Here is a 144,179-nt window from a genome sequence, read left to right as displayed (position 1 = left end):
CCTGCCAGCAACTTAAAATGTCATATAAGTAATATACAAAACCAGTCAAAACAGAATGAATTTATATTGTAATTTAAATGCACATAGTACAACCTTCCCCTCCTCAAATGAGTATTTCCCTCATACATTGTAGTATTCCCACAAAGAATTACCAATTATGTACATCTTTTATTTGCTTGAGAACTGTGTACTTTACTCCATTTTTGTCACTGATGACTCAAACTCAACTCTGAGAAGCTTTGACTGTTAGTTACTGTGTCTGGATCACAATAATTCCTGTGAAAAATAAACCCTAAAAGCCCTTAGGCTACCAGCAGTTCTCTCTTCGGTCTTCTTAATTAAGTCAAAAGTAAAACTATTCGAAGTTTGAATACTCTATTCTTTAGTTGCCTTATCCCAAGTATTCAGAAAGAAAGCCCTCAGCACTTTCACACTGCACATGTTGACAGGCTATAGAGCTGTACATGCTAATTGTGTAACCAGCCCAGATGAATTGTTTGCTACAGGTTTGTAGCAAAGAAAGATTTTCCTTTACAGCATATACATTTTCATGCACAAAATGAGATTATGCTAGATTTAGCAGGATTTGTCTCACTGGTTTTAGCCACTACAGTGTGTATGTTTATACATGAGCTAGTGGACACAGCCTGGCTCAACAGCTCAGCAACTCCACCAGGAACAAGGCAGTCCCTCCAGCCAAGGGGGGGGGCCCTCCTGGCCTTGACAACCCCCACTTCCAGAGGGATGAGCTCTGAGCACCCCCTGTAGGCTGGCAAATTACATCTGGTCTAGCAATCTTTTAGATTATAAAAAGAAACTGCTGCTTAATTTTAGCAAGTAGTTTTACATGCAATGTAAACACATGTATCAATTAACGTACCCCTTCCTTCCATTGCCCCTACATCTCTGAAATCCCCTCTGTGGCCCCTACTGACACCTACTGCTCTTGAGGCTTCTTTATGTATCATGCTTTCTCCAAGTTACTTTCCTTCTGCAGTTGTCACTTGGGGTTAGACACCCAAAGGGACCAAGACAACTAAACTCTTAATTGCAATGCCCAACTCAGTGCACGGAGGAGCTGTGAACCTACAGAGAGCTATGGCTATGCACCTGTAGGCAAGTATGGGCAGATAAATAAGGTAAAATAATACAGTGATAATCCATCCTTGAATCCACATCAGGCTCAAAACACGCATACAACAATTAGGACAGTAACTAACAACACAAGCTAGCTTACCTTAAACTTCTTGACACTATATGCCAGAGAAAGCTGTAATTATAATACTGAAAACCACAAGGTTTTCCCAAGAAAATGCAGCCTGTGCGATATAGAGAACAGTACAGTAGCCTCATCACAGTCCATAAGATCTATTCAGGAAGATGGAAGAAGGATGACGAAGAAAAGGACTACCCAACCCAAAAGACAAAGTTATCAAGATAATCAGTCACTATAAAAGTAGATATATTCAGATCACAAAGACACACAAACATTCATAGCAAAGGTAATTAATTAGTAGGATGGTTTTAAAGATTTCCTTTGCTGGGAATTAAGGAAGTCAGGATGCTGTCTGGTCCCTAAAATAAATCTGCGTATACTATTATTAAAAAATTGATTTACTACAATTGTATTTTTTATTCTACAGGAAGTCATATTAGATGTTCGCAACAATGTCTCCTGGACTCTTGTCTTAAGTTACTTGATATAAAATAGTTGTTATATCTAGAAAGTTATATAGCTTGTCTTTGCAGTGAAATCCAGAAGCCTATCTCAGATACAAACTAAGACCTACTTAAGACAAGAGAAAACACTGAAGACAGGTATCTTTCTGAAATTATTCCTCCCATAGACTTTATAGATGAAACTTTCACGCATGTGTAGCCAGCACCTCTCCTGCGAATGTTTTTCGAAGGAAGGGATGTGTTATTAATGAATGTTTTACCATGAAACATGTCTGCAAGCCCAGCAACCAAGCCCCAGGATCCCACTCGCTGGGTGTCATCACGGAACGAGGAGGGACTGCAGTGCAGTTCTCAGTCTCCCTTCTGCACAACTTCACAGCTTTAATGAGAAGGGCAGCAAGTGACCCGTTCATCCAAGTCAAAATGAGTCATTGGGAGCACGCTCATGGGAGGAGGGAAGACAGATTTCTCCTTCTCTTGGATTGAGGAAGGCATTCTGTGTCTCACTCATGTCTCATCGCTATGTCCCAGCCACTGGATCAGTGCTCCCAGTGGAGGCTGTCACACTGAAGGTAAAGTATCTCGGGCCTTAAGAAAAGTGGTCAAACCACCTCGTCCTTCCAGTACCCCCCTGGGCTGCAATTGCCAAACTGTCCCACTCCCAGATCATCCATGTGAAGTGATACCTTCCTGGAGAGCAAGCTACAAAACAAGAAGCTGGGGCATGCCCAGCCATCAGTGGTGCTTCACTGCCTTCAGGGCAGCTCTGAAAAACAACCGCCAGCCAAGCAGGACTTTTCAGGGCCAAAACTCTGCTTTGATCAGGCAGAATTTAGGCTACCATATTCAAGGTTGTTCAATAAAGCAGCCCCTTCAATCAGCTGCCCAACTCCAGAGATACCCCAATGTCATCTCTGCATTGAAGTCAATGGTCCACATGAACGACCCACCAAAGGCACAAGGCTGGTGAGTGGTTGTCCTCCTCACCAAGCTGGGGCTGACTCCCAGTCTCCCTGCTGCAGCAGATGCAGAATTGCTGTCTCCAAAGCAGAGCTCTTCAGTGGGACTTGGCACTTATTGAGCTTGTAGCTGGGAAGGTCTGTTTTTTGCCTACAATTTGCTCAAATTCCTACTGATCTTTTTAAGAAGTGGAAAAAAGCTGGGCTGGGGGGAGGCCTCAAAAGAAAAAGAAAACCCACAGTAATACAGAACAGTTTAAGGTTCATTAGAAGCACGGCATACAGTGAAGCTGGTATTATTTTGTCTTTAAATATTTAAAGACCAGCTAACTCTACAGAGCTTACAGTACTTCAATGATTCCTCATTTATCACTGCAAAATATACAATGCAACCCTCTGTGGTTGCAAAGCCAATATTGAAGATGCTGTCTGTTTTATCATCTGGACAGTATCTGAAATGAAGAAAAAAATTACATATTTTCTTCCAATTTGAATCAGAATTGATGAACCATAAGTACATGTGGTATTCCTGCCAAACTAAGAAGTATAATTCCCCCTCTCCTTTTTTTAAGGTCTTTTGGTCCTAGGAAACATGAATATGGAATGACAGTCAGACATTTTTTAAACTAACTACAGATCGCTAGCACTGATAAATTTGAGCAAGGCTCTTGTAAATTGTGCAGCATTGGCCAAAAAATAATTCAGGGAGTCTGTTTTATTGTGTTTTATAATAAAATTTCGAAGTCAAGTACAAGTTCAAGCTTCTCTACAGTTCAACTTTTAAATTACAATAGAGAAAGCAGCCACAACGCATATTTCACAAGTGCTTTAAAACTGTGTTAATGAACTGTGTTAATGTATTCTGCAGAATACAGCTTAAATGAGTTTGTATGGTGTAGCAGTGCCCCTGGATGGGAATGTATTCTCACGAAATCAACTACCTGACGTGAACTTAATTTCTCAAAAAAGAAAGAAACACAGAGGCTTGGTTCATCACACTATCCCTGCATGTATATCTGGATTACAGAATTGTACCATGACCCCTGTGTTCAAACATATAAATGGCACACTGAGCCACAAAACAGCATATTTACATACCCTGGAAGCTCTAAACCAGAGTGAAATGCAGTGAAAGGTAGCAAGTGTGCGTGCCCTAATGGAGCTGCTGAAATTATTTATCATTACTGGAGGGTACAGTCTGGGTACAGTTCTACTCTCTGCTTTACAGGAACAAGTGTCATATAGCTTTACATACAAAGGAGAAACAGGCAGAAGCACGGACATGGCATGGGTTTAGCATCACCTTCATTAGTTTTCTATAACAGCCAGAAAACTCTTAGATTCATCACATAATATAATCACAAATAGCAGCTTTGTTCTTTATGTAATATCTGACTTTTGTTTGGGCAACAGTGGCATGCCCGACAACAGGTCCTCTATCATCATCTGGAGACACTGACCAGTGTATACTTTTTCACGAATTAGGGGAACACACTAAAATGATGAAATAAAATCTCTTCTCTGAAGAGCCCACACACTTACTAAAAAGATCAAACCTAGCTTCAGCTAATAACCCTTTTCTTGAATCCTTAATAAACTTTCTGTTCTCAAAAACTTTCATCATAAAACCTGTGGTTCAGTTGTGGTTCCTGACACAAACCTTACAGGTAACTGTCAAGGCAAAGTTTGTGCCAGGAACCACAACTGAACCACAGTTACAATTTTCTTCTGTTTCAGTATCTGTTCCCCTCACTGGAGGACTTGCAGTTTACTTACTATTTTGCAGGCAAAGCATTTCTTTAAAACTTGACGTTTTAAGCTACTTTATTGTTTGGCAACACACAGACCTTTGTGGAAAGCCCAAATAGCACCAGTTCTGCAGATGTGGAAACCATTTCTTGTTTTGCTGTGGTCAGTGAAGACATTTTAACTTGTACATTTACAATCATATTCCCATTAAACAATAAAGTAGCAAGAAGTCCTAATTTTGGAAGCCAGATTTCATTAATGACTTCTTTATAATACTACCAGGTGGTACATGATTCAATATTACAAGAGATTAGCTACATAAAATATTTGCCCATAAAGTGATTGACAGCCCAAATGCACACAAACCTTTACAGAACAGATGAAGGAAAATGTGCTAAAATATTACAATTTGGGAGAATATGTTTGGAAAAAATATTATAGTTCGGGGAAAAGAAGTGGTTTGTGTCGCTCGTTCTGTCTTTGGAAAGAAGCAACTGCAAATGCAAAACCAGAGCTTAATTTCAGGGTTTATCTGCTCTTACCATTTGTTGATTGAGAGAGGGAAGAATCAAATAACGTCCGCCTACGAGGCAAATCCCCAGCCGGAGAAAGAAATCCCCGGATCCCGAGTTGCTTTTGTGACAGTAGAGATACTCTCCGAGCCGGCTCTTGTGTGAGCGGCAGCAGCTGAACCCGGGCAGAACCAGAAGCCATGCCGTCCTAAGGGACAAACCCTAAACCCGAGACACATAACGAAGAGTCTCACTCCAGACAGAGCCCTGGTGAGTGGCAGCGCAGGGCAGCGTGTCGCGCTGTTCTGCAAAGGGGACACGGCAGAGCTCCCCAACTTCCAGCCAGGGCTGCCTCGGGTGCTCCGGTGACCCGGGCGCGCAGGGGAGGAGGGAGTGCTCCCCTCGCAGGGCAGGACCTGTCACACCCGCCCGGGACGCCGCCGAGCCCTCGGGGCGGGCAGCCCTCCCCCGACGGCCGGTCCCGCCGCCGCCCCGGCCCTGACGCGGGTGCCTCGGAGCGCAGCGGGGCCGGAGGCGCCCCCGGCTCCGCTCGACCCCGGCCCCGCTCGACCCCGGCCCAAGCAGCGCGGGCGGCGCTCTGAGCGCTGCCGGACTGGACAGCGCCGGCGGGGGTGGGCGGAGGCAGCGCCAGGAGTTCAGCCCGCCCCGGCTCAGCTCGGCCCCCGCCCTGCCCGCTCCCCTTACCTGCCCCGTGTCCCGGCCCAAGGAAAAGTTTCACGGCCGCCCTGACGGGACGGGACGCGACAGGACGGGACGGGACGGGACGGGACAGGACAGGACAGGACAGGACAGGACCAGATTCGCGCTGCCGCTCCTCGGCGCTGCCGGCAGCGCGTCCCGCGGCGGGCACGGAGCCGCGGCCGTGACTAAAATAGGCAGCGGCGGCGGGAGCTGCGGGCGGCGCCAGCGCCGGGCGGGCACCGACACCGATACCGAGCGGCCGCAGCGCGCAGGCGCCTCCGCCCGCCCCGGGGGGCTGCGGGCGGTGGGAGCCCCGGGCGGGCCGGGCCGGGACAGCCGGGGCGGCGGGAGGTGCCGCCCGTCCCGCCGCGCCCCTCCCGCTCCGCAGCTGGTCCCTCCGCGGGGCTCCCGCACCGCCGGCGGCTGCGGGGAACCCTCGGGGACAGCGGAGCCCTGAGCTTGGGCACCTTAAAACCCGGTGCCGGTCTGGCGTGGGCACGCAAAACCTGCCGCTCCTGAGGCAGGCGGGGAGCGGCATCTCCTTTGGCACGGCTGTCTGGGGTTAAACTGTCTGCAACTGCTGGTTTGGAATAAATCAAATTACGATTTTCTTCTCTTTCACCTACTCACCCCAGCAACGTGTTTCTTCGGAAGGGAGATGCACGCCTTCGGGGTCGCCTTAATTACATGGCTGTCGCACCTATTCGTACGCGATATTCAGTTACCTTTTTGTCCAAACAAGCAAATGCCTACCGAGAACACAGCTAGAAGCGTCAGTGCAGAAGCGTTTCAGTACTAGCCACGCATTCGTTCTGGTGATCACTTTGTGTCTCGGGGAGACAGAATTTATTGATGGAGGAGGAGGAGGCCGCAGATTTACAAGTTATTAACACAGAAAAAAAATCACAGCATATTGAATGTGCAACTCCTGTTACCACAGAAGCTGCTTCTCAGTAACTGGGGCATAAGCAATAATATGTTTTAAATGGTAAGTGTGGAGAACCCTGTGTGTGTCCTGGTGGCCAGCTCTGAGGTGCCACGGTAGGCTGTCACCCAGCAGGGCAATGCAGGGCAGTGTGCTGATGTGACCTTCTCCAGAAGTAAAAGGACAGAGTAACCTGTCCTGCTCTAGACAGAGGGATTAATACTTCCATTAACTTGCTTTCCCAAGGGTGTTCTTTATTTTCGAAGATTTTTAGCTCCATATTTGCCAGGGAAGAAGATACATACATTTTTTGAATAATACATTGTGATTCTCCTAAGACTTGAGAAAGCAAAGAGCCAGAGCACTTTAAGGTATCCTGAATTACATATATTCAAATCTATCTTATCTGGTTTCAGTAATTATTTTTATATTTATTATTTTTGAGAGAGAAAAACTATTTTTATATATCTATTCAACTATGTATTAAAGTTCTTGTAGTTAATTAAATATTTTTAGGACTTTGCAGTGTAGCTCCAATACGTACCTTTCAGGCATGTTTTGCATGTGCTATTTTACAACTTGTTTAATTTTAGCAGTATCGTTTGAGAGATGTCTACAGTGGCAAAACTGAGGCAGTACTGATTCATGTTTTTTCCCTTCTTGTTCTTTATACTTGGATGGAGTTGAAAGCACTTACTCAGATTTATCCCTAATTGCGTTAGGCATAAATTTACCCATTATATTTACTTTTCATTGGAATGCTAGCAAAGGGATGGGGAAATACATAATAAGAGTCCTAAAGTTTTTTATTTGGTCTATGTATCTACTGAGATTGCATTATTCTAATAAACAACTGTTATATCAGTTAAAACATGTTCCTCCTAATCATCATAAAAGAAGCAAGAAAATGCCGATGGCGTATCTGTAACACTTTTTGAGTTGTATTTAGTTGGAAGCAATGGTCAGTGTAATTCTCCACAGATATAGAAATCCCCAAGGAACAGATCTACTATTATAGTTTTTCTTTTAATTTAGTCAATTTTCTGATAATACACATCTATATTCTCTAATGCTATAAGACTGAGACTACAAATGACCTTCTCAATCTAGCCTTTAAAATCAAACCTGGATGAGATATTCAAGGCAGGCAGTAATAAAATGGCAAAGTCACCATGTGGAATGAAGAGACTAGCACTACCCAGTGTGCTTTGAACCAGCCACTTGAGTCATTGGACCACTCTGATATTTTTAAAACTGTTTGTTTCACTTATATAAAATGGCTATTTTCAAAAGGTCAAATAATATAATAAATGTAAACCCAAATTATAACCAATATTGTTCTTTGCAGCAGTATGGCAAAATATAAAGGTCATACTTAAAGGTAACTTACAAGGGAGCCTGTGATGAGACTCAGAAATCCAATAGCCAACTTGAGAAGCTGTAGCAGACTTTGCGGCCCTGGGTCAAGAGAGAGGCTCAGCTGTGGCAAACACTCTGCACACAGGGTGGGAAGGCAGCTGATCAAGGAGCCACAAAGGCCAGCTGGAAAGGGATAGCAGAAAGGGCAAGATTAGTTCCTGTTGGGCTGGGCAGGAACCTGAACTCTTGAACAGGAGTCTTTGGGCCAGTCCCACTGCTTAGCTGTGAAACTGGACACTGTGAGCTTCTGCCTGGTTCTAAACAGCTCTCTTCTCATATCTACTATTAGATTTATGGGAACACCTTAGATACACGTATATCTGGACATGATTCATGCTACAAGAAGCTTGAGAGCTCTATAAAACATGCAGATTGCCTTGCTGTCTGTTTCTCTTCCACAGCCCTGTCTCTAGATGCCTCCTCTAGTGTTGCTGCAGCCAAGGCAGAGTTACCTAAGCAGGAACCCAAAAGTGCCCCCCTAGTGCTGGCACCAGACTTTCCCTTGGGTGTGCCAACAATCTCCCCCAGAGAGAGGAAGAAGAAAGTTCAGCGTATGATTTCACCATCTAGAAAACAGCCACATCTATTTCCTCAGTAACTGCTTAAGGATGGACTGACTTACAACACCAGATGACTGCCTTCTGCATTGTCTCTGAAGTAAAGTAATGGTATTCCTTACATCATGCTGCACTCTATGAGGAGAAGTTATCAATAACTGTTCAATGGGAAGATTTTTTATATTTTCTTAGACTTTTAGAATGTTTAATGCAACTCTACTGCATTTTTCTTCCCCTGCATTGTCCTTGGTCAATAAAAGTAAGTTATGAAGCAGGGGGACATGGTAGCAGGCGATATGATGAATTACCTCTTTTAAGAAGTGATGTTCTCTTCCACTATGGATGTAATGTTTTTCCTGCGTAGTTGGAAGAGCACTCTTCTGTAGGAGCTCTTAGTCATCTTAGAAAGAGAATGAAATTCTCTGTGTACTTTGAAAAGGTTTTAGCAGACTTTTGTATAGTTCAGTTCTAATAAAACCCCTTCCTTTATTTGTGGGTGCAACTGAAGTAAACAGAATCAGGACTGTATTTGTGTAGTGAACTAGTTTTTATTGCTAACTCTTACAAACAAGACATAACCAAATCGTGTCATAACACAATACAATCCTGTAACTCAGATCGTATCCAGCCTGCAGAACTAAGAAAAATTCAAAGTGGGAACCTTTTTTTAAAATATTATTCAATTAACAGCATTCCCCGCCAGGTACAGAATAAACAGTTTTAATTTATGGTTTTAATGTAGGCAAAAGCATTCTTTTTTTTTGCACATCAGTAAAATAAAATGCTAAATAGTACATTCATATTTTTATCTTTCCACATGTAAAGGCTTTCAGCTAATGGACATGGAATTGACTATCTTCATACCCTCAGCTGCAGTTTAGGTGGCGAGCCCTAGCTGCTTCACCACCCAGGTTTCCATAGGAAAGGGTGTGGGAATTACAGCTCCCTGACCAAGTGATCTCACGCCCTGAAGCAACCTGACCACAGAGAAGATTTCTTCTTCTGGAAACTGTCTCTTCCCAACTTGAGCACATTTCAGACACCAGCATCTAGAAGAGATGGGAGAAGTACCCAGTGTAGGATTTAGTTGTTACAAAAATACGTGAATCCCAGTCAGTGGCTGCTGCTGGAAATGTTTAAATTCACTCAGTGAGTGCTTTTCTGGCTTTAGATTTGTAGAGGTCCCTCCTCTGTGGTTTCTGCACGTGGCAGAAACCCTCCTCTGTGGTTTCTGCATGTCATTCTACTCAGGACATTTTCCACAGCCCTTTCTGATTCAGTTGCTGTGCTGGACTACAGCAGAGCCAGGGTCAGGCTCAGAGCCTGCTTCTCTCACCCTCGAAGGTTAGAGCCCTGCACAAATGTCATCTGTTCTCAGATGTAGGAACCAGACAAGGCTATAAGATTTATATGGACCAAAAAGAGGGATGAAAAAAACATGTATATTGAAAGTCCAGTGTTCAGAGCACTCAGTGTGGGAGAAGAAAGACTTGCATTTTCTCAGGACTGTTTCCACTTTGCAGCTAAATACAGTCTAATGCCAAATACAGAATCAAATCTGGAAGCTAGCAATAAAGCTGGACTGTATGCTAAAACCACTGCCCCATGGCATTGCTGTCTCATTCAGATACATCCCTCAGGTGTCACTTGGATGGGTGCTTTAACCATGAGACTGTTAGGTAAAAGGTGGGCTACCTGCATGGGGAGGGATGTGGCTGAATCATGGCTCTGTGAGATGGGCTGCTTCACTGGGCTGATGTTCGTTGGCATCACTGCACAGCTGTAGTTTACTTCATCCCTTGAGCAAGGTGTCTGCTCGGGAGTGAGAATATGAAGTTAAAAATACAGAGTGCAAATCTAAAAGCTCCTCAAAGCATTATGTAACTATGGAAAATATCAACTGTGAAAGTGAAAATGTTATATTATAGTCAGGCAAATAAAGCAGGTACTTTCCCTCGCAAATGTTTAAAGACTTCAGGAATGGAGATGGTTTCTGTTACCAGTATCTGATACTCTCTGTTCCTGAAGTTTTGAGCTGTCATCAACTTCCTAGTGGATATTGTTGGAAAAAGGAAGGAAACCTCTAATTCCCAGCCTAAGCTTGCATATCAAATATCTTAGTAGTTACACACAGTTTTCAATAGCTGTTAGATTTATACTTTGTATTTTTAACTCTATACTCTCACCACTCATTTTGCTTTTTCACCTTCTTCCAGCTCACCCTTCATCTATTCCCAGAAACCTGCTGCCTCAGTCCTTACCAATCAAGCTACTTTAACAAGCATTGTCATTAAGAATAGATAAAGATCTTTTAAATAAATTATTATCTTTGCTTAGTAAGATCCAGATAACCAGATGTGCTAATGCAAGAGATTTGTGTGCCTGGGGGCATCCATCTTCTTGTTAAAACCAAGTTTGGACTAGTTTGGAGTCATATGAATTTCAGTTGACACACATACAATGTCATTTACCTCTTGTTTCATCCACTGTAGTTCTCATTCTTGGTTTTAGGAAGGTGCATCCACAAAAATGAGTCAGATTAATTGCAGGTGGAAACTGTGGGTAATTTATGTCATGGAGCCCTATCCGTGAACAGAACCAAGGTGAGCCCTACTGGGCAGGCTTGCTGTGAAATCTTACGGAGTTGAAGAAATACTACTCAAATATTTATCAAAAAAGCCTCCTCTTCAAATAAAACTTTTTATCTTGAAGTATTCAAAGAGAGAATAGTCATGAAGCATACTAAGCTGCTGTAGGATAGCCCTAGCTCCATGTAGGTGCAGGAGAGTGACACGGCATGTTGAGAATTCTGCCCATATTCTGCACCCATTGAAGTGCAGCTGGAGTATGGAAAGATCATTGCAAACATCTGTTCTTGCATATGGTTCCACTAGTTTAGTTCTAGACTTACCTGTCAAGATGTTATCAGTAATGCTGAGTTGTGGGACTGAATTTTGCCAACCATACCATATTTCTGGTCTGAAGAGCTGGACTCGATAATCTTAAAGGTATTTTCCAATCTAAACATTTCTATGATTCTATGAATCATGATAATCAATACAAAAAGGACTCCAACCCTGTAAATACAGGTTCCTTGTATTAGTAACTACATTAATCATAATCACTGTTCTTGCATTTTGCTTCAAAAACAAAGCTTTGCAGAGAGCCACAGATAGCAAGGATGCAGTTATATTTAATTCAAAGTTATAAAAATAGGAAATGACCATTAGCTTTATTATGTTGCCAATGAATTATAAAATGTATATCATCAAAATAAATATTCTTGAAATTGCTTCCTAATGAATCACTTACACAATGTGCCTACTCAGTTGTGTCAATGATTAATTATGTTCTTGCCTCCTTCCTGGAATACAAATGCTTTTATTAAAGCAATCCAAAGACAGTAAGACAACAGACTCATTCTTATGGTCATTCATTCGGTTGTGGATTGATAGAGTATTCCTTTCAGCGTCTTTAGAGTGTATCTGAACAGCTGCAAGTGGCTGCGACATAAATGAAAGTTCATGTCACCTTAAGCAGAATGAGATGAGAGACAGTCTATTCATCCAGTTTCATCTTATCAGTGCACAGTCATTAAATGCTATCTGGAGCACTGTGATAAATACAGAGCGTACTGTGCCAGCTGCAGGCGTCATCAGATGGGAGCCTTTTTACAACATTCTGATGCACAGAGGTGAATTATTCCAGAATATTAAGCATTTCATTAGTTCTCAGCTTCAAGATACAGCTTTAAAAGTGGCCAGCCTCACCGAAAAAATCATTATAATGTAATGCAATACTTACAAATCGGTATTTATGAAGTTCAGCAACTGCCACTGTGCAAGAGCCTCAGAAACCTTGAATAGGTGTCATCGTTCTGCAAGGCTGAAAAGCAGTTGCTTATTTGCATAATGGCATTCACATAATTGTTGAAAGATTAGGACTGATTTAATGAAAGTGATCATGGACAGAGAAAAATGCTTTTGCACTGAATTTAAATAAGCAAATCCTGAGCTTAGGTATTCCTCTTTGACTTCCTAGTAAAAGGCACATGGAAAACCTTGACTGCCAGCTGTCCTTGGCACACACGGGCTTCACGTCTGTGAAGATAATTAATGATGTTGTTTCTTTTGCCCAACTACTTAGATGTCAGTAAGCAGATTATTTTAATCTAGTTAAACAACATGTGCATTTACATGGAAAGAAAGGAGCACTGGAGAATTAGTTTGCTATGGTTTGTCTTGCATAATGCAAAGTGACCAATTTACAGAGACAGGAAATGAAGAGGGGTAGTAGTAAGTAGGAATGTACCACATATGGCTGTGGGATGCAATGCCTTCAGGGTATACGATTTAGCTAAAATCAATGAAAGTTAAACCAAAATACAATCAATTCATTATGAAGAATATCCAAGCATAAAGAATCCATCTTTTATGTGCTCTTTGTATTAAAAAATATTTGATTCAAGTGAAAGTTTAGTAAAAAGAAATACTCAGTTGCCTTGTACATAGGCTGTGGCAAAGCAAAATCAGTAACTTACAGAAGAAGAAAGTAAAGGTTTTTAGTATTTCGTAAATGTTTTGATGACAAAGAAAAGGCAGAGTGCCTGAACCACAGCTGACTTTATTTGATAGTGCTCTTTTCCTTCAAAGTGCAACATTTGCGTGTGGGGAAAATGACATTTAAAAAAAAAAAGCACAGCAAAGAAAAACACAATTTCCTTCACTTATTAAAATGCTAAATGCTTCTTTTTTGGTTCAATCCTGCAATTCTTTCTGCACATGCAGCTCACTGAATTGAGTCCATGGCCCTCTGGACAAGCCCTCAACAAGTCCATTATGGAAAAAGAGACTCTTCCTGAGTTCAGAGGAGTTTAGGTGTAGCTCTGTATGAGGAAAGATTTGGGGTAGGTCCTACTCTTGAAAATCCTCACAAGGGGGAAAACCCACATCCTGTCTGTTTGCACTGACAGGATGTCCCTTTCAGCAGTGAGGTCCCATAGGCTGGCCAGCTGGGACAAGGCAGGCACTCACTATGAATGGCACGCAGATGCAGAGCAGGACAATGGGCGTCTCCCAGTACTGTGACATGAGGGGGTAGCAGGTCCTGCAGGATGTGTGGTAGGGAGGGAGGGAAAACCCAAGTAAAGGCCCCCTCCTCACAGTCTGCTTGGGTCAACCTGTCTGGGCAGAGCTGTGTACGGTGCCTCCCTAAGCTGATGAGGGGAAGGGCAGAGGTGCTGACTGCAAGGGAGCAGCCATCTCCTTCTGGTGCTAGGCCCTGACTTGGCACCATCTCTATGATTTGTTTGGGCAGAGAAGCCCGTGCAAGAGCTACTTGACAACTTTTGGCAAAATCTGTTTTTCCCTGATACTGCCAAGAAGCCTCTGGCTAGCTATGCTCATTAGCCTAAAGCAGCAGCTGTGACCAGCTTCCTGACACATGAATGCACTTGTGTGTTCCTCATTCATTCACGTACAGATGAAAAAAGACACAAGCATTGAAGGGCTGGTCCACTGTCTGTGTGGTGTGGCAACAGGACAGCTGCTGTTTCCTCAGCAAAACTCACCTGGGACTTCCATGGCACCGAAAGACCTCTGGCTTCTGAACCATTCCCACAGATCACTCCATCCTCCTCACCTCCAGATGCTCAGCCAGACTTTGCCCATATGCAGGACCAGACTGACCACAGGAAACAGACATTGAAGAAGCAATTACTTGGTTAGTGATCTCTGTTGTGACTACAGAAGCATATTTCTGTGCCATGGAAGTCAGCAGGGAGGTGCAAGGGCAAGAGAATATGGAAGATTAGTGAGTATTGGTAAGTCAGGGCTTGGGACTTCTTTTCCCAAAACAGGAATGTGATGCTGTTCTCTCTGAGTAGTATTTACGTGAAGCACCTCTGCTGTTTATTAGCAGAACAAATATATTACTGAACCAGCCCAGTGGGAGGGAAAAGCAATACATTAAAGGAGGTTGGATTTCAGAATACATATACCAGGCACACATATACATGCTTAGATAAGAAAATGGATAACAACTGAAATTCAATTTAGGGACTTCATGACTTATTCTTTATGGAAAGTATCATCCACTTCAACACATTGCTTTATCATGTTCTCCCTTAATAAGGATGTTGTCTTTCAATTGAGTTAACTTGCCTTGTTGCTTAATTACTTTAAAAGAGAATCTCAATTACTCTTTTCATAATCCATGGTCAGGCATGTTTGCCTGCACTTACTTATAGCAATTGAGAATTTTTTTTCTTTAGTCTTTTCTGGCATTATCTTTACAATTTGCAGTTTTCGCTAAACACATTCAGCCAAAAGAGTAACACAGACAAATCTAACTACACATATATAGGCTAAAATGTACCTTCAATGGGATTGCTCTCAAAAATTAAGCTGTTCAGAAATATTTATGAAAGTCATAACTGAACTGTGTTCTTGAAGGCTGGAAATTTGGGAAGGTCATTAATGTGGATTGTCTGCCCTAATGCCCATAGGCGATGTATTATTGCACATGGAAAATTAATAAATGCTGATAAAAATTGCACTGCTTTTGCATTTATTACATGCACGGAAAATTATGTCTCTAGAGTATCTGAGCATGTTGTCCCCTACAGTGATTGGCTGCATATGGAAATCAAAGGGGAGTAAACAAAAAATACTGTGTGCCATTTTTTTTCCTGCTCCAGTGCTTTACTTTCTGAAGTAAACATGTGTGGGCAGATACATATCAGAGAACTACCCAAGCTAATTTTAAAATCACAGCCCTCTGAGCATGCTGATTTTCTGTGCTAGGTTATTTCTGTGCAACAGTTGTAAAGTGGACATACCTAGCTTAGAGTGAAGCTAACTCAGACCTGTCTGTGCTTGCTTAGTCCTGCAGGCACATAGATACACTAGAAATCATGTCCAGAAGTAAGATGGAACCTAGGGTGTTAATATTTTACTTTTTGGTTATTATTTGCACTGGTTACAAAGCATTGTACAGGAAAAAAAAAGTGGAAACATAATTTACCATAATACATTTTATCAAATGGTCTGTGGATTAAAGCAACAATGGCAACAACAACAAAAACAAAACCCAAGCGGGTTTTTGGCTGCAAAGCTCAAAAATATTTCCCAATGTGCTGATCAGCTCATGTTTATCATTAAGAAATATTGCAGCTCTAACTGTAATACACTGAATAACACAAGATTCAACATGAACAGTGTGAGAATCTCATCCTACTGAAAATTGCAGAGAAGGGAAGGGAAAGCAAGGCAAGGCAAACTAGTGTGAAAAACATGCAAAGCGCAAATATTAGGCTGGATTTAGAGAGCTGCAAGTTATTTTACAAGTATTATAAATGAGATTTTTTCATTAAAATTAAGATTTTGAGATCTCAGCTAGCTTACATTATAGCCCAAGCATCAGCATTAAAATAAAGATCAATAAGTGGTTGAAAAGATTTGCAGATAATTTAATCTTGGTCTTTATCCTGATGTGCAAGCCAAGTAAGCAGTGCTGCAGCCCGGTGATTAACAGGAAGGCAGTTCCTCTGTTTGGCTCCATAGCCTGTAGCTCCATGCCTCATGAGTGGCTCATTCCTGTAAGTTTTATGCTTTTTGTCAGATGAGGCTCAAATGAAGGACTATTCAGAAATAAAGGGATCATCTACTACATTTCATTAGATTTTATCCTGATCTTTTATACTGAGACAATAATTTAATGCCTGATTCATGATATCCCTTCCTACACTAGTGAAAAACAAGCAGGAGAACTCTGATTGCAGTTCCCAACCTTCTTTTGAATCCTGCTGACTTCTTGATCTGGGTGATTTCCTCTGGAAATGAGTGCTGGGTAATAAGTCATATGGAAAATCACCCATTTTATCAGTGATAGATGCACTGCACTATCGTTTCATCAAGAAAACTTTCTTGGCTGGAGTAGCAGCAATCCCTTTTGCTAGAGAATAATTGTTATAGCTTTTATAGATGAACATCACCTTCTCAGACCTTCAGTTCTTCGGAAATGTCAACAACAATTGAATAAGAAAAAGCTGGCTATGCTGTCTACTGTAATTTCCAAAAGGCTTTCAGCAAGGTCCTTCACCAGAAGCTTTTAAGGAAGCAAAACAGCTGTGTGGCAAAAGGGAAAGTTGATGTGTGGATAAATAATTTATTAAAAGAAAGGAACCAAAGGGTGAGGGCAAATGGTCATTCTTCGTGGTAAAGTGAGATTGTAAGGGGGATCCTGCAAGAAATTCTTACTGGGACTTGTGCTTTTCAACACTGTCATATGGAAACAGGATGAGGAGAGAGGTTTGCTAATGATATGAAGTTAACAATTTATTCTGGATAGCAAAGATGATTGTGCAGGCTTGCAGAAGAAGCCTGCTACATTGAGTGGGCAATAAAATGACAGATGAAATTTGATGTAGACAAATATGAAGGTGGGGGAAAACCAATTCTAATTTCATATATAAAAAGATAGGTTGATTGCTTCCCTCAGCAGCAAAAACCCTGGGCTATGACAGATAATGCCATGAAAACTATCCATGCTTGCTATCGGTATGCAGTCTAAGGCAAAGCAAGTATTAACAGTTGCCAGGAAAGAAAGAAAGAAAGAGAAAACTGGACATCATCCTAATGCCACTATATATGTCTGTGATTTCTCATTCTTTGTATTCTACATGCTGTTCTGGTCTTTCTTCCTCGAAAAGGTGTGGAGAGACTGAAAAAGCTTCAGAAAAGGGCAACAAGAATTAACAAAAATATGAGACTGCTTTGGCATTAGGAACAACAAGAGAGAGAAAATAAAACAGTCTGAAAAAGAGACAACAAAATGGCAGAGAGGGAAACTGCACAGATATTTGTGAAATTATAGAAGGCATTGAAAGAGGGGATCAACAGCACACTCCTTCTGGTAGAGGAATGGGGCTCTGGCAGATGAAAGTAGTAGGAAGCAGGTTCAGCTGACAGCACAGGAGGTTGTTCCACCCTCAGGGTGTCCCCGAGCTATGAGTTCCTGCTCACAGACATCACGGATGTCCAAAGTTTGCATGGACTCGGGAGGCACAGGACAAGCTCATGGAAAAGATCCTTCGCTGAGGATTACAGGGTGCTGTTAGTCACTTGCAGTCACTGCTGGAGATAAGGCACCACCTTAAGAACCTTTCTGGTCTTATGTTGTAAACAGCAGCTCTAAATGTTAAAAAAAAAAAAAAAGAAGAAAAGCAGAAAAGCAGATTTTTTTTTCTCCTAGGATAAGTGGTTCCTGATCTGAAGTTTGGAAACAGAAACCTACAGTGAAAAGACAAACATGCTGTTTTATCCTTTACATTTGAGCTCGGTTTTGCACCCTTCAAACTCACCTTCCTTCCTTGTTTGTACCAGCTGAGAGAACTCATGGGGTTCCCCTTGTTTGAGTAAAAGCTGTGTTTGTGGCCCCTGTGGTCCCTGAACGTTTCCACCACTCAACTATTGTACAATACAATGCTATTAAAAACATTCAGTTTTTCAATTAAGGTGGGACTCCTTTGGCTAAAACCACATTAAACATAAGACTGATCAGCTTAGCAGCTATCAAAATGTCATGATCATTTTTATCACTCCTACTCGGCTCAGCTCACAGTGCTATCTGTCCTTTAGAAATGATCAAAGAAAATACAATTGTTTAAAAAATACTGAGTGTAATTTCAAGCTGCATAGGAAAACTGATAACACTGTGAATTGGAGTAAAGCCAAGCTCTTACTTTGAACTAAAAGCAACACAAGGCTAACTTAGTTGGTTATGCTAAGTGTTAGGCTGTGTTTAACACTGAGTTTTAGCTGCCATTTGTTAGCCCGCTACATTTGTTTTGTGAAGGAGAAGATTTGGTCTGATCAATTCCATTGCTGCTAACAATGGGCAGGGGATTTTAGAAAGCATCCACGGGGTACAGAGAGCAGTACTGGGCTGTTTGCCTTCCTCCTAGAGTTTTCCTGTGGAAGGGTACAATATAATTCTTTGGTTTTAGCAGTTAATTTGCATCAGTTGCTGTCTCTCATCTGTTATTCCCCATGCCTGAGACTGTCGTACTTTGTCCTTGCCATAATGGGTTTCAGTGAGTGTGTGCGATGTCATGAAGAGGATTATTAGCTTCTAAATTATGACAAGCGAGAGCAGATGAAGTCTTAAAGCAAAAGATCTTATTTCCCTGAAACAGTACTAAAATGAAATTGAATCGGAGAAGAAATTAGAGAAATATGGAATAGGAGGTATAGACAAAATTGTTTATAATTAGCTTAGGTTTTTTCTGTATAGACCAGATGCTCTTTGCGCTGTTTGTTAAATAGGCCAATCATTCCTCTGTGAAACAGTATCTTAGAAAATAGTTAGAAAGCCTTCTTTGGGATTGCTGTTGCATATACCAGCAGAAGAACAATTACATAGGGCAGCAATCCTAAATAGTAAACCACTGAGGTTCTTTTCAGCACTTTCTGGTACTGGAATTGACTCTGTCTGTCCCCGCTGTACTACAGACGCAAGAGAAACCCACTGGTAAAGCCTGGCATGCTGTCTGGGAAGCTGCCTTCACACATGCTACACCTGGGACAGGGCAGGTGTGTGCTCTGGTAGCATGACCCAGGTGGGTTTTCATACAAGGTATTGAGTGTCTGGCTTTTAGGACCCAGCAAAGTTTAAGTATGGGCTAGATACCTTATTCCTTATTCCTAAACTCAGTCAGAACATGCATTTTCATGTCTGAAAAGTGGCATTTTATAGATTAATGCACTTTAGTCTAGATGATTGTATGATAGAAATGGAAATTATTAAAGTAAAGATTTCCTGACTTTGTGTCAAAGCATTGCACTAGGGGGTCTGCAGAGACAAGGCTGGGATAACTTGGTGCCCAAATGCTTTTTGTGGCTCTCTGGGGTACATCAGAGAAGGCATGGAGTGAGTGCAGGAGACTTTTGACCTGGTATATAATGCGATCTCTACTTTTTCTGAACCAGTGGAAAATATTCTCTCTATTGAACAGATGAATGCAGAAAATATGAATTCAAAAAATCAAGCCAAAATCACTTGAAAGCCAATAAACAGCAACTTCACTTTTCAGGTCTTCAAAACATTCATAAATGGTTTGTACTGAAAAATGAGCATATGAAATAAACTCTGACAGCAAAGTGGCAGCATCTGAAGAGGTGAACTAAGCTGCCAATCTTCAAAGTAATTCCTAAATCACCCTGAAGCCCCTACTCACACCAGTAACCAGAAAGCTTTGCACTACAAAGCTTCAGCTACTGAGACCTTGCCTTTGAAGAGTTAACTTGGTATCCAACTTTAATTTGTTGTTGTCTCAGGAAAAAAAAAACATCTGAAAATAACAAAATGCCACTTGATAAAGACTGTATTTATATTTGTAGTTGCTGGACAGTTTCTATTTTTAAAGCCAAGGGAGTGAATAGAGTATAAATTCTGTATTTGTGGTAGCAGAGTAGTACTAAAACATATTTAAACACTTGAATTGTAAAATTATGAGTAGTCTCCTCAGAACAGGGATATTGGTGTCAGGGGTGTGACTGGGCATCCACTTTCAAGCCCTGCTCTAGCAAAGAAGGTAAAAATAACTAAGCTTTTTTTTTTTTTGGTCAGCTAATACTTGGGTGACTCAAGATTTTGCAGAAGTCTTTCAGCCTTACTGTCCGTGTTGTGTATATATAGTGCACTTATATGAGCTTAGATCAGGCTCCTATTATGGTCAGTGGAGACTTAGGGCTGCATCTAAGTGCCCAAATATGAGCACCTAAGGCCACATGAAGTGCCTAGGAGTATCCCAGCCAACTCCTGCTGCCTCTTCAGTGCACTGTGGGTCTCCTGCCTGGGTTGTATCCAGCAGCACTGTGTGGACAAGCAGATAACCCCAGGCATCTCAGATGGCTTACGTGTCATGCTGGTTTTGGCTGAGATAGTTAATTTTCTTTCTGGTAGCTGGTATGGGTCTATGGTTGCAATTTATGCCGGAAATGGTGTTGGTAACAAAGGGACATTTTAGCTACTGCTGAGTGGTGCTTGCAGAGAGTCAAGGCCTTTTCTGCCTCTCACACCACTCCACCAGAGAGGAGGCTGGGGGTGCACAGGGAGTTTTGAGGGGGCACAGCTGGGACAGGTGACCCCAATTGACCACAGTGATATTCCATACCATATGGCACCATGCTCAGCTGTATTAATTTGGCTTGACTCTCCCACCAAGTCCAAGTTGTTTCCTCCCCCCTCTTGCTCTCCCCAAGCAAGGAAAAAAACCTGAACCACAGGAAAAAAAACCTGAAAGAAGTCCAAACGAAACAGGATTATATAATATATATATATATATTACATATATTTACAATTATATATACAATTTGAATATATTATACACAGTAGGGAGCTCCCAAGGGGGAAAAAGGGAAAAGGGAGAGGGAAATAGGGATAAAAAAACCTAAAAACAAATATCGTCCAAATATACCTGTTAATAGAGAGCTAGTGAATAAATACCAAAAAACGAATTAAATACTTCCCTGAACGGGACAGCAGAACTAACTCCCCACACCTCCCAAATGGAATGGAGATAACACAGGTCAGAGCAGGCAGGCTTTGGGCTATACAAGCAAAACCATCTGCAAGAGGGACCTGTCGTCTTCAGCCACCGGAAGAGCGAAGAGGAGCGAACTCTCTTATCTATGCCTTTTTATATGTTGTGTTACGGAAAGGGATGATATGGAATACTTCCTTAGATTTCTGACCCTGTTGCTAAGGAAGGCCTAAAAAATCCAAAAAACCAACCCACTACACCAGCATATAAAGCTGGGAGGAGAAGGAGAAAGGAGGGATGTTCAGAATGATGGTGTTTGTCTTCCTAAGACACCATTATGGTTGATGGAGCCCTGCTCTCCTGTGGATGGCTGAACATCTGCCTGCCCATGCGAAGTGGTGAATGGATTCCTTGGGTTGCTTTGCTCATGTACACAGTTTTTGCTTTACCTATTAAACTGTCTTTATCTCAACCCAGGCTTTCTCACTTTTACCCTTCTGGGTCTCTCCCCCACTCCAGCGGGGAGAAGTGAGAACGTGGCTGTGGGAGGCTGAGTTGCAGGCTGGGGTTAAACCATGACACATGTAGGCATCTAAATTTAGGTGTCACCCTGAAGCTGGAATTCTGCCAGGAGACGGTTTCAGGTGCCCAGGTGTAAGAAGGTTGTTCAGTTTGAGATGCCCAAGGATGTCTGTGATGTCTGTACGGGGCTGGCACATACCTCCCAAGACGTGGGGAACCTGCACTCTTTGGGAGAGCATTTGGAGGCTGAGGCAATGCCTGAAAGCATCTCAAATGTTGCTAAACATCTATGTATGGGCAACTGAACTGGTCTCCTAATGACACATCATTGAACTGGCATTTTTAGTAATCACAGAAGAGCTCATCTGAGACGAGGGCTATACAGGTTAATTTTCTAAAGATCTTTTAAAAATATGTCTCTTGTGTGTGTGTGTGTGCACCACAGGACTATAAAGCACGCACACTTGCTAGATGAATTACATTTGAGCAGGGGACCTTAGCAGGCTTCATGCAGTCTCCATTCTCTGTTTTGTTTATCCGTAATCCCACTTTTTCCTAGTCCCATTTCCCCCCTCTACTTATGAAAGAAACTGTGCTGAAAACACTCTGGGGAAGTGTAAATCATTGTATCTAGCTTGAATTTGATGAAGTTAGAAGAATTTTTATTAGGGAAGGATTTTGCCTTTTCATCTTCAGCTGTCATGGATTCCTCCAGCTCTCTTTGCTATAAAACCCCAGAGGTGCAAACTTATGTGGTGAAACAGTATTGTGTAGTTTATTCAGATGGTTAAGATTTATCTGTTTATTATAAATGACAGATTTCTGTTCCAAATTTATTAGGCTGAAAGATTTTGAGAAAAAATATTTTCTCTGTGATATTTTGATTAATTCTGATGTGATGGGAAAGTCGTCATGTGTCTTCCACAGAACATGCTGTCATATTAGATGAAAGACTTGGAGAGGAATAATGGGTATGTTGTCTTAGAGAAACTGCACTGATGTGGAAGAATATTCTTTGTGGAACAGAAACATCACAGCCTTCAAGACATAATTTTTTGTGTACATAAAATACAAGATCACTTTTTCCTTTTCCATATAATGGACTCTTGTCAGGAATTATGAGACACAATTTTTCTTTTCCAGGTTTTAACACATTGCTAAAGAAATGGAATTTTTTGCTTATGACAGCAGTAATTGCTAATACTTCACTATGCATGAAAATAACACTAAGATTGGACAAATCTGCAAAAGATATTGTTAACGGAGCTGACAACAGCAGTTAGTCTTAACATTTGTTTTGCAGCTGGCAAACTAAAAGATATTTTCCATTTCCCTCTGAAGATGTGTCTATGAGATTCATTGTAGCACTATGGTAAATGGGAAAGAATGAACTAAAAATGGGATGGTATAACCTGAATTGTCTGAAAGGCTCGGGAGAAACCTTCTGGTAGACTGCTCTTAAGTTTGTCTTCCAGTGTCTTTAAACTGAGCTTGGTGCACACATCTTCCAGTAATGTTACTGGGAAACACAGCATGGCAGTAACAGCAGCCCAACGTCCATTTTACTGCTGGAATCATTCCTGCCTTTCTCTGCACATCCATGGAACCTGCAGCATCACCACTCTTTCTGACAGGAAAGGCAGCCCTTCACTGAATGAGTTTGGGTGACCACTAGTGGAAAGTGTCACTGGTGGGAGATGAGGTACCCAGGCCCTGGACATGATGCCTGAGCACAGCAGGACTCAGCCGCCATGGAGGGACCACAGAACCCTGGGAGGCTGAGGGCTCCTGTGCCCCTGCTGCTATGTAGCTGGGTCAGGTTTTGTTTCCTGAAAAATGGAAATGATGAAGGAGGTTGAAAGCTACAATTTCTCACTACTGTTTCAGATTATCCTTGGAGTTTTCCCTGCTGCATCTGTCTGAGCCTGTAAGAGAAAGGGAAACGGAAGCATGCAGAATGGGGGAAAAAAGAAAACATGCTTCCCCTGTGATGCTAACCCATTGTATATGTAGTAGCTGTTTGAGGGGTCAAAGTCAGTTTTAATCCATTGGGAGACACATCTGAAGATGTGACAACAGGGCAAAAACTTACAGCCAAACATGAACTTAGGAAGACCAAAATGTAACTGTTACAATTCCAACAGAGGATACATGGGGAAGTCTCTCAATTCAGCAAAATTGTCACTGCAGTGAAAATAATAAGCAAGAGGTCATTGACAATGAATGGAGTCTGAGAAATATTCCCCCAAGTGCTGTTCTGAACTGGCAAGAATTTGGCCGGAGACACTGATTAATGCTATTGTGCACTGCTGTAGGGACCTTATAAGTTTTTAGCAGCAATGTGGTAGCAAAAAACAGAGGGCCAGAAGCAGACCTATTCTTTGAGGAAGCCTTATAAAACTAAAGGTGAAACCACACCAAAAATCTCTCACAGATTTACAATGCTTTAGGAAAAGCTTGGGAGTCTTATGGTAATGTAGGATTATTTACAGCATGAAAGACATTGAAGAGCAACAACGTGCACAAACAGGACTCCATATTTTAGGATCACATGTTGGAAAACAATCTCACAAAATGCTGGCAAAGTCAAGTAATTTCATTTTCAAACTACCTCCCTTTTGTGATAGATGTGCTTAATTTTTTTTCCTGGACAAATGACACATTTTCTTCAATTAAATATGAATTTTAGGACATGCATTTCAATGAGGAAAAAAAAAAAGACATTGAACCCATTGTATCTGAGTTTGACCAAAAACCTGAAAACCAGGTTTTGCACAAATAGCAGGGATGGAAAATGGAAATGAAAAGGCAGAGACCACTGGCATCAATGTTACCGTCTACAGTGCAGTCAGTTAAGTCAGAAGAGAGAAGGGAAAAAAAATGAAAGGAAATCAGGTTAATTGTCAGTTGTCAAACCATCTTATAATTAAGTGTGAGGATACCAAAAGATATGCAGGTGTTTAAAGGCATTTCTAGTAATAAGACGGCATCAAAAGCTTGGTTTTGTTTTGATCAGAAAGCAAAGAGCTCAGAAAACTCCTTGATAGACTCTTTCATGAATTCAAGTGGTAAAGGAGCAGTAATGCACAGGTATGTACATGGCTCTTTGCACAAAACCATCTTTGAGCATTTCACGTCTTTCTCTTTCAAAATGCTGTGCTGCTCAACCTTCCCACAGGCTAGAAAACCATCTCAGATCATCACAGGGGATGAAGATATGCAAGGATTGAGTATAGAAGTGCATTCCTTTGGTTGAAAAAACCCATCAGTGGTGGGGTGTCACATTCAAAGAAAACATGATCTTACTCCTCATAATCTTATTTCTTTCTAAATGTTAAATGGCTTCAGTCACTTTCTGCTATGGCTCTTTTATCTTGCAGAGGGTGCAAGGGCTGAAAAGGGTTTTAAGAATGAAGGAAAATGTTTCCTTTTTACAACCACTTCCTCACTTTTCTCCCACCATCTCTCTATCCTGGTTGCATCATGAAGACTTGAGAATGATCATGCCTTTTTTTTTCTTTTCTATTTCAACGGTAAATTGTACATAAAAGTGTTTGGCTCCAGTTCAAAGGGGATCGTCCACACTTTTGTGGTAAGGTTCAGACTTCTCAGGACTTGAAATGAGGAGATGCAGCAGGGTGTCAGGATGCCACTTTTCTAATGCTGAGCTTCCCTCAGGGGCAGGGCTGAGAAGGAGATCCTAAGTTAGGAAAGCCTGCAGGGCTCCCTAGGATGAGCTGCTGGCATTGAGCCAGCTGGGGAGCATCCTGAGGACAGGGCACAGGTCCCAGCCCCTTCCCTGTGGCACAGACCCTCTACCAGCCATCCTCTAACATGTGCTCTCACCTGCCCCCTCACTGAGAGTGGCTGTGATAATTAATGACCTGCAGTTCCCGGATTCTTCAAGGACTTGGTTAAATACAGGCACAAAATTAGCAATGGCAGAACTGCCCTAATAAGGTATACTGAAATATCTCAACAGGTGTTTGAGGGTCCTTTTTTACCATCTATGCTGCAACTTCAAAATTACACTAGTATGAAAATTTCCCTGCTGTTATGGGGTCTGATCTGAAAATTCATTACCAAAATGGGAAGATTTGCGCTTTGTTTTGCTTTGGATGAGGACTGTCTTCTGCTGCCAGTCATTTTTCAGCTTCCAGTACTGAAAACCCTGGGTTGGGAAGATGGTGGGTCACTTTGAGGGATCTCCAAACTTCTCCATTCTGTTGGATTTTGTTTTAGACCTTGCTGGCTGTGCTTTCCTGAAATGAGAATAGGGAAATGCAGTGCCAGACATACTATTTATGTGACCGCAAAAGATGCAGTAATGAAAACAGCATGGAGTTGTCAGGAGGAGAAGCCCATGTCGTGTCAGGGGGCCTGTGTCTCTAAGACAATTACTGGGACAAGTGGCTGCTGCAGAGGCAAAATCACCACGAGGGCTGAAAGCTCTGTCAGCTGCCCATCTTCCAACATGGAAAGCAGACTTAGACAATGTGTTTTCATTGGCAACTTCAAGGAACAAAATGAAAGAAATGCACAAGAGATGGCAGAAGTCTGTGAGGACAGCTTGCCCTGGTGAAATAACGAAGGAAAGGAAAAAACAACAGAAGCTAAACCACAGCTAGTTCCAGCTAGAGGAGCTAATTAAACAGACCAGGAGGAAATTCAGAGCAGCAGTATGTCTCAGGCACTGGCTGTTTGTTAACTAGCAACACCCAATTCTCACAGAAGCACCTGGAGAGGTGGTTTTCCAGAGCCATAGCTAATGTTCCAAAAGTGTTTCTTTAAAAGCCGACAGCTGGAGTTAGCAACAGATGGTGAAAGCGTAGAGAAAGCAGAAATTAAAACCAGAGGGCAAAATGGGAATTGTAATGCTAGTACCAAACATTCCTGACGGGTGAGATTCAGTCATCCGTGGATAATAAGCATGCTGTTGCAAGTCCCCATTGCATCCCAGAACTAAAGTTTGAGTGAAACACAGTCCTTGGGAGGGCCATGTATGTAGGAACCATATGTCACCCAAGGAGAACAGCTAGTCTTAAGAAACTGGCTCAAGGGATTTCTGAATTTCTAATAAGTGATCTGGAGCCAAGCAGAGAGAAAATGAAGCAAGATCCCAAGGAAAGGTCTCCCTCTGCATATGTGTGTGTGTGTTAGCCTGCAGCTTGTTTGTTTTGCCATAAGATTTGTAGCTATTCCCACATGCTGAAGCTCCAGGTGATTCAACAAGCAGACAAGGTTAAAAAGCAAGAAGGTCAAAGAATAAAGAATGAGCAGATGTAGTGTGATTAGGAAAGATGAGAACACCTTGTGGAGCTCAAAGTAGGTAAAGAAAGTAAGGTATTCCTTAACATGCAACACAGTGTAGAGAGAATGGGATGGGAGAAAGAAGAGTGAAGCTGCTGCTGTTAAGGGCTCAGAGCCAATAGGAGAATCTATGTCAGAAAGTCTTTAGGTTCCTAAGTCTGAAACTATGATTCAGAAAACCCTGTCAACTCATCGCTTCCCTCCAGAAATGTCCCTCATGCAAGTCAGAAAGCTCCCTTGGTAGCTAAAGGTCTCCATTGTGCCAAGGGCCTGACCTGAGCAGGACTTTTGCTTTGCAATGAGTGACAGGCCTTGGTTGTTCAGTGGCAGGGGTAGGTTCCTGCCAGCCTTATGCTTTACAGAACAGCTGGACAGCTCAAACAAATGAACCAGTAGTAGAATTTTGGTGAGTCCTGGAGACACTGGGGCTTCCCAGTTTCCTTGCCTTGGCTGCCATTGCTGGTTCAAGGGATGTCTTTGCTTGCTGAGTCTCCATTATTCATAAGTCTCTGTGGGTCCTGGATTGGCAAGCCAAGGAGATCAGCTCCATGTTTCCATTGTAAGGAGAAAGATTCCTGGGAAGCTGGCTTCTAAACTAAACTAGAATTGTCATCAAAATTTGTGCTAGAGACAAGGATGACATGCTCTCCCAAAAGGCTTGTACAGCCTTCTAGGGCTTGGCAGAAGAGCGATTAGCTTCCCTAGGCATCTATTGTCATCTTGAACAGTGGAGAAAAACCCACAAATGAGATGAGTAAGCTAATAAACTTGAAAAAAATAGCTTTGAGTGCAGGACATGTTTATACTTAAAGGAAGAGAAAGGTAGCGCTCCCTTTGCTGAGGCAGGGCAGGTGATCCTCGAGACCTCATGCTCCAAATATATTTCCTTGAGTTCCCATGTAAGCCCGTTTTTCTCTGCAGCCAAGACCCACATTACAGGATCAGTCACACAGAATCACACAGAATCATTTATGTTGGAAAAGACCTCCAAAATGATTGAGTCCAACCTTTCACCAATCACCACCTTGTCAACTAGACCATAGCACTAAGTGCTATTCCAGTTGTTTCCTGAACATCTCCGGGGATTGTGACTCCACCACTTCCCCGGGCATTCTGTTCCAATGCTCAACAATCCTTTCCATGAAGAAATTCTTCCTGATGTACAACCTGAACTTCCCCTGGTGCAGCTTGAGGTGAGACCCTCTGAATTTTACCATGGCAGCCAGGCAAAAATGATTAACACAAGACTTCTGCCTTGGGGCTAGTGTCAGCTGGAAAAATATCAAATCTGGGGACAAAGGAGAAGGAGAAAAGAAATATTTTTTTTCCCCAGAATGATTTATCACCAGCTATTTGAGTCTGACCAGATGGCTGCAATGTTGGAAGCTGTCTTGAGGAAGGGGAATTTATTTATTTAAAGAGGTACAAAACCTTTCACAGTGGGCCATATTTCTTAAAGACAAGACTAACTTGGGAGCTACCAGGCACAGTCTTTAGCTACTTGGCTGAGTGCTCACCTACGTGTGTGTGCAGCCTGAGCAGACGCCCTCTTCTTGCCTGTTACTCAAACAAGCAGTTGCCTTTGGTCTGGGACAAGTAGAGGATTTCAAGACCCAGAAGGATTAAAGAAAAAGTAAAAAAAGAGTGATCCCAACCCTGCAGTTTAGTATTTACTAGCAAATAGGAGAGCCCTGGAATTTGCTTAGCCCATATTGGCATTTTACATTTACATCATGGGATGAAACAGGATAAGAGTTTTGGATGCTGGTGCCAGAGCCCATGGCATCCCTATGGAGAGCAAGTGGCTGCTGTGTGCTGTGTGTGGTACAATAGCTTGTGTTTATCACTGCAGTGTGTGTCAAACAGCCAGGGAGGGCTACAGGGTCACTCAACCCCAAACTCCTCTCCCTGAGGAGGGTCCCAGCCATAAGGCTGCTGCATTTGGAAAGGCAAAAAGGGGAAAGCTGTGATTCACAGAGAGCTCTGTCCTGGTAGACTGTTTGTGAAAATGTGCTCTGAGAATGCCTGAATGTGCTCTGAATCACATTCCCAAAATACTAAACCAGAGCAAACAGCTACTACCTAGCCTGAAGTGAGGTACTGAATTGTCTGAATGGAGTAAACTGAGCCCAGACAGAAGCTTTACTAAAAGTCCTCAAAGGATTATACAGTGAAGTGGAAATGCCCCGGGCTAACTCTGGTGTGGGATTTAAATGCCAGCTAAGTTGAGTGTATGAATACCTAATTTTAGGAGCTAGGCTTTCCAAAAGATGTCAGAAGTGCCTGCCAGAACTTCATGAGAACAGAGGAAAAGTAAACCTAGATCTCAAAACAGGATTCGGAGTAGCTATCAGGTTAAGCATTAAGTCACAGCAGGTCAAACCATACATGTGAGGCACCTGGAGGGGCTGAAGTCCTGCAGCACCCAGGGCACCAACACCAACATCTATGTCTGAATTCCCCATTCTCTCCCTGGAACAGGGTCCGATGTTTGCTCCTGAAAAGGAGGGGCCTCTATTTATCTAGTGACTGGAAAATAACTAACTAATCCTGCAAGTGTTCATCTTAAGTGCTGGGTAACCCATGTCTGTATCTACACTACGGGTAGCCTGTCTCTTTCATGAACTCCTTGGATGGGCACTGCATCTTCTCTTCAACCTGTCTCTGAACCCATCTCCTCTTGATCCTGTCTGGAGCCCGTGGCTGGTACACTGCCCATGTCAGGGGTTGTTGATGGCTCCCATTCCCAGCTCCCAGATCTGCCGACCATGGTCCAACCCTGTGGGGCTGTCCCATCAGCGAGGGCATGGTCTGTGCTGGTGTCCTCCTCGCTCCCAGATCCCTCATCTAACAACTGAGGCCACTATTGGCTACCCCAAAGGGAAACTGGGCTGTCCAGAGGAACTCAGCCTTAGCGACCACATCACTTGGCACAGGCTGCAGCTGACATATGGATAGGGGAGCTGCTAAACAGAGCACCTATATCTTTTGGGGGAGGTAAGATGGGGCAGCACCTGGGCACTGTCCCAGCCTTGGAGGATTCCCCCATTGCTGGAGTCTAGATCCCTGTCAGCCATTTGGTGGTGGCCAAAAGGGAGGCTCAGCTAGAGGCTGCCACGCCTTTTCAGCTCAGGAGAGCCAACTCTCCTGATCAAAACCTGTCCTCCATTCCAACTCAGCTGTCCTCAGCCACCAATGGAGGCCACCGCTATTGCAACATAATAAAGCCCATCTGCACCACGGCCTTCAGAGCAGAGTGAAGTGGATGAGGGGTTAAATGATTCAGTCTATCACATCCCTCAAATTACTGGTACGTCATCCTCAGCTCCCTAAGTAAGAGCCAAATAGAGAACTTGCATGGTTCAGTGACTACAGCTAAGCACCAGCCTGATAGCTGTTGTAGGACCTTGGGATGAGCTACGTCTCAAAAACAGCCTCTGACAGCTGAGGGGAACAGCTCTTCCTTAGGCTTCATAAGCAGGAACTCCATCAGCCTGTGCCTCTGAAAACAAAGATACACAGTTCTTATCCTCATCATCTCCTGAGACTTGACACGTCTGTATTTCCCTGGTGACTGGACTGTATAAAGGTGGTACTGTTTTCCAGGTGTTAGGAAGATAAATTCCATGATCTCAGACACGGGGGGGGGTTACCAAAGCTTGGGGAGAAGGACGTATCACTATCAGTAGATACAATGAATACAGCATTTAGGGGCCACAAGGACATCTGGCAGAACTTCCAAGATAAGGAAAAAACTAATAAAACCAACTCAACAACTGTGCTGAAATCAGGTCTGACTGAGTAAAAGATAATTCCGGCAGGGGCAGATGGCAACCACTGACTCATGGCCACTGACTCAAAAGAAGAGAGAGACTGAGCATGCAGACTAATCAGCATCAGAAGCAAGAGAATCATTTAACCAATAGAAGATAGAATACTAATTAATATGAGAACTATGTAACTTGTAGCCAATAAGCATTAATTCCTCTGTTTGCTAAAATGTAGCAACAGTGAAAAGATTTGATAGTTGGCTGTGGGCTTTGTGGACTTGCTACCGAGCACCCCTTTCTGTGCAGAATTACAAACAGGGCCCCCCCTCCCCACCACTGAGAAGCCTACGGTGAAGAAGGGCCAGTGGGATGCCGCTGGAGCCACGGGTGATGGCTATCTCTCTCTCTCTCCCCCCGCTTCCATCTGCAATTTTCTACTTATTTCTATCTCTCTACATCACATTTATTGCTAAATAAAATCCATATTGTTGACTTCGATATATGGTCTTGTGAGCCCCTCAATTTGGGCGGAGCCATCTCTCACTAATCAGATCTTAACAGGGAACAAGCACCAAAAATAATGAAAGCAGTCCAAAATCTAATGAAATGGTCACAACAACTGTAGAATTCATTAGATGGAAGCGATTTTGTAACTTTGATACCCCTCCCCCTCAATCGACTTCCTCTGGCAAGAGCAGCAGCCCTGGGAGGCTCCAGCAGGCAGGAAGAATGGGCAGCAGGCCCACAGCAGCAAACTGTTTAATGACTGGGTTGTTGTGCAAGTGACTGTCATCTGTGAGAGGAGGATGTTTTCCAATTTGTCCTTGGCAGCCAAAGCTTTGCTGGAGGATAACCACATTGCAAATATGAGGAATTTCAAGAATTTCTGCTTTTGCTTTTGCGCATTTTGAGTAACGGGTGCTCTTGTGAAGATCAGATTTGGATCTGCATTTCCTTGAAGCTCAAGGAGGGCTAAGCATCTCTAATCAGGAAAAGTAATCCCTTTAATTTAAAAATACAGCTGGAGGTTTGTTTACATAGAGTCAAAAATAGAGGTTTCCCAAGCTCTTCAATTTATAGGCAGCGATTATGAATGGTTATTTCACTTTTTTACCGTAATGCAAAGTTTTCCTAGCACCTGTGTCTACCTGGTGAAACAAAATGAAACACAAAATTCAAGAGCTGAAGCTTGGGTCCTTGTGAATGGTCTTAGGTCTCAGCTTTATGCCATTCATGATGAAAACACAGTTCTCATACTAAGAAGCTTTCAACTAAACCAAGAAGCAGTTTCAGCAGCAGAATGTTAATTATCAACACTAAATATATGAAGTAGGAATTAACAGTATTTAACAGCTTGGCCCAGCTACTGAAAGAGATACCTGCACATACCTACATTAAAAAGCTTGTTCTACTACAGCAGAGCTTCCTCTGAAATACAGCACTACCAAAAAACAGCAGTGTTGTTGAGCAGTGACACTGTTTCATTTGAAACAATCAGAAGACAATAAGTTTGAAACAATCAGAAGACAATGGTTTATCTGCTCCTGTTACTGCTCCAAAGGATTCTAAATAGTGAAATGTCCGAGTCCTTTATTCAGTGTCTTTCTCAGAAAGGAAACAATAGTCCATGTTACAGCACTCCATCACTTGCTGTCACAATGACATGTTGTTGTTGCACATCAGAAATGGCCTAAAAGCATAAAGCAGCACAGAGAACAGTTTTTCACCAGCTAAGCATTCTCATCCAGACTTCTAAAAATCTACATTAACTGATGTATAACTAACTAATGAATAAATTCCTCTGTTATTTAGTATGTTCATGGTTGTTCAATGACTGCTAGGTGGCAAAGCAAGCATTAATTTTTTTTCTCTTGCTCTTGTCTTCTGACACTCTTGAAGTCCCACAGGAGAAGAGAATATATTATTGATGGCATCATGGAAATGCAATGAGTCTTCATGTTTATCTGTTCTTCTGCTGAGGAGACATCAGAGGTTAAGTACAGCTCTTAGCAGGGAAAGAAAAGCAGCATGAAAATTATGGTGCTAAGAACTAAATGGAATAGCCACCTATGAGTTCAGGTGACCCGCTGAATTAAGGCGTTTCATGTATCTCAACCTACAGCTGGTCTGTAGCTTCAATCTTACATTGTAATACAATCTTGTTTCCTAAACCCAAGGAGTCAATACAAATGCTACAAACTCAAGACCTTTCTATTGCTTTTATTCTGATTATTTCCCTAGTATTTTGACAGTGAGGATAAGATGAAAATTATAGATAATATTTTGGGCCTAATAATGCCCTGTGTAGATTATAGACAAATACCTAATTTACTGCTTAGTTAGCCCTATCAGATATCTACGTAATATGTGTGTTGTTTAAAACTGCATGCGTTTCCATACTTTAGGAGCTTCAGGAATGATATCTCCTTCCATTTTTGCACATAGAAGGCATGAGAGGCATTGAAAGTAGTGCATACACACAAATTGTAGTCTTCTGAGCAGCACATGGCAGGCTAGTAATGTCACAATGGCAGGGACATCATTCATACATTGACTCCAGCTATGGAAGCTGGAAATGTTTAGGGATATCGCCACATATGACTCTTGCTATTCAGACTTTCAGCATTAAGCTTACCCTGCATTGGTTTAAGGGCATGAGCACCAAGTTTGTTCCTTGTCCCTGCTACTCTTGCTAGAAAGCCAGAGGGATGTCTACAGAACAGAGATTCTCACTGACATGTTACTGCTTAGCTTTGGTTTTAAATGCTGAATTTTCAGTTGCTGTTACGGAAAATAAGGAGAAACAGCCAAATTACAGTCCTCCTAGTCCAGAATTCCAGTTCATTTCTGTGGATGACAGTAGCTAGTCTAGCTTCCACTAAGGGACTCTGCCACAAGGATTTCTCTGCCATGAATAAACTGAATACACGAGCTTATTCAGAAATGCCTATTCAGAAATAATGTTATCTTGAGGACACACTGTAGTTATCTTCAGGGACATGAGAACTGGAAGGCTACCTCACCTCCCCCTCCTGCCAGAGGAAGGCCAAAAAAACACCGGAGGAATGCTTTTTCTTTTCCTGGCATGCAGTATAGAAACGTAGAAGTAATTAAAAGAACATATGGAGAAATGTACAAAGTTGCCAAACCTGGCTGTTTAAACAGCAAGGCCTATCCAAATCCTGAAAGGTCTGCATGGGGAGACAGTTGCACAAAAGCTGTCTACTGAAGATTTTCAAAATAGAAGAGCTTGGCAGAAATTGGGTGCTTGTTATTAGCTTGACTTCCAAGTCCCTCCCTTGGCCCTTCCCCCTAAATCCTACTCAGCTTGGAAAACCCCTTTCACAGGAGAGGCTGTCAGGAAGAGTCTATAAGCAGACCTTTAGGCAACCCTGAGGGGCAACCTCAGGCTAAAAATAAATAAATGACCTGACAACACAGATGTCTGAAAGCTGCTGCTTGCCATATCGAATCCAAAAGTACTGCTGCTCATGTTACTGCCTTCCTACAGACAGATGGTAAAGTAGAGCCAAGTCAAGAAAATCCTGGTGAAAGAGGAGAAACCCTAGGTGCCAGGAACAGGTGCCTCCAAACACTGTCTTGGGTGTCCTTTATACTTACATACCCACAGATCAGCTGCCCTTCTTCCACCCCTAGACATAAAATGCAGCACCCAGCTGAAGTCTGTATATGTTTTTTTTTTTTTTTTGCAGCTACCAAAACGTAAATTAACTCTGTTGCAAAGGAATTCAAATATCTCTCTCCGTGAAGAATATGAAGACTCTCAGGTTTTAAAAATACTTCTGACCTTTTTCACATAAATCAACTCTGATGCAAATATATACTCATGGGAGCAAAGACAACTAAGATATCTTTACATCAGTTTTGAAGAGTATCAGAAGGAGCAATATGTAAAAAGTTCATTTATTTCCACTTAAGAACAGATTTTACTTCATGTAGCATGAGCCTCTTACAGGATTTTTTTCTTGATCTTGGTGCAAAACATTAGTATCTATTTTCTAAGAAACATGATTTTGGAAAAAGCAGATAGTTGTAAGGAGGTTACCTTGCCCAGCTAGTGAATTTTGCTTCAGGTACTGGAAATAAAAGCCACAAAATACAGAGCATCTTCATAAAACAGCATTTCCACTATAGAGAAAAGAACTTAACCTTGAAACTACACTAACAGAAATTTCATTAAGTTTTATACAGCAGGAACGGTTTGGCTCCAGGTCTGTTTAATCCAAGTCCTGAAGGTTTAAATCCCACTATATTACAAGAGCATTACTTAGCTCAGACTTAATTATAGATTCCAGTTGGAGCACGACCCTTTCTGCCCCAAAAGCAGCAACTTAGCTAATAAGACAGCTCTGCAACATCACTCTTTTGGCACCTTAATCTTGAACTTGGCACATCTGATTAATATAAAATAAATGCCAACATTAATACCCTGTTACGGAAATGCCTTCCCGGTGCTGATACCAGCATTCTACAAGGGATACTCTTGAACACCTATTTCGTGAGTGGTTCTCCAGAAAGCCAGCTCCACCTTCAATATTACTGATTGTCACTCAACGAGAAATTTTGGTTCCAAACTCTCCAGATTATGTGTCATCTGTCCTGACACTGAGTCATTCAGTGCAGAAGGCTTCAGGAGGAAAAGGAGTTATATTTAACTTGTGCCAGAAGTTTTGTGTTTGAACAACTGGAGAACAAGGAAAAGCATTTTTAGGAACAAAGATGACTGAGGTGGCTGTGCCCAAACCACGCACTGACACAGTTGTGTGTCTATTTCTTGAATGTCTGAGGCCCATTTTTTCCACACACCCTATCCTGCAAAGCTCTGTATCAGAGGTGAAGTTCTGCCCTCTTGATGATAACTATAAATTTAATAGAAGGTCACATGCCACAACTGTGAGGTGTTACAAGTGGACATGGCACTGCTTCATGGGCTGTTCTTGCCACGTGGTTAAGCTGTTGAAAATTTTCAGATGACCACAGAGAGCAGTTCACATACCTCTGGGAAAAGGAGGGTGCTGAACCTGAACCCTGTTTTCAGAGCCTGGAGGGGAAAAAGCCACCCCTCCCCCAACTCCCTATTCTGATTGTTTTAATGCAATGCTGTGATCAGAATGCATCAGTCCACAGAGAATCTCATAAACAACTGTAACGCCCACAGATCACAAATAAACCTCAGATCACATACAGGTTTTAGTGTGGTATTTCACAGGAAAGCAGGAAGCCTCTATTATTTTCCTCCTAAAATCAAATTACGTATAATAAGGGCCTGAAGGGGATGATCCTTCCTGGATTGCAGAGGGAATCAAAAGAAGTCCAGATCACGAGGGAAACACAGAGTGAATCTGATATAAATTTATTTTTAGTTTTGATGATGTTTAGAGCAGCCCCCTCCTCTTTTAAATACCACTCCCTCCTCCTTTTGCACCGAGACACTGTTTGCTTAGAGATGAAACTCCTGAGAGATGAGCCTGGAGTTAAAATACAAACCTTAGGGTCTAAGTGTGAATACAATGACAATCATGATTCTGGAAGAATATTATCAGTTAATCCAAAACTGAGAAGCAGTGATGTCTTCTGGAAGGGCAATAATAATAATAATCGGTAGAATACTTTTTTCTCTGCAACATCAAACTCTAATTGCTGCAGTGCATCAGAATTTAGACAGTTAGTAGGCAAATACTCACATCTACTTTGTAGCTCTACAGCCTGGATGGGAATAATGGCAGTTCAAATACTGTATCTGTGTCAAATCATTAGGGAGTCGGACTACAAGCTCTTCTTGTTTTGCAGCCAAAACTTGGCTATATATGTATGTTCAGATTTTGGCTTGTTAGAGAACCTTCTGACAAAGGCATCAGGAAAAAGTGAACTTGAAAAATCCAGACAAAGTTGTGGGTTTGAGGTGATTTTTTTTGGTTATGTTTTGTGTTTGGTTTTGTTTGTTTGTTTAAATCAGTGTCTGGCCTACTCTTCAGAAACAATTAAAGAGATAACTTCCGATGGGTTGTTGAAGAGTATCTATATAGCTTGACTGAGATTACAATGAGAATCTAAGAATTCTTCAAGTTTTCCAGCCTCTATAATGGCCTCTTCTGCCATTTATTCCCACACAGAAGAGAAAATTGGTGACATTTTGATGTCTCTTTGGAAAGAAAGAACAATTTAGCAACATCATTATTATAGATTGTAACATGTCTATGAACAGCATGTAACAGAAGGTTTTTAATAATATTTTACTTAACGAGATTACTGTCTCTTCAGTACTTCACGGTTATCACTGAACATCTTCAATTTACATTCTAAAATAAATTACTGTGTAAATAAAGTATGCTCACAGTTCTTGTATGTGGACAGTACTTACATTTAATTACAAATGATCTGGATATGTTTATAGGTGTGAAATACATTAAAATTGTTTACAGAAAATAAGCTCAACTAGCACTAACTTTGGAATCTAATTTTCACAACAGTACCAAGATTAGCTCAGTTATTTATTTGAACATGCTTTTCAAAATGTATTTTGGAATGCAGTAAAAAAGAAATTCAAAGAAATGCCAAAAAAAGGGAAGCACAGAAGATCAAAATTCCATAGCAGGTCAGATCAATAAAATATTAAACTGCACTTCTTAAATGTAAGTACTACATCAAGTAGTAGTGTGGCTGTTCTTAAATGGTGTTAAAGCCCTTGTTTTCTAAAGGAGACAGTAATATGCATTTTGCCTATTCAATCCAATCAAGATTTAGACATCGTGCTATAAAAGCAAACATATCTGACACTTCTTCTATAACTTTAGCAGTTGGCTTTCCAGCTCCATGGCCAGCCTTGGTGTCAACATGGATGAGAAGTGGATTGGTTTGTTTACGGCTTCGGCCCACAATATATTGCAGAGTAGCGATAAACTTCAGTGAATGCAGAGGGACCACACGATCATCATGATCCGCTGTGAGCAGCAGCATAGAGGGGTACTGGATGCCATCTTCTTCTGGTAGCTTGACATTGTGGAGTGGAGAGTACCTGAAAAAAGCACACAAACGTTTACATATTTTTTTCCTTAAGATCCAAGAAGAAGGATCTCTGGCTCTCAAATGTGAAGTGTGTTTCTTTAATTTCAGAAGACATATGTGTACATCTCACAGAAATGTCCAAAATATCAGGAAGGATAAGAGGGAAACTGCAGCTGAAGCTATCAAGCCCATAGCAGGATCCATCCTGCTGGAAACATGGAAATTGAGACTTTTCCCCAGCATACATATCCCCAGCAGTCTATGTCTGCATGTGGATGGCTTCATCCCATGCAAATCTCGAAACAGTCTCTGATGGTAAGCCACAAGTGCTGTACAGTTACTAAATTTGCTCTCTCCCTCCAATATTTAGGCCACCTTTCAACATCCACATATGCTGAGGAAATGCCATGCAGGAAACGGAAAGAACTGTAAGTTTTTCTGCTTTCAATAGGTGGTTTTGATTCCTAGTTTTTGAGCAATGAATAATCTAACTTTTCAAAATCTGCCTTCTTTTCAGGAGAATTTGCATCTCTCAGTCACTGTCATTCATTCATGGCCAGTCTTCGCGAACAAAGATTTGGGAAAGGTCTTTACCCTTCGAGCCTGTGCAGTGGATTTTTTAGGTGAGACACAGTGTGCGCTGAGCTGAGCCCACCCTTTAATCCTAAGGTTCATCTGCCGGGGCTGAGCAAGCTTGGACAGTGGCAGTGAGGTCCTCAGGATGTAGGTTTGTTTAGAGTGACCTTCTCTTAGATGGATGGCCTTACAGGGCTGACGAGCTCCATCTGCCTGGAGGAGTTCCCTGACCGGGAATCGAACCCGGGCCGCAGCGGTGAGAGTGCTGCATTCTAACCACTAGACCACCAGGGGTCCTCTCAGTCACTGTAACATACCATAAAAGGTGTATCTACATATGTCAACATAAAGTACTCTCTAACATTAGAAATTAAATGTAATAATAAGTTACAAAAAATTCCATCTAACCATTTCATTCTTTATTTAGACAAAGTTACACCTAAGAAGAATGTTACATTTCTTAAATCATGAGTAGGATACTGTTTTCCCCCCTATTTCATAACTGGAAATACAGAAGGAAATTTTGCTTTATTTTTGAATGAACTTTGCCCTTGGAGGAGAACCCATAAGTAAGTTCAAATTATTTTTAAGAATACATGACAATATTTGAGTGTCTAACCTAACAGATTCCTTGTTTCCTCACTTTCATCTAAGGAACAACGTAAGTATATGTAAAGGCACCATCTAAGCAACATTACATATATATCTTAATTGGCAAGAAATTGCCAGCACTTGAAAAGGAGACAAAAGTATATTTCAGGTATTGCCATATGAGATGTTTCTAAAATTGTGCATTTAGATTTTGTGAGTAAGTATGTGTGTAAATAGGTATGGAGTGTTCATGCGGCACATGTTCTTTTTAATATCTAAACATCTATTTTATATCTTTATATTTAGATATATTTAATATATAAATATCTATTTAATATCTAAAGACCAGTCAAATTGTTTGGTATGTATGAAGCATTTTTCTGGAATGTCAATCTTCATTATTGAAGAGACACAAGTGCAGTAACTGAAGATGAGGTTCCACAAAAAATATTTTAAAATGATGGTACTTACTCTAACACACCATGTTAGCCATAGCCAATATGTAGATAATTTCTGTTCCCACAGAGCTGCCTGTCCCATATATTTTTAATTTTTCTTAAAATAATCTTTCTGGACCTCTCGGCAAGGAGTTAAGAAATTAATTAATATCCTGCTATGGTCTACTGCCATTCAGTTCCTACAAATACATCCCATCCATATTGTATAACACAATTCACAGTGGTGACTCTCTCTCCCTTACAATAAAAAGTACAATTTATATCCTGGTTCACTTGAGAATATTCTGTTGTAACAGCCTAAAGGAGTCATTATCCAGAAAGAAAACCTTATGAGTTGCTAAAAGCTGCTAGGAGAACAAGGTCTTTGAAAATACGACCAGTTGACTCAACAGGACTTCAAAGATAGTCTTTAACTCAAAACCAACTTGTAAGGAAATGCAGAACTCCCCAAATTCAGTGGAGGACAGGATGAAATAATTACTCGAATAGATATTGATCATGACAACCTGAAACTCTTGTGCTTTTTAACAACCACAGGAGTATTTAAAGGCACTTACTTGCACAGCCATTCAAACTGCTCTTTACAGTCGGAGCAACCGTAGTCGCTGGTCCAAGCATGGCCAATGGTGTACTTGTGGAACTTGAGCATGTCCATCACTCCCACTTGGGCAATAACACAACCAAATAGGTCAGGGCGCTGATTGGCACAGGCAGCTTCAACAGAAAAACAACTGTATTAGTATTCATATCTTAAAGAATTAAGGTCAGCAGTAAAAGGTCCACTGCCAAGTTCGTGAAAGACCAACTTCCAAAAAGCTTTCATAAACTCAAAGTTTATTAAAAAAAAAAGTAAAATTGTTAAAATAATGTGAAAAAAAAAAGATTACCATATAATACCTGGAGCCAAAAAACCTTAAATATAAAATATCTGATATAAACCAAATCACACTGGGAGAAGAATGCCAGTGAATATGAATTCAAATAGGACTTTCAAGCAAAACTGGAAGCAAATACACAAATGGATAAAAAATGTAACTTCCAAAGATGGTATGTTCAATAGAGCTTAAGAGCTATTTCTCTGTTCTTTAGGCACCAAACATGGTGTTCGTTGCAAACTGCCTTTCAAACTAGCAAACTGTGTTTGAAGAAGTGAAATTTGAAAATATGTGAGATTTTCGACTATGGAACTGAAGGTTCCTAAACCATTCCCTGTCTAAGCTTTTAATATTAGCATCAAGAAAGAAAAGGATCAAAAGTCCTCCATTTACTGAAGAAAGTTTTCTTCCATAATTATTATTATAAATCCTTATGGAGAGAGTTTTGATAAAATCAGACTGCTACAAAATCAGAGGAATAACCTCAACTTAACTTGTATTTTCTTGTTTTATGATTTCCATCTTCTTACAAATGGAAGGGACAAGTTCTTTAAGAATAACGCTTGCCTCTGATATTTTAAAAATAACTGCAGTAGGCCCTTCTAGCTCAGTATTCAATTTGTAAGAGTGGCAACTGGCAGATGCTCTAGGAAAAGGCATTAAACAAATACTGGAAGATCTCTCCTGTAAATTATCAGCTTATAAACTAGTTGTTTAAGCTTTCTCTCAGTTGGAGTTATCTTTATCCACCCTGTTAAACAGCAATCAAAATACTCATCCTCTGTAAACACATCTATTTCCTTTCTTAATGTTTATTCATCTAGTGTTCATCATATCTTGTAGCAGTAAGTTCTTCAATTCCAATTTCTGTTGCTTGATTTAAACCTGTTTTTTCATGATTTTACAAATTCCCTTGCTTTTTTTGAATTATAAGAAATAAGAACACTGAAATTTGCACGTAACTACTACAATGGATCACAGAATCTGTTTTGTAATTCAGAATTATTCACTGTGCATCCACATGTAGGTATACTCTTTCCCAAATTTTTGTATCTCCTCATTTTTGTCCATTTTGAAAATGGATTGTTTATTCCCATTCTTTGCCTCCTGCAAACCAGGATATTGCTATCCCATGACCTTGCTTCCAGCTCAGCAAGAACTTTCTTTCATAGCCCTATGTGAGGGCCCTTGTCAAAAGCATTTCAAAACCCAGGAATAATTCTTCACCTAGATCACTGTTACAAGCACCATATGCAGCCTGGCTCCTTCAAAATAGCTCAAATAGATTTGAAAGATGCAACTTCAGCCTGCAAAATTCTTCCTTTTATGTCAGCTATTATTTATTGGTTCCAACTAGTTTGCCCGTTAGAGAAGTCAGATTTACTCATCTGCAGCTTGCGGATCACCATGAACCATTTTAAAACTTGGCATTACACTTGCCCCCTTCTGTTCCTCAGATATTTAGGCTTAGTAGCCTGCAATTTCATACTGGAGTTCACTTAGGATCTTGCATGTGTACCATCTGGTCCTGGCAACGTGCTACTTTTCATTGGATTGATTAATTCCAAAACCTTTTCTGCTGATGCTCCAGCTGGAGTCAGCTCCCCAGCATATTCCTCATGAAATCACACTGGTGCAGGGAACCCCCCACACTCCTCAGGAGGGAACATCAATACAAACAGACCATTTAGTTGTTCTGCTTTGCCACTATATTTCTTTAATGTTCCTTTTACATCTCCTTAAACCTGCAAGTCCCACAGATTCTCTAGCCAGTTTCCTGCCTCTGATGTCCATGGAAAGATTTCGCTGCTAATTTTACATTAGAGGCAATTTGCTCATCAGTCTCCTGTGGTCTGTCAGTCCCTGCCAAGAGTTTATACTTTACCCTATTTTCTTTATTTGAACATAAATTCTGTTTTCTGAAAGATGTGATTTTACTTCTGGTCATCTCTGATATGTAACCATGCTAACTCTTCCTGGTTTGTTCCCAAGACATTTTTGTAAGGTATGTATAGTGCCTTAAACAGATGCTATGTAAAAGAGCTTGATGTTTTTAACTGAAGCTTTTGATCAGATCCCTCCCCCTCATGTTATTTCCTTTTATGAACATAAATTATATTCTGGTAGGACAAAAAGTCAAAACAACTATCACAACATTTCATTTTAATACTCTTTATTTTAGAGTGTCTCTTGAAGCACTGTCTGTTGCCCAGGATTTTGTAAGAAATGGCTGCCTTCTACTTCCTTAAGTAGTTACTTCAGTAAGAAATCACTTATGGAGATATTCATCCATTCCCACTGCACCCCTCTAATTAGCCACAAGACTTAATTATATGCATTAATAAAGTGTAATCCAGATCAACAATTTATTCATTAATTTTACCCCTCTACATATACGTTAAGCTTTAAAATTCGGTATGAAAGTGAGCCTTCAAAACATCAGAACTGGTTTTGACTAAGCAAACACGAGGGATTGAACATGGCATTTGCATAAAGGAGGTTTTCAGCTTACAGCTGTGCTGCTTTGCTCAGCTTGGGGATCACATTGCAGGACAAAAAAGTCTTGTTTTGTGATTGAATGAGGCAAGAGCTCAGAGCTCTGTAGTCCTTAGAGTCACCTCCTGTTAGTCTGACTGAAAGGAAACAGTATTTTGGAAGAGTGACAATACTCTTCCTTGTCAGCTTTTTCTTCTATAAATAAGAACTGAGAAAGTCTGGCAGTGGGTCCTTGCACCTAAAGGATGAGTTATGATCTCTAGTGTTGCATGAACAACTATTGCAAAATTTATTCTTGCTTTGATGAAAAAGCACTTACAAGAATTTTCTAAATTGACCTAATTGCACCCAGTCAAAAAAAATCCCTATCTGGCTCATCAAGAGCATGGAAATCCAGCTGGATTATAAGTGCAAAGGAAGGTTTCTAACAAGATTTTTCAGAGCAGGGAGGTCTAGATTCCTAATACCTGTCTCCTGCCAGAATGATGTACGCCCTGCAGATGTGACTTGCTTCCCCTTATCAAAACAAGGAGCCCAGCTGACTCGTTCAGCCAGAAAAACAGGGTATTTTATTACTGAAGCTGGGTAGGATGAATCTCATCCTAACTGTAACTAAAGTCCATATAATCACATATATATAACAGTATTTTTGGAAGCTATGTAATATGTTGAAAGTTTAACTGCATTTCCAAATATATATCTACGCTCACATAAAACTGACTTGTGCAATGCATGCACTCTCAAATGGAGTGTAAACCCTTTAATCCTTTATCATATTCATCCATTTCTATTTTCAATGCACAAATACCTCCTGCCACCTGTTATCGAGAAGAATATAAGCAGAAGGCAAAAATACAACTTTAGATGTACTTGTTACTTTATCTTTAAAACAACTGCTTTTTAATAATAATAATAACGCAGGAATAGCCAAGATGGCTTAGACAAAAGACCTATATAATGTGAAATTCTGTTTTCTTATGCTGGATGCTAATACACTGAAAAATAGAATAAAATCAATAGGGCCAGTATTCAGAAGCAGATAAACAGGAAGGAGTACAAAAAGAAGAGCAAGTAAAGAGTGGGTCTAGTAAATCTGCTAATTTTCTATATATCTATGCATTCTATATATCTATGGTTTATGCATTTGAAGTGTCTTTGTTCCCCTTCTCACATAAGTAGCTCAAGCTACTGTCACATGCCTTTCATGCTGTTTAAAAAAAAGTCAGATAAACCCCAATTTCTCATCAGAGACATTCATGATTTTATTTGTGGTCATATTTTAACTACACAATGAAAGCCGAGTCAACTTGTTATACTCCTCTGTACAAAGGCTTTATTTGCAGAACTGTTATGTTCTCTTTTGTTCTCTAAGAACAAGAATGCATGACTACAGAAGGAGTGAACGAGAAACTCAGATGGAGAATTGCAGGACATGGGCTCCTGGCTTACATTACAGACCACATACAATTTCCCCAATATGCTACATAAGAGAATTCTGGTTCAATAGTTATTTTGTTGTGATTAGCCTTGAGAAAGAAAAATAAAAAAATGCAAATGTTTCTTAAACCATTTTTACTTACTGTGTGATTCTACCACAAGATTAGCTCTTACCACACAAGACTCTAATATGGCTTTCGTCCTTTGCTAGAGACTGCAGAATCCCAATGTTCCATGCAAACAGCAAATTAAGTACAACTGTATACATTTAACAGCTGTGTATATTAATGCATTGAAATTCTGGCAACTTTGGACAAGCAGATTTCATAAATTTTTGTCTGGTTACTTTAATAAACCCAGAAGCAAACCCGGGCAACATAGGAGCAGTTCTTACCAACTAAGAGGCCCCCATTTGAGCCTCCATTAATAGTCAATTTCTTTGGGGATGTGTAGCCTTCCTTGATGAGGTATTTGGCAGCACACTGGAAGTCATCAAAGCAATTTTGTTTGTTGGCCAAGATACCACCTAGCACAGAAACGAAACAAATCAGTTGATGCCATAAAATCCATTTGATACCATCTCTTCAGAAAAACGTGTGCAAAAATACCTGGGAACAATTCCAGTTTCATGAACATTTTAATAATTGATGCAGCTCAGAAAGACAGCAAAAATAAAAGATTCTTTCAACACAGAGAGGGTATAAGATGGTTCTGTCAATAACCCTGATGCTTTAAGAAATTCTGAATAATATATACCTATACTGGGGAGTGAGAGCCAGGTAATGTTCCTAATCACTAAAATGAAAGCTAAAAGCTTTGCATAGCAAAATATATACAAAATGACCACATACAATCCACCTGAGGCTTGATCTAATGGGACTTTGATATTAAACTCAGTTACAGTTTCTTAAGGCAATAAAGCTTCAGCTTATAAAATAAGCTATATAAAATAAGCACTTCTAATTTCCTGGACATATAATATGTGGCTGGTAATCTACTTTTTTTTCTATTAGTTGTTTTCAAATCAGATGATATACAGCTATGGTAAAAAAGGAACTTCAGAGTTGCATTCTTGGTTTGAAATTTTATTAATTAATTTTCAATACGGAAATGCTTAAGATACTGCCATCCTGTTGAACAGAATTCCAAACGTCCTCAGATGTATGAGGGAATAAATCATGACTGAAAATATAGGTCCAGATGACATCACTGATGAGACTTCCAGTTCGGAAAACAAAAAATTTTGCAGGGTGGGATAGGGAAAGAAAAGCATAGTTTTCCCTACAATTTTCAATCATTTTAATAGAAGAATATCAACCTTGAGAACTCAAAGTTGCCCAAATCTCATAATCTTCCCAATTGTTTGGCGACAGACTAAAACTAGCTCTTCCTCAAAGGTTACCCTACCTTAAGACCATGGTAATCTCAGCCAATTAAATGCTAGTAAGAAATGGGAACTAGGAAGAAAATCCTTGCATTTGTGTAGCAAAGGCTGTGGCCCAGCCAGGTAAAAGGGACTCAAAGGATACAGAAATCTAACTCCAGTTCCTTTTACTTTGTTTAAAGGGTGGATGTTATATTCTAAGTGGATTGCCTAAGGATCCCACTATGGTCTAGGAACCTCCAGGACAATTAATTTTACCCTAAAATAAGTGAGGTGAGCTACATCTCTTTAACTGGAGGTGTCTCTAACTCCATTGCCCATCCAGTGATCCTGGACACCCAGTTTACAATGGTTGCTTTATTTCTGTGTTGCAGAAGTTTGGCAAGATAACTCTGACATTTAGTCATACAGATCTTGTAGAACTGGAACCAGTACACTTTTAATTTTTTGTATTTTTTTTTTTTAAACAAATACACATCGTTATCACATTAACAACATCATTATAGAGAGATATACTGGGACAACAGAAAAGTCTTCAAATATGTGGCAATAAAGGAGAAATAAATCTTACTCGTTGCTCAAAATCCTGGGCTGGTCTAAGGTCAGAATCCTATCTATATAATTAAACCTAAGTAAAAAGACTTTCGTAATTGGTTCTGGAAGTAACAAAGAAGAGATACATATCATATTTGCAACTGCAATAAAAGACTCGGGTCAAAATCAAGCAGGAAATAGGTGGACCAAAGAAGCATTATCATATTAAGATAAATTTTATTAAAATCTATTACAAATCAATCAGCAAATTAAAATTAATGAAGGATACTTCATCTTTAGCAATAATATCCTGTATCTGCAAGCACATACAGCTTCTATTTATGAAGCTATTACATAATTAACTCAATTGTGAGGAAATGACCCAGACAAATAGTTACCACAGATGAAACAGTAAAATCAAGATGCAATGATCTGGAAATACCATTTTGTTTGATAAAAAGTTATTATGGATTACTGCCATGGCAAATTGCTACATCATAAACACCACTGTTTTGGTACATTTGCCTTGCTGACAACATCTCCAGCAACTTATCTTCCAGATTCTTGGATATGAGTAAAGCGTCACTATTAAATAATGATGGGTATGTTACAGAAATAAGTAGGACTTTTTCAAGCTTTTTTCTCTGGTGAAGGGATGCAGACAATTGTCAGCAATAAGGCAAGTGGAACAAAGACAATCAAAGGACTAAGGCAAAGACTGGATGGGAAAAACATGGACAGAAATAAAGCAAAAATATTAAGAAAAGGGGCAAAGAGATTTATAGAGCTTTGCAGTGAGTGACTTGGTTTCCCTGTAGCATAAAAGTCAGCTTAAAAAAACCTGAAGTTGGATCCCCTATGAGTGGGCAGGGGATGACATGTCACTACACTTCCAGAGCTGACTGTTTTCATATGAACTTCACTCACAGAATCATAGAATCATTTAGATTGGAAAAGATCTTCAAGCTTAACTGTTAACCCAGCACTGCCATGTCCCTAATGACACACCTACATGTCTTTTAAATGTCTCCTGGGATGGTGACTCAACCACTTCCCTGGGTAGCTGGTTCCAGTGCTTGACACCCCTTTTGGTGAAGAAGTTTTTCCTATCACATTCATGAAATATAAAAAAAAAGGTCTATTCATAAATTATGCAAAAACAGTCTGGAAGAGTTACATTCTGAACTCAAGCATTCACACCTTCTGTAAAGTTCTGCAAATGATTTTTTTTTTTTTGGTGTGATACCAAGAGAGTCTAAATAGTCAGTGTTGTTGTCTTGGGGATTTAGAATTGTAGGGCCATGTGCACTTGCAAATTTTCTGAAAGTCTAGGAAACTTGATCTTGCTTAAAAAAAAATATTTTCTTGGAAAATATTGTCTTTGTGCAAAGCTATTTTTAAGAAGTTGCAAAAATTAAAAGAATCTACGAAAACTATCAGATTAACGCTGGACAATGTACAGATCTAACATGTGAGTAAGGAAAAAAAATTACTTTTCTACAGAATAAGTAAAAGGAAAAAGGAGATCTGAACATGAAAGAAGGAATGAAGAGAAAATGTTGCAATTTTCATTGCTAAGCCTGCAGTTTTGTTTCCCTGCTTTGACTGACTTACCTTTGTGCCAGGTCTCTCCATATTCACCACCTCCCCTAATGTTTGCCACTGCTAGAACACCTCCTAGGTGTCGCACAAATATAAGTCTTGACACACTGAAAAAGGAAATAGACAGAGGATTATTTTTAATTTCCAATTTTTATACACCTACCACTTCTGTAAAAATACTTTGAGGGAAAGATCTCTCCCAAAATCAATTATGAAATTGTGAATGAAGTCCCCCCTTGATAGCAAACCTGAGTAATCTGTAGAGGCAGTAGCTTAACTCAGCAGAAGCTGCAGAAGACCAATCGCACATATGCCAAGGAGATAGATAAAATATTAAAATTTAACAAGTCTTTTCTCTTCCCCCTCTGGTAGGTTTAAATTTCTTATTTACTTGAAATCTTTGCTCATGCAAGAAACTACTGTTTGCAGAAATTAATTTTGTTCAACCACAAGAAAAAAGATTCGGTCTTGTTACCTTTAAGTCCTACTACTGCTTATCAGAAATGGTTTGAAAGATGGTAGTCCTACAGTGTGTCTCATGTGGACGTAGTATCAAAACAGGTAAAATTTTCCTATCTCCCAAAGCAGTTACCTATGTACTAGCACATGTTCTTAAAAGTATATACCAAGGATTAAGGAAAAAAAAAGAAAAGCAGAAGGATAACTGATAAGAGATTTCTGTATTTTCATAATCCATCAAAGGAAAAACTTTCTACCTAGGCTGGTTATCTGGCCACCAGATTGCTCAGAATGCATGAATTATCTCTGCTTCTGTAAAATCAATACTTAAGTCCGTCACTGTGAATTGCATTTTCCTTAGATTGCTGTGACATGCTGATCAGATGCAAGATTGATATTCTATAAGCACATTGTGCAAACATCAGAGGGAATTATTCTGTCATACTCCAGGATGCCTAATTTCAACAGGTTGCTGCACAGCTAATGTGGAGTAGCCTGACAGTAGGTTTCCTCATTAGATTGTGGCTTCTTAATTTTTGGTATGTTAGAGTCACAAAACCTCCCAGAATATTCTGCACTTTTTTTCCCTGTCTCTGTTTCAAACTTTGGGCCTCTTGGTCCAAAGTTATTTGATTCCCAATAATCAAGGGTAGCAAGTATAAGAAAGTATTACAGGTAAGGCAAGAGCTTGCTACCCAAATTTATTGCCTGAATATATTTTAAAAATAAAAACTTCTGGAACAGAGTCCGTCTTCTTCCATCTGCTGAAATAAACTGTGCCCACTGAGGGATCAGCATATTTAACAAGTGAAGTACCCATGAGCAATGCAAAACCAAAGTGCATCCTATCCTGCCTGTGGAGTCCTCTAACAGAGATAGTACTTTGATGATGATGATGATGATTTTTTGAGGGGTCTAAGTAACTTCATAGGATATGAAGTACTCTTGTTATAGGTAGCTAGTCCCCATTCCCACAAGCAAACAATTTTCCTGATGTACAGACCCTCAACAGGATAAAGTTCAGAGTTTGGTAACAACCATTACACTGCCCAAATTATAAGCAAGGTTTAGTCTATGTGTGCTCACTCTCAGTAATACTACTGGGATTTAGGCACTTCGGAACACATTACCCTGTATACCCAACATAAACAACTAGTCATGTCACTGCCAGCGGTGATTAATTAATACCCACCCCGGTATGGCCAGTAGTAAGTTGAGTCAGGACCCTTACTTGACCAATTCTTTGAGGCAAATGTGCCTCAAGCTTAAAACAAGCTTTCCTAAAGGGACTTTAAAGTTCAAGGAACCAGGTTTTATAAGTAGAGAATCAGAATTTATTAACTTTTTTAAAAAGTGAAAATTCCAAGTGATCAGACAGCACAAAACGCAACTTTCACACACAGCCCTGCTACTGCCTTCTATGTCCTTCCAGGTGTATTCTTGCTTCCAGATTTGATTTCCAGTCAACCGGGTGTTTGAGTCACAGCAAACTGCCCAGTCACCCTGGATGGCAACGAAATATCTCATTCTGCAGAGGGAAGTCTGGCTTCCTGCTCTTCCCAACAGCCTTTGTAGCTTTTTGCTCATTAGCCCCATTTTTCCTTCCCTCCTGGGAGAAGGGTAAATGAAAGGGCAAAAGGGTCAGGAAGGAGTCAGTAGAGGGAGCAGAAAATCTGCTGTCAAGTATTACAGCTGACAGAGAAATGCAGGCTAGTGTACTGGTGGTGGGAAAAAAGTCCTGAGTCACTGGACTTCGTTGTTTTCTTGGCTTTTGTGGAGCAGAAAGGAGCAGTAATAGAGTAACCGAAAAGAGTAATCTTCCACTCCGCACCCAGGGCTGCTATGTTGCTTGACCTTTCTCTGGGCTTACAGTCTCTCCCTGCACCACCTCTTTGCTTTAAAGGCTGGGTACAAACTGCCAGTGAAATGCAATTTCACAGTCTGCTGCACAGCCAGCTATATTCCAGGATGCATTAGAAATTGCTTCTCCTGTACCCACACAGGCACATATGGAACAGTGAAGGGAAATATGTTGGTTCCTATAGGGTAATTAGTCAAATCTGAGGCATTAGTGGTAGGTTTGTGATGGTATTTTCCCAGTGGCTCTCTAGGTATCGGTTCCATCAGCCTTCACTTGTACTCGTTATGCCCGCTGTATAATTAATGATAATGCTCTGGCAAACACTGTCTTGAAATGCAGCTCTCCAGTCCAGAGAAGCATATGAAAGATGCATGCTTGCATTCAGAAATAACCCCCTACTGTAACTGACTTCATGACTTCAGGCTATCATTCTTGTAGTTATTTCTGGACCCTGTAACCTGTTGGTTTGTTTCTACTGCTTTCAGTGAAAACAAAATTTATTTTAATTTTTGGTGTTGGAGAAAAAAGAAAGAGGAACACTAGTTTCTGATTTAAGCAGAAATAAGCTCCCCAAGTCAGAGAGTTGGCTCATGTTAATGGGAGTGAAACACCAATGAGAAAACATTGTACTGTCTGGAAGAAACACAGGACAGAACTGAACCACTGGAAAGGAGAAAATTAAATGCTTTGTGAAAAGTTATAAGAGCCTTAAGCTTAAATAAAAAAGCCTCAGAAATATTTATCCAGTAGTTTTTGTTTTGTTTTGTTTTTTTTTTTTTGTTTTGTTTTTTTAAAGGTAATCTGGCTACTACTTGGTTGCATTTCCATAGCTAAGTTTCAGCTCAGTATCAGGTGAATGATGTGGCAAGCCTCAGCCTTGACTATCCTGTGGTCATCTAAAAAAAAAAAAAAAGATCAAATCATGGTGTTGGGCTGTGTTTGGAACAGCACATGGACTGGGGAAGTACTTGTGGAGTATTGCAGTATATAGTAACAAGGACGTAGTAAAACATTACTGGAATTTACCAGCTAAAGGGTGAACTGGATATTCTGCCTTCCTGGCAAAAATTCTCTCTTACAATTACCTTTCCCTGATCTTGCTTGCCTACTTTTGGAACGTAGTTCCTTGCCAACTACTCAATTCTCAAGTTATTAACCATAAAGATGCATTTGAAGGCTTCTGCTATCCTTATTTTTCTTTTAGAAAGAGAAAGCTGAGAAAGGATATGTTGATAATACAGGGATAGAATTAGGAGGGAGGTATGGGCAATCATGTTTTATTTATATTGTCAGTGGGATAATGTATTTTGATCTGGAGGTCACTGGTAGTTCTCTGTGCACTTAATTTTAAGGGATTGTTACAAATTCATATTCTTATTTTATGAACTGTATAAAACAGGTTTCATAGGGTTCAGGAAAACATAGGTCACTGCTCACACCTCCCATTTTCATCTCTTCTGACTGTCAGTTGCACCCTCTTGCTGCTGTTTGCTGGACTCCTACGAGAATCAATTTTTAACTTGCCAAAATGGCAGAAAACCACCCACTCCATTTTGCTGGGATAGTTTTATGTCATTCTTGCAATACAAATCAGCTTAGCAAAGGTTCCAGCAAGCACCAGGGCCAATAGATGGGAAGTGGAAGTAGGCACTGTGAAATATCTTCTCCTTTTGCTAACAGCCCGCTCGTGTCAGCTCTGCAGAATGTGAAATTTTACCTTAAATTAACAGATACATGATATTTATTTTACATTCTTTAAAAAAGAAAACATGGTAAGTTCTATCACAGTTTTCAGCATCTACAATAAACTGTAATAAATCTGTGGTTGAACCTAACTAAAAAGGAATTTAAAAACTATTTGGATTATATAATTGTGTCTCTCAAAAACCACAGGAAATTAAAAATGTAGCTTTATGAAGCAGATAGAAAGCTTACAAATAATCACAGAACACAAGATGGGAGGTCCATTGTTTGAAAAAGTATTTGCTAGAAAGGACGAGAAACTGTAAATGCTATTCAGAAATACAATCACTGCGACCTGGAAAAGTGAGCACTGCAAAGGACTTCTTGAAATGTGCTGCCTCTAAAGCAGGACTGGTAGTACCTTAGCTTAATAGGGTTGTTTCATAATAGATTATTTTTCTGTTGGTGAGCTCTCTTCTGCTATCTGAAAAACAGCTCTCTATTCAATCCTTTCCATTTCTGTTTTCCTCTGCCTCACCTAGGAGCCTGTCTTAGGTATTCAGAAAATCGCTGCCTCTCGACAAGTCTATTCAAATTCCCTTGCTGAAGAAATAAGCCTTTTCTCTAAAAAGATCATCTATTCAATAAAGCTTATGGCTTTTGAGGGCTACAAATCCTGTTTTGCACACAGCATTTTTGGTTTACAATGTGTTGCTTTGCATTTGCAGAGATCACATCATTTACTTCTCAAGACAGAATCATCTTTTGTCTTTCCCAATCCTTTGGGACACAGTAGGATTTTGCTTCTGATGTAATCTCCTCTAAAGTATTATATGAAAATGCTGTGAAATTTCAATTATTTACATTAATTTAGACAAACATTTGATCTTCTATAATATGTAGACATAGGTAATTAACTTGGAAAAAAGAAAACTTCCAATGACATTAGTTCAGCAAAGGGTTCAAATATTTGCTTAATATATGTCCATATGCTTTTCTGTTGAGCTCAGTGACAGAGCAGGAAGAAGCTGAGGTACAGTCCTAAGGGCAAGGTGCCTGTTGTAAACCTTAGAAAAGCAGAGCACTTCTCTGCTCTGACATAAATTTCTTTTGTGAGCCTGGGCAAAACCCTTGAATTAAGAACTAACAAAGCAGACAAATGGTGCCTGGGCACTGATGTGCAGTCCTTATGGCCCTCACCTTGCTTCTCAAGGACCTGAAATGCATCCTGTCAGATCCATCATCCACCCTGCCCTCAGTCTGTGACAGCTGTTAATACTAGATATTTCAGAAGAAGGTATGAAATACCCCACTTACCTGTAGCTTGGTGTAATTGATATGTTGAAGCCTCCATATCCATACAAGAAGGCAGGATGAGAACCATCTAATTTAATTCCTTTCTTGTGAATAATAAACATAGGGATCTTAGTACCATCTTTGCTAGGGTAGAAAACCTAAGACGAGAAAAAGAAATCCGTAATGATCTCAGTGCCGTAACTCTCCACAACTGCTGTTGACAAGAACCAGAGGTGATCCCTTCTAAGGTGTCCTAGGGGTGAAACTTTCCAGGCAATCTGTGCCAATTGCCCAGGTCAGGTTCAGTAATGGCCATCACCTAATTGGTTGCTTAACAGTTCTGGAAAATGTATCAAAATGAGACAGAACAAAGGGTATGACAGTATCATGTTTATGTACCTTATAGATTAATTCTACATACAAGAGGGTTAAAGAAAATGTTACAAAAAGAATATAATTCTCTGCAAGGGAAGACTGGCATTGTGAAAACACAAGGGCTGCATAGTCCATCATAGCGAAAGCAGCCAAGATTTGAGCTGGCACAGAGAACAAACAGAACTAAAACCAGATTTCCAATCTAAATTTATAATTTCTAAAATTTCTCCTCTTTAAAAATTCAAACTTCAGACACTAGAGAACAGCAGACAGAGAAGAAACTCATCCATTGCACTGTTTCAGACAAGAGAGAGCTGTTAGTAGAAACAAACAGGTAAAACTCTTTGAAGATCTGGTCTTGTGCTTCTGAAATCACTGAAAATTCTTTCATATCAGTTGATGCAGCAGTCTTTGCTGCATTTATGTAAAAACATAAATTTCACCACAAATTTAAGGCCACAGATATTAAAAAAGTCAGACTATTTTGGTTTTCTTATTAATACATTAGCATTAATACATTAGCATTAATACATTAGCATTAACATTTCTCAATGGAGTCACTTCACACACTGAATTCAAGTGCAAAGAGAAAACTTTGAATAGCTGAAGCTGTTTTTTCAGCCTTGTGAAAACAGCAAAAAGCTGACTACTCAACTCTTGCACATGCAGCATGAATTCACCAAATCAAGTCTGTATCCAGCAAAAGTGGACTGCATTGCCCAGTCTTTCAAGGTTGTCTGAAGGACCAGTTCACCTCATCACGGTGGTAACATAAGCCATATGACAGAAACTTTTGTAGCACTTGGTGCATTCCAGACACTACCAGGCAACTAGAACCAGGAGTCCCAATGTTGCAGAATCCCCAATCCACCCAGCAAGATGTCTGAACTGCCCACTGGCTTTTAGGAAACCAGCTCCCAAAACACCAAGTATCCACATAGCAGGTGCTTTCAGATATCTTTCTATTACTGCCATAGCACTCTGTGAAGTTAAAAGTTGAACTCCACGTACACAAAGACTGTAGTTGCTTAACACAGTTCTCACATCTTGTTGTTTTGATGTATGTATCTGCCTGCATACTCTAATTTAGAATTCAGCCTGTCATATTTTACCAGTCAAGCAAAATACGTGGGTGTGAATGGACTTTGTGGCATGTCCTAAAGTTCTGGTTGATTAGTTTTCATTGCTTTGTTTTAGCATCATTAGTTGCAGCTTCAACTCTAATTAGAACAAAAAGGTAGTAAGTGAAATATGACACATTCTTATAATTTTGTTGTGTGTTTATAATTTCTGTGCTTTTAAAGGAAATAGTCCTAGTATGTTTTATAAAGCACACAATCAACAGGATCTATTTTTATAACACATGAACCTCAACAGTAATATGAACCCGCGCAACACATTTATTCTGAGCATTGCCTGTAATGTGAAACATGTAAATCCACATGGCACGTTAAAAACAAAATAATCACATTTAATTTTAGTTTAATCATTGCTAATGAAATGCAAGAAATTTCAAACAAAACCACATCTACCTCTGAAGACTTCACTAAAACCTGTAGACATATTACAGATAAAAATTCAGTATTTCAGTATTCAGCAGATGAGAAAAAAAAAATCAAAATGAAAGCCTAAGGGCATTTTTACACAGATTAAATCACTGTTTCCAACTACTGCCATAACTGTATCTTTGCTGACAAAGTGCTTGCAGAACAGCAGAATACAGAGAATTTCCACTTTAAGCAATTAGTTGAACACTATAAACAAATAAAGTAAATGATAAACAGGAGAACCACTGAGGCTGGTAATGAGGAGTTCCAGGGACTTCCCTAAAATGCCATCCATCAACTCCAGTTGTTGCTGGCAACTCACGTGAAGTGAGCACCTGGCCTTCCTACATTTCCAGAAACTTACTGCCATTGGCCAGTCCTTTCCTGAAGATTAAAGGATGCCACTAATTTTACTTCTTCTTTCTGAAAAAGGGCCTTTTTTTTTTTTTAAATAGCTCTCTGAAAACTGACTTCAGTAGGGATTTTATTGTCATCAGTTTAGATAAAATAACATAGCATTAAATGAAAACTCAACAAAAATTAAAGATGTGTGTCAAGGTGACATTTGCAATTTAAGAGTTTTCTCTCCTATCTTTGCTAAAATAATGATTACCTCTCCCACCAAGATGAATACATGAAAGTGCGATGGAAATCAATTCAGGGAGACACTAAGATACGTGAAGCTATTTAAGCTTCTCCAAATAGACTATTTTCAGCAACTGATTCAATCTCATCTTTAAATTAGGTGTTATTTTTGAAGCAAGTCCAATGGTTTATTCACATAACTGATAAATGGATGTGCTTCTATCTCAAAGATTAAGGTAAACCAAATGGATGTGTTTCTATCTCAAAGATTAAGGTAAACCACAAGGGCAAGCCCTAAAAAGAAGAATTTCCCAAGATGGTGTTTCAGCCTAATTTTAGAACCCCTCAGCTTTTACAGTGGTAAATGTTCATGAAAGGGTACTCCTGTTTTCTGTTTTATCACAAGTAGGAGTGATCCACTTGTGCCAGTCACATTATATTACTTCTTGCTCATATATTTTCAAATAAGGACTCATGTCACTATAGTCAGCATATATAAGAGGACAAGTTAGCAAAGTGATTTTGGAGGGAAAAGGAAGGAGAAAACACTTCAGAAACATTATTATGAATGCTGGAACTCACCATTCAAGGGGGGAGATGCCAAAAATAAGTATCTTCAGCCTTTAGGAATGCACCAGCAATGCTGTGTGGTTGACAGGGCACTCCTGCTGCATCCAACCCTTGGTGCTATTCTAGGAGCTGGAGCAGTACAACAGCCCCGAAATAGTTGTAGCTCACTTTGTCTCACACTGAAGTCCCTATCTGTCACATGTCAGAGGGGTCTCAGTGCCAGAAAGAGTCACTTTCAATTAAGATGCTGGAACCTGAGGCATAAATTTACAGCCTCTAGTGTACTTATTGCGACTCAGGCAGAAAGCAACACTGTTTGCACAGTTAGTCATTACTACAAACTACATGAAGATTAAGCTATATAAGCCACACAAAAACGAATCTCAGTCATTCTTCCTTCATGCATAGGTATATATTTATAGAGTGGTGTGTTATTTTGTTTTTTAAACTTAGCATTTGAAAGCAATTTACATTCCATTTTCATGGACTAAAAAAGTCAATGGAAGTTTACCTCCAAGACAGTTTACAGAGTAAATTTTACACGTAAATACAGTTAATGGCTGTGTGATTGGGCTTGTATATTTACTTAGGAGTTAAACAGGATTAAAAGGTTCTATACATTCATTCCTGGAAAGGTCTTCATCCTCCTAATTATTATTTGTCTTAAATGTGCAGTATTTATGTTAGGTGAATCTTTACTTAAGGAAGATAGGAACAATCAGCTGGCATTGTAGACAGACACCCAAATTCAGAAAGACTGTGTTTATCCACCTCTGCCTTCGCAGTGACAAAGAAGCATCCTCTCCATCTCAGGTCACAAGGAGTCAAAACTAAGTATTTTAAAAAAGCTAAGAGAATTTTGAAGTAAGAGGTTGAAGACAAAGTTTTTCTTTCATTTTTCTATAGAGATAATACAGACAGACATTTATACTTACACACAGAACTAAAAATAATTTTGGCAATCATCCATTATGCACTTCTTTTGTGAGTAAATATGAAACCAGTATCTATGAATATTAAATGAAATGACACAATCATCACAACAGATAAACAAACCTAATCTGCCTGAATACTCATATTGTGTCACATAATTAAAAATACCTAAGACTTCTGACATTGAACAGAAACTTCCATTTTTAAAAAACTCAGCAAATTGTGAGTATTTAGTTTCACTTTTTCTCGCTTTCAGAAATATTTTCTCTGTTTATATAATGGCCAGATTAAAGGATGTAATTATAGTTGTTTGGTGAAGAAAACTGAATGTACACCTGAAATCATCTTGCTTTTACAAAATCTAAAATCCTTCTATGCAAAAACCAACTCCAAAATTGCACACATTTAAAATTAACCTTTTAAGGTAAGATTCAACACAGGTTTTGAAATACTGTTGTAAAACACAAATTCAAGATAATATTATCCATATGGGTCTAATGCATATATTTTTAAACTGTGAATAATATCTGAATGTTTAGAAACATTTTATCATTTTTCTGACTTGCTCATTAATGGCAGAGAATTAAAATCCAGTTAAAAAGTGCTAGTTTGGCTTTTCAGAAAGGATTATTTCCTGCAGATAAAACATGAAATTTACACATGAAAAGAAACTTTGATTTCTGGGACTCGAAAACATCCCCTAAGCCACAGCTGGCTAATTATTCTTAGAAAGCCAGTAGTGATTCTAATAATGTCTCTCCTAAACTCTCTTTCAAGATTAGATATTACATATCAGAAATAGCAATTCTTTCCACGTCTTTGTGTGCTTGATCAAAACCAGGTAAGAGTTACACTTGTCATTAGATTGACATTCATTGTGTAAAATCCCAAAGAATTATACAAAGAGCAACTAAAAAGGCATATAAATCAAGCCTGAATACTCCTTATTAAAAACGCTTGTTCAATAATTTAGGTTTAATAACAGCACAACAATGCCTTTAAAATTAGTTTTGTTCCAAAGTTCCCTATATACTTTTCCTGAGAGAACTTCTTTTCATGTGAAACAAACACAGGATTTAGCAGTCCTGGTGAAATGTAGCAACTGTTTTCTGCTTCTAGATAAGTGTGGTTGCCCCCACACTGCCGCGGCCACCACAAGGTCACAGACAGTGCTGGGGAAGCAAAACACCCTGTTCAGTCTCAGCAGCCACAGGCACGGCTGTGCTGAGCAGCCAACTATAGGGAATGCCTACTTCAGTTTTTACTCCTTGGAACTGCATTTCAAGCATCCAGTTTCACCCAAAGCATTTCCTTCATTAAGTGAGAGATGAAGACTTCTCATCACTCTTTGGTTTTTGTATTCCTATATACAGCAAGAATCAGAAGTCAGGAGAATAATAGAGAACTATTACCATTACAGAGCAAATCCACAGGATCTGTGGCTTCCCTTCTTCAGAGGGGAATCCTCATCAATCCTAAAGCCTATTAAATTAGCTTCAAAGCAATTCTGTGTGGGTTGCAAACCTTGCTTAACACAGAGCTGGACATGGGCCAAGGTAACTCAGCACAGTAAAAATTCATGCAGGTAAAACTCAGAAAGAAGAACACCCCCTACAGACGTTTGCAAAGGCATTGTGAAAATAATCAAGGAACCTTTTAGAAGAAATTGTTTCACCACCTACCCACTAGCACAAAAAGCAGACTCATGATGACAGAGCAAAGTGCCAGGAGATGGTCTTTTAGAAGAAATGCCTTGCTAATAAGTTCAGCTGCTGAGACGCAATTGATTGCAGGGAGGTATCTAACTCATTCACTTGAAAGACTTCTTGCCTCTTTTCTAAATGTTTATCCTTTCAGTGGGATCTCCAAGCTTCCTGAAGTAGAAAAATTAGCATCTGCCACACAGTTATTCCTTGTCTTTCATCAATTTGCCTTGAAGATGACTTGCTGTACAGTGCAGATACGGGCAGATACCAGACAGATAATATTTACCTTTTCATTAAAATGTACATTGTAGTCATGTTGAACAGAAAAACATCCCAGGAGCCTTTGTAAGTTACAGCCTATTTTCTGAATTACCTCTGTGCTTATGCATTCAAGAAATCTAGTACTATGAAGTAGTATAGCATGAGAAAAACAAAGGGATGTCTTGATGGAAGTAGCACACCTTTTTGAATAAAAACATAAATAACAGCTGTTGGCTAGTCCAATTTCTGTACTTAAATCAAGCTTTACTTCATTGAGTAAACTGCCCTGACAGGAGACAGACAACTCACTGTAACAGTATGTAAGCATTAGAAAGTAAACACTACTTATTTTTACCATGCTGGAAATCAGTTCAAGTTGTAATGAGAAACACTGTAAGAATAAAAATGTAGAGGTAACTTACATGAGGTAGAGCAAGGGGGAGAACTTACCTTCTCCAAACTACTGCACAATAACTATTCTTATTTATAGTTTTACGCTGTGGTAGGGGCACACATGTAATCCAATGTGCTGAGAAAGAGACACATTCACTCAAACAGTAATTAGCTAATTCAGCTTTTCTGTTTCTGACCCCATCTTGCTCAAAACTTGCTTGGTTATCTCCACAAGGCCCCTCTTTTGAGTGTTCACGAGCTTCAGAAAGACGACACAACCACTGTTGGATTTTCTCCCTAACACAGAGGCATCTACAGAGTTCAGGGTGCTCAAATATCAGGTGTAAACCTGTATTCAAAAATTCCTGCACAGATAAAACTCAGTTTTGACACTGGTGATGTCAAGTACCCAGCTTCTGTGAAAAGCCCCAAGAAGACCAATGTATTCCCCTTATATTGCCAAGAAGTTTTGTTTGTGACTTTCAACAGCCAGGCAATTTCAGAGGGCTCTACGCTCTCTTCCTTAGAGAATCATGTTTATAGATGTCAAGTTGGTTACCCAAAATCAGAGGTGCTATAAATCACTAAACACCTACAAAAATTCTGCATGTGGCTAGTATAATAATGAAAAAATAGTTGATACTCTTTGTTCCCGCTTTTTGGTTTGAGAAGAAACAGAGATCATCCGCACTGGGTAGTGCATGTTTCAAAATCAGTTCCAAATCACTTATCCTGTGCAGATTTTTTCTGAAGTACTTACTGACATAAACAGGTCAATATAAGTATTGTGAAGCACTTCCATATGTGTTTTCTTGCTCAATTTATAGCTACATAAATTTACTTTCTAAAACTTAAGCCTGAATTTAAAGTTACCCATTTGTGCCCCTACATGATTAAAAAAACCCCAAAATGGTAGCAAAGGGAAAAAAGCCCTTGAGAATGCTCAAGGAAAAACTAAAGCCTGAAAATATCTGTGGTGCTATCTTGGAAAAAGTAATTCTAAGGATCAGATGCTATTGATTTCAACAGTTCTGTCTTGGTGACCACCTCCTTGCCTTGGAGACAGTATTATTGTTTCCAGATTTGCAGTACTCATTTGTACAATGAAGGAAAAATCACTCAGTGAGTAGCAAGAAGCAGAAGAGAATTATACGGATGTATTTTCATTCACTGTTGTAACAATACTTCGGGAAAAAAATTAAACCAAATCCAGTATAAAGCAAGCCAGCAAAAAGTTCAATTGCTGGTGTAATTTTCAGACAGATGCCAAAACAAAAACTTCGAAGATAATTCATAACAGAAACACCAAGGAACGTGCTGATGCACCCTTGTAATACTGTTAGAACAGGGTAGAGATAAACAAGTAACAAAAAAGGAATTTTTTTGGTTTTTTTTAAGCTAAGGACAGTTTGCAGCAATCCTTTCTTGGGCAAAATGTGAACAAGACAGCAAAATTCAACAAACTTGTTTCATACATAAGGAAATCCACAACTAATAATCAACTACTAATAAGATCAAGTATCTAATGATGTCAAATCAACTCGAGTGAGTGCTAACAGTTCAAAACCCACCAGTAAGCAGAAAGAAAATGTCACGGATGTTATTGTTGATAAAAGATTTCCTGATTTCAGGAATTCTACAATTACACTTTGAAGCTTTTCTGCATCTTGTCTATTTTTAGCTGTTAGCAGGGATAACTGTGCACTATTACTTTCAAAAATAATTGACAAATAGGCTGAAAAGCAAGCAGTTCAGGGAGTTGTCAAGGAGAACTTATGTATCAATTTTTCTCTGTCTGTGAGAACGGAAGCCAGAATTAAGGAAATCATCTATTTCTTTATATCATTCATCTACACAGTTGAAAAACTAGTTACTGTGAATAACAATGATAGTTCTTAGAGGCTTCCCTTGTCCCATAAATCTCCTGGGAGATGTCTCAAGGACAGAGCAGAAATTATTAATCTAAGGAAAGATAATATTCTATCAGTACTTCTGAGCAGTGTTGATAAAATCAAATCAACAGCTAAATGAAGATGTAAACTAGATTACCCTTAATAAAACTGCACACTGATGAATTTGTGCTGCATCATAAGCAGAAAAAAGCCAAGAGAAAAAAGCTCACATAATTAGTGACTGAACTGTTTCTGAGTAGAAAGTGAAATGCTATCTTCCTTTCTTTTCCTTTGAAAAAACGTTCTTTCTGAATGCTCCAAAATTTTGTGATTTCTAAGTTTTTACTACTTCAGTTCTTATACTGAGGATGAACAGAGAGGTCTCCTGAACAATCCCACTCACATATGTTCCATTTACACAAGTCTACAACTGCATCTCTGGATACTTATCAAAGCACTTTGCATTTAACTTGTCCTCTCTCTTCAGCAGTGAATGCCAATTAAGAAAAACAACCCACAGGTTGTGCCATAGAAAACTGGTAGGAGAGGTTCTCCAAAACCTCCTCCTTACTATTTATTAAAATTATTTTCTCAGTACAAACTGAACTGCTCATAACTATTATATGATCATCTTGGTTAATATGTATCCTTTTCTACGGTAATCATGTTCACACTGAATGCAAGAGTCATAACTTAAGGTTATAAAATATGCTACAATTTGCTTCCCTTTTTCCCTCTTAACAGCAGAGTCTGCTCCCAGGAGTGGCCACACAGATTCATTTACTTTGCAGAGGTTCTCATCTTACATATGACTATGTAAAATCTCACCGACATTTGAAATGGCTGTTTTCCACTCTCAACTCTATTCCTCTGTTTTCCCCCATGATGATGAATGTTAATTAACAACAACAGAAATCCTAATCCACCAAGTAGTTTTGACCCTGGGTGAAGACAGTAAGTATAATTTTATTGGGCTGCAGTGATTACGAGTATAATTATATCTCAGAATATCTCTGAGATATAGATATCTCAGGAGTTTATCTGCATTTTTAATTAGCTTTAAATATTAGCAATTCTAATTTGTTTTTATCTCCTTTATGTAGTTAATGCATAACAATCTTTATTAATCTTCCAAACATAATATATCTCTCTGTTCTGCTTCAAGCTGTGGTTGAAGAGCCTTGTGATGGTCTTCATTTCTATGCCATCCAGCACACTGTTGAATGTGGTCTGCAACTAAGACTCCAAAGAGCTGCAATAATGCAAGTAAATAAAGGAGCAACAACTTTCTAATTAGTTTTCTGTAGGCTGCTCTACTATCTTAAACCTCTTTGTAACAGTTGTATGCAAAGCATAATAAATAACTGCATAAAACAGTTATCAACTTGTGTGTGTTTGGAGGCTTGGAGCTCTGAAACACAAACCTCCCAGCTCTGCCAGAGCCATGTCTATTCTGAAAGCATCCAGTCCCCTGGTAGCCTACAGGGACACCATTCAGAACGAGAGATGCATCCACTGTAAAGTATTGAAATGGAGTATGGAGCTGTGGTGAAGCTTAATTGCTAACAGGAAACATTGAGACACTGCAGAAAAGAGGGAGTGCTTTTTTGAAAGAGTAACAAACAGAAGACAAAACTACCTGAAAAAGTAAAACTCAATCCAGCAAGGCCAGAAATGTAACATACTGTACTCTGACAGGTGCAATCACATACATGATAGCAAACAACTGACTAAAAAGTAATTTAGAAAAGTATTTTGGAATTGCAGTGCATGCCAAACTGAACTTCAACAAACAGTGAATCGTTAGAGAAAAGGCAAACTCTACATGGGGACATACAAAGCAGTCTCAGCCACAAGACATATGAAATAACCCCTTCTGCTTCATTCAACATTTGCAAAGCCTCAGACAGAATGTTGTGTTTAGTCGAAACCATGGCACACCGTATGTGTGTATGAGCATCTAAACAGATTCCAGGGAGGAGAAAGAAGCGTGACAGGAGGCCCAGTTAGTAGAATCCACTAGAAAAACCCAACAGAGTGCAGATTTTTCTTTTGTTTGGTTTGGTATTAGTCTAAAGGACTAATTGAGGGACACATGGTGACAGTCTCTAAATATGCAGAAGCTTGCTGTAACTAGAAGAGAACTACTTGTCTTCCACGTCAGTGAGGGACACAAAACAATGCATTTCAGCTGCAACGAGGGAGTTTAGGTGAGACCTTGTGGCATATACCCTGCTCCCTCCAAAAGCTTTTTAACAGTAAATTCAGTGAGAACCTGGGACAGATTGCCTAGGGAGTCTGAAGGCTTTTAAGAATAAGGCAGACAAAGAACCAGTCATGAATGGTACAGGCAGAAGTGGCCTGTCACAATGCCCAGGACAGATCAGCATGCTCCAATTGAGCTTTGAGATCGTTTTTATAAAGGTTTTATATGATATCAAGAAGAGAAGCTTCAAAACCAGAAATGGAGAAGACAGACTCTGAAAGAGAACAAGTGCCTCCATTCTCACTGCCTTTTGCCTTTCACAAAACCACGACTATTCGAGGAACATGAAGGCCATCCAGGGAGTTTACATATGTAGTAAAATCTACAGGAGCAGCTGGTGAGAACAGAGATACATTCAAAAATTCACCACTCGCATTACGAATGGGTATTAGTTAAATTTCAGAAAATGGTTTAAATATTTATATATTAAACATTTACATGTTAAAATGAAAGAAAATATTTTTAAAACTTGCCCATATATATTACAGATGGGTAAATACTTGTTAACAGAGTGCACAATATTTTATTCTCAAGTAATATAAGCTTCACTAAGAAATAAATGAATATAATTACTATTGTTCTGGAAATCTGTTTGAATTTAAAAACCATTCTCTGGCAGAGACAGATACATACCTGTGTAATTAACTCTTACTAAATGTAAATTCCCTTCTTCAGAAACTCAATGACTATTAAATAGACTTACATGACACTGCTAGCACAGTACCGAAAAATACAACCAGAAAAGTGGTTAACTTGGTGACCTGGTAAAGGAATTCAATGTGTCTCCCTGCTTAGATCAGTGGCTCAAATGCTGGCCCACACTAGTGATGACCGACAACTGCAATCACCTAATGATCTTTTGCCAGCTGTGTGAATAAAACCAACAATTTTTGTCCCAGAGCAATCTGTCCTCAATGAAGCATTATCAGCACAATTTAAGAACCCCCTGGCCAGGTTCCATGAGGCAAAGTTACGGGTAGGCAAACGGATACAAAAATTCCCACACTGAAAAGGAGCACTCTCATTCTGAACAATGCTGGCATGCCAAAATTTGATATTTAGTCTCAAAAAAGTGATCAAGAAAAGAAAATGGGCAGCTACCACTTCTTACTTTCAGCAGAGGACAATGCAGGCAGTCCTTAGTCTGCCAAAATTTCCCATTTTTATGACTACTTAGTCTGAACAAGAATTAAACAGCCACAAAGAAGCATCAGAGCAGTTTTTCTGTAGAAGCATTCTGTATGTTTGATCCTCCACCAGTGATGGTATTGGCCATTCAATCTGCACTACACAAGACACACAAACACCATAGTGATCAAAAGACAGTGTTTTGTCAGCATTTATTACTATTAGCAATATCAAGATGGTGGCTTTTTATCGATGCTGAAGTTGTATGAACTGCCATTTGTATAAGATTTTAATAACTGTCTTGATTAAGTTTTCAAACCACATCTGAAGACTCAACTCTGAGGATTAGCAAACCAGTGCCATCAGAACAGCAAAGAATATCCCCTGTGCAACACCTCATCAGTGTGCAGCCACGGACAAATTTCATTCTGAATGCTTCTGCTCCTATAGAATGAAGTTAATAATACTCACTACCTTTGAGAAATAACACTGATAAGCCTATACAAATGAGAGAAGAAAAGCTGAAAGTAGATTCCTACTGAGAAACAATAAATAGAATTTTTATTTATCTTGTGAGTAAGAAAGTTAATTAAAACAGTAATGTGTTCATGCTTAATTATTGGAGGTGCGTTCAATCACAGGAGTGAATATGAAAGCTGGAGCAAAAATAGAAGGGAAGAAAATCTTCACTGACTTATTCAGAAAAAGGACAAAACCCAAACATTTTCACTACAACAACATTATCATTTTAGTATCTCTATATTGGCAAAGAATCTACCTACTGAGATTCCTGAAGGCTCAACAACACATGCTCATTTCAGGTGTCTGAGTGAACAAGTTTTTAAATCATTTTCCTGGTGGCAAAAAAATATTTTGTAATTTATTGTAAAAATCAAAACTATTTATTTACAATTAACAATGCAATTATTTAAGACACGGGAGGCAATTCTTTTAGCTCGACTACAATTGCTTAAGCTCTCGTTTGAAACTCCTGTGTTTAAAAAGGGATTCTCTACACTATGTTCAATGGTTACAGGTCTGTTTCAGGCCATGCTATTTCGCCTTGTGTTTTAAGGAATTCTGACAAGGAAATGGAGCATGGAATGCAGTTTGGGTTAAGTAAATCAACTAACATCTCTATTCACTAGAAAAGTGAAAAACAAATCACTGCAAGTTCAAACAAGAGTTCTACTGAGCAAGGTACAAGAATAATATTTCATAATGAGTTTTAGTTAAACTACTAAGCAATTGCTTCTCTCAAAGGCTTAAAACGAATGCTTTTATAAAGTCTAGAGCATGAAGGTTCTACAGAATCTTACACTTTAAGAAGCTCTCCCATTCCTTGCACACTTAGCAGAAAAAATAAACAATCTACAATTAAAAGCTTGGAACTAGTGAATCACAAAGTCTATATGATGATCCAAATGAACAGAGAATATTATTTTAGTATTTTAGCATTACTCTCCACATTGTGTGGACTAGCATTGTGTTAATTCTTTCTAAAAGCAGTTTTGTACTCCTCCATCCCAAACCACATTTCCATTGTGCATTCTGCTAAACAAAAGCTCCCAAATTCCTAAACTGTGCATCAATCCCCTGTGGTATATAAGAAGGGGATAAAGCAAATCCAGACATTTAGACCTTAAACCAGGATTTGAACTGGACTGGTGAAGAAAGCAATGCAAAGATTATCCCTTCACCCTCTTACTTGAAATAGAGAGATCTTGTTCCTATTCCAGATACTTAAGGAATATCTGAACTGCATTCAATGGAGTTGCTCAAATATGGATGTAGAATCAACTTAAATGGTTATAGAGACAACTGCTACTCTGCTGCTCCAGCATATGGATTTCAAAGTTCAAGGACATGTAAGGTCATCTTAAGAAATCTTTTACTTGATACTCTTTCTAGACAAACTCCTTGATTCTAACAATATTGACCCTTAAAAAGGAGTGTACTGTGGCTGCAAATCCGTAACATATTTAATATACAATCTCTTGGCTTTCAAGAACTATGGGGCCTTAAAACTAGAGCACTACATTTTCAGTTAGTGTTTCTTCACTGACCTCCAATTAGAAGAGGTAATGGCAGATTAAAGTGGTGTTTGTAACAACCATATGCCAAGGGTGTAAGATGCTAAATTCACATAGGCAAACTGCCAACGCTGTCACAGTTGTCACTATCATTTTGTTGACGTCCTCCAGAGCCAGACCGGTGCCTTGGTGCCAAAACCACAGTCACTGCCAAAACACTAGGTGAGATCAGAGCTGAAGACTTCAGCCCTCTTCTTGAGAGCTCTGAAAGAAGTGGCTCAAAGTTTATTTTCTCCCTGCAAGAGGGCAGGTGTCTACTACACTGTGGTGAGCCCTAAAACTGTGGTGTTTGTCACATTCCTTCCTCCCCCCAATATTTCTTCATTTTCTTCCTTACTGCAATATGAAATCCCAAAGAAAATAAAAGGAATAAACTAGAAACAAATAACAATATGCAACTTGTTTTCCTCAAGTATTGATTCTACACTCCCATCCCATGAGACCAGGGAAGGATTCAAACCTCAAATACTGTTAGAAGAAAGAAAGTCCAACTCTTCAAAAATCAATCCCTTTTTGCTTGCGATGGACTCTTAGGAGAGGGATGAAAATGGTGCCAAAATAACTTACTCTTCCAAAGAAAAGGGGAGAATTATTTGTCTCTGCTGAGAATTCATGTAAAAAGTACATGCCTTTATTCTCTGGTATGAGAGTGCTTTCTCTCAACAGAGAGATTCAAAGCTACTGAATGTTTCTCCAACTTCCAGTGACTATCCACATAGATAGTCACATTCAGAGTTGTGGTCAGTGGCTTGATGTCCAAGTGGAGAGCAGTGATGAGTGGAGTTTCTCAGGTGTTGGCATTTGGGCTGGCGCTGCATAACATCTTTGTCAGCAACACAGTCAGTGGGATTGAGTGCACCCTCAGCAAGTTTGCCTATGACACCAAGCTGTGTGGTGCAGTTGACGCGCTGGAGGGAAGGGATGCCACCCAGTGGGACCATGACAGGAAGTTCAACATGGCCGAGTGCAAGGTCCTGCACGTAGGTCAGGAAAACATCAAGCACAAATATGGGCTGGGTGGAGAATGAACTGAGAGCAGCCCTGAGGAGAAAGACTTGAGGGTGTTGGTTGAAAAGAAGGTCAACATGACCCAGCAATATGCACTCACAGCTCAGAAAGCCAATTGTGTCCTGGGCTGCATCAAAAGAAGCATGGCCAGCAGGTCACCACTGGTGACGCCCCACCTGGAGTGCTGCACTCAGCTCTGGGGCCCCCACCACATGCAGGACACAGACCTCTTGCAGTGGGTCCAGAGGAGAGACATGAAGATGATCAGAGGGCTGGAGCTCCTCTTCTATGAAGACAGGCAGAGAGAGCTGGGATTGTTCAGCCTGGAGAAGAGAAGGCTCTGGGGTGACCTAATTGTGGCCTTCCAGTAGCTAAAGAAGGTCTGTAAGAGAGTTGCAGAGGTACCTTTTACAAGGGCATGTTGTAAAAGAACAAGGTGAAATGGCTTTAAACTGAAAGAGGGCAGGTTTAAATTAGATATTAGGAAGAAATTCTTTACTGTGAGGGTGGTGAGGTACTGCAACAGGTTGCCCCAGAGAAGCTGTGGATGTGCCATCCCTGGAACTGTTCAAGGCCAGGCTGGATGGGGCTTTAAGTAACTTGGTCTAGTGGAAGATGTCTCTGCCCATGGCAGCAGGGTTGGAACTAGGTGATCTTTGAAGTCCCTTCCAACTCAAACCATTCTTTAATTCTATGATATATTTTTCCTCTGCTTCTCTCTGTTATTTTTTATACTAATGAGGGAATCTAATGCTCATGGAATGACACCACTGGAGATCCAGGAATAAGATCCAGTAAGATCCAGGAATAGCATGGGCAGGTGCTGTACACAAGTTTCTTCCACAGTTCTGCCAATCAACCACAAGCCTGACTCATCTTCTCTCAGTACTGTATTTTCCTGAAGCAGAGAATAATCACTGTGCCAAACTGTATAGTGTACAGTTCCGCTTGGAATGAGAATGACTATAGACAAATTTTCCCTATCAATGCCTCATAACTTGAAATCAGTGCTGTAAGGGTTTGAAGATGGGAATGAAAGACTGAACAAGAAAACAAGGAAAATCACTTCACCTAGAAAACTTCCTGCAAAAAATATCGGAAGAAATTCATCCCAGCCCCAAGATGAGAAATATCCTTTTAAAGACTTGTCCTTCTTTCATTTCTGCAACAATATCTAAATGGCAGCTGCTTTTAAATCAAACTAAGTTGTAAAAGCAAGTTGCATTATTAAATTCCATCTTTCTTCTGCAAGAGCTAATCCAAAGTGCATCTGTCAATAGCAACATCTATTTTTGGTTCATCTCAAACTATTTTAAGGACAGTATTAGAAGGTATTCAAAGAATGGCAAAAGGAGCCAAACAACAATTTTGTTGTTGCAATTTTAACACTTATAAGCCTACATATCAGCCTAGAAGTAGGTGAGCTGTGAGCCAGACCAGAAGACTCTTTATTCATGATTAAGTGTCACTGTGAGGTGCTAATATGGAGAGGCATATAAGAACTTAGTTGGCAACTTTGTAAGGATAAAATAAAGGTTTTTTATTTAAAACAGTTGAGTTATTAATGCAGTAAACACCTTAGAGCAAGTGCTGTTTTTAAGTCCTTGTAGAAGTATTTCTTCCTTCTGTAAAACCCACCCCAGGCTATTTCCTGAAAAAGTCTGTCATTGTGATAGATGGAAGTAAGCAGGGAAGCAAAAACAAATTTCAAGAAGTGCTTGGCAGCAGAAAAGTTATTAATGCAACTTAATGTATCATTCAACAAGAGTAGCCAGGATAAATTTTTGATGTGTAGCAAGCATTTTAAACAGTTTGACTTTTTCATGAAGGTCACAGAGTCTTTCAAGGTAAGGGCATATGTACAAGCTACAGCACAGTAAGTTAGACTATGTACTTGCAGGGAGTCATATATAGCCAACAACTTACAGGCATGCTCTTACCCTGATGTGTCAAGTATATTGAAACAGCTCTCCCTTCAGTGCAAGGTAAGGTGGGTACTTTGTTCTTCCTTTGGGCTGTCAAAGTGTAAGATCTTAAACTTAGGTACAACACTGCAGTTGCTCTATCACAAATTTTCTTAGTGTAGTAATCTTTATCACTGGTCCACCTCTGCACTGTACAACATCTGTGTAATAAATCTTTGAAAGAGCAAAAGACAGGCATTGTGGCATTTTCCAACTGCCATTAATTCAGGTTTCATATACATGGCACCTTAAATTTCAGTTCAAATCTTGACTCAGTTTTCTTTAGCAAAGACTGCTAAAGAACAACAACTCACTAAAGTTCCGTGTATGTTACATAGCAAAGCTAAGAAGATTGCTAGTATTACTAGGTATTTCTTCAGGTATATGAGAATTAAGGAAGAACCTTGGCAGGAGACCTGCCTTTCATTAAGGACATGGATCAGGACAGATTCAGCAACATTTTTCTTTACTACTTAGTAATTCTGACAGAAATTAAAACTATTCAATAAATTCTGCAGCACTGTTCATTCTCCTATAGTCATCAGTTTTTGCCTACTCTCAGTATACTTCTTGCATTCTTAATTTTGAGTTTTTGTCACAATTCCCTGCAATGTTGCCCAGGTTTTGGAATGGCTGTGCAAGGGTTTCATCTAGGCTGATAGCCATTTATACACTGCTTTCAAAAGCTTCCATCTCCCCTTCCCTCCTCCAAGCAGAAGCACCATCAAGGCTCTAAGTGGGACCCCACAAACAGAAATGAGGACTGGAGTCTGGCTGAAGTGTGTAGCACTGACAGGCTGAGTTACCACAACAGTGACCATGCAGTCCCAGTCCTGGCTCTTACAAATAGTCTTTTTCACAGTTCAGCTGAGATTTCTCCATGTATTTGAATGAAAACTATCAGAAACTAATTTCCAAGATGTTGCCATATCGAGATAATTTGTTGGTAAAAGGTAAAACTGGATGATTGGTAAGCCAAGAGTACGCCTGAGAAGCACTGATCCCAGTGTAACTACACAGTTCCCTAGAGCTGGAACTGAGCAGAAGTAAGTAAGGAGAAAACCAGAATCAGTGATAGTGACTTCCATGCTATTACAGCCCAGCGTTGAAGCTCTGCCAGTGCTTTGCAAACTGAAGGTTTACAAGGCCATAGCAACGGCATGCTTCCTCCTTGAATTATTTGTATTACTGCTCTACTTTACCTTAATTTAGCATGTAATTGATTTAAATATAAAATGAGATTTTGTTTTTCCGGACATTTATTTTATAAAATTATATTTACTAGAAAAATACATTATTTCTAATTCACAGTAACATCTTCTATACCCTTTTTAATTACACGGGTATTTGTGTTCCATTATTATACTTTTGGGTTTGATGGCAGTATTACAATTGCAGCAAGTTCTTTCCTAAAGAGAATGCAGTTTTGTTTCTTTTATTCAGCTTACTATGCCCTGAAGTTATCCTGCAAAGTCCGTTTATGAATTTAAGTGAAGCAGTAAAAACACATTTTCTGTAAGAACACTTCCAGCAAACTGTCCTCTACCACACTGTTATTTCTGTCTGGAGATGCAGAGACAAACAGATGGGGTTGTTTACAGCCACCTCATGCACACATACTACTGTCTTTACGTTTTTCAAGAACCTGCCCTGTGCATGTGTCAGAGGTGAAATTAAAAATAAGATATTAAGAAAAATATCTAATCTCCTTTCAAAGACTCCAAGCCATGCTGTCACACTGTTGCTCATGTTCTACGTAATTCCACTTTTTTCCAGGCTAAGTTTATTTAAATTCCACTTTTGGCACTAGATCCTGTTATACCTTTGCTTATAGAAGAAAAAGCTTCTATTCTACTCTTACTCTTCAGATGAAAAATCCTACATAGAAAATAATGAATCCACCTTTCAATATTTTTTCTATAAATTGCAGATATTAAATATGCTAAGCATCACAATATAATGACTGTTTTTCTAGATCCCTAATTATTTTGGTTGAGTCACCATCCCTGGAGGCTTTTAAAAGACATGCAGATGTGGCACTTAGGGGCACGATTTAGTGATGGAGTTGGCAATATTAGGTTTACGGTTGGACTCCATGATCTTAAAAGGTCTTTTTCAACCTATTCTATGATTTCAACAAATTTCTATGAACTCTCTCTAGAAGTTTCATATCTGTCTTAAAGGTCCTGACCAGGGCATGGGATTTTATCAGGGCCTTACCAAAGCTGTGTTTAGTGGAAAGATCACTTACTACTTAAAATGTATATTTTGAATAATTTTTTTAGTCACAATACGTGGAATGAGGTCATAGCAGTTATCCACGAAGAACCCTCTATTTTCCTGAACCTGTTCCATGTAATCTGTAGCTTACATTGTTTTCCACAAAAGTAATTTCTCTTAACTTTCTAAGCCTTAAATTTAGCTAAGTCTTATACACCTTAATTATAATAGGTACTTCCAAAGGAGTCTCCACAGTTCTAAACTGAGATACTTGCCTGAGCCTTTGGTGCACCTACAGTAGCATTTCAGCTCGAAACAAAAGCATGGTTCTACAGCAAGTCTCCTCAACACTCCCTTCCCACAGCAAAGAGGCTTCAGCGTATTCAGTTCAGATTCCTCCTGGATGAAACTCAAGTATCAGATACACTTCAGGAATGCAGCAAAAGTACTTCAACTGTGTAGTGGTTTGGACTTTGTTTTTCCCCAGAGGATAAGAAAAGTGGTAGACCCCAAGGGGTGGAAACCCCTGGAAGTTTTGAATTTCTGTCCAATGAGCGCTCCTGCAAAAAAATGTAAACATATCACAACCAGACCGGAAAAGAAGAGTTGTAGTTTGAGGGGAGAAGAAGGTGGCCATGTTGTGAGCCATGAGGAAGGGGCTCTGAGCCCCACAGGGGGGGCTTTGGCCCCCCAGCCCCAGCTGGAGCCTGTGGGGACCTGGAACAGCATAATGCTGGGCTAGGTGCCTATAGTTATGCCGGGAGATGTTTTCTTCATCGTGGGCAGTGGCCGTGGCAGTGGCCGGAGAAAGCAGCAGCCAGAACTGAACCGAAGAAGCAACAAAGACATGCAGCACCAGAGAAGGGACTCCTGGAAGGAGACCTGAGGGAAGGAGAGTCAGCAGCTGAGTTCTACAGAGTTCTTGGGGGTAAGAACTGATACCAGACCCCCCAAAACTCCTTTGAGACCTCCTGGAAGGAGGAAGTTGATAGACTCTTACTTGAAAGAGCCTTGAAGTGCAAGATGCACTGCAGAGAGGAGCTGAGAAGCTCGGACGTCCTGAGAGCTCAGCCAGGACGGTGTGGGAGGTTGGCCTTGAGGCCCTCCCTTGCTGCAAGCTACAAAGAAGCTCGCAGCCTGAGACAGGGCACAGAGGCCCTGCAAGGAGCTTGAATCTCCTGAAGATACCAGACCGTCACGAAGACCCCCTGTGCTTCGTGATATGACCGTGGTGAAACGACCTTGTCTGGGGTGACGAAGCCCACGGAAGACCACTCGTTTGGAGAGACGAGTGGCCGAGGGGGATACCCCCCCCCCTCGTGTGTGCTGGCAGAGATCCAGCAATCAGCTGCTACAAGAAACAACAGAGAGAGAGAGCCTGCTGCCTTAGAAGATGCTGCTGCTTAGTGACTGTTACTCTGAAGAAGCTGCTGCCCTGAGAGACTGGAAGGGATCTGTCTCTTCTTTCCCTCCTGGACTTTTATTTGGAGGGGAGAAGAGATCTGATCCATTGTAAATACTTATGTCATGGTAGAGATAGTTGTAGTCGTGTGTATAATGTATTGTAGTATTTATTTGTACAGTCATTGTAATATATTCCCTTTCCCCATTCTGAGTCTGGTTGTGTTTTGTCTGGAAAAAAACCCATCTCACATTGGGTTGAGATGTGGGAGGGGGGATGGAGCTAGGGAATTGGAATTTGGGCTATCTCAAACCATGACAAACTGATAATGGAAATTCAGTTCACAGAACAGGAGTACAGCTAGTACAAAGCAAAACTCTCAAAACAGATGCTGGATCACTGGGACAAGCCAGTTCACTCCTGTGATTATTATGCCACACTACTCATTACATGACTGCAGAGGCAGCTTATAGCCTTCCAGGGATTGAAAAGGGAGCTCTGGAAGTCCAGATGACACAACCTACCTGATTTCAGACTCTGAAGTGAGATAAAACCCTCCACAGCTAACAGTTGTCTTACTTGGCTATACTGAAATCCAGATTGTTATAATGGGACCATTTAACAAGCAGTACATGCTATTATGAATGAGTAATCCACTGTCCCTCTTATTTATCTGCCAGTCTTTGTTGACTCCAAATACTTTACCAGCAAAGACTTTATTCTCTAGATTCCTGAGGAATTTACTGAACAACATTAGACCTTGCTAGGAAAGCCCTCACTTATTTCTCTTCATGTTCACATCTCATAGAAACACTTCATATATCATTCATGTCTGTAATTTTAACTCCACTTATGCAAACTTTTAAATCCAGGGCTCTTTGTCTTATCAAGGTAGAAAAACACTTAGGAAATTTGAGCCTTCGATGTTTTTACAAATCATTCATGCAATCCTGCCATCCCAAAAGGCAGCAGGCATGTTTGTCATGAAACTATGCTATATAGGACAGTTTGACTTTTCATTCTTTATTTTTGGATTCCCAATGAATCATTAGAACCTTGGGAAATAGTTAAAATAGAGTATTAATGCAGTGCTTACCTACTATTTATTAAGTACTGAAGCAATATCCCATGGACTCAGATCCCATGGTACTATGTAGCGTACAGATAGAATGGAAGGGTCCCTGTCCTAAATAATTAAAATATAATTTGAACACAGAATCACAGAATCATAGAATCATTAAGGTTGGAAAAGACCTCCAGGGTCATCAAGTCCAGACTTTGACTGATTACCACCTTGTCAATTAGACCATAGCACTAAGTGCCATGTCCAGTCGTTTCTTGAACACTCCCAGGAACGCTGAACTCTACCACCTCCCTGGGCAGCCTGTTCCAATGCTTGACAATCCTTTCCATGAAGAAATTCTTCCTGAATAACACTAAAAATTCTTAGACCTTTATAATAACTGCTTCATGGAGTTTTATATTAGAAATTATAATTACATATATGTATGTATGTATTTTAAACTCCTTTCATCTTTTGGTCCTTGTTCTAGTCCTCCCAGCACTGTAAACAAAGAGTCTAATCCTGTTCTTAGGATAACCAAAGTGAGTTGCTCCATGTCTAACTGCACTGATGCATTAATGAACACAATGCTATGACACTCCTTGGTAAGGTGAACAGAATGGGAAAGTCTTACATAACATGAATGAATATGATTTTTGTTCACATCACTACATATTTTCCTACTTTCTGTCCTAGTAAGACCTTTCATAGTTCTATGGCAGATTTTATATTTGATACAAGTTAAAAATGAATCAATGCATTTCTTTCTTTCTTCTCAGTTTCTTCTTGAGGTCTTAATAGTGATCCACAGCATGAACTTGTGGCAAAAACTATCACTATTTTTATACAAGAGTGGTGAAGACTGAAGTGTTTTATCTATTGTCGTCACTTCCCACAATGGGCCACAGAATACTGTGGAAGTGCTGGGAAGACAATGGGCTATTCCAAGTTTCCTCTATTTTCCCACTGCCTTTTAAATCTTGTCCTATCACTTGCCTATGGGAGCCATATCAAGTTGTCCTGATGGAAGAAATACATAAACATGAAAAGAATACTGTAACATGCAAAAAAAAATTAAAGAACATATTGCCTCCTAATATAAGATGATGGGAGTACTGAGTCTGCCCTGGTTACTTGCAGTGGCATCTTTCAGTTTCTCTAACAAGACTTGGTGGGATTCCTTCAGCATGCACATAGACCTGAATTTGGGAGCTAATCAAAGCCCTCTCACTCACAGCCAAGCACAAATTTCAACTCTTGCATAAGTGATTAGAGCAAGACAGCAGGGTTCATGTTTATTACCTGAACTGTCTGATAAACCGAAGGATCAAATCCTTTCACTGTCACCTCTCGGAAAACTCTTGGCTCCAGTTCCTCTTTGGTCAGATCACAGTGATATATAATACCTAAAATACAAAATACAGTGCAAGTTTATCAATTTAGTATATATCCACCATTAAAAGGATGCCAGTTTACACACTGTGATGCAGTAATGAATGAATGGTAACCTGGCAGGGTGAAAAACAGTAGTTTCTGACATTTTTTCATTTATTATATAATTTAACACATTTGAGTACATGCCATACAGTGCGACTATCATGTTTGCACACTGGCTAACATACTACAAAACCCTAATATTCATGGCTACACTAGAGATATATATGATCCATAAACAAACTTGATTGTTAATTATTTTATGTTTTTCTCCTTTAGAGCAAGCTGGTCCCTGCAAAATCAGAAACACATATTAGGGAAAAGAACACTAAAAATTAAGGCAACAAGTATTCTACTAGGATCCTCAAGGTAATAAAACTAACCAGTGTGGACAGGACTTGACTGAAATAATGCCATATTGTATTGTGTACATTTTAGATACTTTCAGGAAACCAGATGTAATTAATACAGAGGTTACAGTTATAAAAATTTATACTGAAACATGAAATGATGAGGAAACATATCTGATACAAGGGAATTGCCTCATTAAATCGCTTTTATAGACTGTGGAAGATCAGGAAGTTACAGATTGGCAAAGACCACAGATATAAATCAACATTTCTAATAACTGATAAAGGCTTTTTCCATAATGGTGAATTAATAGGGGACTAAAAGTAGGTCTACCCTAATCTGCTGGGATTTTTTTTTTTCTTCATTTATCACAAAATGACTAGCAAACCTAATCAGGGTGACAGATGCAAACAAGCATTAAAGCAGTGTTTCCCTTAAAGATTAGTATCCAGAAAATGATGTGAAAGTGCAATGTAAAGCACTGGAGGCAGTAACAGGCAGAGCAGCCAAGTGACATAAATGCAGCTGCCCCAGCTGGATAATGTACTGGCAAATATTACACACAGAGCAGGCAGAATAGCTGCATCTTAGCAAACCACATGATGAAGTATAAGCACAGTCACAGACTGCATTTCAGGAGCCAATCGGCCTAATGTTACAGTAACATGCAATTCAGCCCCTGGTACTGAATCTTGTCTTCTGTTTTTAGTGTCACAGCAGTTATATCAAGAAACATTGTAATACTGGGGCCTGCATTCTTTTTCAGTGTTCTAAATAAATAAAAAAACCAGAGTGGTCACCCAAATGTCTGATTGGAGTGGACAGCAGGGATAACCATATTTTTCAGGGAATAACGAAAATTATTTTTATGGTATCAACATCTACGGTTTTAGAACTGCTTTATTCATTATTTCATATATATGTTTACTATTACTTTTGTTGTAAGTATTAAACACCAGTATGTTAATTTGTTTCTCATTAGAAAAAAAAAAATAGTACAAGTGCAAATTGTATTGATTTCTAACAGTAAAGTAGAAAGATCTAGGTTAATCAAGGATCAGCCCCATACCCTTCGTCAGACTATTCCAATGATTGGGTGAATGGAGGTTGCATGCAAATTAAAAAATATCCATACACCTTCCTAAAAATTACCTCTCTGCTCTGCTTTCCTCACCCGCTCCTTATTCCCATACAGTCCGCCTCCATTTCTTACCTTCCATTTTAATTCTAGGTTCCAGGTCACTCTGCCCCAGTTAACAGAGCTATGCCATGGCGAATTCTTTGTAGACGCTAAGCAAATGAATCAAAAGGAGAAAAAAATTCTGCCTAAGCAACCAGCAGGCAGTGAGAGCAGCCATTGCTGACTGGTTGGCAAGCCATGGGCTCAAACAGATCTCCGGGCTCTTCCCCTACGTGTTTAGCAGCCACAGAGACTCGACTGGCTCAGCTGAAATGAACAGTGGAGGCTTGTAAGACTGGCCCACGAGGCAGGACATGAGCAAGTGAACTATCTGCACCATAGAGCTGGATGAAGTCAGAAGTAAATGCAAGAGTGTCAACCTACTATCCAGCTGCAATGATCTGAATGTTGTTTAAAAGACGAACTGAAAACATAATGTATCTTATTCCTGGTTATGTAAACAGTAAGATAATAGGAAATTAATCACACTTCTTATCTGCTAAGCTTGAAAGATAATTTTGATAATTTCACATGATCCTTTCTAGCAAAACCAGCAAACCTATCAAAATTGCTATATGGCCATTTTGAAATGTAATGTTGCTGTGCTCTAACTGAAACAGAGCAAAAATATATGTCAGATACTATAAGAACATTTTTGATCATCTTATGATTCCCAACCTTGGAAGAAGATAAAGATCCTGAAGCCTATCTCCCCCTCCATATTTGAATCCTGTCTTTTATTAGCTATTGAAGAAGAGAAATTAAAAAGAGTGAACAGCAAACATATTTTCTTGTCATATACTAGCTAGACTATAGTGTAGAAACTTCCTTCCTATGAAGAATTCTAGAATATTTATTGGTGTGCCACATATGCATTACATAATGCTTTGGACATCTCCGGCTTTGCAGGACTGTAGAAGGAAAATTTCTACAGCAATCCAACAACAGCAAGTGCTGTAAGGACACATAGTAAGGTTGCTCTAATGAGCTATGCATAAATGAATCACTAAACTTTTAGAGAAAGAATTTCTGTGACTTTTATTAATGTTCTTTAAAATTTTGATAAAAATCACATTAAATACATTAACAATTGTCTTCAACAGCATTTGTCAACTTATATCTCGCTGTATGAAGCAAGAGTTGCGAGAATGCTACAATTTCATCTCCACTACAAGTCCGTCTTGACTAATTTCTTAATGCAGGCCTCTAAAATACTAGTAGGCATATTATTTAGGCTTGATGGATGAAGGACTGGTATGTTTTGAAATACACAACCACTGCTTACTACATGGGGAAGGGTGAAGCAGTTTTATCTGCATCTTAAACATACCAAATAACAACTAAACAACAGAAAAAGAGACAGATGTTGTCCACAGGAAAAAGAACAACAATATGAAAGAAAAAAGTCTTACCTGGAGACAAAAAGGAAGTAAACTGATAGAATATTTCAGTGTCCTTCTTTCGGCCACTATATCCCACAATACTGCCAACCTCTAGGGGGAAAGTCTTGAGATGTGCACCAGTGGCGAGGTCATGAAGTTGCAGGATATTCTTCACGTCGTGCAGATAGCACAAAACTAGGAAATTGGACCTCACACAATCAACCCATTCTGCACAATTAAAAAATGTAAGAAAGCAAACAATCAGAACTCTTAAATCTTTGTAAGTCACCTGCCTTCTGAAACAAAAAAGTGAACCCAAAATCAAGTCTGACATTCTCTGGAAATGCACTAACCATGCCGCTTGAAGCTAATTTATGCAGACACAGGAATAAAGAATTGTCTAACCAATACGTTTATGCATTTGGGATGTTTATAGATCAATATTGCTCTTAAATATCACATATTTCAATGCAAAACCCAAGAAAAACATTTATCTTTTCCAGTAATACTTACAGAAATTCATGAAAATCAAAACAATCATTATGATTTATACTCCAACTAAACTAATGAAAAAAGACATGTGATCCTATATTGCATTGAAGTATAGAACCTAAAGGTTACTATTTGTCTTGGTTTTACCGCTTAAGTAATCAGGAGGCTATTCTTGTAAGTAAGCTCTACTGGGTGTAAGAAAAGGGCTATTCTGGAGTGATATTCTCAGCAGGCCATTAAAAGTACCCCACATGCTTATTCAAGGAGCTAATGTTGCTAAACATCATTCTTGAGACTGTAAAATAGGAGGAGGAGGATGCAGCACTGTGAACACAATCCACCAAAAGGACCCAGAAACAAATAACTCTGCAGAGGTTCATTGCCTTTATGCCTCTCCTGGCAGTCCTGGGCTCCTGTAGACCTGCCCACTTTGTCTGTGCAGCTGTGCAGGAATGAGAGCTTCTGCTTCACAGAAGACAGCAGAACTGTCACATTCTGAGTTTGTTCCTCAGAACAGTTACTAGAGATATGTGAACTTTTTCTTCATGGCATGCTAATTTTTTTAATTACAATAAAAAATCTGGGCTGGTAATTTCTAAAAAAAATGTCTGTAGTCCTACTGACCATCTCACTTCAATCTCCATCTTTGTATCCTGTGAAGTGCAGAAACTCTTCAGAGCTCCGGCTCACCCAGAATGTATCTTGTAACATAGTCACTCCTGTCTCCTGTGCCACTGGTTTTACTCTTTAGTGACAAATCTGTTTACTCATGCAAGCAAGAAAAAGACTGAAACCTCCCAATCTCACTCAGTATTTCTGTCATATAAGAAACTACTTTGCAACAAAAGTATTTCAACTTCTCTTTAACTCACAAATCAAATACAAACAAGAAAAAAGACAAACAAGGTTAAAAGTTAAGAAAAAGCATCCTGAGGAAGGTAATGAGGGCATTTTTTTTTGTTTGTAGGACGAGGTAAGGAGGTGATTCTTATTCTCTTTCAACTATGTATGTGCAACTTCTTCCCTGACAAGTCAGACTGGAACTCTAAATCATGGGCAAGGTACCAGCACTGGACAATGTCTTTTCTTATCTGCTGGAAGCAAAAAATGAGGACATGGAACCAAATGAGAAAGAAAACTCAGGTAGGACTGACTGGGGCACACTGTAATGCCAAACTAGTACTGTGAGATGCAGAGTTTAAAATGCCAACTTTGGAGAAGAAACATCAAAACCAAAAAGAAGCATGTCAATATTGACTGAATTTCAGTTTTACACTATTTTATGTTATTCACATTTTAACAGTTCTTTCCAGTTTCCTTAAAGTCCTATAAACCCAAATAATTTGAATTCACAGAGTTGTACTGAAGACAGTCTTATAAATGTATCTTTGCATATTCAGGTTCCAGAATGAAAGTTCAAAGTTGTATCTGGTGCCACTTCCATTAGGGCTAACAAGTTGGGGGTTTTTTCTGAATCGAAGGTCAAAACTCATTATTCTGTTACAAGTAGTTTTCATATAGGGTTCAGGTCTGTCATGGCCCCCTAGAGCTCAATGACTTTCAAAACCTAATAGCTCGACAGTCTACTTTCCTTTTATCTTGTTTCTGAAGGACCAGTGAAATTTAATACTTGTCTAACTTTTTAGACATACGAATTTATGTTTCATAAATACCTAAATAAAGCTTTACTACTCCTCTCTTCCCATACACCACCATTGATACTTTTTTACTCTCAAACTTTCTAAGTGCCTCATGAGCTTCTAGTCTAAATTTTGGAATTTTCTAACCAAAGCCCCAGAGAACAACACTAACTGAAATTTCAACCATGAAGCCATGGCCTGAAATAATAAGATATAGTATACCATAACACTGTTTATAAATTAGTAATTGATGTGTAATTTTAACCCTAGAGTGGCTAAAATTTCTTAAGTGAGGCTGGAGAACATAATAAACTTTGTAAGTTAATAGTTATATTCAATTACATATTCTGAAATACTGACTCATTCTTGGCTGCCTCTGCTTGTTAAATGGTGAACTGAGATTAAAGGAACTGCTCAAGATCACTCTCACATCTATGACACGTTCATGAACTTGTTTTATTTCTCAGCCCTTCTTACTCAGGAGATCTATGCTGCTTTTCTTTACATCATCACAAGTAAAGGGCTGGATACTAACTGCTACTCTCAAGTTGCCCTGCTCTACCAGTATTGGGCATTTTGCAGGGGTGGGGAGATGGGGGTTGTCACAGTTGTTCTCAAAATTAATCCTTTAACCTTCTAAAACCAGCAGGTTTATCCTACGCCTTAGGTTGCACTGTCTATAATGATCAGTCTGCATTTACAGTTTCATAGCTGCTTTTCAACCAATTCAGCACACCTACTTGTAGCTATGTGGTCACTTAAAGCATAAGTTCAGTGCTAGATGTGAATCTCGCTTATGGTTTTATTTTAGACTCCCCGAAAATGAGAAATAACTCTTTATAAACAAACTCCAAGGGGGAGGAAATGAGTCTCATCACACTACAATATGTTCTGAGACGCCCTCTTCAATTTAATTTTAAAATAGCTGTCATTCTTTCTTCCCCTCAGCTTACAGAGTAGAGATCTAAATTTACCTCAACTCTGTGAAATTCATGCTGACAGTTGTAAAATGAGGTGTGTGTACAACTCCTTTGCAGTAATGTGCTTGGTTTTTTCCCAGTATTTCCCAAATTATCTCCTTTATAAACAGTTCTTGAAAAAAAAAGGTCAAAGACAATAAAAAGTCTATCTTAATATGTTGAAGAAACTAAATGACATTCACACCACCTTGTAGGCATGTGTATTTCTTGGTTAAATTATATCAGATATAAAATTTTCCTAAGAATGCATTATGATACTTTGTAGAACATTTCTTTATGCCATTGATGGACACTGGCAGGGATTCATAATTCTTAATCCTGAATTTATTATTTGTAGATAAACCTATTTCTATATGTGCAAGTGCAGCTTTTATGAAATTGAATTTAAGTTAATACATAGAAATTAAGTAGGCTATGGCTTCCAGGCAGATCACAACAGAGCAGGAAACTTAAATCAAGGATCAATATATTCAAGTAAAACATATTTGTGAGCTATGGCATCACTAACTATAATGTTTATAAAGAAATACTGATATAGCAAACTACATCTTGTTAAGGAGTCACTCCCACACATATGTACAACTGGATAAGTAGCAATACTCATTTACCCTTTGAATCACTGCTGTCCTACCTTTGCAGAAGGTGTTCATCACATTGTCATCTCTGGAGCACACAAAATCAAATTCACTTGACTACAAGGTTTTCAAGACAATGAATTATTAACTGTCTTTGCTATAATTATGTCTTCCTTAACAAATCTTAGAATGATTCGAAAAGGATGACATGGAGACTGGCTTGCTTACTGGTTTCATCAAGTGAAGGAGTGGGTTTCTTTTATTTATTTAGGACTACAGCTTCCTGAAGGTGAGAAAACTCCCATACCTTGGTGCTAAGGATACAGTAATTCTTTGTCCGCCACAAAGAAGCAATCGAACAATTCAAACTTACTTTCCTGTAAGATCTACTATAAATCTACTAAGATCTAGTTAAAACTCATCTTCTTGTGGAGACACTTTCATTTGTTAGTTAATCCAATTCCTTTATATACCACTCCAAAAAGCTAGAGAGAGAAGTGGACGTTTGACTGCCTCCTCTGGCTTCACATTCAAATACAGTAGAAGACTAATGACACACAACAGACTCCTGTAAGTCACTCTGATGGTTTTATATGATAGATTATGTTTGCTTTCAAGTGTTTAAGAGCTGAATGCCTGTTGGTTTGTTTTAGTGAGGAAAGACAGATGTTACTGTAAATACACATATCAAATCATATACACAAAGAGAATTCTACTCATTCTACAAAGCAACTCTTCACTAGAACATCAGCAAACATGAAGGAGTTTGTATAAAAAATTATTAATAAAAAGGAGTGTATTTTTGAATAACTAATATTGGTCAGATAAATCAAATTGTATCTTGTACTGTATGGAGAACAAACTACATAAATGTACACTAAGTATCTGTCAAAAAACAGTTCAGAAGAGGTTTTTCTGCATTATCTGAAATGCATTATCTAGCTTTCATAGAACTTTCTGCAAAATGACGGTATTAAAAAAATACACCTTTTTTTAATTGTATCAAAACCAAAGATTTATGCTTTGAACTTGCTTTTACACTTAAGAGACCTCCATGCCCTTCAACTTTCCTGAGGCTTTTTTTTGAAGTATTGTTTACTCCTCTTATTTCAGGAACAACAAAATATCCTGTCTCAAATTCTGATCAATTCTGTTCAAAGTGTGCTACACTACAGCCAGATTTGCTCTTTTCCTTCTTTCTGCTTACAAAGTCCCTCTTCTTGTAATCTCTGACTGTCTAGTAAACATTTATTACACTGACATAAAGCAGAAAAATACTTTCCCCTCATCTCCTACAAACACAGAATTAAACCAAGGACAGATGAAACAACTTCACTATGGCCACACAGGATGTAAGAGAGAGAGAAGGAGAGAGAGATTGATTCTGGCAGCCAGAAGGGCCAACTGTGTCCTGGGGGGCATCAGGCAAAGCATCACCAGCTGGTTGAGGGAGGGGATTGTCCCACTCTGCTCTGCACTGGTGCAGCCTCACCTTTAATATTGTGTGCAGTTTTGGGCACCACGATATAAGAAAGATATTAAGCTGTTAGAGAGCGTCCAAAAGAGGGCAATGAAGATGACGAAGGGCCTTGAGGGGAAGCCGTGTGAGATCACTTGGTGTGTTCAGCCTGGAGAAGAGGAGACTGAGGGGAGACCTCATTGCAGTTACAACTTCCTTGTGAGGGGAAGAGGAGGAGCAGGCACTGATCTCTTCTCTGTGGTGACCAGTGACAGGACACAAGGGAATGGCCTGAAGTTGTGTCAGGGGAGGTTTAGGCTGGATATTAGAAAAAGGTTCTTTTCTCAGAGAGTGGCTGGGTACTTGAACAGGCTCCCCAGGGAAGTGGTTACCAAGCCTGAGAGAGTTCAAGAAGCATTTGGATAATACTCTCGGGGTCATGGTGTGACTCTTGGGGATGCTCCTGTGCAGGCCTAAGGATTGGACTCAATGATCCTTGTGGGCCCCTTCCAACTCAGCATATTCTGTGATTCTAAATGTCTTGTATCTCCGGAAACCTTTTAACTGCAAATCCTATACAAAGTTTAAACACAGGAAAAAATTAAGAAGGCCTGTAAAAGATCATTCAATAGACTAATTACTGAATTAATTTGAAAAAAGCAGAATAGGAATTCTTTAACTTGACTTGAACTCTTACCTAGAACATCTTTTTCATGTTCAGGGACGAGAACTTTCCATTTGGATTCCTCTGGATCACTGAAGTCAATGTTGATTAACTGGTAATTTGGAGAATGGCGGTTTGTCTTGAAAGTGAACACTGTTCCTTCATTGGTGACATACTCATACTCAGCCTCAAAGTTATCTATCAGTTTCACCCAGTGAAGAATTCCTGAAAGATAAAACATAGAATATAAATTCTTCATCTCCTGAAACAAAACGTTTTAACACTGGAGGGCAAGGCCTTCCTGACAATTGTTATAGTCTCTTTCTTGAACAACAGCAGTGACCAGAAGCAGTACAGCTATGGAAAGGCCAAAATGTCTACTACGTATTAAGAACTTTCCAAGAATTCTCCAGATTGATAGGCTGCAGTGGAAAAATGCCAGTTCATGGACATGTTAACATGACTGGTTTTGAGGAATTTCTAGGGAAATACATGCAGAATACTGACAGGATTACAGCTAGTGTTTTACCAGCTTTCCTAAGGGGCTGTTGGAAAGCTCAAATGTTTGCTACAGAAGTGCTTCTACCACACTGACTGCTGTGAAGCCAATGTCTTTGAGCACATCAGGTTCTTGTCAATGGAGCTCACAAGTCCCCACTTCTACAGACGTCTTAGAATGAAGAGTCACAGCTGAGTCAAAAGGCTGCACTAAGCTTTCAAGCTCCATTTTATTTCAAATAGCTTTTCTAAAATTATTATATAATTATAAAGAAATGTTGCTGGGTTGTTTTTTTCTTTCTGGAAAAATACCAACTTTGAATGGAAAGTTTTCCATTCTTCTTAAAAGCCCAGAACTTCCCACAGAATAGAAATTATGCTATTTGAATGAGTACAATAAACTTCAACATAAGGAATTTCCCTTTCAACTCAAGAAACAACATTCCTGAAATGTTGTTCAGCAGAAGCTTGTCACCACCTATAAGGACAACCACAGTTAGCTAAAATGTTAACATCTGGGTTTTTCAAGAATGAAACTGCGTTCTCCCTATCAACCTTCTAGAATATCACACTCAGGAACAGAAGTGGAGTTCTCTCAAACATGAATTGCCTCAGTTTCAGACTGTGATACAGACTGAATAGTATTGACTCAACCGGTAGTTGGGATTTTAAGACTTCACTACTTTTTGTTCACATTTTATTGTTTTGTAATGGGTCAAAAGGCTAGTAGAAAGGAAAAGCAGCAGGACTAGATAAGATATGCAATATACTTGTTATATCCACAACACAGCCTATCATCCAAACTTACTATTATAAGTATCAAAAATTAGCTGTGCTGAAGAATCAAAACCCTTATTGATATATGATATCTTAAATTGATCAACTCCTGTTGGTATGCACTTATATCTTAAAATAACATTTGGTGCACTCTCTGCCTCTTTCCCAAAACTAAAGGTTGAGTCTTTGCTTTTAGGTATAAACAAATAAACTGTTTATAAATCTGTTTGTGAAACTCTATAACACAATGTTTGCATCAATAAAAAGCATTTCAGTTTATTTTATAATATTAAAAGCTGAGCAGAATAATGAAAGTAGATCACAGCTGAGTTGTAACTACTGTAAGTTTAAAAAAAGGAAAGAATAACTGAGGAAGCAATGAGATGACTAAGGTCATTTAAAACCCATTAGATGTAATAACAGAGTATAATTAGGCCCGGTACATTCATAAAGTTCTTAATTGCCATTTTGATTTAAGAAAAACTTCCCTCTCTCCTCATGCAAAGTGATAGATTAGCCAATTAAATTCTACTTTGTATATTGCTGTAATGCAAACTTAGTATCCTGTCTCTGAATGAATACATTGCCTGCTAAACCTTGATTTTTGCTGTGAGGTCCAAAGTTTTGATTTGATCTTGAAGAAAAATCCTGCTAAGTCACTCCAGTTCCTGTGAGTTCTACAGAGAAACCTGCTTTGATGCCTAGTAAAACAAAGAAAATCCAACCTACAGTGAACTCTAATAAACACCAGTGAAACTGTTTGAAGATCCCAAGTCGCACACACAAACATTTTAGTAAATAAAAACACTAACTGCAGTGTAACACCATAACAATATTGGAACATTTGTATTTTAGTATCTAACAGAATACTAAATGAAGTCCTACTAAAGAACAAGACTTCATAAAAAGGAATCACCAGACTGCTGAAAAAATCCACTTTTTTAATGCTAAATGTTCACAATAGTTGTAGTCTCCTTTAAGTGCAACAGGACTTGGATTCCATGAAGAAAAAGGAAAATAATGTGATATTAGGGATTTACATTGCTTCCTTGCAAGTCATTCATCCACTCTCAAATGAACAGCTAGTAAAAAAGCAAGAGGGTTGATGTTCTACAGGGGTACACTTAGTTGTTATTATAAAAAAATAAAAGCATTCATCTTATTAAAGTGGATGTGATATAGTCCTTAGAAGACAAATTCTGCAGATGAATTACCTCTTAACCACTGTCTCACTGAAGTGGTTAAATAAGCCAGTACCTAATCTAAGATCAGAGGCAGTAAAGAGGCAAGTACAGGGAGCTGAAAGAGACAATTACATCGGGTACATTACCGTACAGAGTATGTGCTGTAGTTTTCCAATGAGAGGAAGAAACCCTTTGCAGTGACACAGACATCAGACGTAAGAAGATGCGTCATTATGGCCAGTTCCAGGTGACCTAGTTGTGACTGTGACTGAAAGGGATATTCTAGCATTGCCTTAGATTCTCTTGCTTAGCTCTCTCTTTTGGGCTAGGAATAACAACCTGGTGACAAACACAGCCAGTTCACTGGTCACTAATATGGCTGAAAACTGATGGGGACACACACATCATTTATCCCCAGGTTATTCCAGTGACAGCATAAGGAAGGAGCGGGCTCATGCAGCTCACTACTATGGCTCTGCCCCCCATCAAGCACTCTCAGTAACAAAAAAAATAGTATATCTATAACTTATGACTTCAAGAAGTACTCAAAAAACAAGGTGAAGGATGGGCACTCAGTTCATTCTTTGTTAAAAGAAAGGAGGGGAGGGAGGAATTGAAGAACTAGATCTTGATAAGACATTTACAGGTTTAACCAGCAGCCCTCTGAGAACATGAATCTTTGAGGAGAGTCACTGAGAAGTGGCATTTGTAGTCCAGACTGTTCTTAACACCTGAACCACTGAGGTTTAATCCACATAAGGCTACAATGAGACAGATTTATTATACATAAGAAAAGCATGACAGTTTACTGTATGCTGCCCCTATAACCTAATCCCTTCCTCTGCCAGCCTTTACATTAAAACACATTGCTGAAAACATACAGATATACAGATGGTTTTGCCTCTATACCTTATACCAGCCAGTTATCCATCATCAAATAATTGCAGTAGAAGAGGAACTGCAGGTAGAAGACCTATAATCTTTATTCAGTGGACCATATCACACAACAGAAAATCATAATCTTGCAAAGGACAAAAGAAACATTCAGTGAACAGACAGAATTTTTTTTTTTTAAATTTTGGATCCACAGAAGATCAAAAGGGAAATTGTATCAGTAAGCATCATACAATAAGCCCTCAATCTTGTACTAGTCTCTGAATATAGTAAAAGATTCACCGGTTTGCTGAGAGCTCTGTGTGATGAAGCAGGTCTGTAAGTGAATGATGACAACTACAGGAGAAGGAGAAGCTAATGTGAACAAACTGATAACAGCATAAATGATCACAGAGTGTGTTACCAATGGTCTTTAGACAGAAAGGAAAAGCAGCTGAGAGTCACTGATCATCAGTTCACAAAACGTTCTCAATACTTCCTTCCATATTTCATGTTTCATGGAAAGGCCAAACAATCAATTCATGGCAAATAACCTCTTGACTGTACTTGCTGGAAAGACAGGGCTTAGTAATCAAGTAGGGCTACCTGATGTTGTGAAAAAAGTTTTGAAAAGGCAAACATTGGCATTTGGTTTTTTTCATATACTCTATCAGGTGCAGATATAAATGTTCATCTCCATAAATTTATATTCCATTCTGACTTGTCATTTTTATTTTTTGCAAGACAGTTTTTCTGGAAATCAGTCGGTGCTGAGAATGCTCAGAAAATGAATGAAGAGGTTTGGCTCATAACAATAGGAAGGCTTTCTAACTAAAAAAGCCATACCACATTTCACAGTGGTACCTGCATTAAGCAGATAAACTTCTACTCAAGGAAAGATCCTGATTTTTCAACTCTTAGATTTTCATAGAATCATAAAGTGATTTGGGTTGGAACGGATCTTAAAGGTTGTCTAGTTCCAACCTTCCTGCCATGGACAGGGACATCTACCAGATCAAGTTGCTCAAAGCCCCATCCAACCTGGACTCAAACACCTCCAGGGATGGGGCATCCACAATCTCTCTAGGCAACCTATCACAGTGTTTCACTATCCTCACATTAAGGAATTTCTTCCTAATATCTAATCTAAACCTGCTCTCTTTCAGTTTAAGGTCATTCCCCCTTGTCCCATCACATGTGCCCCTGTAAAAAGTCCCTCTCCATCTCTCTTGCAGGCCCCCTTTAGGTACTGGAAGGCTGCAACTAGGTCACCCTGGAGCTGTCTCTTCTCCAGACTGAAAAGCCCCAGCTCCACTCCAGTTGTGCAAGTCATCCCTGCTAGTGGATTATTATTTTTTTCTCAGTCTCAGGAAAGTGGATTAAAGCCACTCTTTTTCTCATAATTTCTGCTTTTTATGTTTCTCTTAAATACCAAATTTTATTTTCTTAAAGAATCCTCTGCATCCTTTAGAGATTCCATTTTCCAATATTAACTAATCCACACAGCCTATAGTATACTTTAAAAGGCTTAAAATTTATAATACAGATGTGTGTATATATATATAGACGTGTTAAGTTTGCTGTAGCAGAGAGATATCTTTTGCACTTGGGCTGTCAATTACTAACTGAAAAATTCTTTCACTTGCTAGAGGTCTATTCCATCTCTGCAAACCTTAATCATAGGATACATAAAGCCTTCCATCACAGCAGAAAAAATCCCCAGCACAAATCTCATAGTGTAATTTAAATTTTGTCTAGTAGTAACATCTCCTTTTAGTATTCTCCCATTTGCATTTTCTCTTTTCCTTTCCTAGATTCATCCTATACAGTTTAACAGGCAATGTTCAACTGTTGCATGCCACTGGGCCACAATTCACTCTCACTGTATTTCTCATCGCATCAGAGAGTTGCATATTTTCATTGCTGAATACTGGCTCACTAAAGCAAATTAGATCTATCAGACTTATTTAAGATATGTACACTCAAAGGCTTCCAAATTTCAAGTATTCTCTACAAGAGGAGATTTTGAAAACTGGGCATTTACTTTGGAGTTTGTCACAGTACTAATCCAAACTAGTTTTTATGCTCAATAGAAGACAGATAATCTCATGGTACACAGTATGCTTCAAATTGAAAGAGACTGTTTCAGGGCCCTCATGGTACATTCATAACATATTCTGGGAACTGAATGGAAAAGCAAAGCCTTTCACTCCGACATCTACTTCCACATCAGAAACTAACTTCTTTTTAAGTCACGCAATACTCAGCTTGCTCTCAAGTTTTTGGTCTGAGCCAGGCAACTATGGGAAAGAACTCAGGGGGGTTTTTTCCCCTCTTTCTTCTTCAAAGCCACAAATGTTTAATTAAGTGTCTCACTCTGGTCTCCAAAGGGCAAGAAAGATTTTCAAACAATTTGGACTCTCTTTGAAAGCCAGATCTCTTTATCTCTTGGGACTTGACTTCACTTACGAAGGTCTGAAGGGGGGAAGACTGGAGAGGAGATATTAAGATGTCTCTGAAAGGAACGCAAGTTCATTGGGTTTGTATTGAAAGGGCTCTCAGTACCACTCAAGTTGCAGATAATGGATGACAGCTACTCAATGAGCATGCAAAGTTAATGTATTTGCCATCTAAAAAATAAATAAATGGAAACAGGCATTATTTATTCCTTTGAGTTAAGTAAGTTCAGACATGTCAATCAAAGATTAATCCAGAAAAAACAAATCAAGCACTTTTATGGGCAGACATTTCTCAATCAGTTTCAAGGCTTCTATTTTACCTCCATTGCCATAATCACTCAAAAGACAGGACAAGAGAATATGCTTTGTTTTGAGAGAGTTATAGCTTATGTCCTCAGGTAGAAGAACATAGCAACAAAAGAACAGGCATCAAAGGTAATCTCTCACACCACACTTCTTTAATATACACAAAGAAAAGCACAAATACCTAATCTAAAAAATAACTTCATTATGAATACTATTTATAAATGTAATGTCCAGTTAGACAGTGGCAGTATGAAGATCTCCTTGCTCAAATTAATAGCAAGCTATTTAATTTCATAGAATCATAGAATAGTTTGGGTTGAAAGGACCTTTGAAGGTCACCCAGTCTGACCTCCTTGCAATGCGCAGGGACATCTTCAACTAGATCAGGTTGCTCAAAGCCCCATGCAACCTGAACTTGAATGTTTCCAGGCATCTGGGCATCTACTACCTCTCTGGGCAACCTTAGTGTTTTATCACACTCATTGTAAAAAACTTCTTCCTTATATCTAATCTAAACCTACTCTTTTTTAGTTTAAAACCATTACCGCTGGCAACTGGCTCTGCTAAAATGTTTGTCCCCATCTTTCTTATAGGTTTCCTTTAAGTACTGAGAGTCAGCAGTCTCCCTGAAGCCTTCTCCTCTCCAGGCATGTCTAGTTCTGGGCTCCTCAGTACAAGAAACACAAGGAGCTACTGGAGAGGGTCCAGCAGAGGGCCACAAAGATGATGAGGGGTCTGAAGCCAATTCCTTAACCAATGAACAGTCCACTCATCAAATCCATACCTCTCCAACTTAGAGAGAAGGCTGTTGTAGGGGACCATGTCAAAGACCTTACAGAAATTCAGACAGATGACATATGTAGCTCTTTTTTTGTTGCTAATTTTATTTCTTTTTATTACTAATAATTCGGTTCCAATTAAAAAAATACACTGAAAGTAAAACTTTTTGGAATTGCCGTTTAAGGGATACGAAACATTTTTCTTAAAGTAAACACTATTGTTGAGGCTTCCACATATGTTTCAAGACAACTGATTTTTTTTCTCCCCATTTGTTAGGGACTAGGATATAATGGCCTTGTTTTGATGTCGACTTTTGAAACTTTTTTTTTTTAAAGTTACTTCAATCACAAAAAGTCTTTCAAAAAAGGGAAGAGTTTTCTCCCACCACATTTCACTTTACAGCTGATGCCTACTGTCTCCTCCATATCTCTTGTTTATTTTCATTACAAATGTTTTGATCCATTTTTCAGGCTACCCAGCACATAGTGACTCAGCCCTTTGATGTAACTGTATACAGCACTGTTCGTTGCTTATTTATTTATTTTTAAGAGAGCCTGATAAATTGCAAGGCTAAACTCAGACACAAAAGGCCAAAGAATCCTATTTTCAACAGGAACTGGACAAACATTACCTTTTCTTTTCCACCTGCCCTCAAGTCACGTACATGCTTTCTTCAGTGAGGAGGAAAAAAAGAACAACCTTCTAAACAAAGAAGCAAAATAAAAATTCTTGAGGCTGACAGTCCTGCTCTCAAATTCCTTCTTGCAACCTCTCTCTACCAGTCTAGTACAAGGCAGTTCCAGCTGACAATGACTAAGCAACCAGCAAGCTGTGAACTTCTGTGTTTGCTCAATTTTTATCTCATCTTTCCAAGGCAGTGGTTCTCATATATTTTACACTAGTTTCTATGTGTCCTCCTACTACCTCACACTGTTCCCATCACACACAAACTACCAATCTCCAAGCAGCCCAGCACCCAAGCATAAAAGCCCCTACCACTATCCTCTCTCCACAAAGCCCTTGTACCTCCTGCTTAGACGAACCTGTGTTTTGTCTCCCTTCCAGGTCAACAACTCAGGCTGTGCTTTCCAATTAGCCAACCCTTTCAACTTTTTGCATTCGGGAGTCAAGCCTTTCACAGTTTCTATGTTCCCAGAGGTTATAACAAGAGCTACCTCTTTTGCTCCTCACACTGCCTTATATCCCTTCTTTTTCCCCTCTATTCTCATGCTTCAGCTCCCCCCAAGAGAGGAAAGCGGGGCTTTGCCCAGGGCTCTGCGTCAGTGACTCATGAAACAGTTCTGTGGTGCTCACAAGAAGACCCCGATTTCTTTACTAGGCTTCATGGTGGCTACCATAACACAAAATAAAGAAAAAGGTCAATATTAAGGACAACTTCAGCAAGACCAACAGACTATGTTATGCCGGTTTCAGTTCATAGCCGAGGGTGATTAAACAGCTTTCATTTGCCTCTTGTTCCACACCAACAGATTGGTGCTAAATTCTTTCTTCACTGCACCAAACCACATATTCAAAAGAATAAACAGTAAAGCCTGACAATCTAATAGAAAAGAAACAAACTCATTTCTCAAGAAAAGGGAAGAACAAAATTATCAGGCACAGAAACAGGAAGAGGCATGCTACAGAAAAAAACCACTGGTTTTGGTTTTTTTGAAGTCATTGTTTGGTTGGGGGGTTTTGTGGGATTTTTTTGGCAAGGTGCACAACAAGGTTGCTTATATATAATTCCTTGATTACTGTGTATCCTTGGCTACTATGACACATTTTCAGATATCCCAAAAACAGTTAAGCAAAGTGATTAATGAGAGAATTTTCTTGTTTGACTGGTTCAACATACAAGCAAACCTGAGTGCTGTCTGTGTTCTGGAAGGCAAGTTTGGTAAAATAGTTACTAAAAATCGTGCCTTATAATGCTCAGCTACTGGGTAAATATGTGTGGTTTGTTAAAGAAATACTTAGTATTTGATCACTTTTAAATGTTTGTTACAAGAGTCAAGGGTTGAAAAGCCTACCAGCAGTTTGGCAAGATAAGTAGGGAAATCTGGAGCCCTGAATGAGGGATAACCTTCTGTACATGAACCTACAGTGCTGTCCTTCCTGACCCAACAAACAGCTGTTGCACTCCTGCTACTGAAATTTCATAAAGCAAAATTAAACTGTGTGAGTTGGTTCAGTGGTTGACAAAGAGTGGTCAAATCCCAACAAGAATCCCATAATTTTTATTTTGCCTGATCTTTCTAAAGCTCACCCCACAAGCAACAAAAGCAGTAAGCATGAAGGGAAGAGCTCCCATATCCACAGCTACCTGAAGCAGAGTACAGCAAGGGAGTTACCCCAAGAGCAGCCTTCTTGTTTTCTCCCAGTGATGCCTCCTCACTATTGCCTTGCCACAATACTGTGAATTATGACCACAGATATCCAGTCTTGAGAAATGGAATATATGTAAAGCACCACTATCAGATAATAAAAGCTTTTTTAAAAAGTGGGTTTAGTTAAGTTAGCTGTAAACACAAAACTCCAAACGGTAAATCTGGTCACTTCTAACACAGAGTTTTGTCTTAAAAACTACACCACAAACTGGCTTTACCTGGTGGGATTCACGAGAGGCCCGGGGTAGGAGAGGAGCAGGGGAAAATTATCCCCCAAACCTCTTACCTTTTCAGACTAATTTAAAATTTCCATTTAAAAAAAAAAAGCTATTATGTATTTGTCATAGGTTACTTATCACAGTGATTTTCTATTCTAAAAAGGAGCATTCTTGGCACAAATAGCTCACAATGGCCCTCTTGAAAACCTAGCAAACAACCTGAACATTTGAAGAGGAAAATGACTCAGTCTCTATACAGTAGAAACATTGTGAAAGGGGGAAGGGAAGCACTCCGGGAAGCAGAAAAGATGTTCAGATGCTCCCTGTACTATTCATGGAAAGAAACAGAAACACTAGTGTAGATTACCTTCTGGGGAAAACAATTTGACAAGAATTATTACAGAAGATTGCACTGCAAGTTCAATTAATCTATAGCTCTTGACAAAAATATCATGAGTAATCATATACAGTAAAGGGGGAAGTCCTATCCGACACACTTAATTTTTCAAATGTAGAAATAAACAAGTCAAACTCTTTTAAGTTTCCTAAACATTTAGAAATAGTCTACTCTCATTTATTAGATGTGATTTCCATTCAGAGACAAGGTAATTTCCTGCTCAACACAGGGCAAGTTAACTACCATTAGTCTATAGCCTGAGAAATACATCAAGAATCAATGAATGCACAGAACACAACTGTCCTCAGTACAGCAGATCTAGTCAAATGTCATGCTTGCATAGAGTCTTTAATGATATCATTATCATCTCACTTATTTAAAAGGACTATATGCAAAAAGAAGCAACAATTCATGCTGTGCAAGAAGTTAATGAAATGCATTTACTCACTGTTACTAAAGTAACAATGAAATGCAAATATTGGGCAAACCATGTTTCATAACAAGATAACTTGTGGGAAAGTTAAGTCAGAGGTTTCCTCCACGTCAAAGCAATTTACTTTGGATTAGTTGGCACCTAGAATACTGTCCTGAAATGCACAGAAGTGACTGAGGTACCAGTAGACGATTTTCACAAAGAACAGATTTTCCACAAGTACTTAGGTAATATCCAAGCTAAAAAGCTCATCTTAGGGCAAAGTATGGAGTGAATACAGTGTCTCATCCCAAGAGATAACATCCATAGTCAAAGCAAAGACACAGTATGTGTTCTCCATGCTATGCCATTACAGGAAAAACACCAACCCCTTGTATATTTTGTGAGAACTCAGAAAGGTAGTTACCTATTAAACATGGAGTATCTACATCCCATGTAGTTTGAACTTTGCCCCTCACCCCTCAACACTGCCTATTTCCCCATTTCAGCAGTTCCACAGGTAGGTTTTCCTGCATCCTTTTCTGTGGTCCCCATCTCTTTGAATTTTATAGAATAGAAATGTAGCTCAGGACTGTATGAACCATGGAGTAGCAGAGAATCGGAAAGATAAATATTGAAATATTTCAGTGTTGCAATGTCCAGATCACGTCACAAATCTATCCAATACGGGGCAAACCAGGAAAATATACTTTATGTTCCTTATTTGTAAGGCCCATTATTCTTTTTTTCACTAGCAAGACTGAAGATGACCTGTCTTCTTGCAGGAGAAAGCAACACATTCTGTGAAAAAATGAAAATTATTTAGAACAACAAAAATAACTAATGGTAACTCAATTAAAACCTACGTCAGGCACCTCAAAACAACAAGACATTTTGATTTAGCACCACTGCCTAACTCTCAGTCAGAAAACAAGACCCCTGTGGTAAAGAAAAGTTTAAAGGAACTGCAAAAAACCCCAACAACATCTGGGATGAGAAACAGAGGAAGAGCTACAATATTATTCTGTCGCTTTGGAAAGGAAGGTATTATTCTGACTACTTATAGATTGTTAGCAAAATCATTCTGTTCCATTTCTTGTTGATTCTTGTGGAACAATCTGGATCTTCCTTTTCAGCCTCAGATTGAAAATTTACTGCAAATTTACTTTTTTATTTGTATTGTCTAGACAGCCAGTAAAAATGGGACAGGCATGTAATTGAACATAAATATTGGAAAAGTTCACAATTTAAGAAGGCAAAAAAAGGTTTTACAGCTTAATTTTTTCAACTGGATGTGCTTATTCTATTGGATTAATCTTTTCAAAGCAGCCAGAAATTGTTGAGTTTAATTTGAAATTTAAAAAGGAAATAATTTTCTTGCTATAAAATCATGCCATATATAAATAAGAGTAAAAAGCAAAGACTACACGTTCCTTTCACCTGTTGGGGAAAGAAATCTCTGAGCTCCTGTAAGCCTGTTATGGGCTATATTGTGTTACTTAATGATTCCCACAGTAGCTGACTCATCCCTGAATTCACAGCCATCTTCCGAGTTCTACAAGGCAGATATTTGTTAAGTGTTTTCCATTTCCACACATGAAATATACCGTTTCATTTTGCACTCCTGTTTCTTCTCTCTCTTTTCCCAAGATGGATCCCCCCTTTTCACCCCACTTCTCCATTCTAGCCTGGAAAATAGTTCAACCAGATACTGTGTTCTTTCACAGAAAACAATTTTTTTCTGTCTTTCAGACAAACAAAATTCAGACAGAATTTCAGACAAAAAGAACTTTACTCTGAGCAAGCGGGTCTCTTAATATACAGGTAAAAATGTTCCAAAAAAATTGTACCATGTCATTAATCTACAGTAAGTTAGAAACAAAGCCCACAAATGAGCTAGTCAACCTCAATTCTAACAACCCGTAAGTACAGCATATTTACTCTATTGGCATTTATCTTTCTAAACTGACTTTACAAAACAGGTCAGTTCAGAACTATGAGAAATTTGTTGACACCAGACTTGAAATATTTCATAAGAGTATAACCCACTTCCATATGTCCATCTGTGTGCTGAAGTTCACTAGTTCAGCTAAATCAAAAAAGCCCCCAAAGATGAATATAATGAAAACTGTACCAATAATCTCTATACATGACAGAGAAAACTTAGAGTTGTATGTGATCATATGAAATCTGCCACCTCCCAACCTCTGTATATCCAGTGCAATATTGCCAGATTACATGAAATTTTCCAAATTTTTTTCTTAGGGCCTTGGTGAAGTAAGAAAAGTTATAAAACCAATCACTATTTCTAAATAAGCTTCAGAACGTACTATCAAAAGGATCCAAACTATGAATTATTTCATGGAAACACAAATGTTTTTCACTTAACACAAGGGCCTCAACCTAGAAACCAGAATATTACTACTCAGCACAAAAAGACCTAGCAACATGTAACAAGTCCATAAAAGGTCTGTCATTGGAACAGTTTAGTGCCCTGATCCCTCTGTAGATAAGAGAAGTCCTAACCTGTTTTACTCCATCTAGACAATAGAAGTCAGGTCTGCCTATTCACCTCTGCTGCTACAGCCAGGATGCTGCTGTAGAGCGACATACTCAATACATGGAGCACAGGAGCTTCTACAACCTTATGGTGGCTTTAGTCCGTAAGTACACACACATGCGTTTATTATTATGACCTACTGCTCAAACAGTACTTAAATTCTGGACACTTAATTTCAAAACACTTATAACCAGCCTCTGTCAGATTTTAAAGGATAGGTCCAAACAGTGGAAGTGTTATAAGAAACAAGGGTGTAAGGGGCCTACAGAAGGAGTTAAAAAAAAAAAAAAAAAGGAGAGGGGGATGGAAAGACAACCTAATTGAATTACTACAAGTCCATTTATAACACAAAAAAACCAGTTGTGCCCCCTCAGTTTTGAGGTACATTCCATTCCCTTAATTACTAGCTCTGTTCCGTTTTTTTTCTCTTCATTACAAAATCACAGTCCTGTCTCTGGTACATGTGACAGAAGCTTTCTTTGGTTTAATCAGTTTCAACAATCCAGTAAGTAGTTTAGTCAATATCACCTTGATAAGGTGTTAAAAATATAAAGAAAAATACAATTTTTTTTTTCTCAGCTTTCAGTTGCAAACTCAGACTATTTACAAGTCTATCTTCAGTGAGCATCTCCAGGATGTACAGGCATTTTGATTGAAATAATCAGAGCCTCTCCAATGTTACTTCACATCGTCTTTCCAGTAACCAAATTGGAGTTTCACTGTCAAATCACTGTTCTTAAAACGGCATCTATATCAGATGTGTTATCTGCTAGATTCCAAGCTACCTATAACATATTGCACATTTTCTTTCATTTTTCAATTTCCCTCTATGCCAGTTAGTACAATTTCTGAAATAACTAATATTCACTCAAACAGTCCTGCAATTAGTTATCTTTTTTGACATCTTCTTTTACAAATACCTGTGTCTTAATCAGATCATTTTCTTTCTCACCTCAACTTTGTACTTTTTTCAGATGCCATGGGAGAAATGTCCCTGCTTTAATTTTTGTAAGTGGTTTTCAGTTTTCTGGTATTTCTCTTATCTTTTTGTCCCTCTAATCTTAGGAGCATGTGAGCTACAGCCATAGGCCCCCTTTGCAATCAGCACAGAGGTCCAAACCTGCCCAGAGAGATACTTGTATTCCATGTGGACTGAATCATCCTGAGGGAGCATAGGAAAGCAGGTGCAGCTAATGGTCTAAACAGGTACATTCAGTCCATCATCTTAACACATCTAGAGTCTGCAGGTGATTCTCACTTTATCTCCAACACAGAATTTAGCAGTGACCAAAGTCCTGCAGTACAGCATAATGTAAGAAAATTCATCTCATCCACACTTTACATCTCACAGCAGTCAGTGACGTAACTATCTACTGCATGAACTCAAGAACATGCAGCTTAGAGCAACTTAGCCTTGTTACCACACACTCAACTGACACCCCAGCTAACAGCCCATTCAAGGAAATAGGCTTACAAATTTAAAACCAAATAGAATTACCCTATTTGTGCACCCTATAGATCCTTTTAACCACACACCCCCATATCATCTGATATTACTTCACTATGATATTTTCCCCATTCTAGCAGTTAAACTTTATTTCAACTCTGACAACACATTTGTGTAACACACTATGAATTGATTTACGACTTACAGTTGTCACTTCTGGGAAAAGTCAAAATAGAAAACAGGTTGTTTAAGGAGCTCTCCAGAAACATATCTGTGCTTATTATTCACAAATTATTCTGAGTTGGAAGGGACCCACAAGGATCATGAAGTCCAACTCTTAAATGACCCAGGACCTTGGCGTTCTTAGCACCATGCTCTAACCAACTGAGCTAATCTCAGGCTCCTTCTTCTAATCCAGGGATGGGTTCTGAAACTGCACCATCTCAGGTCACCACAACCCCTGCTGATGACAGCAAAGCCCTGCTGAACACTATAACAACCCAAGGTAAACAAATGCACAGAAAGGGTGCTTCTTGTAAGTCCTCTTAAAAGGACTTCTGATAAACAGAATCTTGTATGCACCAAAGAGACTAATGGAACCTGGTGTATGGATTTGTATAAAGTCATTTGACATTCTAACTCAATTTATATTAAGATAAGCAGAGTATCATCTTATCTGAGAATCCACACAGATTCTCTGAGAAGAGAGCTGTTATGAATATCACAACTGGAGGACAACTTCCGTTGACTTTCATGATTCTGATAATCCACAGGGGACAGAATCTTGACTGAAAGTGGTTTAAGACCAAGATGACAAAAATTTCATCTGAAGCCTTCTCCACATCTCAGGCATCCATAATGTTGTTCATCTGAGTGAATCTTCAAGGTTACAAGATTACGTTTATGCCACAAGCTTATGCTCTTACCTCTCTCTGGTCAATTGACCTCCCACAGGTTCCTGTGAGAGTTGGACCACTGGGACTCTGGCTTTTCCGTTACCACTGATTGCATTTGGGAGACAATGGTTCAAAAAGTAAAGTGGGATTAAGTATCTCTTATTTCCATAGAAAGCAGGTTGCAAATAAGGAACAGAAGACATTCGTCCATACACAGTACAAGTAAGGTATGGACTACTGGAATAAGCCCAGCACAGGGTCACAAAGGGACTGGAGCACATTTGAGAATAGGCTGAGGAAGCTCTGACTTCAATCTGGACAAGAGAAGGCTCAGTGGGATCTTATCAGTGCATATAAATACCTGATGGGAGGGAATAAGCAAGAGTGAACCAGACATTTCTCAGTAAAGCACATTGACTGAACAAAGGGCAGTGGGTAGACATAAAAAAAAAAAGGAAATTCAATCAGAGCACAAGAAAATACTTTTTATTGTGGGGTGGTCAAACACTGGCACCAAGTTGCTCAGAGAGGTTGTGGAGAATATCTATAGAAATAATCTAAACTCAATCAGACAGTCCTGGGTAACCCATTCTAGCTGACCCTGCTTGAGCAATGGGGGTGGACTCAAGAGGTCCCTTCCAACCTAAACATTTCTGTACCTCATAAATTTGTGCTTGGTGAAAGATATCAGTTGTGCATATACAGAGAGAAGGAGAGATGGAAACCACCTTTTCAGTTTACTTTTACCTTAAGACAACTTCATTATTACAGTCATTACCATCATAGCAATTACTATCATTCTCACTCTGCAACCACTGCTTCCTAAAGGAACATAACTTTCATGCAGGCAAATTGCAACTCTGTTGCTCCCTTTCCTCACTTACATCCATCATCTCAGCTCTTGAATAGTTCATCTGGAAACACATCATGACAGGGAGTCTTTAATCAAGGCCAGGTAATTCAGGTCTCACTGCACAAGAAATTAACACAGAACAGGCTGCCATGTGAAATCGATCTGGTTTTACATATATATATATATATGTTATATATAGCTGAGACACAGGCTCCAACTTCTCTACTACCACATCTCCCCTCACATTTTTAGTCTCTGCCAATTAACAGACAACATGCAATCACAGTTTGGGGGACAGTATTTGCCAAAATCATTCCCAACAGGCAACTTGGATATAGTTATGATATCTTGGAGAAAGAGAGTTTTGACACATGGAGGTGAGGTGGCACACTCCTCTTAGTTTCAGAGTCAGAATACAGGCTGTGGCCAACCTGTCACTGTATGGATATAGTCTCTAAGTTACATAGGCAATGTATGCCATCCCTACAATGAAGCAGTGGGAAGTCTGAATCATAGAATTGACCGGGTTGGAAAAGACCTCCGAGATTATTAAGTCCAACCCTTGATCCAACACTGTCGTGGTTACTAGACCATGCCACTAAGTGCCACATCCAGTCTCATCTTAAAAACCTCCAGGGACGGTGAATCCATCACCTCCCTGGGCAGCCCATTCCAATGTCTGATTACTCTCTCTGTAAAAAATTTTTCTCCTAATATTCAACCTAAACCTCCCCTGGCACAGCTTAAGACCATGCCCTCTTGTCCTATCCTGGTTGCCTGGGAGAAGAGACCAACGTCCACCTGGCTACAACCTCCTTTCAGGTAGTTGCAGAGAGTGATGAGGTTTCCCCTGAGCTTCCTCTGGGCTAAACAATCCCAGCTCCCTCAGCCTCTCCTCATAGGACCCGTGCTCGAGTCCCTTTACCAGCCTTGTTGCTCTTCTATGGACCTGCTCCAGCACCTCAATATCCTTCCTGAACTGAGGGGCCCAGAACTGGACACAGGACTCCAGGTGTGGCCTCACCAGCGCCAAGTAGAGGGGAAGAATCACTTCCCTGGTCCTGTTGGCCACCCTGTTCCTGATCCAGGCCAGGATGCCATTGGCCTTCTTGGCCACCTGGGCACACTGCTGGCTCATGTTCAGCTTCCTGTCAGTCCAGACTCCCAGGTCCCTTTCTGCCTGGCTGCTCTCCAGCCACTCTGTCCCCAGCCTGTAGCGCTGCAGGGGGTTGTTGCAGCCAAAGTGCAGGACCTGGCACTTGGCCTTGTTGAACCTCGTCCTGCTGGAATCAGACCATCTCTCCAGCTTGTCCAGGTCCCTCCTGCTTTCCAGCAGATCAACACGCCCCCCAACTTAGTGTCATCTGCAAATTTGCTAATGGTACACTCAATCCCCTCATCCAGATCATCAATAAAGGTATTAAACAGAACTGGGCCCAACACTGATCCCTGGGGGACATCACTAGTGACTGGCTGCCAACTGGTTGCAGCACCGTTCACCACCACTCTCTGGGCCCAGCCCTCCAGCCAGTTCCTGACCCAGCACAGAGTGCCCCTGTCCAAGTTGTGGGCTGCCAGCTTTTTCAGGAGAATGCTGTGGGAGATGGTGTCAAAAGCTTTACTGAAGTCCAGGTAGACACATCCACAGCCTTCCATTCCTCCACCAGGCGGGTCACCTGATCCTAAAAGAAGATCAGGTTGGTCAGACAGGACCTGCCCCTCCTAAACCATGCTGGTTGAACACATGCTTCAAACTGCCATCATCTGAAAGGCTTGGGAATTTCCGCACAAGGACAGTATTGAGAACATCACAAATACACCTATGGCTACATTGCTCCATCCAAACTTCTGTTTGCGAATTCTGTGCCAGGTCTCTGTTTCAGCAATAGCAATTCAGAGCAGAGGCTATGTTGACAGGGACCTTTGCAGAGGGGAGCCAAGTATCTCACACTTCTCCTTTTCAGAAAATACAATATAAAAGGTACAAATTATAAACTGATGTCAGATGGATGTTTTGCTGCCTTCAGTTCATTTTTTAACCTATAAGGACAGCAATAATTAATTATGTTGCTTGTTCATAAGACTTCATCAAGTGGAAGTGTTCTTAGGATATGTGGAACCTACTGGCCCTAGAAATTGGATTTTTGTCAGATTTGGGAGACCACTACTGATTAAGAGGCACACTATGAAAATATTCCACATCATTCTTTGAAGAGGTCAAATATATTTTCCTCTGTTCTCTTACAGTTCCCTAGTGTGGTGGGTTTCAGTTTGTATTTTCATACTCCACAAAACAAGAATGAAGACACTGCAATTAGACAAGATCAAATAATTTAGACAAAGTATTCCAAATTACTTTTCTTAAGTCACAAAATATGGATATATTTCCAGCAAAAATACAAGTTTATCTTGGAAATGAACTATTGATCTATATCCATAAGGAATTGCATTTCAATAGACATTCCTGCAGTTTTCCTGCAGATGACCACCTGGCATTTTGGCAGTCAGTACTAATGCTGCCACACTGAACTTCTTGAGTTCTTCACAGTCATTTGTTTGCAAAGTGGTCAAATAGGAAGCTTTTATCATTGCAACCATCATCTCTAAGAAACAGTAACAGAACTGCAGCTAATTCCACAAGGTCTCAGTGTATTAGAAGGAAAACAAATTCACTTTTCAGTGGATGGTTTTGTTGACTATGAGAACACGTTCTTTTTAACGAAAATTCTTTAAATTATGAAGATATCTGATTTCCTTCTGTCAAAGGAAAACAAATCACCACTAGCAATCAAAAATCAAGAAAGGTGTCCCTGATGTAGTTAACATAACAGTTTGAAATAGATTTTTTAGTTAATAAGTCACAGATAAGAATCAGTTCTTTGCATTTTTGTGCAAGTCTAAGTAACCGAAGATTTCTTCACTCCTGGTTTTATATGTAGCAATTCAAACTACACAGTGATATGTTTACCTTGGGACACAAAATATTTTAAAAAAGATAAATCCATGATTACATGATTGAAACATTATTTTATAAACAATATAGGCTACAGAGGAGCACTGAAAACAATCTGTTGAAGCATGTCATTCTATAATTAGGGTTTTGCCACAAACTTATTCAATTTGCCACAAGTCGTATTCAAATAAAAATTTGAATCTCACCCATTAGCTTTTGCTTAGCAGTTGCTTTTACTTCCTTACAAAGAAACATGTGGTATAACTAATGGATTCTATGTAAAATATAACTGTTACCTTTTGAAAAGGCCTCATTGCTTTTTGTGTTTGATTGTCTCTGTATAAGTCTAAAGAGGTTTGAGACTTAAAAGATCTATAACATAAAGAGAAAATTTTCTAAAGAACTAGAGTATTCTTGGACAACCTGGATTAAAAGAGCAAGTAGGGAAAAAAATGTGCTTGAAAATCTAATTATTTATCTATATCAAGTACCACCAAGGAGACTGGAAAAGCACTAGGTATCCTACTTTTTTCTTCCTTTGTATTTTTTTTTTTTTTCAAAACTAAGATGTGGTATTCTGAACACTAGAATGGCTTCTTGAACAAATATATAGTTGTACACAGTTCAAGTAAAAAGTCATAGATTAAACATTCAATAGTTTTGAAGGCAAGAACTATCTTAGATGTCACCAAAGGTATGAGATCTACTCATAAATAAAGTCTGTTCCAAAAGACAGAAGGATCACGTAACATGTTTTAAAAGTAGAGATACTTTTCAAAGTCACTCGATTCTCCTAAAATTTCATAATGAGGTATAGTTTGATACTTACATAGACCCTTGTACTAACACTGCATTCCAAAGATAGCGTAACAAGAGCCAGTATTTTTGTATCTCATGGTTTTGCTAAGAATATGCTTCTGTTATACATAATTCTCTAAGCATCACTTAACCCATCTGAACATATCTTGATATATTACTGAGCAGCCTGTACCATCGGCAGTTAAATGCAAGTCTTAACAAACAGATTTGCCATTTAACTCCACTACTCCAGAGCTGCTCATTTACTTGTCTAGAACAGCTTAACTGAAATTTGGCATTAATGTCTCCTAACTTCACAAGCAACCTGTTCTACACTTGCTGTCTCAGAAAATTAAAAGTTGAACTGAAATTACACCTCTTGTGGGCTAGATTGATAGAGCCAAAAATTAAGCTTACATATATTACTGCTTGCTCAACTTATTGCCTCTGGCCACCAAAAACTGAAGGACCGGTGGTTCAGCATATTTACAGTTTCACGGAAGATCAACTTTAGGAAGTATCTCAGACATTTACTGTTAGGCCTGTGCTTACTAACGTGGAGGTAAAAAGATATGGGTAAAGAAGAGTCTTTGTACTGAAAGTTCACTTGGCAACTTAGTGAGACAGATCTGGAGAGTTCCTAACTTTATAGAATAGGGAATTTGTGCAAGCAAATGCTAACAGCTAGATCTTTCCTTTTATAGGCAAAAAGGGAGAAATTTGAAGGATTGCATAACTCCTACCCAACGACAAACAAGTAGCAAGGCAAATCAAAGACTGGTTCAGAGAAAACACTTTTTTAAAGAAGCATTTTCAAGCCCGGAAAAGGTTAAACTGTAGGTTTACCTTATACCAGGTAGTACAAAATAGATGCTTCGTTATCTCATCCATGGTCATTTCAAGGCCTGATGATAGTATTCTCTTCAAAGTTGTCCAGTGTCTCTACAAATGGGAGGGTGAATATGGGAGGAGAGCTATGCTTTTCATGTATTCTGTCTCCAGCTGGAGAGTGTCAACTTGAATGACAATGCAATTTATCATTTACAAAAATGCTTCACTATACTAAACAGTTTATCTACACAATTTTATGTTTGAAATATAGTTGCACAGAAAGCACGTAATGACTTTGATTAGGCCTGCAACTTCCTGCACTCAAGAGGGCATTAAACAACAAAAGTTGTTCAAGACAAGTTTAGAAGTAATTAAGAAATATCCTTTACAAAATGAGTGTGTGACATGTCTCAAAAAATTACTCCCAGAAAGGCGTATAAAACTGTTAACTATCATCAGTAACACCAAACTCACCAAAATGCAAAATATTGTACTAAGACTTGATGATGAACTAAGGGAAGAACACAACCACCACCTAGTGCAATAAAGGCAAGGTGAAACAGAACTATACACTCCATATTGCAAAGCTGCTATCAGTCCTAATCACACTCCTAAGCCTGGAATATTCTGTTAATAAACAAAAGAAGAAGTTTCTTGAGATCCAGTATTTAATAAAAACAAAGTTGCAAAGAATCAAAAAAAGCTGAGTTGTGTTGTACACAAAGCACATATCGAAGATGACATTTCAGTAATCCAATACTCTGGAAATACAAACCCACCAATCAATAAAACAGCTAACTATGCCAACCATCAACAACAGCCATATGGAGCAAAGTGCCATACTTTCATCCCATACCATGGAGGCTAAAAAGCCAAATACACAAAAGTCAAACACTAATCCAACTAGAAAGCAAGGAAGGAACATTCCATGAAAGTGTATTCGAAGTATGAGCAGATACTTCTACTGTAGTAACAATGTCGCTACAAAACAAAATTAGAGGATTTTTGTTCATTTCCTAGTACTATATGAAGAAAAAAATGTTATCTATAAAGCAGTTATGTTTTTTTGAAAAAAGGCTATTAGTGCTTGAAGGGAGACATGAATTATTTTAAATTATTAAATTAAATTAAATTATTTTAAAATACAAAAAAAAATTAAACATGGAAAAGTACTAGTGGGGTAGAATGAAATGAAACATACACTGGGTAAGGTTGCCTATATTACATCGATTTTTCATTGAGACGTTTTAAACAAACCACAGAACTATGAACACTTTTCCATCTACTGATATATAACAGCAAATGGAATGTTAGCAGAAGGAAGCAGTGTTTATTTTTTCTCATAATCTCTGCATTAAGGAGGTTAAGCAATACGCATATTGAAATACATATATTTAAAACAAAGTAATTCAAGTCTTACATTGCCTTAAAATGAAGCAAAACTTAGAAAGCAAGAAAACACATACCTGATATACCCTGAGATTCTCTTTGTAGATCACAGTACCACAATCTGTTCACTGGATCACAGCCTTCTCTAATAGAGAGCAAGACATATCGACCATCATCCGACACCTATAAGAAGTTACAGAAAAATCAAAGACAATTCATCCTCTGGAGAAAAAAAAAGTCTAACTTGAGAAGTTACTACCTAAACCCCGAGGAAAAAATGAATTGTTTCTACAGTTAGTTGAGTAAACAGACACGTATGGAATATGAGAACTCACCAAGAACCCACATTTATCACATCAATAAATAAAGTAAGTACAGTCTGCTAACGTTTCAGGAGATCAAAACCAAACAGCACTATCTGTTTATTTTCACCATGAATTAAAACAAAGAAAGTTTATTTTTATTAAATGTATTCCAGCTAATAAGGTGTCTAAGTAAGTCACAGTGGATATCTCCTCCACTGTGGACCTCCGCAGGCTGCAGGGGCACAGCCTGCTTCACCTTGGTCTTCAGCACAGTCTGCAGGGCAATCTCTACTCCAGTACCTGGAGCACCTCCTTGCCCTTGCTTTGCCTACTGTGGCACACTAAATGACACTCAGAATTTTGATTTTTGACCTTTTCATTACGTTTACACACACAAAAATCTAGTGCTGCTGTTAAACGAGCATTAAGTTCTAAATTTTCTGAAGCTTCTGGTTCACTTTTGCTCATGCATAACACACGATAAAATTTTCAAAATGAATCCTTCTTGCTACTTGGGCTTTGCAAACATACTCTGTTTCCTGGCAAAGCTTTTGAAAGTGCAAGCCCAACAACGAAAGACAGGAAGTAACAAGAAGCCATCAACTTAAAGTTTCCCTCTTCTGACTGAGCTGTTTTGAGCATATTCCGTAAGTACCATAGATGTTTAATGAACTGAGCTGACACAGGCCGTTTCCCGTCCATATTGTCCTAACATGACAGTATCTAATGGAAATTTAAACCCCTAATCAAAAAATATGAATCTGGGTTCTGGCAACTTTCCACTTGGCCTTCAAAGAATCTTCAAAGGATTCTTATTCATACATTGTCACTACTTCTTAGACATATTTTGGTTAATATTTTAACATTAGTTGTGCAAAATATCCGTAGAATGAGTCAAGCAAAATAAATTTCCAAAGAATTAGGTTCTAATGATACTGCTATTCAAACAAATCCACAGTTCTGAAGACACAAGAAGGGGACCTAGTAGAATAGAGACAAATGTCAGTGTATGAAAGCTAACAAAAAAGCCCTCAAAACAAAAACAAGCCCCAAATGAGTGTTTTCAAGTTGTATTTTTTACAGGCATTTTGTTAACAGCTAATTATATGACTAAAAAATGTCTACAGAGCTGAAATCTCACAACACAAATAGAAAAGAAAAGAACACCTAAGATTCCTACTGGACCAAAAAAAAGCCCCATTATATGAAACAGCAAAGATAGCTTTAATAGGGCAATCTGCAAAATTGAGACATTTTGTTTCCTCCTTCCTAGAAGGGAGTCTATCCAGAAAAGGAAGCCAAGATTAGGTGATCTTTCTTGAAAGAAGCATCATAAGTGTTTTATTAGAGAAACAATAACTGAAGGTGTCAGTTGTAATTAAGAAAATTACTGCAATACACTGCTTAAACATCCGTCCATACCCGTAAAAGCACCAAGTTTCCTCTTCTTCCTCACAAACTCAAAAAACATATCTAGTAATTTAAGTGGTATATAGAAATATAAATTTCAGTTAAACTCAAAAGTATGACACACAAAATTCTTTCAGTCACAGTCAGAACCTGCGTAAATCTGTTCTTTGATACTGTGAATTAAACAGTTAAGAGAAGACCGATTGCTTTCCCCAAGAAAGTACACTGACTTGCAAATTTCTGATGTTGTTACAAAGGCAATTCAGAACCTCTGATGACAGCAAATCTGAGTACATCTAATGAGTTTTTCCTTCATTATTCCCAGCTGGACTGGTTAAGAGTTGGTATCAGTTTATGTTTAATTTGAAGTAGGAACTCCCAATGCATCTTGCTGGTGGGATACCAATTATGTCTGTCTAAAGCTATTCTTACATCAGTGCATTCTATAACCCAAAGGAATTTGACAGAAACAGGACAAGATACAGTTGACTGCAGCATGCTAAAATGTTTAGCATTATACCACAGATTTAGACATTCACATTGCAAAGTTACAGTTTGGTGAGCAAATCTTGGCAGCAGTATCTTGGCAGTAGGAGGTCTCCTACTGCTATACTTGCTTGTATCCACGCAAGCTCATTCCCCATGTCATGTCAGTACAAGCATCTGCCATTTGTGAAGTAAACCAGTCTGGGGAACTGATCCAGCTGAAAAAATAGCATGATAAACAAAAAAAAATTTAAAAAAAAAAATTCTAAAATAAACAAAACAAAGAATCCAGGAGGGGAAGAAGGAGGAAATAAAAAGACAAAACACAATAAAAAAAGAAAAATAATAAAAGAAGTCCCTCTGCCATATTACTATCTTGGTCCATTCATTGTGCAGTTGCACAAATGGCCAAGCTAGCACACTGCACCAAGCAGCTGGAAACATGAATAATACGGGCAGAGATTGCTTAAGGCAGCTCAGATTGCAGCACTGACGAATGTGGAATCACAGCCTGAATGCCACTGACTCTATACTGTAAACAGACAGTATCCTGGGTTTCAGGATGGCAAAAGGAAATAGGATTTACCAACTACCATTTGGGTTATTCTTATACTGCTACATCATCTTCATGAGCTGAACTGCAATCCTTGTTCTTGGCTCATAAATTTATGAACTGAAATTTCACACTAGCATCTCAGTCAAATCTTAGAATGCATTCATGGTTCAGCATAAGGGAGACAGCTGTAATGTCAGACCTGGTTTCCCCCATCTAAACTGAAAAGGAAACACATTTCAATAATTTCTGAAGGAGCTCTGGAATGCCACTCAGCGCACATTTCTCTCATTAAAATAATTACTATCATTTCAAACAACACCCACTGGTAAAAGTAAGGAGGTTATAAAGCAATTGCAACTCTCAAAACATTTAGGATCTGTCAAAGCAGGACAGAAAAGATCCTGTAGCCTTTCAATTAGAGCTTTGAAAAACCTTCAGCATAACAATGATTTTATCAGCATAACACATAATCCCTAACTGGGCACTAGTAAAGGAAGGATTATTTCAAAGAGCTGACATTGGTACATAGCTTTTAGTTTCACTACTGCCATTTAGTCACTTGGCAATTTTGAATTTGTTATATCTATTATTTCTTAAACATTTGTTATGACCATCATTACACCATACCAACATGCACAGCAGTATCATTAAGATAGCTGAGCTCCCAAGTACTATTTTATTTAATCTTTCAAGCATCAAACTCTTTAAAGTAAAACCTTTATAGAGGAGTTTTAGTTTATAGTGGAGTATTTTCTGTGAATTGTTTTTTTTCCCCATAGCAATTTTGTTTCAATGTTACCTGTTTTTCTTCAGTTTGATGAAAAGTAAGCACTGCTTAGGTAAGCATTAAGAGATGAAGTGATTTACCTGCAACTTCAATAAATCAATGATTATCAAAATAAGAAAAATTATTTAAAGCCCAATTAGTAAAAGGAATCTTGTAATCACTTAAATATTTTCTTTCATTACAAAATCCAATTGATTCATCATAAAAGCCAATATAAGGAATGCCAAAGCTTTATTAGGATCCACAGCAAAAGCAAAGTTAAATACTTTGTCTAGTAGCAGCACATTTCAGACCAAAAATTCATACATAATTAAACAAACAACAACAACAAAAAGAATGAACAGGAAAAGGCAGGTGGTTTTTAGACTTCCTGGCTTTATGTATCACCCCTCAACTAAAATGTCAATAGGACAGACATCAGAGTGCTCTACTTCCAAGTAATGTGCATGCCAGCAACCCCAGTGACTATTAATGCAAGATCTTTGAACACTACCTGGAAAATCACCACTGCCAGATTTAGGACAAGGAAGAGTTCTTTATACTTAGTTCACAAATAGGGGCCCTTTGAGTACATAGTATCATACTAAGGCATTCCTTTTTAAGATGATAAATTACAAGTTTTACTGCCTTTCCCCTTTTTATTTTCAAGGTGGGAAAAAACTCTAATTACTGCATAATTTGTTTCTGCATAACAATGTACTAAAAATTAAAAAAGTAAAATTCAGTTATTAGATAATATGCCTGTATTGAGGAAAAGATAAACTCTCTTCTTTAACTGCAGACATTAACATCATGATAATCTACAGCCTGATCTTCATCTGTGGTTATTTGACAAACTACTGTTCTTCATGCACTAGTGCCCTTTGCATTGCTATCTAACGCATTTCCAATGAAATACATCAGATCAATCTCATAGAAAAAAATAAACATTGAAGTTCACAAAAATCACAGACAGAATCAAAGCTTTCAAACAGAGCCAAAAGGTCAAATTACTAACTGAACTCCATGTATTCAGCCATGGAAGATGAAAGCATCCAGAGAAAGAAAGATGGGTGGCAAGAGAGATGCAACTGTGCAATGCATGGCTTTAATAACTAGGAACTAAAAACTCATTGCATCAATAAGCTGCATTTTAACATTGCCACAATTTTCACTATATGCTATGGATGTAACAGCTTAAAAACACAGAGTGACTGACTAGATTTTTTTTTTTTTAAATCCACATTTAGGGATGTACCTAGTCACCACAATAAAACAGTCATAACATCAGTTACTTCCTTAACTTTACATATATACTGCACTTTTGCATAACACTAACCCTGAATATGACTCAACTAAGAAGAATTCACATACAAGAAAAATTTCACTTGGTGCAGAAATTACCTATCTGTTGTTATTTAAAGAGAAAACCAAAAAGCACATGGCTTCTACAGAAAAAAAAGAAAAAATTTCTGTAGAATTTGCTGAAACATTTGATCAGTAAAGAGCAATTATGCTGTCTGAACAGCCTCAGGTGTTCTAATATCACAGATGTGCACGTTCCCATGCCACAAAGATCTGCCTGCATGATCACAAAGAACCCCCACTGTAATCTCCCAGCCTTTCAAACTCCACTTTTATTATCTAAATTTTTTCATTCGATAAAATGATTGTGAAGGGTTGGAGTTTTTTTGGTTGGTTTTTTTTTTTCTTGGGGAGGGAAGAGGTGTAGTTTGGGTTTTTTTAATGAAAGGAACATAAAGCTATGTTTTGACATTATCTTTGCAGTGGTTTCAGTAAGTCACTGAAGTTTGCACATACCTCCTGTCACATTTTATGTTCTAGCAGTTTTTTGAGACTTTGAGGACTGGGGCAAGAACTCCCTTTCAAATAGCGACCTCTTGGGACCATCTGAACAATCCAAGCCACCCGAAGCTGGTACTCTCAGGCTGCAAAGGCTTTGTTTTGTTTTCTATTTGCAGAGTACTGGCTTAATCGACTAGATTTCAGAAGCCATCATGATGGGTGATCACAGGATTGCATAATTTCAGGATCAGGTCCAACAGAAACTACTTACATTCTGAGAGCAGACCCAACGTACTTTATGCAGGGCATGGATACGGTTATTTGTAAATGACAGCCTGATATGTTTTATCCACCCACTTCCCTGGTTAGAAAACTTGCCCTGGGCATTAATTTAAATTCCTTATTCCAGCTGGGTTTTTCTTCTGAGATTTTGGATATCATGTGCTGGTATAAAGAGCCTTTCTATTCTGACCATATTCTTCTGAGCCTCTGCTAAGTTTGAGGTTGAAGGAGCCCTATCAGAGCCACAGAACTGGGATTTTGACCCTAGATCATTGGGCTGACAACTGTTTCAATTCCAACAGGACACCAGGCAGCCCTGTTCAGAAGAGGACCCCAGTAATATGTACATGCATATTTACATCCATTCTCTTTCTTAAGTCTAGCCAGAATAAAATCAGTAAGCTTCTGATGTCAGAAACATCACACACAACTTTTACTATGGCCTTCAGCTTATAGTAAAATAAATAAATAATAAAACTACTACCTGGCTGTTTCTTGCTAGTAAAATTCTCCAGACCTATTGACAGGGCTGCAGGAAGATAGTCATAGTAGGCTTCTATTCCAGATCCAGGCTTGACAAAGATAGTGTAAGGCTTTAGAAAAATTCCCACAGCCCTGTTTTAACCATCAGTATGTCTCACTTGAGCAAGCTGACAATGTTTTCAGCCTTTCCCCTCCATGCTACTCACTCTTCCCCTGAGCATGCTGCACGTCAATGTTCCTGCAGTGAAAACACACCACAGCCAGCACACTTTCTCCTAGCACAGCTTACCCCTCTGTGCTCTGAATTTCATTTGCAAGATCACCTCCCTAGTTAAGAGCCACTGATGTTAAGTGACAACTCTAAATACAAAATAAAAAATTAAAAAAAAAAAGTCAATTCAGAGGCAGTGCTTGTTAAACAACAACATGAAAAATTGTATTTGTTTTACTGCTGACAGAATAGGGCCAGGAGAGTTCCCCTCGCCCCCTCCTTTCTCTCCTGTTTACTTTCCTGCCAGTACCATAGGGACTTCTAACACTACCAGCCGTGAAAGACTCTTATATAACTTATTGTTTAACTTTGAGAATAACAGCCTGTCTGTGAAAGAGAGATATGCTCAGTCAGTCCGGAGAAGAAGCAAGAACATGCCACTTAATCAGAGAAGCATGGGATGTTCCTTTTTCCAGAGTAGCTAAGACATTGCAAAGGTTTTAAAAATCTTCATAGCAGACTGCCCTCTACTGGGATGTTTATTCAATTAAATTCCATCCCTGCTCTTCCCAACTCCCCCATCATCCTAGAATCTGTACCAGAAATGCACATGCTTTCTCTAAACCAAAAAAAAAGGTTTCATAGGCTCTTTTTCAAAACTTATATATATGACTAAAAACAAACAGATAAACATGCAATCCCTTCAAGTGAAGAACTGGAAATATATATATATTTCTCTGCCAATACCATTTTCAGCACTACAGATTTTGTTTATATCAAGCATACTTGGGGTTGGTGTTGAATGTGTAATGAGGAAAAAAAACCCCGAAGCTATTTTCTTGCATATTGTCTTGTACATATATTAAGCTGACAGAATTTTATACAAGCCTCTTTTGTCCTCATCAGTGACCTAGTTTCTTCTCTCCATTAAGAATACACACCACTCTGACTTCCTACAGTACCTGAGATTACTCATTTTTTCTGAAGTATCGTGGCAACATTATTACTGCTGCAGTCTCTGAAGGATCTCCTTCTCAGTGCTTTTCACTTGCAAGCTTGGAATTTCTATTTCTCTTTCTTGGCCCAGTGGTTGCGAGACCTGCAAATTCTGCTCTGAGTATAAAAGTTTCAACTCTACCCCCACCATAGAGAAAGGTTTGGTAGTTGAGATTAGAACTCCTACACCATAATCCAACTGTTTTCATTGAAGCTTGTGTAAAACATAAAAAGAATCCAGTTTATAGAGGGGGCTCTACCTATTTGGACCAGTAAGGCCGCTAAAATTAAAACATTTATTTATTTATCTGATAGGAATGCATGAAAGCATTCATTTCACAGCATGTTGAGCTGTGTATTTTAAAATCTATGGCAGCATATCAGCACCAAGGAAGCACCAAAAAGCGATATAATTTGATTTTTACTAACAATATTTTAACTTTTCCCCATTACTTTGTGGTCTTCCATGTTCTCAAACACTTTAAAAAATTCACCAGAAAACTTGTTGGAATGGCCTGAAAAGAAGATTTTTTGACCTACTGCACAAGGATGAAACCACATTTTGCAATTGCACTGTTTAATTTGGTTTTGAGTTTTTTTATTGCAGAATACTTTTTCTCCTGGCCATTAAAACCCATTTTTTCATTAGTATCACTATAACAGAGCCATATTTTACAGCTGGAGCTCACAGCACAACCCCAGAATATCAGTTGTTTCAAAGTACTCTCACTTAGATAAGTTCATGATTATTTACTGAGGTGGATCTCGGTTTTACCACTCCTTAAAATAGCATTTAAGGAATGGAATATCTCTGGACATTTATGCCTCCTAGAGGTCAAGAAAACAGTCATAAGCAGCCATACCATTCTATGATATAAATTCATTAAACAAGAACCCACAGGAGGGAGGCGTTTTCTCTATTCACCACCCTCCCCACCTTCCCAAGAGTTATGGGGCTGTTTCAACTCCAGTGGTTTCAGAACTCATAGCTGTACCATATTCTTTCATCTTCCCCTTCTACAGCAAGAGCCTAATGAATCAGACTGCAACAGTCCTCCCCCATGGAAAATGAATTTGCCTTCACAACAACATGTAGAGTTTAGCTCATGGTACTGGAAAGAAATAATAATAATAATGAACATCACTCATGTGAATCAGTGGATACATCACTACAAGACATCTGTCACCAACAGAAAGCCCATTTATTTATGGAACTAGGGGAAAATAAGGATAATGATTTCTAAATTCCATTTTATTGCCAGTTAAACTCAACAGAACTGACTAGTTTTTGAAAATTAAAAAAAAAAAAATCCAAAGCCCTGTTTGCAAGTTTACACTGATATTCAGGTCAGATGTTAAACGTACATTTCATGAATATGTCAGATTGTGTAAAAAAGGTTCTTGTTATTCACAGAACCTACAGATAAGTCTGATTTGTATAGAGAAAGCTCAGTGTCATCACTCTGCTGGGAAGCCCTTCATGTTCTCACTCACTGTCTTATTTTAAATCTCACTGTTCAAATTCTCTGAAAGGATCTGTTTTCTTGCAGCCCACAGAAAAGACTCCCACCAACATTTTCATGGGTCAATGTGTTGAAAAGTGACACAGACTGATGATCAAATTTTTTAAGAGGGACACTCTCAGGGAAAAGTAGTCTAGGACTCAAATCAGAGTAAAAACACTTCATATTTATCAAAAGCATCAGACCGAAAAAGACCCTATACAGAAACAAAATGTATTGATTAAACATAGTAGCTAGGAGAATGCAAGGTATTACAATGGGTATTCATCCACTGGAAAAACATCAGTTCCTTGATAAACAGAATGACCAAAACTCCATTCCAATAGCACTTAGTACACTGAATTGAGCACTGTTAAACCTAATATGAAGAATAAACCATATATTAATTACAAAACCTTTGCACTATATAGTAGTAGTTCAACAAAATAAGCTTAAGAAATCAATTCCAGCAGCAGTCACTGGTTCCATTTCCAACAACACAGTCTGTACCCTATCTGTGCTGATAAAAGTTTTTGCAGGGAAATCCAGAATTCTCCAGTTGTGCACACAGTATTAACAGATGACCTGTATGTCTCCATTCTTTAATTAAGCAGAATAGACATATTTATTTTTCAGGAAAGACACAACGAAAATAAACAAAATAAATAAACGGCAGGGAATATCCAGATATGCTGATTATTGGAACAAGTTTTTTGCTAAACATAGGGCTAAACATCAACGAAGAAGAAACAAGAACAGTGACACATTATCTCTCAAAAGATCCTTCTCTGTCTTGGAATGTGTATCAGGCAGAATGACCTCAATGAAGAAAAAGCATATGAGATTGTGTCATTACAGGCTGGAGGAGTGATTTAAAGCAAACTAGGCAGTCTAATTTTTTGGGAATTCTTAATCAACGATTCTTAGTTCAACTGTCACCTCTACAACACTAATAAAACATGCTCTTTTAATAAAATGTTTTCCATTTAACACCTACTATCAGTTAGAATCTGAAACACAGAACATGACAATGACAAGCTGCAGGATGTTTACCATACCTCAGCTCCACCCATCCATTTTGGTTCATCAGGAAATTCAGCACATAGGATATCTTCTGACTGGTTAGTTCCTAATACGTGATAATACAACTTTTGGTGCAGATTAGTGGAGGTCTCAGTGCCTAGTGAAGTGTAGATATTTAAACCAATTAGTTCTCAAAGAAATCCAACAATAACCATATGAAACCCTTAGAAACATCGTATCCCTTTGCATATGAAAGAGAAATTCAGCAGAGAGAACTAGGAATGGTTCCAAACTACAGCCATTCCCCTCCAAACACCCTCCTCCAAAACAAAATGAAACTTCACACTGCAAACCTCTTCAAACAGTTACCCTTTCCTTTTATTGCTGATAATATGTTCTTCACATCTAATATTTATCATTTCAAGCTTTGTTTTCTAGAAATACAAGCAAGCAAAGCAAGGAAAAACAACCTCTCTAATGATGTTTTCACTCCCATTTTACCCTGAGCAACTAAGGAGAGATTTACTGCTAATTAACATTTCTAAAAACCTTCATATTTCCATCTGTTGAAAATATAAAAGTGGTGTATTTTAAAGCACTGAGGAGTTACAACTTTTTTTTAATTTTCTTCTTGCAATGTTTTCCAACGCTCCAGCTTCTGAACTACAAATATGAGGTAAAAAAACCCCAACAAAAAAAAAGGTGGGTATCTATCTTGCAAGTTTGGCAAAATGATAGGCTTCAAGAGCAAACACAGAGGCAAAATTCAGGTTCTCTCCAGTTTAACAAAGAGCACAGCTCCAGAAAACTTTTCAGTAGTTCTGCCTTATAGTAAGAGCTGCTAAATTCCTTTCCTGCTGACGTTTCTCAGCAATTTATTCCACTTTGTCTGCTGCTCCTTGACTTTTGCTAGCATAAACATTTTGTGTTGTTGTACTGTGAACCACAGATGAATTAATCTGGTCGAATAACAAAAGCCTTATGCGTCAGATAACTATTCATCAGGTCAGCATCCCAAACCAGCTCACCTATGCCCACACAAATGCATAAGGGGAAAGATCTAAGTAAGCTGTCACCAGACATCTAATTCTACCCAATAGAACCCTGTATGAAAGCTAAGTAAATCATTCCAGACAAAAAGAAAAGGAACACCAAACTTTTAAAAGAAAAACAGGGGCAGAAAAGAAGATACTCACAGTAACTGAGCACAGGCTTTGGTCATACAAGGTGTAGTTTGATCTCTAACTGTATAAACTAGTACAGCTAATTATTTCAGTATAAACTGAAACATTTGTTGCACCAATGTAGTGAAAAGGTCATTTTGCTTCCACATAGCATGCAATTAGCAAACTCATACTTACCATCACTTTTCCCATCTTGTTTTGGATAGCAGTTATAGAATATGCCTCTCCCATCATGGGTCCATACCATGCAACTGAATTTAACTCTCTCCAGTGTATCTGGAAGATCCTCAGGACCTTCTACTTTCATAAACTTGATAGTAACCCAATCAGAGCCACTAGAACTCAGGCCATATGCAAAGTATTCACCGTCTTCACTGAATGCATAACCTAGGAAATTGGAAAGAAAGAAACAAGATGAAGCGAAAAGCAGCACGAGGAAACAGTATTTTCAAAAAAGTGCTTGTTATTTTGCCACACATCTTTTTATCATCTACTACATGTTAGACAAATCCCAATGGAAAACAGATAAAATTGGGATACTAGTTAAAAGAACTGTGTTCACCAAACACTGAGAGAAGACGGTTTATTTTCTAAAAGACAGTGCAAGCAACTACATCTGCTATGACTTGGGATTCACAGCACTTTTATCAATTTGTTCACAGATCCAAGTTTAGGCAAGGATATTCAGTAAGTATTCATGTTCAGTAGCATAACTTATGCTCAACATCTAAATTATGATTTGAGTCATATTTCTTCTACTTTCCTGAGTCTGGGGGGAAGAGTTGGAAAATGAAAATGGACACAGGTAGAGAACTTAAAGTGGTATTTTTAGACAGAAACAGTACCAAAGAAGCCCACAGAAACTGCGATGCAAGCAATGTATCCTCAAATAATGTAAATACCATTTAAAAAATGGAGTCCCTGAAAACTAGATGCTGTAAAACCACGAAAACTGAAGTAACTGGAAAGCTTTGCCACTAGTACACAAATGTATTAATCACTAGTATTCTCAGATAAGACCTCTGATATCTCCTCACTTTACCCAAACTGTGAGGAAAACACAATTCTGAAAAAAATTCAGATGAGCCTCCGTCATAGTTGATAAGGATGGAATTCACTACTTGCAAACCAATTCAAGTCAAGAGACTGAACTATCATAGGCCTGTACGGACCTGAAAGTATTCACCAAAAAATGACCAAAAAAAAGTCGTATTTCAAAGACATCATAGGTTTGAGAGGTACTACTGTGCACTCACTATTCTCCCTATAAGAACATAGGAGTGGCCACTGATTCAGAGCAAAATTCCACTTAGCTGTCCTCAGGAGTAACCACAATGTGATGCCTACATGAATAAGAACAATCTTATAACCATAGAATGGTTTGGGTTGGAAGGGACCTTAAAGATAATCTGGTTTCTAGCCTCATGCTGTAGGCACCTTCCACAAGAAAAAGGTTGCTCAAAGCCCTGTAGAGTTTGGTCTTGAACACTCCCAGGGATGGGACATCCACAACTTTTCTGGGCAATCTGTTGCAATGCCTCACCACCACCCTCACAGTAAAGAACTTCCTTCTAATAGCCAATCTAAACCTACTCTCAGTTTAAAGTAATTTTCTTCTGTTTGCTTTGGACTCAACTCCCATTGCCTTTATTTGATATCCCCTCATTCCCGAAATAGAAAACCCAACTAATCAACTCCTATTTCCTCTGTCCATGTTCTATGCCACAAATGATTCTGTAGATCTCTATTATATCCTTGCTAAATTGTCCCTTTTCCAAGCTGATTGACCCAGGCATACTCAGTTTTTTCTGACTTTTGCTCCATACCCTTGATCGTTCCTACTGCTCTCCTCCAAACAGTATTTCAGAGCCCATTTTGAGCTGAGGAGACTGGAACCATATTTAGTATTCCATGCTACGGTATAAACTCCAGGGTTGCCAATGAAATGATGTCTTCTGTTCTGTACTCTATTTCATAGAATCATAGAATCATTAAGGTTGGAAAAGACTTCCAAGATCGCCAAGTTGTACCGAACACCATCCTGTCAACTAAAGCATAGCACTAAGTGCCACATCCAGTCGTTCCTTGAACAATTCCAGGGATTAATTTCTCCCTGACAAATAAATTGGTATTTGATGTGCTTGTTTGGCTTCTACTGAGAAGCAGGCTGACATTTTCATGGAACTATGTATTACAGTCTAAGCATGGGGGTCACGTGATCATAGCAGCTCGAGAGTTCATTCTATCCATTCCCCTCTACAAATGAGATTACGACTGTTTGCCCCCTGTGCACCACTTAATTATCTGCACACAGACCTTTACCTGACAATTTATTGCCCACTCACTATTATTAAGGTTTTCCTGTAGCTCTGCAGCCATTCCTCAGCCTTTACCTGGAATAACTTTGTATTGTCACCAAACTCTGCAACCTCAAGGCTCACTCCTTTTTCTAATATGTACTGAACACTGCAAGTCTTAGCATAGTCCCTAACAGAACTTTACTGGTGATTTCCACTTTGACAGCCCATCAGTAATTCCTTTCCCTGCCCTTAAATCAATCATTTATCCACACCATGAGTTTTCCCTCTGGTTACACGGCTGTTGGTTTTCTAAATGCATTTGGAAGAAGATTTTGCCGTAAGACTTTTAAAAACATATGAACCCAATTCCTTATACCTATAGTTCAAGGCAGGACTTCTCACTAAAAAAAGCCACACTGATTCTTTTCAACTAGGTCACACTTAGAGACACATTCACTATTTCTGTCCTCTGTTTTTATTAACTGGCCTTGAACAAACTTATAGGACTTCTAGATACAAGAATCTTGCTTTTACATTAAGCCACTAGCAAGTGGGAAAGGGGACAGCTAACAGAAATTACAGCCCTAGTGAAAACAAGAAATTTTGTGATTCTCATAAAACTTAATGCCATATTCCTTCACAGTCTCTTACTTTTTTAATTTGGTGGCTTGTGTTAAAGACGTAAAATACAATTTTAAGACAACTTGTCAATAAAAATACATAAACTTTTTGTCCTTTCTATGGACAGCCTCAAGACCTGTTCATATTTCAGTGGAAGGCTGCTACAGAGTTGCAAAAAAAAGCACAATGAAACTGAACCAAGCTAATTGTTGATACAGTGTAGACTTAGAAGTGTTCTTCTGAAACACTATATAAATCCCCATATGGTTTCTGTGATTACTTTGATTAAATTTCCAATCTCTGCTGAAGACTGAGAACCGTGGTGTCACTAACCTCGTAAAGCCACAGTGCCATCATCAGAAAGCTTATTTGGATCAAGAAAAACTTTGGCATCAGCATCCAAGGAGTCCTGTACATATAAAACTCGCTGGTTCTGCAGTCCTGTATTGTAAAAGTGAAAATACCTAAAAGAACACAAGAGGGGAAAATAAGCAGGAAAACTCTTGATTTTCAGTTAGGCAAGCACAAAAAAACTTGTATGAGATTGTCATGAAGGAAATAAAAGCAGATAAATATATAAGGGAAACACAAGCTCCGCAGCAGAGCAGGAATCATGGCTAGAGACCGTAGGATGCATCCAAGCCATTTTTTAAAAATAAAAAGCTGCATTTGCCACAGTGCATTTCAAAGAATGCCTAGTATACTATAAACTTGACATTACTGTCTGTGTTAAACATCTCTGGCAGCCACAGCATTTCCCTGTTACAAGAACTGGCACATGTTCCCATTCCTTATGTTTTCAACTTTTTCATTCATATAGCTGCTTTCAGTCCATATTGGGTGGTAGACTTACGTTCAAATGAAACAGAACCAAAACTATTTCATCTGTATTTATCAATGTCCCTAAAACAGTGTTTGAAAGAGTTGTAAGAGCTACAGAATTGTCTTTAGCGAGTGATACTCTTCACATCACAAAACACTACAGACCTCAAAGAAATTAATACCCATATTCTACACAAGACAGAGGTACTACACTTTTCTTCCTTCTCAGAACTTTACTACACAAACCTGTGACTTAATAAACCAAATACCAGCCTCACCTGGGGGAACAGGGGAATTTATGGGGCAATATTCAAATCTAAAAATAAGTTCATCTATCCCCTAAGACCAACCAGTACCTGGATACAAGCATGGGAACCTGGTAAGGCCAAGAAGGGGAAACTGTACTCACAAAGGCCTGGCTAACAGTCTGAGCTAGTAATACGCTCAAGTAGTAACAGTAATGTTCAGCAAGTGCAAAACTGAAAGACTCAAAAAAACAGAACGAAAAGAAAAGTAATTTTCAGTTTGACCAGGCATTTTCTTGTCTATTTCACCTCTGCAATGCTGGGCAACAAGATAGGAAGCAAACCTCAAACAATGTGACAGGCACAGCACCTCCCAGTACTCCTGTATGCAGATTCTGCAGAACTCCTGAGACAATGTCCTTTATCAGCTGTTCTTCAGCACTAAACCGGAGTAATTAAATTTAAGAATTTTTAAGTGTCATGGGAAGTTTGGACAGTTCTTCAAACAGAACAGTTCCTTCCCTCACCCCTTACTTAGTGTTACTTAACTTGGTAAAGCCCTCTTGATTGCCTCAAACACCATAATATAGGGGGGGGTTGTATTATTTTTACATTGCTCTGATTTAATTTCAGCACATGCCAAGAAATTGAGTATCACTCAGAAAGACCAAAGAGACATCTATTACAATCAGAGTAAAGTGTCGTAAACCATAAGCACATTAAGCTCCTGGCGTAAGTGTTCTTCCTGGAGGACAGTCAGCTGCATCAAATTAAGACTTTGTATCTTGTAGTGAAGACTACTGCCATGAGCACTTCTGCAACATCAAGCCTTAAGAGCATTGAAGGTAACCACACCCAGACACGTTTGCACTGCAGAGAATCCAGAGCAGTCATTGACCAGGCCTGCTCTAGAATCTGCTTCAGCATAGCTACAGCTGGATGCATCACATACAAACTAATAAGCTTTGCCTGACTCTCTCAATAAGGCATACTTCCCTGGATGCAGCATTGTCCTAAAAATCTCCACTAATTCTGGGCTTAAACCTGACACCTCTATACACTGACATGCTGAGCCACACCTGTGACAATTGAAATCAACATCAGCTTGGGTTCACTGCCCACATTATCCTTTCACAAAACCCCATATAGTACAGAATTTCTCTATCTATATCTACAACTTCCCCACAGCACAGATAACTAAAGCAAATTTCCCTCAATATCTGTGCAGAAATCTTAAGACAATGAGACATCCTCTGCTCTTTCTCATGATCCATGGATGATGGTGAAAACATACCTGGCATACCACTCAACCAGGACCAAACAAATCGAAAATATTGAAAAACCTTATTTGTGTTTCCCACAATTAAGAACGGCTGCTTATTCCCTCTACCTTTTTCAATTGCTAAAACAATCTTCAGATGTTACTAAGTTAACAGGCATTTCATCCCTTTACTCCCTTTCTTTAGAAGCCTGATAGTGTTTCTAATAGAAGTCACACAAAATTCAGTACCAGCTGCAGTCTCGTAATCTTCGGTAAACCACAGAAACACCATCTCTCTACCCAGCCACAGAATTAAAACAGGGATACAAGCAGACTAGACATTGGAACATAGCAGAATTTGTTTGTTTCTTAAAAAACAGATCTTTTTGCATCAGTACTCTTAAATCCTCCAAATTATTTTTCCCTTACCATCATGCAAATAAAGATGCAGTTTTTCACAAGGGAATTCCCACTGCTTTTCACTGGCTATGACTAAACAAAAGAAAGCTACAAGCTGCTAAAAGAATGACCAACATAAGAGCAGTATTTTAGCAAATATTTGGAACAATATGCACATGACAGACTTATGCTGTTTCCAGGATGACCAGGCCCAAAAGGAACTCCTCAAAGCCTTACTTTTACTACAATTATTCTACAAAGTTGTCTGAGTTCTGATAAACTCACAATTCTTCCTACAGAAAGAAAAGACAACAAAAGAACAAGAAGAGGACAGTCAAGCATCTTGTGCTCAGCATCATGCAACTGCACATGTCAACATTGGCTTACTTTTCCTACTTCTGAACTATAAAAGAATAAATACAAATACAATTTATAATTTGTTTTCCCAATTAGTAGTTGCTTCTGACTTGCTTCACATTCATCACCAAGACATTCCTCACATACCTTTTTCCTCTCTTGAAGTGGCAACCGTACTTAGGATAATCGTAGAGTTCAGTCATTCGTTCTTTGAACAGTCCTCTGACAGGACACTTTTCGAGAAAGGGTACTGTAAGCTTGTTCTGAGCATCCACAAATGCCTGAAAGAAAACAATCCCCCCCCCAAAAAATATGAACTCAAGTAGAAATGCACATTTTCTACAAGAAACGTTTTCAGAAGCAATGCATCACAGACATCTTTCTGACCATATAGGTTGTGCAGTATCACACCTGAAGAATCTTACATGCTTATTTGCATTATACCACAATTCTGTAATAAGACTGAACTTATATCTTGAATAATGTCTCTCCAGGGCATGCACGGGGGTAACCAGCCAAAAGACAAGACATTCCTGCCATTCTCCTTAAAAACAAAAAAAACCAAATCCCAACTACCAAAGAAACCCCAAACAAATAAAAAACAATCAAGGAAAACAAAAACAAACAAACAAAACAAAAATCCAAAAACACAACCCAAAAAAACACCTCATGCTTTTAAAAACTCTCTTTATATTTGCCTAAATGGTTAATATTGCCCACAGATTGCACTATCATTTCAGGAGCTGGGAAGATGATACAAAATCTCACATGCATCACCTGTTCATACTATTAACATAACACACAAAATTAGTCCCAGCCAGTATTTCCTGAGAAGGCCAAAGTGCTGTCCACAGACCAATTCTTAGTTACGAAAGGCAAAAACATGCAATTTCTGAAAGCTTTGAGAAGTCTGGTTTCTTTAAAACACTCCAGCTCCCTGTCACAAACACTTAAGGACAGTGGTCAAAACCATTACCGTGCCAGCTGTTTGCTAGAGGTTGCCACTCCCATGGCACGCATGGAAAATGGGGTACTCTACTGGTGTTTCACCATCCCTATTTATAGCATGGTACAGTAACATAAAATTAATAGCTAAGCATCCTAAGGTGAATCACAGCTGCTAACAAGCAGACATGCAGGCCTTTCTGTCTCTAACATGAAGTAGGTAGGACAGGACAGGACACTGCATGGCTGTAATACGCAGCCAAATGTCGCAGTGACAGCAGCAGTATCGCTCTTGGGCTCCAGCCTCTTGCCTAGAGCATGAAATCCTGTCTATTCATCTCCTGCATACACAGGTCTCTTTCTCAGTTACTTTGAAAGAGGCTACTGTTTCTACCTGTCCCGAATCTGTCACACAGCAATCAGATCAATGCATTGTAACATCTGAGTTACACTTCATCGCAGGACAGGAACTACAGGACAGTAGGGCTACAAATGTGTTTTGCAGTTCTTCAGAAAAGCCAGCTGCTGTCAGAGAGAGTACCTGGCACACATATACCAATTGCTATCGATGTTTAGTCATTTATTAATTCTTCAGGTGAAGAATTAATATGTGCACAGCACATCCCAGTGGTAAGTCAAAACAGCGTGCAGCCTCCACATTGCAGCGCTATAACTGTTCTCCCCACCAGATGATGAAAGAATTTAACCAAATCTACCGAAGAATTATGTGTCTCTGAATTTGTTTTCTCTAAATGGAAACACATGAATTTCAAAGACTACATATGCAAAAATCTAGACAGCAGATCCTACACAAATAAACTAACTTCTCCAAGGGCTGTGACATTTTCAGAGAAAAAATGGCTTATAAAAACATGTATACAACCATCCATTGTACTGGATGGGCAAAAGCACTTTTCATTTGCATTCAGTGGACAGAAACTGGCACACATATTTTTTTCATCTATCAATAACACAGCTGAAATTACAACACCACTGCAAGGGTATACTGGAACTGTGCATTATTCACTTTTAACTGGAGACATACTAATGGTTACATACTAATTATTGCACTCACAACTGAATCACTAGTAATTTTGCTTTTACAGGAACTTGACGTATTTTTCTCATTTCCTCTTAATATGCACCAAATATTCCAAAATTATATGAAAAAGGGAATGCCACTGGTGTCTGAAAAAGGAGGAAGGAATTACAGGTTTTTGAAAGAATTCCACTGAGAAGAATCCGGTCCAGTTTGGCAACTTTCTGTTCTTGCACTTTTGAGCATGAGGTTGCACTCATGTTCAAAAAGCAATACCTAATTGAAATATTGCTCTAGGTGAGGTACAGGAACATATGTCACCAGAAACTCTCACAGTAAACAACTCCATCCACCACGGTGAGCAAAACATGTGCCACTCATGCTACAGGGCTAACAGTAACTGTATGTCTTCATGAACCTAAAGAGAAAGATTTTTATTATACCTGCATCTGACAATCTGTCATAAGGTTTGAACCAGGACAGAATTTGCTAGCAGAAGGAAGGACAGAGTAAGGGTCTAAAGCACTGTACTAAGAGTAGAGATGCTCTACTTGAGGCTGAAGTGTTTGGCCATTACTCGAGCAGGCCAATTGTTGTTTTTGTTTTTGTGGGTTTTTTTAAAAAGTATACTTAAATTTCATCTAAGAAACACAAGCTTTTTTTGATCATGCCATTTTAAAACCTATCAGCTTTCTACATTCCACTAAGATACTCTCTCAAGACAATGATTTCCACTCATAGCATACTTTCCACGGAGAAGTCTCAGAATACAAACTGTTTTAACACTACTAGTCTTCCTTATTTGTCTGCAAAATATTTACAGTTCATATATACATTCTCAGTAAAAGGTAGTTCAGTGCAACTCCTACAAGAGGGCACATACCTTTGTTACGTATTACAAATTAAAACTAATCAGACTTCTTATGGTTTGCCTCTTGGAATTTACTTTTTTGGTATTTACAAAGAAAAATTAAGTGCAATTAGAAATGTATCAAAATGTGAACTAAATACTGGTCTATAGTAACTAAAAATCCACTTAATTGTATTTTTGAGAGTTTTGATTCTAGTCTTAATCCAAGCATACACGTGTTCATAATAGTACAACCTGACCTTACATGATCCCTGCTTTCTCATCCCTTGTCCATCCCTTATCTCTGGAACTAGCTGCTACACCATCAGTGAGTTAGGGTGCTATATATGACTGACATAGTAGCAAAAGACTTTGCTGCAGTCTAAAAAAGAGCTTATTTCCCAGCTTATTTCCCACAAAGTGTTAAAACAAACCAAGAAGTTGAAAAGTCCAGCCAAGCCAAACCTAAAACAACAGTGAAAGCGTGGTTTTGCAGTTGTGGCCTACGTCATTACCAGAAGCATTTTACCAGTGTAGCAGATTTTAACTATGCCAGGGATGTTTCCTCAGTTTGTCTTAAAAGTCAGCGGCTAAACAGTAGCAGAGCGGGAACCCACATTCTACACTTCCTTTCTCCAAAGTCTGATAGGAACTTCCCCATCTGCCCAGGCGTTAATTTTCATTTGTGAATCTGGAGAAGGGAGTTTTTCTTGCTTATAGTTGCCCTTGGTTGCTCCAAACAAGCACACGCAGGGGACAAAAAAGGGATGTAGTAAAGAACATAGATTGTTAATATGGAAGTCCATACTTCTTGAATAACAGCTTTCGCACAAAAGACTGAGGATGTGACTTGATGATTGGCTTAATCGACTCTTAAACTGCGCATTTGACAAGAAACAGTCCTGCTTAGCCACCTGTAGATTTCAATAACCTCCTTTTTGTAACAGATAAATGCACCGCACAGAGAATAAGATCATCCTGGTGACCTGGCTGAAAAATTTCTAGATCTATTTGACTTTCACCTACTTAAAAGTAGAGTGTGGGTGGCTAGAAAAGGAAAGATCCCATTCTTGAAACATCTCAGATCCAACTATCATGTGGCCTTGGGGTGACCTATATGAATCATGTATGTCAATAGAAAACTAATCCATTAAAGTCTTCCCTCCCAAAACATCACCTTGTGATGTCTGTACCCATGCAATGGAGGGACAGAAGCATTCATGTCAGCACAGGAATGAGAGGGAGGGCAACTACACAGCCACTTGGCTTAATGGAAACATTCAAACTACAATTGAACAGGTACAGCACAATCTGCACTCTACTGTCGCTGCAAAAATACCTGATTAAGCCAATTGCAAAAAAATTTTACCCTTCTGTGTTCACTTGTTTGTAAACTATTAACTATCAAGGTCCACAAGATCATTTGGACTAGCTGAAGCAAAAACCAAATATGATTTTTTTATACTCATAACTGTTCTAATTTCCTTCAGTCTTAGCTACAGTGAACATCAGGTGAAACTACCGTGAACATTTCAGAGTTAAAACCAATTTCACCTGCTTATTTCCCCATGCTTCAGGGAATAGCAAACTTTTTGTTTCACTGACTCAAAACAGAAACTAAGTGAAGCCTACTCATTTATTTTCTGTGAGCACACCAATAGTTGACACAACTATTTCTGCTACACGTAGAAAAGTAGAATTCCAACATATTTTTGTATGTATTTGACAGCACACATTCAAATAATTTTGATTGTTCGCATACGAGAGAAGATTCTAACTTAATAAATGAATGATGTTCATTCTTCCCTCTTGGTATAAATCAAGTTACACCTACTCAAATCAAGCAAGCATGTTGTAAACAGGAACTGAATAGGGGCTCTTCCACTACAGATGAGCATAAATGTCCAAGGAATTCTTCTTCTAGTTCAGTACTTAATATGTAGACAATTAAAGGTAGCCTAATGTTGGAGGTGTACACAGGGTATATTTGCTTTTCCAAAAAACGAATGCAGATTTGGGATATAAAGGACTATATAAGGACAGAGAGAGTGACTTAGAAGAAGAATGGGAAGGACAAATGTCTCAAGATCAGTGACATGAAGGTCTGAAAAGCCTACAAAGCACACTCCATATTCTCTCTGAAGCCCATACGGTCATTCAACTGTCTCTATAGCAGTGCCTGGTTATTTTTTGATCTGGTAGGTTCAGAATGGCTGTTCTGCAGGAGTTCTGCAAACTACCTCAAGAACTTGGAGATAAAACTATTAAAAGCTAGCAAGAAAGAGTGGCCATCAGCAACCTCTGCTGCAGAGCACAAAGAAGTGAGTGATAAAGGAGATCCAAGGAGTTTAGCACTTCAAGACCATTGTTTTCTGACCTCTTTTAAGAAAGAAGTAAAACAGCAAAATACTTTTACTCCCTTTTGTTCTGTAACTCCTGAAACTTTGGAATAAGATTATATCCTTGCATACTTACACATACAGGAACTCTCTCCACTCTGTGTCATATTACTACTGCACTGCCAAATTCTGCCAAGGCATGCGTTTTTTTAGTGTAGGCAAGTAAGATATAACAAGATTTTCATTCCACCAATACGACATCTTGTGTCTCGGCTGCTGCACTGTTATGAGGATGTTCTAATCCCTCATTCCTTATTTTGCCTCCTATATAAACTACAGCCTCTGGAGAATGCAGTTCACTGTCCTCCAACTGTTCTCACCCAACCTGTTCACAGTATGTGGCTACAGTATTGAACACAGGGACACAAAAATCATGTCTTGGCATTTTCACAATTACAGCTCTTTCACAGGATCCCAAAAACCACTTTAATAGGTATCTGTAAGGCCTCTATGAAAAAAAAGATGTAACCATACCTCCCACACATATATCCCCCTCAATTTAGCACAAGACTATCCCATGTTCACTGTTTCTTAAAGATACCAGAATTAAAAAATCAAAATTCTCCCAACTTTCTAAATACATAACTTTCAATATTAACATCCATGGCAGAGTTTTTCCACTAAAACCAGATCCCAAACCAAGCTTTTTAATCCCATGAGTCTTTAAATACGCTAACAGATTTATAAGTAGGGAATGAGTTCCTAACTGTACACATTTTACTTTTTTCTTGACAGCTACAATAAGTTCAATTTGACCAACCTCAGGCTCATCAAGATGTATTAAGTAAGCACATACATGACAGAACCTAGAAGGAATCTCACTAATGGAAAGCTACACTGTGGGATATTTTTGAAGGGAGATCCTGCCCTCCATCATCTTCCTGACAAAATCATGCATACTGGATAGACACCACTGTTTTAGATCTGGAACTACAATTATCACAAAGTTACTAGCCATTACAGAGGAAACCTCTTCCACAAGGTCACCTGCCACTTTCAGGCCATCACCCCTGTAAGTCCCTATGCCATTAATATCAGAGGACCTAGCTCACAGTCATTCCTATCACTTTTCAGGATTCTCTCTCAGCGAAAGACCGATTCCAACAGCCCAGTCTAGCTATACCAGACTGCAGGCTGAAAACACCGCAACACCTGCAATCTGTAATAGCAGACGCTAAAAAAGCCTAACTTCAGGAAGGAAAATGTTTTTGGTTTTATTTTGCTTTTAAAGAGGATTAAACAAAAAATATACTCACACACTCGATCACTGTATAAAAAGCAAGCCAAAGAAGTTTTCTTTCTACCCTTTCCTAACTATTTTATTACGGCAATTTTAGATGTACTTAGGACAGCGGATAAAGCACTCTAAAGTCTGAGTGTTTCTCTTCAGTGTGACAACACCACTTTGAGCATTCAAATTGCCTAAGAAAAATGGGTGCAAGATAAACAAGGCCTTAATTTTGCAAATTCTGTGATCTAGGTTATACAAAGTGTTCCAGTCTTTCATAGAACCACAGAATGGTTTGGGTTAGAACGGACCTTAAAAATCATCTAGTTCCAAGCCCCCTGCCAGTGCAGGGACACTTTCCAGTAGTCCAGGCTGCTCCAAGCCCCATCCAACCTTTCTCCCACTAAAATACAGGGACAAAATAACAGCATTGCTCTTGGTGCCACAAGTATCACATGAACTACACCTTCATTCACTATGATTCACTATGGAACTTTTCAGAAAGTACTGGCATGTTCTTCAAAACAGAGTCTATAAAGGAGGATCATGTGAAAACAGTTATTTCCCTACAAAGAAAGGTTACCTTTGTCTGTTCGCTATCGGGATCTTCAAGCCAGCAGTATGGGTCGCTTATTTTACATCCATGGTAATCCTGCACCTGAATTCATAAAAGACAATAATTTTAAAAGAGACATACTCGCAATGAAGGGTATTCGGAATTTCACAAAAACATACAGTGCTAAGGAGCAAAGAAACAGAAAAGCAACACATTGCTCCCATGTGAGTTGCTAGTATAACCATTCTTTGGTGATGGCACTAAGGCAGCAGAGTAGTCCTCAGAAAAAACACAGAGCACCAGAAAAAGGGTGAAATGAACATTCAGTCCTACCACAAGATAGATTAGTAAGTAAAAAATATACCCCACTAAACCAATATCCCTAAAAAAATCAAACAATCTAAAGCTTCCTCCAACTCCAGGCGTTGGAGCCAAATTATCAAACCCGATTACTGGATGTACCCCAAATGTGGTTCCTGGTTACACGAACTGTCTCTAGTTTAGCCCTCCCTACTATTGTTGCCCACAAACATGTGCATAATGTACATATATAAATAATAATTAAAAAAACCTCCAACCAAAAACCCACCCTCAAAACAACAAGCAAGCAAAAAAACCCACAAAAGACTAATCCACGTGGTTGAATTTACCTGCTTCCTTCCTTCAGTATACAAAACAGGACTAGATAACTCCTGTTAGGACTTGCACAGTTCAGCCTTTTAGCCAACTACGAAAAGAATACTTTAGTTTTTACAGTTTTGGCTCATGCCGGCAAACATTTTGGTTTAAACGCGATGTTAGTTCTGTAAATAATTACCGGGCCGGTGCCCAAAGCACAGCGCTTTGCGGAAGGGAAAAAAAAACGAACCCGTTTTACTCAAACTAACACCGTAATCCTTGTGTATCCAGTTACGGTCGGAACACGAGGAGATAGGACTATGTTACAGATGTGCCATCCTATATAAATAGACTATTTGTTCCTCTGCTGACGCTACTCCAGCCCTGGCAGAGGCCTGGGCTTTCCCTGCCACACGCAGCGGTGCCGAAGCCCCGGGATCCGCCGTGGGCTCGGCTGCCCCTGCGGCCCCGGCCGGCCCCGCACACGCGGGACGTGCCCGGGGGCACCGGTGCCAGGCCCCGAATCCCGCCCCAACCAGCCCCCGGCAGCCGCCGCGGCCCGCAGGCGTGACAAGCCCGAGACCCTCCGCACGGAGCAGGCTGGAGCCGAACAAAGCCCCGAGAGCCGGGGCAGCAACATCCGCCCCCAGGCGACCCGGGGCGGGCCGGCCAGCGGAGAGCCCCGCGTCCAGGCCCGGCGGCCGCCGCACGCAAGGGGCTGCCCCGGCCAGTGCCGTACTCACGGCGGTCTCGTCGCGGTACACCTCGGGGTACTGGAAGGCCTGCATGGCGGGCGGCGGCGGAGAGCGGCGAGAAGAAGAGGAGGAGGAGGAAGAGAAGGAGGAAGAGAAGGAGGAGGAGGCGGAGAGGCGCGGAGGCGGCGGCGGGGCTGGGGCCGTGGCTGTGGCTCGGGCCGTGGCGGCAGCAGCCGGCAGCAGGCACGCAGCGCGGCACAGGCGGAGCGCCGCCGCCATACGTCGCGCCCCCTGCCGGGCACGCGCCGCACCGCCGGCACAGAAGGGGCCGGGCCGAGGGGCCGACCCGCCCGCCCGTCACTGCTGCCCCGGGCCTCTGCTAACCCCTCCTGCTCACCGAGCTCCGGAGGAGTTGTGTGTCGGGTCTCATCCTCCTTGTAATAAGCGTTTCCAAAAAAATAATAAAAAGAAAATTAAATCTTGGATTTTCATTCTTTTTCCTTTCAGTTCCTGAGCGTTGGCAGAGGGTCCGACCTGCAGAGCTGCCTTGAAAACAGCAGCTGATTCCTGGGTGGGGGCTCGGGCAGCTCGAAGCGGAGGCACAGAATCACAGAATCGACTATGTTGGAAAAGAGTCTAACTTATGACCGAGTACCACCATGTCAACTAGATCACTGCACTGAGTGCCACATCCAGTCTTTCCTTGAACACCTCCAGGGACAGTGACTCCCCCACCAACCAGGCCAGCCCATTCTAATGTCTAATCACCCTTTCTGTGAAGAACTTCTTCCTAATGTTCAGTCTAAATCTCTCCTGGCTCAGCTTAAGACTATGTTCTCTTGTCCTATTGCTGGTAGAAGAGCCCAACTCCCACCTGGTTACAACCTCCTTTCAGGTAGTTGTAGAGAGTGGTAAGGTCACCCCTGAGCCTCCTCCAGGCTAAACCTGGCTTGGTCTGCCCAAACTTTTAGCACATTTCCATCCAACACACTTCTACAAGTTGCCACAGACTCCCCTTCACCCTGAAAACAAAGGACAAGTTGGCCACCCAGTCCCAGTGAAGATGGCCACTCCAAGTGCACAGCCCTGATGGCTGGTGCTCATCCCCCTCACTCCCGCTGTCAGGGGCTACAGTCCGGCACCACTGGCCTGTGCAGCAGGTCTGGATGAATGTGCACCCGGTAAAGGTGTTGCAAGTGGGTGACCTCAGGCTCATCCACACGGTGGTTATTCTACAATAGGGTTTCCTGGGTCAGAAAACTTGCAAACATTTTACGTCCAAGGAAGAGACCCAGTGCACTCCTCCCATACACCAGAAACATGCAGGGGACAGATGATGGTTTGGCTAGTAAGATGGATGAACTACTTTTCCTCCAAATGAAGTTGCTGCCAGGAGCCCTTGCCATGCTGTCCTGTCAGCCTGGGGAGGACTTTACCCCAGCTCCTCATCCAGCGTAAACTCGTGTGTACATGTGGTGCATGGCACCAGCTGGAGACATGGAGGTTTGCATGTGGTGGTGTTTAAAGTCTGATCAGCCCCAAAAATGCTCATGGTTGCAAATAAAGTAACTGCCTGAAATGACAATGATCTAAAGCATTTCCGAAATGGCATGAAACCTTTATAGTTACCAGCTCAGAACTGTGCCTTGATTGCCTACTCTTAATGGAAAGAGTTACTGTCTCTAACCCTCTCCTGTGGGGAGGCTGAGGGTTGTGTAAATATGAGGAAATATGCCAGGAAATAATGATAACTCTTACTGAGTGACATAACTGCGTTCATCAGCTCTGCTTACAACACCTACATGGCTTCTTGTCTCTCATCCCTTCTCTTTTGGCCACTTCTCCTTCTGAACTTTCTTCTTTGCTCATCTTCTCCCTTTGCAAGACAGCAGGACAGCTGCCAACTACACCTTTTGTTCCAGAGCTCAAGAACATGCCACCAGCAAGGTGGTTAGTGGCAATGCCTTGATGTGCCCAATGCTCATAAAAGCTTGTTAATTATCTAAGCAACTAGCTCAGGTAAATACTGGCAGGCAAAGGCTGTTTCTGACTAAAGCTTCCCAGACAGAATTACATATGCACAGAAATTTGCATCATATGAAGAATTATTAGTTCAATACCTCTGTCAAGCATTCAGCTTGCCCGTGGGCTACACAAACAAGCTGTATGTGCACAGTACATCTGGGAGTTTTGAGCAGTCTCGACTGCAACTTCACAGGCAGCGAAGGCCTTGCATCTGATTCAGAGCTGCAGTTTGCCTGATGAAAATATCTTTTTCAGCCTCAAGGTGTTGTCCTAGATGAATGTATTTTATGTCTGTCCAGAATTTCTGGATGTTTAGCAGCTCGGTCAAGGCTTGTGAGTAGCTCTGACTGAGCAGCAGTACGTCCCAATATCTTGGGCATTCCTGCAACATCAGCGCAGATGAGCTTTATGCTGTAAAAGCAGCCAGTCTGAGGTGTATTGGAAGTTTTGGGCAGCTGCAGAGTCCTGAGCTGGCGGGAGAGGGCAGTCTGGTTACACGCTGCTGCACAGCTGGCAGCTGGCACATGGCAGTGCCCGTGGTTTTTCAGGCTTCAGTAGCCCTTTCAGCGGAGAGCAGGGTAATTCCTGAATGGGCTGGCAAGCATCCAGGAAGCACAACAATTATCCATTATGATACCTTCCAATTCACCCTGGATACAGAAAAGGAGGGAATGTACAAAGTAACCCAAGTACACAGTTGTCCTAGATAAGATCTTTGGACTTGTATTTTACAAGCAGTAATTTTCTTTTAAAGGTGAGCACCAGGAACAGAAAGTGAATTTTCTCTTTACTGTAAATTTCTCCTTTGTTTCTTGTGGGGAGGGGAGGGGGGATGAAGTGGGGCTTGAGAAGGAAAGAAGGATCACACATGAACAACAGTAAAAGGAGCAAATCTACATTGTCTGATCTTTTCTTATCAGAAAAGCAGTTAATACAGATTTACACAGTGTCTAAAACACTGCCCAAAACATGTTTTTCTTACCTGACACCATGCACTCCCTATTCAGATAAAAGGGAGTACACTGTGGAGTCTGGTAACGAAAATCCTTATTATGAAAGCTATAGCAATCTTCTCCCTTTTACTGTGTGTTTGCTTAACACAGAGTTAAAACTGATTCATGTTAGGACTGTGCCGTAACTGAAAATTTGAAGTCTATCTTAGTTGTTTAGTATTGTAGCAAAAAGTAAGTTTATACTAAAATTTTCCCTTTTCTTGGGCCTAACCAAAACCAGCAGAGTTCAGATATGATATTTACTGAGTTTTGAGGATAAGCTGCTGAGTAAGCCAAAAACAATCTTCCTATATTTAAAACAGAAAGTTTGAAAATCTCTCAGTAGTCTATGTCATCACACTCCCATGTTAGCATGATTCTGATAATTTGAAAAACAGATACTGGTCTCTGCTGATATTAATTATACTTCTGCTGATCATCCAGTCATTAGCAAATCTCTTTCAGCTTAGTCAGCCTCTCCACAATGACTAACTGCAAGTAGTATATTGACTCAGTAGGAAGTGACTTCATCATCCTGTCAGATCTGACAGAAAATCTAGCAGCAAATTTTGTTTTCACCTTTCCTTTTTGTCCTTTCCCCAACCTCACTCCCATTATAACTTAGCAATGACTGGAAACTTTTCTGTTATAGAATGAAGACAGATCTGTACCTTTACTCCTGTTTTCTTACATGTTTTTTATTTCATTTACCTAATTGTAAGACAGCAGTTCTGCTGTTCAGACATTTATCAACAGGTGTCAGCAGAACCTCAGTCTTATGCTACTATGAGCATGTGCTGAGGTGTGCAAATAACTCAAGTTTCAGAGGAATGTGACTCTCAAAATATCTGCCCTGATGAGTTGCTATTTTGGAAGCACTGACTTAAGAGCCTAAATCCTGTTGATTTTCACTGAATCTTTGATTCCTAAATTATGTTAATCTACTGCACACATTAATTACGATCATTGTATATTGTTCATGGATAATTAGAGGGTTGCTTGTTTTTTGAGCTGAATTACTAAGTGGCTTATGTGACAAAATACGGTTTTATTATCTCAGTTACAGAAACTACTACATGACATAGGTCTGGCCAATATTTGAACGTACGATCAAGCAAAGCAATATTTCATTCTGGTAAACTGCTCTGCACACCGTGGAATAGGAGGGGTGCATTAAAGTCAGTGTCACGCTGCAGAATCATACTCTAGCATGCCCTGGGGCTGTGCATTGGTGTGCTTACACTGCAGGTCCTGTGAAGTCAGTTAAGTGATGTAGTGATGTCTGTGAAGTGTTAGTATGGAATAGCAATTGCAAAGTAGTATTAAATAGTATTTCATCAGCTAGGCAATCTAAACCATATTTATGGTATGATAAACTTACCTAAACTGATGTATGAGGATGAACACACAGATCATAGTATCAGTACACCCAATTAAAAATAACTTTTCTTTAAAGGAATTTTTCGTTCTACAGTGACCTTTCTTGTGAGGTGAAGAATGAACAAAATTGTAACCCTAGAAGAGACTGATGACCAAATTTTTTTAGTTGCACCTTTGTTTTTTTAAATTCTTAAATTTTTATCAGATAATTTACCATTAAAATAAGGATTTGCCAAAAACCAGAGATCACATAGTAAAATCTGCGCTCTTCTGACGCTGGGTAGATACCCAGTCTCAGCTCTCACTGAATTTGGTGAGCTTAGGTCATTTAATAAGTTAACACAGAGATCTCCAGTGTTTGTGAGGTTTGTAGGTCTGGTGCCTACTTATGCACCAAATCACTGTGTATTCTTGACACCTATGTTATACTTACTTAAGTATTTCTGGAAATTTATCCTAATCTTATACAATTCAGATAGGACTCCATGGCTCACGCATTTTGCTGTCCTTCTCAAGAAGGCTCTTGCAGAAAAGTTAGAAGGATTTGAACTTTTATTCCTACACAGTATTTAACAGGGGAGAAGAGTGTGACATAAAGTCCAACAAAGTCAATAGAAGTTTTCATGTCTACTTTTTTCCCCCATTTCACTGATCCTTGAATCAGCCCTTCCTCCTGACAAAACCTCTTCCCACCAAACATTGCTCTGCAAAAAGAACTATCTTTATAAGTATAATTTTCTATATAATAAAATTATATTAATTCTTTTGTGTAGAAAGGTAGCAAATCCATATTAATAAAATGGAAAGATAGGTGTTTACTTTTCTGCATTTGCTTTTGCCTTTGTGAAGTATCTTTTATTGTTGTTGCATGCTGTAAAACACTTCATAAGCTGATTCCCATCTTCAGGCATCAAAATCAACTAAGATAAACTTTCTATTGAAAATGATGATGGTATAATTAATTCTTGCATGGCAACATCTGAAAATGGAGGTAAATAAGAACTGGAATGAGGCTTTTCATTCTTTTCAGTTCTGAAAACTTAAGGATAATAATTTTCTTGCTTTGGATGAAATCTTTTGCCTATTGAAGTCAAAGGAGGTTTTGTCACTGATTTCAAGAGGGTAGAAATGTTATCCCTAATCTTGGCAGTGAGAAGAACAGAAGGCATCTTCCTGTTACCAGCTTATAACTTGTTGACAGAATTTGAAATATACTAAACATAGGGAAACTGATATATTTTTCTTGGAAAGAAAAACAATTTTAGCTCCTTTTAAAAGACTCCACAACTAGAAATATTTTCTTCTGCAGTCATCATCTACCCATGTTTAATACTTTTTGAATATATGTGTTCAAATAGCTTAGAAATAGAGTTTTCTGTTATGCCTCAGAAAATATTTGGTTTAGATTATAACACTGTAGCAACTATAGATCCCTGCAGAAATGTGCTTCCAAGAGAGACTTGCACGTGTCTTTGAGAAGAACATCTCAATACATGGGAATAGAAAAATACAGAAAAGTGTATGCCATTCAGTGACCATCAAATTTGAAATTCAAACTGCATTGGAGAGTGTGCAAGGTTATCACATACAGTAGTGCTCTAGTCACCCTGGATAATCATTCATTTAAAATATTACTACAATTCTACAATGAAGGCAAAACTTAGAAGAATTAAAGAAAATTCAACTTCAGAAGTGCCTTTAAGGAAGGTGTCTGAATTTGGTAGACACTAAATAATGATATTTGTAAATAATTCATGGGGGCTTTTTAACATTTAACCTCTTTTTTAACTTTATCCTCTTCTCTAAAGGAGAATGACACAAACCTAGTCCTGAAATTGAATAATGCATTCCAAAGACCTGTATAGCTGAATGTGAAATCTTTGTATTTCTAGTACTGCAGAGTCTGTGTAATTCAGATGTAGACCAGGGCCATTGTACTGTGCCATTTTCCACACAGGTCCAAGTGGTAGCGAAACTCCATGCATTTATGATTTAATACTTTCAATCAAAAAAACAAAACGCAAAATAACAGGTAGCTACATTCAGAGATGTGGAGGAAAATAATATGATGTTACTGGTCACTGTGCATGTAATATTTGCAGATTGCCAGCCACCCATTTTTTGCAGACTGCGAAAAAGGAAAGCTCACGGGGAAATGTTGAAGGTGCGTAGCGGCAGAGTGCTGTATATTTTTACAGAGAGCTTCTCCCTGATTGGCAGAGCAGTGTAGGAAGAGGACATTCCTGATGTAATGAGGTTTACAAATGTGTGATGACAACTGGTGCCATGGGTTGTCCGAGATGGCAGTGGGGCTGCAATCTACATAGAGGAGAATTATGTTGTGCTTGATGACAGGGGAGCTGATGGAAAGATGGGAGAAGAAGGGAAATCTGCTTACATCTGTGGGCATGGAGGAACAAGCAGGAAACAGGCTCTGTCAAAACCAGGGAGAAGCATCTTGTGGTGGAAGGGTGAAAGGTGGACTGGTAATTTTAGGTGTGTGTAAGTATGAGGAAGGTCAAAGGTTCAAATTTTTGTGTGTCAAAATTTACACAGAGCCTTCATACGAGAAGCTGAGGTGGAGAAAATCCTAGACTGAAGGTATTGGGCAAATTCAAGGCCCAGGCAACAGATGAGCCAGTGATGTTAGCCACAGACTGGAAAAAGCAGTAGCAATGAGAGCTTAGAAGACAGATTAAGAGCTCTGGTGAGCCATACTGAGCTTGAGCCGGTGGCGAGACATTCGGAAAGAAGCAGGCTGATCTTTGGGCTTCGACAGAAGGGAGCAGACAGGTGGATTTGAGTCCTCTGCAGTTGAGCTTGTGTTTACAGACAACCTTCCCCAGAGAGGAGGTGTCCTCTCCGGGGGGAGGAGGGAAGGCGGTCAAGGAGAGAGCCCTTTGGAGCTCACAGAATTCTGGAGAAAAATGAGGGCATGTTGTTCTCCTGTAATTTGTTGACAATAAATGCTTTTAATAACTAATTTTAAACTGTACAAAAACTTTTAGAGACAGATTCTAATGTTGTCTGGGGCTGGTACAGAAGCTTTACATGGTTTACTCAGCATATAGTCACTTTTGTAGATGAATTTTAGGTTTGTCAAGTTACAAAAATATTACTGAAGAGGAATGCCTTTTATTCATTTTGTTATTTCCCTCTCCTGGAGGAGTGTGCAGGAATCTCAAAGATCTAATATATATTAGAACAAGTTTTACATTTTTCTTCATCTGGAAGTTTTAATTGACTTTTTATAAACTTTTTTTTCATATTTTCTATCCATATGGTTTCAAATTCTGACAGAAAATGTGGGGAAGGAGAAATGGAGATAAATTTCACAAAAATAAATTCCTCTTCTGAATATTTTTATTAGATAATCTCTCTTTGCCTTCAGTCTAGACAGAAGAAGGATCCTTTTCAGTGATCGGAACAGGTTCTTGAGTGCAGACAGGAAACATGGAGCAAGCCAGAGAAATTACAGAAGTAAATATACACATTTGGGTGGAAGAAAATTCTTCCATGCAGAAAAAAAATCCTCAAAAACGTCCCTCTAATTCAGTGCATCTAATTAATCTAATTAATTTTTGCCTCTTGGCAAAATTCTAAACTCTGCACATGCCTGAGAGTCATCAAAAGGCACAGGACTAGGCCAAGGTAGAGCAAGGCCTCTGCCCTATAACTTCATAGACCAACCATTTCAAAGCACTGCTGAAATTACCCAGGTTAGAAGGACCCTTTATGTACCTTGAGAAAAAAATTCAAACAAGCATATGTGCTAAATAACAGTGATGTTATTTAGCTCCCCCTTGCCCTGTTGCTCTCATATGAAGTGGGATTGTGAAGTCAGGATTCTTCAGCCATTTCTGATGTTTAGCTTCTGTAGAACAAACAGACAACTGCTGCATATTATTTGATCCCTTACAAAAATTATTTAATTACCTATGGTTAAATATTCTAGAGGAAATAAAAGTACTTGGGAAAAAAAATTAAAGGAGAGAAAAGCAAGAATTAAAGACTAGGAGACCACATCTACTTCTGCAAGAAGGGTCTTGCTTGCCTGGTAGACTTTCTTTGATCTCTAATTATGTTAAATTTTTTGTTGTTGGTGTTAGTGCTGTAAATACTCCCTCTCTGAATTCACTAATTAAATCTTTTAATATTATCCATTCCCTCCTACCCAAACTTACTTCAGTAATTAAAAATATCATGGTAATTTATTCTGGCCATATGACTATTTTGTCAGATATTTATTTAAATAATTGTATTTTACTACTACCTCACAAGGATTCATCCTCCTCACTTAATTAGAGATATACGTGAAAAGCCAAGAGGTATTTGGAGTTAAGCTCTGTTTGTTCACTTTATTTATGCGCTTGCTCTTGTGAACTCTAGGGTATTTACGAAGATATAAAGGGTAACAGTTGTTACCACACCAAGTAAAACTTGCAAAATATCTCCATTTGCCTCATGATAAGCATGTTATCTAAATCTTGTAAGCACTAAAGAGATCAGAGAAAGAAATGTACCTTTCTCTTGTGTAATGCTATCTGGATTTTCTTTTTGTCTTGTAGGAGACTGGCATGTTGCTGTAAACCAGCCTCCTTAATCACTTTTGCACTCACTGCCCTGAACTGATACCACTGCTGCGCTCACATGGACATACACACAGCTCTCAGGATTTCTCTTTTACCAGAGCCAACTGAAGGGGGCTGTCTGTGTAAGGTCTTTGCTCACGGTGGCAGGTCATGATTCGAGCTGGCAGGTTTCAGCCAAAGACACATTGAGGCATCAGGGAATAACAGACTTGCTCCAAGGCTCAAACCTTTGGATAAAGCACAGTAAATTTAGTAACCCTGTCCCTACACCTACTAAAGAAACTGAAATTGTCTTCTAGCTTAAGGACAATAAACCTAACAGCCTCATTTCCTGGAGGGTGCTGAAAATAAATTAAGCCAGACCCCTTGCTCCAAGGAGTGGAAAAGTTGGCAATCAGTCTTCTCTGAGGGAAATCAAACAGAATTAGTCCCTTGGTCCAAAACACAGGACGGCCTTCCCTTTTCTCTTTGCTGAACACAGAGCTGAAACCATGGTTGTGTGAGTTAAAATAACCCTTTTTTTCCTTCCGTTGTGTTTGCCTGATATGCAAGAAAGATGCTGTGCCAACCACCAGTCTGGAACAGGTGGTTTGCCTGTTGAGTCATCCACTTCCCACAGCCCACCACAGCCAGTCAACTCCTGTTAACTTCTCCTTTTCAGGAGGTTTTGCTCACCAGTGGAGAGAGGGACCCAGTGATCACAGGGTCTGAGTCTGAGCCTTCACAGGTCACATAAAGAAAGAGATTTATCCGTGCCTTCCCCACTGTCATTCAACCACTCCAATCCGCCTCATAATCTATCCCTGAATGGGCAAGATCAGGTTTGGAAGGACAGTGAGGAAATGAGGAGAGCCTTAATTCCCCAGCTCCCTGTGAGTCTGCCTTAGAAACCACTCAAACAGTCCATGACTCTCATGGCTGCACTAGACTAACTGGTGGACTCATGCCTTCTGTGGTACCTCATGGTTCAGTCCCTGCACCAGTTCCTCACCTTTGCTCAAGTACATCAAAGGACATCTTCACCATACGTGACAAGAAACCTCATGTTACCTTATACTGTGTTGAGTAAACTACTGGAAGATCCTTCTCCAGTGACTCAGGAAGGACCCCACCTCATATATGAAAACAGGGAATTCTGGAATGGCATCACTGGAGGGCCATGAACCCATCTGTTACCCAGCCTACACCTACAAAACAGGTGATGAGTTACTAGCAGGAGCGAACACATAACCAAGTTTCCAGCCATACACCTAAACCTTTCTACCAACATCCAACTTAACTGTGCAGTGGAGACATCTCGCATTGTTTTACTACAATTCTTGCAGAATCTCATACTGTCCAAAATGCATGCTCTGAAAGCTTATTTACCAGCAAGTACTATGGTGTCTAGAAGGGTAAAAAATACCCAGTCCTGTGGACTCAGATCCCCTCCTCCTTTCCCCTGGCCTTGCATACCTGCGCACTCAGCACTTCCCTTACATAAAGCATGATCTTCCTCTAGGCTTGCTTATCGTAGTCTCAAGAGTTAGTACTATGTGAAGTTAAAATCTGTTGAGCACAAGGGCATCTGACCATAACCTGCTGATCCTTTAACAAACAATTAAGACATTCCATGTGTGACTAAATTTGAAAGCAAACCCAAGAATTAATCTGCTTGTTTTAAATAGGGATATAAATAAGAACCAGCCCAGCTATTGCCCAAGAGATAGGCCAATACTTTGAGGTTCAATAAAAGTTCAGTCACTTCCGTAAGTTGGGTCTTTAGGGAACAAGATCTTAATTTAGGGAAAAGGACTTTATTTAAGGTTTTTAGGGAACACAATGTCCCCCTGAAACTTGGGAGTATATGTCTCATTTCTATTTGAGTAACAGTTTCCTCTGGGTATGGATGGTACTAAAGGAAAATAATGAAGCCAAATCCATTCTTGCCTAGCACAAATATTTCTATGGGACTTCTAGTTCTAGTGTGCAGTAGAAACAAACAAAATAGTTATAAATGTATCTGCATAGCTCTACACTGTGTGTCTATCCCATGGCTTGTGAGGAGAAGAGAATGTGGTAAAAAAACCTCTCAGTACTTAAATCAGTCTTAACATAGAAACTAGTCTGGTATAATATAGATTAGCTTTTAAAAAGATACTAACAAAAAAACCATCAAATTTTAAAGTTAGTGGCACCTTGCTTGATGGATTTTGTTAAATGGTAAGGATCTTATACAGGATGGTGTATTAGGCCCTTGAATAAGCTAAATAAAATACATCTTCTAGATGCTCATATATTTATGTGTTACAGTTTTGGATCATACAATTTAGGAAAACATAAAATAGTTTCAATGTCTATCTAGGCAAAAAATGCTATAACAAAACCGCGTGTATCAGGAGAACTATTAAAGTAGCTTTTTAGCATCAAAACTTTCTGTTTGGCAGGAAAAATAGATGTAAGGAGAACTTTTGTTCAGCTTAATAGCTTGAAGTTAACAAAATCAGTAATAAAGTTATGAGATCATGGAAAGTGACTATACCCTCATATTTTTGAGGCGATATGGAGTGCAGAGAGTTTGTTTTTCAGGGTTTGTAGATTGAAGATTACATATTAACCAGTAACCTAACTGATAACTCTATGGACAGAGTCCATTCTTCTATGTAATATGGCCTCACTTGTCCCATGCATAATGTTTTATGAGAGCTCTAAAATTTATGCTTGCAGTGTTTTCTTGCAAATTGTTTTCCATGTAGGTCAATAGAGCCTTTCCTAAAGGATTTAGCAAAATATCTGAGGATTTTCATGTAGATAAAATGAAACCTTACATGAAAACTGCTCTAAAGAGGAGTTTTACTTCGGAATACCAATATGATCAAGTATTCCTATTACTGTTGAATTGAATCTGGAAGAGCACTGCTGTTTGCCTAAGAATTTCACACTACAGCCTATCACTGCAACGTAAAGCTTAAATGCTTCAAGGTATTTAAATACCTAAGAAGTGTAATTTCAAAGAGATTGGGTGCATAAGCATCTTTGAAATCTTAGTGCCCTCTACATAAAATCAAGGGCAGTAGCAAGGTCAAGGGGTTTTCATGATGTTTCTGACACTTCTGCTTTTTGTGAGAGACTTACTCTGAGCAGCAGAGAAATTGTTAATTTATCTGAAGTTGCTAGTTTAATACTCTGTTTTATTAGGAGAGGAAGGTAAGAACACTGTTACAGCAATTCTTAAAATAGTAAGTTTTTTTTTTGTAAGGAAGGAATTTTTCCTGAAATACTTTAAAGCAATGTTTCATGGTAGTATCAGGGCTATCCAAAGAAAATCAGAAGATCCATTTGTTCTGTAAAACAC

The 144,179-nt window shown here is 39.3% G+C and overlaps 2 protein-coding genes and 1 long non-coding RNA gene across 4 annotated transcripts in view; 1 reads left to right on the top strand and 2 right to left on the bottom strand.

Annotated features, from left to right (window-relative positions):
* POPDC3 (popeye domain containing 3) overlaps positions 1 to 5,731 on the bottom strand; it is a 19,075-nt gene extending 13,344 nt beyond the window's left edge. Inside the window, exon 1 of one of the 2 annotated variants that reach the window (XM_032682495.1) lies at positions 5,606 to 5,731. The gene's annotated coding sequence lies outside the window, so the exon portion shown is untranslated. Of the gene's footprint in view, positions 1 to 4,930; positions 5,255 to 5,605 lie in introns of those variants that run through there. The other variant, XM_032682494.1, reaches the window with a different exon arrangement.
* Positions 5,732 to 28,034: 22,303 nt separating this feature from the next.
* LOC116784956 lies at positions 28,035 to 29,663 on the top strand. Its single transcript, XR_004356316.1, has 3 exons — positions 28,035 to 28,072; positions 28,213 to 28,301; positions 29,488 to 29,663. It is a non-coding gene; the product is annotated as an uncharacterized LOC116784956 (long non-coding RNA).
* A 4,896-nt stretch (positions 29,664 to 34,559) lies between these two features.
* PREP (prolyl endopeptidase) lies at positions 34,560 to 132,144 on the bottom strand. The gene is made up of 15 exons (XM_032682680.1): positions 131,905 to 132,144; positions 130,571 to 130,645; positions 123,674 to 123,807; positions 120,776 to 120,906; positions 117,699 to 117,908; positions 116,373 to 116,494; positions 106,589 to 106,694; positions 84,524 to 84,715; positions 78,711 to 78,908; positions 75,636 to 75,739; positions 52,949 to 53,085; positions 47,641 to 47,735; positions 44,503 to 44,634; positions 39,858 to 40,014; positions 34,560 to 37,685 (listed from the first exon to the last, which is right to left on the bottom strand). The coding sequence occupies exons 1-15, from the start codon at positions 132,133 to 132,135 to the stop codon at positions 37,391 to 37,393; spliced, it is 2,319 nt and encodes a 772-aa protein (XP_032538571.1). The 5' UTR covers positions 132,136 to 132,144; the 3' UTR covers positions 34,560 to 37,390.
* Positions 132,145 to 144,179: the final 12,035 nt, after the last annotated feature.

Source organism: Chiroxiphia lanceolata, chromosome 3 (assembly GCF_009829145.1).
Source record: "Chiroxiphia lanceolata isolate bChiLan1 chromosome 3, bChiLan1.pri, whole genome shotgun sequence".
Taxonomy (NCBI): Eukaryota; Metazoa; Chordata; class Aves; order Passeriformes; family Pipridae; genus Chiroxiphia; species Chiroxiphia lanceolata.
This window is presented reverse-complemented; position numbering and strand designations above follow the sequence as displayed.

Coding starts and splice junctions, on each gene's coding strand:
- PREP (XM_032682680.1), bottom strand. CDS start 132,135: ATGGCGGCGGCGCTCCGCCTGTGCCGCGCTGCGTGCCTGCTGCCGGCT. Junction 123,808..130,570: donor CCGATAGCGAACAGACAAAG/GTAACCTTTCTT, acceptor GTTTTCTTTCAG/GCATTTGTGGATGCTCAGAA. Junction 40,015..44,502: donor AAATGGGGGCCTCTTAGTTG/GTAAGAACTGCT, acceptor TTTCTGTTGAAG/CTGCCTGTGCCAATCAGCGC.